The sequence below is a fragment of the Cibotium barometz genome, chromosome 37, assembly GCF_041138505.1.
Source record: "Cibotium barometz isolate CiBa-2024 chromosome 37, ASM4113850v1, whole genome shotgun sequence".
Classification (NCBI taxonomy): domain Eukaryota; kingdom Viridiplantae; phylum Streptophyta; class Polypodiopsida; order Cyatheales; family Cibotiaceae; genus Cibotium; species Cibotium barometz.
The window spans coordinates 10,055,672-10,195,136 of record NC_141082.1 but is presented as its reverse complement, the minus strand read 5'-3'; the positions used below and the strand labels follow the sequence as shown (position 1 = coordinate 10,195,136).

The 139,465-nt window shown below is 42.1% G+C and overlaps 1 protein-coding gene across 1 annotated transcript; it reads right to left on the bottom strand.

Annotated features, from left to right (window-relative positions):
- Positions 1–44,115: 44,115 nt before the first annotated feature.
- LOC147616926 (uncharacterized) lies at positions 44,116–125,015 on the bottom strand. The gene is made up of 4 exons (XM_086776568.1): positions 124,415–125,015; positions 109,156–109,240; positions 108,291–108,424; positions 44,116–44,843 (listed from the first exon to the last, which is right to left on the bottom strand). Exons 1-4 carry the CDS (start codon positions 124,619–124,621, stop codon positions 44,616–44,618), a joined length of 654 nt encoding a protein of 217 aa, XP_086632694.1. The 5' UTR covers positions 124,622–125,015; the 3' UTR covers positions 44,116–44,615.
- Positions 125,016–139,465: the final 14,450 nt, after the last annotated feature.

The window sequence follows — 139,465 nt, the reverse complement described above, 5'->3', positions numbered from 1 at the left end:
GATTATCAGAATAGACTTCACAAACTTTAAACCATACAAAATCTTCTCTTTTATAACATCAACTGGCTAAACCAAACACACTGCTAATTCCAACTGACTCTGTCAAACCATGCTAACTCAAAATTAGAGCTTTCTAACTAAGAACTGATTCAGCAAACTTTAGGTATTCTCTTAACAATCTCAAACCAAATAATATATATCATTGCATAAACAACTCATTAATCAAAACCATAGAAAGCCCTTTTCATATAGATGATAATTTAGCCAGTCTCTCAACAACCCTGAGACATGGGGTTCAGACAAGATGATATGAAAGCACCAATAAAACAGAGGGATTCTCCTCAAGTATGTCCCAGCAAGGCTCTTCAATCTTTTCTTCAATTCTTCAAGAACCATTATCAATGAACACTACAGCCACACCCTGCAGGTCTTCACCTTCAAACACAGCAGAAAACTATTGAGCAAATCCTTATGCTTGTCTAAGTTCTTATAGAACTGCAACTCCTAGAGGTCCTAGGGCACCACAACCTCTTACAATACCCTCTATCTCCTTTGCACTCTTTGCTATGAACAAACCCAAGCTTCCTCACACCAATTTCTCGCTTCTTCACAAGACAATCATTGTCGTCACAATGACCTTCAATCCAAATAGACCAAATAGCAGAAAGAACCCTCCAATAAGCTTCTACAGAGCTTCCCCGAATCTTGACTCTCCTCTTTTATCCTAGATTTTTCATATTCTCTCTTCTCTTCTCTTCTTAATATGCCTCTCCTTGTCGACTACTCTCCATTCCCTACACATGCAGAAGTTCCTCCTTCACTTAATGGTACTGACCCACCATTAGTTATTTTTAGAAGGTGGCCATGCAAAGACCACTTATTTCCTAAGGTTCTACTCATACTCGGCAGGCTTATTCTCGTTTTTGGGTTTTTGCAAGGACGTATCTTAGGAATTCAAGTCTGGACACAAAAAAACCTATCATAGTTTACCCAATCCCCCTTGGTTAGAGCATTTATAGTTTATGCTCAACCACATGCTGCTAGCTCACTAGAATAGTTCTCAAAGAAAAGTAGATCCAAGTCCCAAGAAGAATCTTTAGCATCAGTTGGAACATCTGCATCAGTAAAAGCAGATTGGTATCCATCCTTTTAAATCCTTCTAAATAGTCATGATTCTGCACTAGTATAGCTTGAGCTTATAGCCATTTACCCTCTTGGAATGCAATTGGTCATCCAAGTCACCTATCTGATATGTACCATTCTCATATACATGAACCACCTTGAAGGGATCCTTCCATTTGATCTGAAATTTGGTTTGGAAGGTATTATCCAGTATGTTGTTGTACTTGAGAACCAGTTTTCACTCTTTATAGCACCTTTATCTTTAACAATCTGATTGAAATGCTCAGCCCTCTGATTTCTTAGCTGAATGTAGTGGTCCAAGGCATCCTCTCTAGACAACTACAACTCTTGAAGATCCAACAGCCTCTCTTCATACTCATCTAGGCCACTTTCTTGATGTTTCAGAAGGAGCTGCAAAGTAGGAATCTCCACCTCAATAGGCATCATGGCCTCTTTACCAAATACAAGATAATAAGGTGAAAACTAGTAGAGTTGTTAAGAATAACATGCTACCTTGCACACAAGAGAGAAAGAAGAGAAGCGATAATCTTGAGGAGTTTGGAATGGAGTAGATGCAAGAAACAACATCACCATAAGAAGGAAGTTTGGGAAGAAGAGATTAAGGCAAACTTGAAAATTAGATCTCAAGGTCACAAGGGAGGGGGGATCGTAGGGCTTAGTAGGTGATCATAGGGGTTCTCCTTTGACTCCTTTGTGTGGCTGTCAACTCTTGTGTCAGCATAGCTAGAGATTTATATGCCTTCTTCCCATGCTTTTCCTTCTTCTTGGGTTCTACTTCCTCTTTTTTGCACTCTCACTCATGTCTTGACTAGGGTCTTTCTTCTCTTGATTCTTAGTAGGCTCTTCTTGTTTCTCATTAGGCTCCTTTTGATTCTCATTAGGCTATTCTTGATTATGTGCTTGTGAGCTTGTTAGCACAAAGCACTCTTGCCTTGGTTTTGCCACGTTTTTCACACCTCGCACATGAGTATATTAAGTGGTGTGGTGAAGAAGGCCCTAGCACACAACTTGGTGATGGTTGTGGAGTAGTGCCTGCATTGGATGGGATAGTTAGGATAGAGATGGCTCACTCTACAACTCTACATTGGTTTCACATTGTCGGACATTATCATTATCTATGCTTATCCACCTCCAGCATAACCTATCCTCACACCCTAGGCTGGAAGATTAATCCTAGACATGCGTAGGATATAATTGAAAATAGGGAGGTGCTAGCCACAAAAAATCGTACCGGCTCTGCAGTACCAAGACAAGGTGAAACCCTTCCAACACTAAGACAATGTCAAGCCCTTCCAGCACCAAAATTGTATCAGCTTTGCAACACCAAGGCAAAGCTAAACCCTTCCAGCACCAAAATTGTATCGGCTTTGTAGCACCAAGACAAGGCTAAACCCTTCAAGCACCACAGATTACTAAGATTATGTCTAGATTTAATGAGACAATTGATGCAATAGTTTATTTAGGGATGTTTGACCAAATATGTGACAATTACAGTCTCCCACAGATGACCAAGTGAAGGTGGGAGCCTTTGGCCTCACCATGGAAGGAAAAGCCAAGTAGTGGTTTTGATCACTAAATCCTTAAGGACAAGGCACATTTTAGCTTGCTAAAGATAACCTTCACAATACTATTAGGGTATTCCTAACAAGGAACCCTAATAGTGTTGCATGAGTACAAGGATACATTCTTTGATAAGATTTTGATAGGGATATTTTTGGAAGGACTCCGAGACTTAAGATTGCACAATATGCCTTGTACTCAAAGAAACACATGTCCTTCAAGCCATGCAACTTTGATGATAACTTCATGGGAGGGATTGCATCATCACAGAGGCATCTTTTGGGCATAATATCCTTGAAGGCAAAGGTAAGTATAAGGGAAAAAGATCCAATAATTGCTCCACTGGTATAGAAAACTAAGCTTACCCTAACACTTATGCAACATATAAATCAACAATGGAGAGTTGGGTTAGGAAGAGATAACACAAGATAAAAACATCTTTACCCGCCGAGATGCAACTTGGTCTGGTGTTCAATTTGTCATGCTAATCACACCAGCATCATAGAATGCCCACATTTGAGACCAAAACAAGAAGGGTTATGGTGTGTAAATTATAATAGAGCCAAAAATCATGCACTCAATGCCACATTTAAGACCAAAACAAGATGGGTTCTAGTGTACACATTGTAACAAAGTCAGAAATCTAGCACTCAACATCCACATTTAAGATAAAAAAAAATATTTCTAGTGTGCACATTGTAATAGAGTTAAAAACCCTGACACAACACATTGTTTATAAGAATCAACCTATGAGGTAGCCTTACCTACTCTCAGGTAGGACATCTCTTAGTTTTGCCAACCCCATGCTAGCTAGCAGCTAATGCTCCTCACTAAGACAAACATGTGTCCCAAAGAGGAATCTTGAGAGTTCCAGAGATACCCATACCTCTGTCGGGGTTACCAACACAATCACCTATCTTTAGGATCACCCCCATGAACCAACTCACACTGCTAAGGTTCCAAAAGAGGACAAGGAGGGATAAGAATAGGAGAGCTTGTACATTGAAATGTTAGAGACCCAAAGCCTACCATGACGAATCTTAAGCCACTATGTCACAGGTGGTGATAATGTATACTGTGTTTACCAATAAACCATAGTGCATACATCAACAAGGGGGAGGGATATGGCAAGAACTCCCCCATGGTGTCCTATCAACAAGAATTCCATGATGGCAGTGTCCTAAGCCTAACCACCTTTGACACACCCTTTGCACACAGGGTGTGGGATCAACCATATGTACATGGATTGTCCTTTAAGAGTATCCTCGTCAAACAAAACCCAAGAACCTAAACTATAAGTAATAACTTGCTAAGTGTGAGAGACAAGTTCATCCATATGGTTCTCCTCAATACAATCACATGAATGCAAAGTCAGAGAAGATCAATGATTCATGTAGCAAGAGAGGCCTCTATAGATGAACTAATCAAGAATTCCATGATGGCATCACCCCAAGCGTAACCACCTTTGACACCTTTTTTGCACATAGGGTGTGGGATTGACCATATGTACATGGATTTTCCTTTAAGAGCATCCTTGTAGATCCCAACCCAAGACCCTAAACCATTGGCAAGTCTTAACTTGCTAAGTGTGAGAGATGGGTTCATCCATATCGTCCTCCTCAATATAGTCACATGAATGCAAAGCCAAAGAAGATCAATGACTCATGAATTAGGCATGAATGCAAAGCCGGAGAAGATCAATGACTCATGTAGTAGGAGAGGCCTCTATAGATGAACTAATTAAACCTTCTCTAATCCACATAAAAACTAATGATAAGATGCTAATCAGGGCTACATACAAGCTTAATGTCCAAACATGAGAGGCATTAAGAAATTCTTAACAAGATAACAAGATGCTAACGCTAAGATCACACAAGAGAAAGAATGAAAAAATAAGTAAATGAGATAAAACCATGTGTTCATAAGTGGTATTTGTATAAAAAAGGTAGGGCTAGGATTTTCTTGCTCAACCCTAACCACCATGAGGCCACTTTTGTTTGCCCAAAATGATACCAAAAGAAACAAAAAACCTACCTAAATGAGACTCATTTAACCCTAACCCTAACCACCATGAGGCCACATTTATTTGCCCAAAATGATACCAAAAGAAACCCAAACACTACCTAAATGAGACCCATTTCTTGCCCTAACCCTAACCACCATGAGGCCACATTTGTCCGCACAAAATGATACCAAAAGAAACCCAAACACTACCTAAATGAGACTCATTTAAGCCATCTATAGGCACTCTAGGGCTTAAACATTTCACCATCCTTAGTGAAAGCTAAAAAAGACAATTGGTTGAACAAGCCTCAACCATGGCAAGCTTACTCCTAGAAATATATGCCAAGTGTCCCACATGCAACCGCCATGCTAATCCACAAACTCCATCCCATGATAGTTGCTTACATCAAAACCATATCCTCTAAGCCATAGAAGTGATGCTAAGACTCTCCAAGGGACGTCTAACCCTCAAGCCATCTACAGGCATGTTTCATCATCCTTGGTGAGTGTTGCGTAACGAGCTTATTTAGGGCTCTTGTAAAGAGTTCCAAGTCGTAGATGAGTGTGGGAGTGGGCTTAAGAATAATCCCACATGGGAAGTTCTGGGAGTTTTAGAGTTTTTGTATAAAAAGTGGCTCATTTGAGAGCTTATGGACACATTGGGCTAAAACTCATGTTTGAGCTCTCTTGAGACTAGCTCTCCCTCTTTTTTCATAGAGGTGCAAGCTCTTCTCTCTCCCCATCTACATTATTGTATGAGCAATGTTATTTTTTTTTCAATGCAATGAGATGATGTTTGTCTCTCTTCTCATGTCTATTCTCTAGTGTGCATGTTTCTTTGTTGTTGATAGCTTCAAGGTTTGTGTGCATGCTAGGAAGTAAGTGCTTGAGAATGAAGTATGCTTTGAGCTTGTGTATGCATTAGCTTAGCTTTCTTCTTGTATTGGATGCATGAATGAGTGGGATGATGAGTGAATGAGTTATGGCAAGATTGAGCTTGTGTGTGTGTTAAGTATATGTCAAGGTAGTGGTGTTCTTAGCATTCTCTCCATTTGTGGATAAGCTTTTGTGCACCGGTATGGGTTGAATCCCTAGCTCCGAAAGGGATGCAAATCCCATTGGATTGAGCTACACGTGGATCATGCTACTCTTGCTACAAGTGAGAGAGTTTTCCGTCTCTCCATTGGCGCCGCTGCTGCCGGGGAGAAGACTCAAAACCGGTTGAGAAGCTTGCATTACTACCACTATTTCTTTTTGTTTTTAGGTTTAGGGTTAGCATGAGTGTGGAATCTCGGAGCTAGTGATTAGAAGAGAAAAAAATAGATTAGTACTTGCTTGTGCGGTTGAGATCTACTCCCGCGCTAATGTTTTCTCATTCATGTATATGCTTTCCATGGTTGTTTTCATTGTTGTGTTCATTTTTTGTTCATAGATTAGAAACGAAAATCTGAATAATACATTAAGCTCAATGCATTATGTGTGAGCTTATGTATTATGCATTAAACTTGTGCTTAATGTATTAATGCATTAAACTTGTGCTTAATGTATTAATGCGTTATGGCTTAAGCTTATTGCATTATGCAATAATGCAATAGATTAATGCTTAATGCAATATTAGCCTGCTGCATCTAAGGCCGTGTGGGCGGCTGGCTGTAGCAAGAGGGAAGCGGATGCTGGCGGTGAAGGATTGACGAAGGCCGGCAACAAGAAACTGACCGCGGCCGCGTGGAAAGAGTGTAGGCGAAGGTTGAAGAAGCGCAAGGTGGCTGCATATCTGACGTGGCCGGCGAGTTGACTGGCCGGCGTGAAGGTGATTGGCCGACTGCAGGGCAGCCGCGTGGAAAGAGCGCAGGCCGGCAAGAAGGCAGTGGTGGCCGGGCGCCTCAGCTTAAAGCAAAGGACGGTTGACTGTGGAAGGTGGCGACGAAGCAAGAGAAGGTGCTGAGGCGCTGCAACTGTGAGGCGGCGAAGAGAAAGAAGAAGCGCAAGGCGGCTGCAGCTGAGTAGCTGCTGGCGTAGAAGCGGTGGTGGCCGACTAAGCAGAGGTGAAGGCGGCATCTGAAGCAGCTGGTGAAGGAGTAGCTGCAGCGCAGAGGAGATGGCGAAGCATTGAAGGCGACGGGTTGCAGCAGAGTGGAGGCATGTGAAGGGGCCGGCGAATCCGTAGAGAAAGAGGCAGAAAGATAAGGTTAGTATCTTTTTATTTTTTTATTTTTTATTTTTTTTAATTTCTTTGTTCTGTGCATTTTTTTGAAAAAAAGAATAAAAAAATGAAAAAAAGGAAAATAATAAAATAATAATAAAAATAATAAAAATATTTTTTTAAAAAAATAAAAAAAGAAAAATTCTGTAAATTATGCGTTTTTTTAGGAGTCCATATTCTTTGCATATTCTGTAATTTTTTATTTTTTTAAAATTTCTATAATTTTTTTTGCATAATTAGTGTAACTTGCATTTTTTTAAATTTTTGTAATTTTGTGCATAATTAGTATTTTTGTGTAATTAGGAAAAAAGTAAAAAAATAAAATAAATAAAATAAAAAAAATAAAAAAAAAGCAATAAAAAAAAAGATAGTTACACACATATTCATGTTAGTTGCATTTAGTGGTTAGGTAGGGTTTAAATATAAATATATATATATATATATATATATATATACATAAATATATATATATATACATAAATATATATATATATATATATATATAAACAAACCTTAAAATTTGACCTTATGCACTTGCGGTCGGGACGTCATATAGACACTGCCATAGGGCCTAGGGCACCTTCTAGAGTACCTACGCAGGAAAGTGGGACCCAATCGGTAGGAAATTTGGCAGATATTGCTGAAACCTTTTTCGAATCCCAATCTGATACCCTTTCCAGAACAACTACCTCATTGTCCATGGACAATCTAGGGCCGTCAAATAGTCATCCCTTAGCCCCAAATAGGACACCCACAAGATCTTTTAATCCATTTGAAGCCGACACCATGGGGTTACCACTCAATGTGAGACTTCAATATGTCTACACGAATGCTCAAGGAGCTGAGATCTTTAGGGATCCACAACAACGGTATCTTGTTAAGATCGCAGACTTTTTTTCAGAACTGTGGGCAGATACAACTAGCGGGTCCTAATGTGGACCTATTTGGCGACCATTCAAGTTAATCTCAGGGAGATTATATCGTCAGGGTAATGATGGAGTGTTGCGGCTTATACCTAACCCTGACCAATATGAGGAGATCTTGGAATGGGCACATGCGGGTATCGGTGGAATCCATGCATCAGCTACTACTTGTGTGCGACGTATATCTCAGGATGGGCAATGGATGGGCAATGGTGGCCTACCATGCATGCGGATGCTGAAAAATTTGTTCGTAACTGTGCTTCATGTCAAATTCAACAGCCAATTCATAATGTCACATTATTCCAAATTTCAACTACACCAAGTTGGAGTAAGTATATTGTGGACTATCTTCAGCATGGTCATACTGATCAAAAAATTCCTAAACATCGAAAGCGTGCTATTGAAGTTGAAGCGGCAAACTATATGCTGATAGAGGGCCAACTCTACAAGAGGGGCAAGGATGGCAACTTACGCATGTGTGTAAATGAAGCTGACTACTTGAAAATCTTGACTCATGCACATGCAGGTGTTGGGGGTGGACACTTTTCGGGCAATACCACAGCTAAGTTGATTAGGTGGTCTGGGCTTTCGTGGCCAACCTTACAAATGGATGCCGAAGAATATGTAAAACGTTGTGACGATTGTCAAAGGACCGAACCTCCCTTCACAAAGGATAATATGCCATTGTGGCCTATGTTAAGCACACGTGCTTTTGCAAAATGGGGTATTGATTTTGTCGGTCCCATTAAACCTCCAGCTCGTCACACGCATGCCGAATATATTATAGTCGCAATTGACTATTTGATCAAATGGGTAGAAGCAAAGGCTACAGTTAAAAATGATGCCAGAACCACAACCAAGTTCTTGTATGAGTACATGTTTACACGCTATGGCTTACCAATTGAAATCGTTAGTGATCAAGGTGTGCACTTTGTGAATGAGGTCATAGAGTTTTTGCTTCAAGAATTTATGGTAATTCACAAGCGTTCTGCACCCTATCATCCCTAGACCAATGGACAAGCTGAGAGTACTAACAAGATTCTCTGCACAGCACTCACAAAGATTGTTGAGGGACATAGGACTGATTGGGAGCAAAAGTTGCACTCAGTTCTTTGGGCATATAGGACAGCCTATAAAACATCTGTGGGCACAACCCCATTTGAGCTTGCTTTTGGACTAGATGCAATTCTTCCCATTGAATTTCTTGTACCTACTCTACGAGTTGCTAAACGATTGGACTGGACTGGTCATGAGCTTTCACAACGCATTGATGAACTGGAAAAGGGTGATGAGACCCGCTTATTGGCGGTAATGGAGATGTATGCCGAGAAGAGGAGACAAAAGCAATGGTATGATAGGAATGTAACAACTGGCCGATTCAAAAAAGGGGACCTTGTGCTCTTGTACACACTTAAGAAGCATAAGAGAAAGCTCAAGAACCGTGGCCTAGGACCGTTTGTGATTAATGAGCTTACTCCAAGTGGTGCAGTGTGTTTAGAGACACTAGAAGGTGAGCAAATGCCTAACTTCATTAATGGAAGTCGTCTCAAAAAATACAATGAACCATTAACTGAAGCCATGCTTCAACAAATGCATGCTGCACACACACGGAAAGAAGCACATGACCTACTTAAACGTCAGGCTCAAGAAGAGGCTAAAGCTAGAGTTGCAAAAGCCAAGGAGCATCGCAAGGCTTCTATGTTGGCCTTACAGTTGGCTACTGATGAACAATATGTCGATCCTTTCAATATTCAAGTGTGTCTTCATCTTCATGAGACTACCTAATTTGTCTCTGCCTTAATTGACTTTGGTGCAGATTATAATGTTCTCTCGTTTGACACATGGATAGCCTTGGGACAACCAACACTTGTGCACATTCCTATTGACTTACGAAGCTTCTCAGGTGAAGATAACCCTATAGAGGAAAAATGTGTCATTATGATGTCCATTCAGGATCACCAGATGTCAGTTCCCTTTTATGTGGCAAGTAAGTCCAAGGCAGTGGTACAGGAGGCAGTGGTACAGGCTGTTCTTGGTCGATCATGGTTAAGTGCTACCAATTGTTCATTAGACTGGAAGAATAGACAATACAAATTGTAAATTGATTCTGATTGCATCTTGGGATCTGCTACTCCACGAGCTTTATCATGTCAAAAGGGTGGTGTTTCTACCTTACACAACCCACTTTCAAAATCTGCTCTTGAAGCTCCAACACAAATGATGTGGATAATCGATGAGTCCTCAAGTGAGGGCCATGGCTGGCATGTTCCAACTACTTTAGTCACTGCTCAAAGAAGGCCAGGCAAGAAGGAATTATCAATTTGGCTACCCACAGATGCATACAAACTTGTACCATCTAGCCTAGTTGCTAAGCCTCCTAAAAAGCACATCTTTTTCAAGCCTAAACCTCACATTGTTACTCATTGGGTCCCAAAGCATGTTCTTAAAGCACAAGGCTATTATGAGGGTGCAATAGCAATTTGGCTTCCCAAATGCCATGGTTTGCTAGGGGTAAAAGAGGGTATCAATAAGATTCCAAAAGCCACCCTTGGTTTTCCATATCAGTGGGTGCAAAGGAAATCAACACAACCTCTTCAAGATAAGACAGGTGGTTGTAATAGCACCTACAAATCTACTTGTGTTGACCTTCCCAAAACATGTATTGAATCACCAGTTGTCCCAATTTCTCCTTGTTACACAATTCCACCATCAACTTGTGTACCTAAGACAAATCCAACTTTACATGAGTCTCCATTGAGCATAGATTCTAGCACTTCAATGCCTAAATCATCTTATCTTGCTCAAATTCCTCGACAATTGCTAACCTTCCCACCTCTTAAGAAGGACATACCCAAAACCAAAGGTAAGGCATTAACACTACAATTGAAGCTCTTTGGTAGATCAGTGTTTGAATAGTCTCACATTTACTAATGTGGTTCCTTATGCCTTTACAGGATTGTGTTCTTTTTGAGATGATCTTATCTACAATATTTTTGATTGGGATTGTAATGATGTATACGAGTGTATAAAGTTTGAAGTGTCTAAATTTCATTGTTCTACGACCAGATACCTCCTGATGGATACTTGGTGAGATACATGTCCACCATGCATTGACCCTGACAGTACTCAACCTGAACATCGCGGGGGTTATAGTGCTCCCCCTTTTCAAACTCATTCTAGGTACTTTTATGCTCCCTTAGGTGAAAATTGCTGTGGGTATCACTTTGTCACTTTATTCTATCAACAACATCACCCTTTTCCACATTGTCAAGAGTGTGCACGACTCGTATTAGGAGAAGCTTCACACATTTGTTGGCTATGCCGCTCTTACTTTCGACGATATGGCACGGGCTTAATGAAACAAATTATGGGAATTACACCCCAACGCCATAACCTTCTTAATGTGAGAGTACCAGAGAGAGGACCAAATCAACGTAGATTACCTGAGGAGGTTCAAGCACAACAATGGAGGGATACATGCATAAATGACTTGCAACCACCTATCTTGCAAGCCCTCCTTCCCCAAGCCTCAACATGTCAATTTTGGATCAATACTATGAGTACCTATATTGAGCAGTTCCAAAATCGAGATTGTCTGCTTAACCTTCCCATAGAACTAATGCCATATTTTAGCGAGGAAGCACTCCTTCCTCTACCACCTTCTCTAGAGGCCGGTTTTTGTACAGGGTTGTCCTTGCATCCTGAAGTGATTGATACCATCTTTCCAACAGAAGTGGACACGGATCCACCACCAGTACAAGGGTAAGCTTATCAACTCCACAATAAGATCAACAAGCCAGGGCACTTTTCTCCCACTGGGTTTTTCCCCTCGGCTATATTCGATGATTGGCACCAATAACAAATTTTATTCCTTTCTTTTCTTTTCTTGTTTGTTAATAAATATTTTGCAGAGATCTCAGCTAAACATGAGCATACAAACACGCCCCAATAGTCCACCTACCGTGCACACAAATTAGGAAGGGGGGAGACATGCAATGCCTACAAAGAGCAAAGAGAAGCAATCCGCACAACGAGCACTACAACAGGTGTATTCAAATCATAATCTTTTGTTCTTTTATGTGCTTTTAACTTTTGGATATATTGTTTGCATGTTCACATACAGTTGGCTGGTTTAAGTTTTAAATTAGTTGTTAAAATGTGGTGAGTGATTTCTAGATTCTTAGAGGACTTAGTAGAAGGTATTTCTATTTGAAGACGGTGTAGGATATATACCAACGGAGTATGCCAAGTTCTTATGCTCTCGAAGTATATTAGTTATCCCTAGTGGTAGCTACCTCTTAGGTATGGACTAGGTGCTAGGATTAATAAAAAATTTACGAAAATCATGTCCTAAAAAATATATACAAGTGAATCGAGACATGATGTGTCTACAGCCATGTGGAATGCTTGGTAGGACCTGGGGTTGTCTTAGCACCTTGGGGCCGATGCCTTGGTTTCCATGGGGTGAACACTGACGTCTAAAAGATTCAGAAAAAGACCTTCAAGGACTCTATCACCTTGATAGATACTGGTAGGACTCTGGGGTACATTATGGGACCTCGAGACCGATGCCCTCATCTTTATGGGGTACTCCTTATGTCAAAAAGAAAGAAAAGGGTCTGTCGCCCTTGAGATACTTAGCGGCCTTTAGATTCTCTTGGCGGAGGTCGCCATTGCTTGGGTCTCATTGGGATGGAACCTCACACACCAAAAAAAAAAAAAGAGAGAAAAGAAGAAGAGGTCCAATCACCATTGCTCATATTTAGAGTAGGTTTGCCACTTAGGAATAACTTAAATACTTGTAGGACATTGAGACTGCGGTCATAACCTGTGGTGTGCAAGCACACTTGCCTTTGCATAGCACTATCCACTTAGTCTCACTTTGACTAGTCTTTACTCACCTCTTTTAGCACTCTTTAAAATTCTAATCAGCCTTTCACTTGTATGCTCACGTGTGAGATTGTCATTGCTGTTTTTTTTTTCAATAAAAGGCTTTACTGGTATCCATTGTTTTTTGCAGATTTTGCTTCTACCGTGCTCGAGGATGTGCGCAAAATAGGAAGCGGGGAGTGTTGCGTAACGAGCTTATTTAGGGCTCTTGTAAAGAGTTCCAAGTTGTAGATGAGTGTGGGAGTGGGCTTAAGAATAATCCCACATGGGAAGTTCTGGGAGTTTTAGAGTTTTTGTATAAAAAGTGGCTCATTTGAGAGCTTATGGACACATTGGGCTAAACTCATGTTTGCAAGCTCTCCATTGAAGCTTGAGTGTGGTGAATGTATGAGGCAAATGGTTGCAAATCTGACAAAGAATTATGTATCTAGAAAATGGGAATGTATTGGCAACTCATGTGCAAGACCTACATTGAATTTGGAGCAAAGTTGATGCATTTAAGTAAGTGGAAATTCATTGTTTTGAAGCCCTCACAAAAACAGAGAAGAGATGTTCATTGTGGATGAAATTGGAGCTGGTTTTTTTACAAAAATCACTACATTGATGGATTGGGTACATACCTAGGAGTGTTGGGGACTCACATCTACCTTCAATTACCACAACAAACCACCCAATTCTCCTTAGGAGCAGGCGGTGCAGACTGTAGGGAAGAAATAGTGCAGAATTTTCAATACTATGCTAGGTGGAGGACAAATTCAAGTCTTGTGATTGATTAATCCCAAAATCTCCTTAGAAATTTTGTGGTACACACACTTGAGAAGGTTTCTATGTGGTTGGTTGGAACAATTATGCATTATGGAGCTGATTATGAGCTGATTAAACAGGCTGTCTATAGTGATTAGTGAAACAAAGGGTCATTAATTGACTAATTACTCTCTCAACTTAAACAATTGGTCTAATTATTTTTACATGGAGTTAGTATACATCATTGCTAAGCTAATGAATTCCTGGTCTCTCAATTTGGACAAGAATCAAAGGAATTAGAGCACTTTTACTCTACTGGTTTTTACTGGTTTTGCTGGTTTTTCTCAAAACAGAGAAGGGGATTTGATATTTTCGGTATGTACGCACCTTGGTTGGTGTTGGTATGCAACATTGAGCTTGTTTAGGTGTCAATGCAAGTTATTCACACTTGATTGAACAACTACATTGCAATTTGAAGCCTTGGAAAGTGCGCCAAAACAGGGTACTTTGGATTGCATATGCCAGTTCAATTTGAATGCAATCAGGTTGATTTTCTACCTCAACAGTGAAGTTCGTTGAGTACTTTGGAGTATTTGGAACACTTATTAGAGTGTGGTTGAGCTAAGGAAGGCTCGTTTATAGGATTGGACGTGTGCAGAAGGTGCATTTGCATTGAGCAAATATGTCAGACAACCTAGTACAGATTGTGGGTGAGAAGTTGGATAGAAAGAACTTCCAGGCATGGAAGTACATGATTAAAAGCTTTCTGAAGGGAAAAGGATTTTGGAACCTTGTTATAGGTGCGGAGCCAGAGCTGGAACTACCCCGACAACCTACACAACAACAGGTTGTAGCTCATAAGCAATGGTCAGAGAGAGCATACAAAGTTTTGCATTACTTGTCTATATGTATCTCGGATGCTATACTCATACATATACATGATGCTGAGAATCCCAAGGATGCATGGGATACATTGGTAAAGCTGTTTGATATAGAAGTCTCAGTTTTGAGACAACAGATTCATAATGTGAAGTAGAAAGGAAGGAGTATTCATGATTATGTACAAGAGATAAAGAAGTATGCAGATGCATTGGCAACTATCAATGACCCCATGCCTGATGATGATCTGGTAGACATTGCCTTGCGTGGTCTTGGCAGGAGTACAAGTCTTTTGATACATCTATTTCTATTCGGAGTACAGGTTTACTAGATTTTGATGAGTTGGGCTTGTTGAGGAAATCAAACTCAGTGACTCTTTTCATGATGCATCTACTAGCCATGATGATAATGGCAGAAATCAGGCTTTCTATTCACAAAGGGGATTTAGAGATAGGGGGAGATTTGCATCATGAGGTCGTGGTAATGGTCATGGATGGCAAGATAGGTCACCGCAACAGAATTTTCAGCCTACATATGGTGCCAGAGGTGGTCATGGATATACACCTCAGAGAGGCAGAGGCAATCCTCGTGTGGAGAAGAGGATATTGGCAAGGCCAACAAGCATCTATGCAAAATGTGGAATGCCATTACTGTGGGAAGTTTGGTCATATGGCACGTGATTGTTACCGCAAACAAAATGATTTGAGAGGGGGTAGAGCACAACATGGTGGACATTATGCACAACATGGTGAAAATTATGCAAATGGTGGAAATTTTACATCAAGCAGTAATGATGGCAGCGCAAATCACTTGTTTGCCATGAAACATGTCGTGGGATCTATGATGACAAATGGTGACACTAATGACACTTGGTATATGGACTCTGGAGCATCAAACCATATGACTTGTCATGGCGAATGGTTTGAACATATGAAGCCTATGGATATGAAAGGCTATGTGGAGACAGGTGATGATTCCCAACATGCTATCACTCATGTTGGAAGTGTACCATTGGTGATGCACAATGGTGAAACAAAGTCTATGGCAGATGTCTTGTATGTGCCTTCTATTACAAAAAGTCTACATTGAGATCAAAGCTCTTCATCAAATCTGCAGGTGACTGGTAAAACAGAGATTAAGCTTTCATTATTTGGTCAAATCTTGTGTTTCTTGGCTTAATCCTCTACTAGACTCATTGCTATTAATGCCTTTGAAAGCATTTGAGCTCATTTGAAGTGGAAGGCACCAGATCTGGGCTCCCCGCATACTCTGTTTTCTGCACACAAACTAGAGCATTAATTTGCTAATCAGTGATTAATCAGTGCTAATCACTGTACTTTGGTGCAATTGAGGGTTCAAATTAACCATTAGGTATCTGATACAGATCCCTATATCTTCAGGTTTCAAATCGGAGTTGGTTTGATACTCCAACCATCCCGTACAAATTGGTTACCCTTGATTTAATGTAATTTCTGGGAAAATTGTGCTGATAAAATTGTGAAAATCATCATTTTGCATTTAACCTTTGGTTAATGCCTGTAAATCTCACTCAAATTCAAGATTATTCACAGCCAGAATTGCATTTGGAATGTGCATGAGAATGAATGCTATACGCATTATGTATTGGGCACATTGCATCAGTGTAAAAATGGGAACAGACACTGCCCTTGTCCAGAATAAGGCAAGTGGTAAGACCTCCCGCATAAATTTGGGTTTGCATTGCATAATGATACAAAATAAACATAAAAAGCCCACAGGAACTGTCAGCAAAACACTGAAACATGTTGCTCACATGGAGCAAAATGACCTGACGGACGAGCTCATGGCCCCAGCCATGGAAGAAGAAGAATATCTCTTCCCAAGAAGAGGATCCACACCAAGAAGATCTGAAGGAAGACATGGACACGAGAAGAGAAGCTACCCCAAGAAGACTGAAAGAAGAGACGGACGCGTGGAGAGAAGCTGCCACGACAAGAAGACTGAAGAAAAGAGAAGATGTGAGGCTCCAAAGAGTGAGGAGCCATGTGAAAATCTCTGAGAGAGAGAGAGAGAGAGAGAGAGAGAGAGAGAGAGAGAGAGAGAGAGAGAGAGACCCCACAACCCAATGTAACCTGCCCCAATAAAGTAAAACCACCTCTGAGCCACCGATGATGTAGGCCACGTGGTAGAGAGATGTATGTGTGAGCACTTTAGTCAAGGTCGCAGGCAACTATAGTAAGCCTTGGACACATAGAGAGAGAGAGTGTCAAGGACTATGGGTTTAGGGATCTGAGGCACTGGTCGCAGGCTGTCAAGTAAGAGAGAAACTTGATATAGGGTCCAGGTGTGCTGAGATAACTTGAGGGGAGGAGTAGACACTGGTCGCGGACTACCAAGTAAGGGGAGGCAAACTTGGTATAGGGTCTAGGTGTACTAGGAGTATTCACTTGAGGGGAGGTGTTGAAATATACAAGTGAATAGGGTGTGTGTGGGAACAAGCTCTTGGAGGCTGTAAAAGAGGAGATGTAATTGTGAAAGAACCTGTGAAAAGGTGAGAAGAATCTACTGGGAGAGAATAATGGGTAGCATGAGGGAATTTAGGAGTGTGGAGTTATTCTCTGGGAGATATTCAGGGAAAAGAGAAGAGGTGGAGAGAATCAGGCAAAAGGTGGAGATATTCTGGGAGTGAATCATGGAGAAATCAATCAAAGGTGAGAAGAATCTACTGGGAGAGAATAATGGGTAGCATGAGGGAATTTAGGAGTGTGGAGTTATTCTCTGGGAGATATTCAGGGAAAAGAGAAGAGGTGGAGAGAATCAGGCAAAAGGTGGAGATATTCTGGGAGTGAATCATGGAGAAATCAATGGGATTTGATGCTTGATGTAAACTCTATAAATTGAGGCATAGCCCTAATGAGAATTTGCTGGTTTTTGAGTATCCATGCCTACATTAATCTATTTGCTAATTATTCACTAATTACATCTTAATCATTTCTTAATCACTTTGTTAATTATGTTGATTCTAGTGTTTGATCCACCATAGCTCATCATTTTGCTCAAATTTCAACAGGGTCTTCCTTCACTTTTGAATCTCCCAACATCTTGATTCTGATTGGGGCCTTGCTGCCTCTTTGGGGGTGGAAAGTTTGAAGCACTTCCCAGGGTTTAGAACCTTTTAAAGTTTGAGGGTGCAGGCTTTGGACCTTAACAACAAATGCTTTGGCAAAGTCCTTTGCCATTCTGACAGCTTCTGCATTGAGACTGGTTTGGCATTTTTCACTAAAGTATCCAATGGCTCATTCATCCCTCGAATGAATCTGGCCCATCAGTATCTCTTCATCTAAAAGTGGAGAATATTTGAGGAGAAGGGCAAATGCCTCATGGTATTCTTCAATTGTCCGGCTATCCTGCTTCAATTCCAAGAACTCATTCATTTTAGTTTCTAGGAAGCCCATAGGACAGAACCTCTTCCTGAGGTAAGCTTTAAGATCTGACCAGGTCTGGGTATTTTGGTCAAGACGGTTTGTCTCGCAATGGTTCCTCCATGCGACCCTGGCTGTTTCCACAATTTTCAATTTGGCGAGAGCCATCTTGCTCCTCTCATTATAACCGATTAAAATACTCTTCCATTGCCTCGATCCATTTTTCCACTGTTTCTCCTAATTGCTCCCCTTCACCCTTGAAGGGACCAGGTTGGGATCGGTGCAAGGACGAACGTCCGGATCTAACTCTTTATCATCCGTAAGAGGATCCAGCTGCCTACCACGGCCCACGCGCCTCATGATTATGACAGAACGAGATTTTTGTCAACTTAACTTTATCATCAAATTTATGACTATTTAATTTTTGAGATTTATTTCTTAAATAAATAAATATTCCATCATAATTCTTAAAAACAAGATTCACTCTGATAATTTTATTAACCAATATTCACAACCACGAAATCAATTTGGAATCTTTTGCAAAACGTCATTTATTATCAAAAGTTTTTGATATATACATAGAGCATCTCGGCTCCAAAAGTCACTGCCTCAATCGTGTACGCATAAAAAGGCGATACTGCGATGGAGACATGCTATGATATACACGATTCATCACTGATAATGGTGCTGTAGTTCTTCTCCTAAGAATAAAGCGGCTAAGAAGTCTAAAAATTCGGTAAGAAATTCTAAAATTTCGGGGTGAATGATTATAGAGTTGGACATAATGAATAACTCGTAGCCTTATCAAGATCATGGCTAGCGAGATATTCTGTCTGAGTCTCTGATGTTGATTAGTATTAACGTTAATACTTCGCCCTCCAAAGAACCACATATGCTGATGTTGCTCTACTGGATCAGGAAAGTATAGATCCTCAAAGTGACGAGCGAGCCTCACTCTGCTTTCTCGGGTTGTAGTGGAGTTGATGAGATTTTCGAAGGCAAAGGCGATCATATCCTGACTCTGGGAGAGTCCAGGAATGCTAAACAGATTTGGGGTATCCATCTAAAAATCTAGTTCAATTTATGAATTCATTTCAAACATAATCTTAGCAAGTGAAAACATTATTTCCCAGATTTACTTTAAAATTTTAGGCAATTTTAGCTCCTGTTTCATAAGTTTACAACATTCGTGGGCGAGGCCCCGAGTGGAAAACCCTGCCCCGCACAAGAGAACTGAACTATCCTTCACCTGATTAAACCAGATAGAAGGAAAACTATTACAGATTTAACTTGAAGAAATCAACGCTTTTTTCCTAACCGAAATCAAGCACAGCCGTTGATCTAATCATTTGAGAAAGTCTTCATGTTTTTATTTAACTACTCAAATTCTTAGCGTATTCCTATTATTTCAATTTAATTATTAATACTCCACTGATTCTAGGCTATCCGGCCCATGGGTTAGCCACCACCCAACCACTAGAATCGGTAGAACCAGACAATTACTCACCCACCCATAATTGAATGCCTTTCTTAACTTTTGCTTTCGAATACAGATACGCACACACTCCTCTTTAAAACTTTAACTTATAAAACAATTCATTGACAAACAGTTATTGGTTACAGATGTCATAACTCAAAATTTTCATCCAGTCCCTTGTTTCTTAAAAAAAAACAGTATCACTCTAGACTCTCCGTTGAGACCAGCTGGTCAGCAAATGAGATCCAGTTAACAGATTGCAATAATCATTTCATCCATCATACATATCTTCCACGACATACACATGGGTGTCATAAGCACCACGAGCCCATGCATCGCCTGGTCAGAACCCTCAAGGATCCTCCTTAGGTGTCCTGGCACTTCACTCAGGGACCGCTTCGTCGGCCCTCGTCCATCGTACCCGAAGTGCACCATTTTAACCGTATCGAGGTTGGTCAAGACCTAGGCAGGCTTTGCCACGTGAGTTGTCCTTTAAACACTCCCCGCCAGCTGTTGCAACCGAACTTCCCTTAAAAAAACATATACCAAATACTCCCCCCACCAACATTCTGGCGTAAGACAGTCCTTTAAGAAAACAGGGTTTCTATGCAAGTTTTCAGTTTGATTTTCTTTTGAATACAATGAGTATATCTTGAATCAGTATCCCCAAAACTTCTTGAACGGAATTCTGAATTTCGTACCAGAATTCCTCGAGTTCTGTAACCTTGATCCACAGATCAATTTGAAGGGTCTCAAACTTAGTTTCAAATTTGGCGAGAGTTTTGAGGGTATTTTTCTAAACTGGTCACATCTTCTTTCCTCAAAACTGACTAAAGAGTTTGGTCTTGGTCATAGTCTGATTCAAGGTTCGAGTCTGATAAAATTTTTCCTGAACTATCTTTCTCGAAAAGGTTTGATAATTCAGTTACTATTTTTCTGAATTTCTTTCTTTGAATATTCACTTAACTGATTTCTAAATTAGTTATGAATTCCAATGAGGAATAAATTAATCATTTATCTGAATATTTCGATCTCGATAGATTTTTTGAATTTTCTTTTTACAATCCGTGTGAGTATAAAACGATAGAAATTTCTCTCTTGGAGTATTTAATTATTCATTTATTAATTTCTCATAGAATTTAGACATAGAATTTAAGAGAATTCTAATTTTGATATAAAAATTCTTTATGTATCTATTTATGCATAAAAATCAACTTCAATGGGAATAACAGTTTTAAAAATCCTTTTATGCATCTATTTATGCATAAAATTAATTTTAATAGGAATAACACTTTTAAAATAAAAAGAATTTCTTTATGCATCTATTTATGCATAAAAATCAATTTTTACAAGAATAATGCTTTTATAATAAAAACTTCCTTTATGCATCTTTCTATGCATAAAAATCAATTTTAATGAGAATAACACTTTTATAATAATAATAAAAATTTCATTATGCATCTTTCTAAGAATAGAAATTAAATTTAATGAGAATAAAACTTTTATAATTAAAAAAATTTCCATTATGTATCTTTCTATGCATAGAAAATAAATTTAATGAGAATAACACTTTTATAATAAAAAAATTTCCATTATGCATAGAAAATAAATTTAATGAAAATAACACTTTTATAATAAAAATTTTCCATTATGCATCTTTCTATGCATAGAAATTAAATTATGTGGATAAAACTTATACCAAGGCTGAGGTAGATGCAATGTTAAGAACACCTTAGTTCTAGGAATACATGAGAGGCTTGTTGTTGCTACAAGGAGGGAACCTGGGAGGGACAGTCTTGGATGACGGAGTAAATAGAAACATGGAAACTATCCCAATACTACATGACCCAAGGGTACATATGAATTGACATGCAGACAGGATGGTATATGAGGCCCCACCAAGGGAGCCAATCCTATTGGGAGTCGCAACACTTGCAGATCTATTAAGAATGGCCAAAGAAATAGGAAGGGGGGTCGCTAGGGAGTTAGTACTGCACTGGCAGCACAAAGAGCAACACCAGTCAAGCCTAAGCATGTGGTGAGATTAATGTCAAAATTTTCAGGTGACGGCGGCGATGCCATACAACACTTGGAGATATTTGAGTCACTGTGCATGTCTTGTGGACCGATATTAGTGACCACATGAAAATATCTGTATTTTTCCTTACACTAGAAGGGAAAACACATCAATGGTATCAATCGCTTAAGCCAGAAGATAGGATTACTTACGCATGACTTAAGAGTGTGTTTGTGACCAATTTTGTACACGAAGCTGAGACAAGTGGAGCCTTGTGCCTAATTGTATAACATCAAGTAAGAGGAGCATGATTTAATGAAAGATTACATCTCTCATTTGAAGAATCTAAACTTAAGGTGTAAACCTAGAGTGAGGTCGATAGATGAGTAATTGCTACCATGCTTTCGTAGAGGGGAGTAACGGATACTAAGATGCATGCCTACTTGATAAACCAACATCTCTTGATAATTTTTGCAAGCTAGCCATCGACTTTGAGGATAACATGCTTGAGTCACCACAACCTAGTGATACTAAATCTATTACTATGGTAGCTCTATTACATGCGTTGGTGGGCTGAATAAGCACGACAACCTCAGAGAAACATATAAAGGATATGACTCTAGATGAGCTAAGCACTGCACTCCTCCTAGATAAGATAAATGTGAGATCCATGTTCCCACCGAGCAACAGATTCAGGGTACTAGCAGCGGAAGTAGCACTTCTCGCGCGGGACAGGGGTCCCACATTCGGGGCCTCGTCCATGGATATCCGGACAAGAGACTAATCCGTCGATTTTTCCAAAAACCGGACTCGGAAAAACTTCTCTTACCCGGAAAGCACGGGCGATTCCACCAGGATAGCTTTTTTCTCTAACATAGTCAAGACCATTACTGATCAAGCTGATCCGATTGTACCTATAAAGATACTCGGTTAGATCAAGGAAGAAACTTGCACTTGGATCATTGGGATCAACGCTTTTTTCCCCATCAAAGAGGCACAGCCGTTGATTCCTATCCATAGAACAATTACTATCCGGATTTACTTTATCTATCGTAATAACAGAAATTGAGTCTCGATTTACGGATCCATCAATCCAGCCTAACCCCATCCAATCCCATGGGTTAGCCAACCGCCCAACCACTGTAGTGATGGGATCCAATTAGGAATTTGGTTAGGTTTTGTCTCGGGTACCAAGGAAAAGAGTTCCCAGACCCCCTAGTCGGATATTCATGCAAAATAAAACTAGTCACACCACTTACACACCCAATATGAAATTGCCTTTTTCACAGATTCAATCAGTTTTAAAACAATCCTTTAATGAAACCATAGTATCACTGATCACAATCTTCCAAATTATCCGGTTGATTCTTAATTTCCCATCATTCCTTCATCAGAGTATCTATGGCATCATTGGCAACTAGAATGCTCACCACCTGTCCACTCAGGGGCCTTTTCAATAGTTCCTAGCCCATAATACTCGGCAATATAATCACTTATAAAAATCCAGATGGACTCTCGTTGAAGATCAGCAAGATCAACCAACAGATCCATATAAAGAGCCATGGACTCATCCATTGAAGACCAGCAAGGTCAATCAACCAGATCCATGCCTGGTTTCACAAAACAACTCTTACTCCTTGTTCCAATATCTTTCTCGACGCATGCGTGGGTATCCTAGGCGACCCAGAGCCCGAGCACTATATGGTCAGCACCCTCTAGGATCCTTCGCAGGTGACCTAGCGCTTCACTCATAGGCCGCTTCCTTGGTCCCTCATCCACCGTATCGGAAGCTCACCATTTTAATCGAACCGAGGCTAGTCAAGACCTCGGCCGACTTTGCTACGCGAGACGTCCTCCATTGACTCTCCGTCTCAGCAGTTGCAACAAGATGGTCAAAATGCTTCCCCAGCATTCTTGACATAAAACAGCCATTTATAAACAGCATTTACAAACAGTTTACAAATACAGTTTCTATATTAACTCTCATTTTTCCACATTATCCCTCATCAATCCACATTACTTATTCCACATTCCATTTATATGAGTACTCATCAATCCACATTACTTATTCCACATTCCATTTATATGAGTACTCATCCCATCACATCATTTTCCATCTCATCACTTCAGATTCCTTCACATCACATATCATATATTCACATCCATACATATATCCACATCCACATCCACATTCACATCCATACATCCACATCTATATCCATGCATCTATTTTCACATCCACATCTACATGCACATTCATGCATCCTCATCCATACATCCACATCTACATGCACATTCACATCCATACATCCACATCTATATGCGTACATTCCCATCTACATGCATACATCCACATTCATACATCTACATCTACATACATACATCCACATCTCCATGCATACATCCACATCCACATTCACATTCACATCCATACATCTACATCTACATGCATACATCCACCTCCACATTCACATCCATATCTATACATCTACATCTACATGTATACATCCACATCTCCATCCATGCATCTACATCCACATCCTCATTTACATCCATACATCCACATTCACATTCACATCTACATGCATACATCCATACATACACATCCACCTTTACATCCATATTCTCACCCTATCACAACCCATATACATCTTATCCCATCACATACACTTCTTACCTCATCCCATACACATCCTATCACTTCTTAACTCATCTTATCACATCTTAACTCATCTCATATGCATCTTATCACATCTTATCACTTCCCATATCTTTTATGCATACCTCTATGCATGACATTCAATCATGCTAAAAGTAACACTTTTATAAAATAATCATCTCTTATGCATACCTCTATGCATGAAATTCAATTATGCTAAAAGTAACACTTTTATAATAAAATATTCATCTCTTATGCATACCTCTATACATGAAATTCAATCATGCCAAAAGTAACTCTTTTATAATAAAATATTCATCTCTTATGCATACCTCTATGCATGAAATTCAATCATGCTAAAAGTAACTCTTTTATAATAAAATATTCATCTCTTATGCATACCTCTATGCATGAAATTCAATCATGCTAAAAGTAACTCTTTTATAATAAAATATTCATCTCTTATGCATACCTCTATGCATGAAATTCAATTATGCTAAAAGTAACTCTTTTATAATAAAATAATCATCTTCTATGCATACCTCTATGCATGAAATTCAATTATGCTAAAAGTAACACTTTTATAATAAAATATTCATCTCTTATGCATACCTCTATGCATGAATTTCAATTATGCTAAAAGTAACTCTTTTATAATAAAATATTCATCTCTTATGCATACCTCTATGCATGAAATTCAATTATGCTAAAAGTAACTCTTTTATAATAAAATAATCATCTTCTATGCATACCTCTATGCATGAAATTCAATTATGCTAAAAGTAACACTTTTATAATAAAATATTCATCTCTTATGCATACCTCTATGCATGAATTTCAATTATGCTAAAAGTAACTCTTTTATAATAAAATATTCATCTCTTATACATACCTCTATGCATGAAATTCAATTATGCTAAAAGTAACTCTTTTATGATGAAATTCAATTATGCTAAAAGTAACTCTTTTATGATAAAATAATCATCTTCTATGCATACCTCTATGCATGAAATTCAATTATGCTAAAAGTAACACTTTTATAATAAAATATTCATCTCTTATGCATACCTCTATGCATGAATTTCAATTATGCTAAAAGTAACTCTTTTATAATAAAATATTCATCTCTTATGCATACCTCTATGCATGAAATTCAATTATGCTAAAAGTAACTCTTTTATAATAAAATATTCATCTCTTATGCATACCTCTATGCATGAAATTCAATTATGCTAAAAGTAACTCTTTTATAATAAAATATTCATCTCTTATGCATACCTCTATGCATGAAATTCAATTATGATAAAAGTACTACTTTTATATTAAAATAATAATCTTTTATGCATACCTCTATGCATGAAAATCAATTATGCATAATATAAAAATCAATTTCTCTAGGATTACAATGAATATCTTTCAATTAATCTAGGATGATAATTCCTAGAATATGGTAGGAAGTCCTCTTTTTATGCTTTGAATGAAATTATTTTATGCGTAATTTTTATAAAAATTTTGCCATAGCTCCGCTGCTATGACTGATAAATCTCAATTTTTCTAAGGGATAAAGCTTATCATTAAGAAAATAATTAGAATGATCCCTAATTGGATCATTAATCCATAATGGATTGAATCATCAATATACATAAACTAAAAGCATAGAAAAAAGCTATTAATTTGACCTCAAGCATAGATTAATCTTGGATTAAGGAAAAGCTTTATGAAAAGCTTCATTTGGATTGAGAATGGGTCATGAGTATGACCATTTCTTGAGTGAGAGAGAGAATTTACATAAAAACCATTTGAATTAAGCATAAATGGAAATTTATGTAATTCTTAACTATCATTAATCAATTAACTTCAATAGCATTCATCTAATTATGTAACTCTTCACTACCATTCATCAATTAACTTCAATAGCATTCAAAAACCATTCCAATTAAGCTTCTCAAGCTTGAGAGGGATTGAGAAGAGAGAAGCATTGAGAAATTATAGAAAAGATCAAAATTCACCATTTACCTTACAATTTGCTTGACTCTTTGTTCACGGTAGAGGCCCCCAACCAATCAATTGGTTAAGTATATTGATGGTGCCACCAATGGGGATTGAAGAAAGAGGGAAGCTCCAATTTCTTCAATTTGAGAATTTTAGAGAATAGTAGAAATTAGCATTATTTTAGCATAACTCTAGTATAGTAAAATTCTTCTATATCTTTTTTTTAAAGGACTCATGTTCTATTTATAGGAGAGGGAAGCTCTAACCAAAGCTAACTGAATTCTAGAATTTTTCAATTTCAGTTTGGTTGAATTTGGACTAGATTTGGACCTAGTTTGGTTCCTTTTTTATTCGGTTTGGTTCCCTTTTGATTTGGTTTGGTTCAAGAGAGAGGAGAGATAAAAATATCACATTATTTTTGAGTTTAAAACTCATTCAAGTATGTGAAATATGCACCTCCTTTAATGGACTTCCCTTCCTTACATATGTGTCAAAATGGAATGATTATACCCAAAATATCTCATTTTTTTGATATTACTCATAGTTTTTTACTAATAAACCTTGTACATATTCAACTCTTCATCTTATGTGAGCATTTACTCATTTTTGGATACTCAATTTATCTCATTTTTTTGATATTACTCATAGTTTTTTACTAATAAACCTTGTACATATTCAACTCTTCATCTTATGTGAGCATTTACTCATTTTTGGGTATCTTCTTTTACAAATAGGATTTATCTCCTCCCTACACATGGATTGATGCTATTGGCCCATAGGAACCTTAATTGGACCATAATCCAAAAATTTCTAAAAATCTGGACCCTTAGGCTAAGGTCCTTTATATCCCTTTTCAATTAATTCTAATTGCACATTGGAAAGTTCTTTTTGAATTTCTGTTTCAGGGAAACTTATTTTAATAAGATGAGTTATTTTTCTATCCAAAAATATTCATAATCTGAATATTCTCTCTCTAGAATATTTTCTCTCTCTATGCCAGGCAAAGACAAGATCTCTTATATTTCAGAAAAGGGAATTGATTACAGGGGAATATGCTGGACATTTTGAGAGGCTGGGGAGGAATCTTACAATAAAGCTAAGAGAGGTGAAGGATACACCCATGAACCAACATTTATACCCTCAATGAGAGTTTGTGTGGGTGCTCAATATGCCAAAAAAATCACATGAGCATTGAGTATCCTCAGTTGAGGCCTCGCCCATGAACTGTGTATGCGACTTGACAACCATGATACAAGTATGTGTAGGTACCCACGTCTGATGCAATAGATATAAGTACCTCAAGTGACTCAATTTCCTTCTACACAACAATAGCTAGTTTTACCTGTACCACCTATAGGTAAGGGCTTGCACTAGGGGAAAATCTGTCAAACATGCAAAACCAAGCGAGGTGAATGTATGGAGGAGTACCCGAAGTACCTATGTCATCGCCTGTTTTACCACCACATCCACCAGCACCTCGCATAATGCCAGTTAATCAAATGATCATTAAGGAGGTACCAGAGGAAGGAGAATATACATGGGAGCCTTGACCAACTATGGAAGAGATAGATGATAATTTGGAGGTAACCCCGGAGTATTTTATAATGCAAGAGAATACACTAGTACCAATATTCCAAGCTATAGTGCAATGGAAGGGATGAGATATTAATACCACAGCAAGGAGAGTCTCACTGCAATGCTACCAGTATCAAGGACCTCATTGAGTGGTTGAATGTCCTCATAAGATCAATGCGACAAACCCACAAACTACTCAAGTCAACACACACCCTAGGTTAAGTTGTATAAAATGCAAAATTGACCATCTGATCAAGGATTGTCCTTACAAGGGCACAAGAGAGTCTTCAACAACCATCAACCCAATCATGGGACTTCGAACGATTGGGGTGCGATCTAGGATGGTGACAATTCTACTCAATGTCATAACTCATGCATATGCATTAAAGATCCTAGAAATCAAGGGAGAACCGTCTGCTAAGTCTTCTACATGAACACCATGGAGAAGACGAGAAAAGAAGGTGGGCAAGGAGACTCTATAGTAGTAACTTAGGATGGTTCTAATGAGGGAATGATTGGAAAAACATCCATTGAGTCTAGCCAAGAGAAGGTGTTGAGACAAGAAAAGGTGAGGCTAGATGTTGGACAAGCCTTAGTCTAGGAAAGTTAGAATGTGATTGATGAATAGCTACAAGCTAGTCGGGATGTTAGAACAGTCTATTCTAGGTAAAATGTCATGAGGGAAGCCAAATGGTTAAATGTGCCATACTATTTCAGAACATAGTGAAGGTGAAATTAACTTGGCAAAAGAAGGAAGAAACGACCTATTCTCATGAATGTTTGACAAAGAAGGGGAATATCCTCTTTTTGACTCAGTAAATCCCATTTTAGACTCATACAACAATGAGGTTGGAAGAAATCAATCACCCAAGGATGTCCTAGGCTATTTGCATTTCTCTCTATAGAAATTAGGAGGATGCTAATTGGAACTTGTTGGCTAGGAGGAAATCCCAGACTGTAGATTGATCTAAAATACTGGATGGAAGGCTGAATGCAGGCCAAACCCTACACCTAAAGAAGGAATACCTTTGCCTCTCGAAAGAGATGTAGATATGGAGGAAGGGAGAGATAACCTATCCAAACTGGTCTAGATCCCAGTTAACCAAATGGGAAAGTATTAAAGAGTGATGACACAAGTGTAACACTTCCAATGGTGCATAAGGGTTATCAAGCTCTTGCAATCCTAGATGGGGGAGCCGGAGTGAGTATCGTCACAAAACAATGTTGGGAAAAAAGGGAGAAGCCAATCTTAGAGGGATGAACCTCATCGTAAAGATGGATGTGACGGTACCATGTCATGACCTATGGGAGTTCTATAGAATTTGAAGATGAAAGTCTTATCTTTTTGCTATTGCCATACGTTTGCAGTGATGAATTTTATTGGACATATAGATTTGTACGATGCGATTCTCAAAAGACCTTTTATGAGAAGCGCCAAATTGGTACAGGATTGGGCCACAAATCACATTTATCTATGGAAGGATTTAGAAATCCTCAAATTGAATGTGCAAACTTGGAAGACACATCCCATGGATGGGTTGTTTGGGAATGTCTTGAAAACTACATAAAGAATCACCTTGTTGCAACTATGTGCAACCCATGAAGCTCTTGAACCATCATGTGCAAGAAGTTAATATCTTGTATGCTTATCTTCTGAATGATGATTTTTGTGAGAATTAAATGCATATATCAGTCACAATAGATGTTATGGGAAAAATTGGGGTAAAGTTTGTGGAACTTGATGAGAAAGAGAAGGTGCTAGCAGTCACCACAATATGGATGTTGGGACCCTTTTGTGAGGTGAACTAGTTTGAGGAAAGCTCTTTGGAAGAGCAAGAATTTGAGTCTGATGAAGAGAAAGAAGCCTCCATTTCAGCTTGAAATTTTGGAAATGGCTGAAGAAGAAATGTTATCGAGCAAACTGCAGTGAGATTCTTAGAAGAGGATTCATGGATGCACAATGGCTGAGATACGTCAAAGCCACTAAAATTCATGAGGAATTTTTGAAGAATTGGGGGGATGAGTTAATCTATAATGATATGGCATTGTTATGCTACAAAGAAAATACATAGATGCATTGTTGAAGAGGTTCAATCTTGAAGATTGTAAACCTATGGATACACATGGAGCTGGGTTTATAACTAAGTCTTGAAGATGCAGGTGTTTCTTTTGATGTTGGCTTGTATCAAAAAGTTGTTCGATGCCGTATTTTTTTGCATAACACCTTGACATTCAGTATATGGTCTCAATATTGAGCAGATTTATGCATAGCCCAGGCACAGAGCATTGGCAGTCTGTCAAGCGGGTGTTCCATTACCTAAAGGGAACCAAGAACTTTGGGTTATTTATCTCAAGGGGGCTAAATCACAACTGCATGCATTTACAGACTTAGAATGGGCTAGATGTTAGGACACACGTGTCCACCACGAGTGGTTTTTTGTTTTGCCTTGGTGATTCATGTATATCATAGCTCATCAAGAAGCAACCCATTGTGGCTACTTCTGGCAACATTTATAACTATAGTTGAGTGTGTTTAGATTAGGTGCCTAATTGTTGATTTGGGTATTGGTGGCGAGTCCTTAGCCACTACCATCTTTATTGACAGTCAAAACATTATGCTAGTTACGAGAAATCTAATTTTCATGCTCATAAAAAGAACATTGAGGTGCACTATCATTATGTCAAGGAGAGATGCTCTGCAGGGAAAATCAGCTTGGCTTATGTGTAAACACATGAAAATTTGGTGGATTTGTTCACAAAGGCTCTACCACGAGAGAAGTTTAAAGCTTTTCACAAAGCTTTAAAATTACTTTCCTTTGGGGACTAGTCTGGGCTCCCTATACAGTCCAAAGAGCCTAGCACATCTTTGTACTTCTAGTGCCAGCTCACCCCTTGTTCACATCTTCACCCTAGGGGGGATTTATGTCCATATTTGGTAATAATGTGTGTGAACACACTAGGACTAGCCGGGGCACTTTTCCCTCTTTGGAAGGTTTTTTTCCCGTGCTACTATACACCCATCTTGGGGTATATTTATCATTTTTGTACAACACACATTCATTATCTATCTATCATCTCATTTTGTGCTCCCTTTAGCTTCTCCACTGTGTATATGTGTGTGCGCATTCCGCCACTGTGTATGTGTGTGTGCACATTCCTACAACCCTATTTCCAATTCGCACCTAAATCTGATTGCGTTATTTCCCCAACCTTTCAACCATGCAATTCAAACTTGGAGTTCCTTCCCTCCTAGTATAACTAATTCACTCAGAGTAAATCTTTTCCCTCAACAAGAAGCCACCCATTAAAACCACTTGAGAAAACCCAAAAAAAAAAAAGAAGAGAATAGTGGTACCACCAATCCATGCTTTCACCCTATTGTGGTAATGCAAGAACTCCTATCATTCTCGCCATCCATTGTGCATGGTAGCAATCAAACAATTCATGATTTCTATATCTTCTATAGTACTTGCACCACTAGTTCCATCATGCTCTCGAGACTGGGAACTCATGCACTATGTGGTTGCTTTTGCAAACTATGACCAAGTTATCTTCTATCTTGGAGCTAATAAGTGTAGATGACCTACGCCACTAGTTCCCTCTACTCTTAAGACTAGACACTCATCCAATGTGTGGTTACTACAACCAAGTCATTTTTCATCTTGGATCTAAATGCGGATGGCTTGTCTTCCTAGGAGAGGCTTTCCACACTTCTTCTAGGCCATTGATCACTACCTTAGCAATGTCTTATGCACTCTTGGGCTCTTCTACTTTCCTAGTGTTGTCTTGACTTTTGACAATGGGTTCCATTTTGACTAAAGAATCTAGTCTTCTACTTTTCGTGGAGGGATGCCCATAAAGTTATCATCAAAATCTATTACATCTATGCAACACTCCACTAGTGTTCTGTGTCTTCGAGTATACAATGCATCATGCAATTATTTTCTCCTCAATCCCTCTAAGAATAACAAGACCAACCTAGTTTGGCTCAATTTTCCTTCAGCAAATAAGACATCTGCTATTTTAGTTCTTGAGTCAATTAGTACAGTCTCAAGCTCAAGCTGCTTGAATTGATATAATTATATCACTAAGATATGGTCGACACTAGTCTTTAAGAAGCCCATGGTAAATTCTATCTCAAGATCCTCCATGTTCCCTTTTTGGGAGTCTTCTGGAATTTGAAACCACAATAATGCATAACCTTCTAAGGTCAATCTGAAGGCATATATCTTATTTCTAGGATCAATTACCCTCTCAGCCATATATTTGTCTAAATATGGCAAGGTGGCTATACCTTCAAAATTACACACTAGCTTAGATATGTGTGAGGATCTAATCCTTGGATGGCCATGGTCATATTTATCTCTCGTTCCACTTGGCGATTTGGCCACTAATGGCATCTAGCAAGGATTCTCGCTTACTGTTCTTGCTTCATCAAGAATACGAGCTCGTGCTCTAAGTTATATAGACCAATTAACTATTGATTATGGAGAAATTAAGGCTATGTATCTAGGTTCGTGTCTCTGGGAGATACATGTGCATAGGATAATCTCGTGTACCCATAGGTGCACACTCATAGGCTAATACTCCAACTAATGATCCTGGTAATGGTTCTAGAAATATGTTTGTTGTCGTATATGCATCATTGGGTATCCCCCTACTGGTATCCCATTAACTAAAGGTATCCCCCTCTCTGATTGTGTAGTCTCTCAGTTTCCTATGCATCATTAGGTGTCCCACTACCAGTATTCCATTAACTACAAGTAGGCTCATAGCTCTCCATTCCTAAGCTCCAAACGCCGGTACTGTAGTTTCTAATGGAATGGTTACCCTTGTTCTTTTAAGAGATTCTTCCTCTCTTTAGATGGCACTAGTTTCTATGGGAGTGGTTACCCTTTTTCTTTCGAGAGGTTCTTCCTCTCTTCGGATACACTATTTTCCCTTGTCCTTCCTTCTTTGACTGGGTCTAGGGAGGAAGGAATCTGAAAGTTGGCATCCCATTCATGGCTATAGAATGAGAATTCTTGCTCTTCCACTAGATTGCCTCTTCTTGAAGTGGTTTCCTTGTGAGAGTTTCCTTCCTCCTTCTATCCTTTCACTTTGGTAGACTAAGGGTGGTGTAACTCCCCCTTGCCTAGATCTTTTTGTATTTCGTGGGAGGTCCTCTATTCCCTTCCTCTTGCTATCTTTTATTTTCGGTAGGCTAAGGGTGGTGTGATTCCCCCCTACCTAGATCTTTTTGTATTTCTTGCCTCCTCAGAAAGCCTTGGGGTATAGATGTTACCTTCCTCATCAACATACGTCGTTTGATCAATGACTTGCCTGCTATAGTAACACTAGGGTGCATCATCCCCTACAAGTGCCTAGGAATATCAATGATTGTGTAGAGGTTGCATGAGACATCCTCATACAACACCATTCCTTTATTGTTAACTCTAAGCCTCCTTAAGAAGAATTTATCAATGACATTAGGGGTTGGTTAGATCGACTGTGATCATGTTCCACTCCCTAGAATTGGCATGTACGATAATGTTTTGTGTTCAAAAACTAGGTTTAAGTATGAAGTCGCATGACTCGAACATAAATGCATATGCACTTGGTCCAATGCCAAAATCACTTGTTGGTAAGATTCTCTTTATGATTTTCTTATTTTTCTAATTTTTTCGGTTTTCTATGCTTTTTCTATTTTCTTTTGGTTTTTTCCTTGATTTTTTTAATGTTTTTGTATTTTGAGAAAGTTTTATACTTAAATATTTTTTATGGTTTTTCTCCACGGTTTAGTAGGTGTGGTGGTCAATACACTGGCTGTTATTTTAATGTTTCTAAAATTTAGTCTCACTAGGATCTACTTGGGCGCTCCACCTCTAACGATCCTTCTTGAAAAAGATTCATGTTGGAAATGATTCTAGATGAAATGATTCCAGAAAATGACTCTACTAAATGATTCAAAAACTTGGATAATCCTACTTTTGGGTCAGTACAATTTGACCTTGGAAGATTCAACTCTTGGATCGTAGTAGAGATCCTAGTCGACTCACGATCCAAGACTTGGATCAATAACAACTCTAGGATCGTCACAATCTAACTGTCTGTCAATTATCAATGTTAAGACAATAACAACTCAATTTTATAGCGTAATTACTGCACTATCAATAATTATTCCCTATAGATTTGGTAGGTACATTGGCATTGACTCTCATGCTCACAATTGTTATGGCCAGTTAATCTCTCATCATTAATATGCATATAAGACTTGAATCAAGAACAACTCTAGGATCGCCACAATCAAGACAACAACACCTCGATTTTACAAATATTCCCTGGCATTGACTCTCATGTTCACGATCGTTTTGGCCAATTAATTGCTCACCATTAATATGCATATAGATGTCACATCATACTAGCCTGGTTAAATCGATCCAACTCTTGGACTTGGATCGGACGATTCTACCCCAAACAAGCCTACTAATAGGTCAAAATGATCTGACTATCTGACTAGGAAATGATCCCACTTTATAGCGAGTTCTTTCATTGCATTTTCCTAGTTTTTTGCATGATACCTAACCTAGCAACAATTCCAAGATGGTTATTCTAGTATACAAACATCAATATGAATGCTTCTTGTGAATCAATTAAAAGAATGGGCCAATTTTTTCCCTTTGAACATAATGGGAAATTTTTAGTTTAGCCTATTAGTATACGTGTGTATGTGTGTGTGTTTGTGTGTATGTATATACATATATATACAATGGATGTGTGTGTGTGTGTGTGTGTGTGTGTGTGTGTGTGTGTGTGTACATTATATATGAACTTGGGGTTGTCTCCTCCAAGAGTCAAATATGAATTTCAAAATAACTTCTCTATAGGATAAGATTCTATAATGAGATGGATTATGAGGATAAACCTCCTATACGGCATGCAATATTCAATGACTTGTGAAAATGTATCGGAGCCTAAAGTTACTTCATAAGAAAATGAAATAGTAGATAGAAAAAAAGAGCTTTAAGCTTTGTGGGATGAGCACCAAGTTTCCATTGGGTTACAAGATAAGATGCTTTCTACATTACTTGGAGATATGAGGGGTGCAGGGGTGGGTGTTGAACATTAAAAAAAAGGAGCCTTAGTGAGCTATTAGTCCAATTGCTACCAACTTGGTATGGTACCTTGATGGAATTAGAGTTTCTACATGTTGGGAGGTACAAGGGTGGGTTTTCTTTTAAAAGGAGCCTTAGTAAGCTTTTAGTCCAATTGTTGCCAACATGGTATGGTGACCTTGATGAAATTAGAGTTTCTACATGTTGGGAGGTACAAAGGTGGGTTTTGGACAGTTTTTTTTTTAAGGAGCCTTAGTAAGCTATTAGTCCAATTTCCGCCAACATGGTATGGTGAGCTCGATGGGATTAGAGTTTCTACATGGTGGGATATTATGAATTCTATGTTTAAGGGCCTCGGAATGGATGATGCATATCAACCTAAGCTACTTTATCCTAGTGAGGAAAATTATAATGGAGACATGCCAAGTTCTCATTGTGAAAAAGGCTTATAAGAAGAAACTTAATTGTGATCTTCAACTTGTGAGAAGTTCAAGGTATGTGGTACTACAAGAAAATACATGCTAGCCTTCGATTATATTCCCATAGGCCAACAACTAAACCACCTTGCAAAGAGTATCAGACTTTTTCATTGATGAGCTCTTAAGCAAATGATGCAACAAAAAAAAAGTGTATGAGTAGAAGAGATTTTTTTTGTTCATTCTTAAGACCATTAGTCGATGAATTAGAGACTTTATTTATTGGTCGAGAAGAGGCTATATATAACAATCCTATTTAATATATTTTCGCACATCAATTTGAAGACTCAAGAAGATTCAAAATTTAAGCTATGATAATGATGGCTACAGGTGATCATTTAGCACATGCAAAATATGGCTTTCAAAAATTGGGGGTCAATCAATCATTTTGTCAAAGAGACAAAGCTCAAGAAACTTTAATCAAAGACAATCCAAGGTTTAAGGGGCGTTATTTATGGGAATCACTTTTAGACTAGATATATGCCACAAAAGGACAATTGAAGAAATGGTTGAAGCATTATTAGTAGAAGATCTGAGAGATGTTGTACACATAAAATGAAATAGATGAAATATGTTGGGCTTTTACATGAGTCTATACTTTGGAGATTGTATGATCTCTATGGATTCAACTTGTCACACTTGATCTAGTGTATGATGTAATGCAATACCATATTTGAATATATTCAAAAAGTATATTTCTTCTCTTTTTCAAAGATGTTCTACTTCCATGAAAAAAGGAAATAGATATAGTAGTGAATTTATTCACAAAAGCAATGCCTACTTCGATCCGCCATGGTTTTTTGCCAAACTCTCCAACAAGCAATGCCTACTTCGATCTGCCATGGTTGTTGGCCAAACCCTTTGAGCAAATATTATGAGAGCTTTAAGGCTGAAGGGAACCAAAATTTTATACAATGGTGTTTCCCTATATCTTACGAGTTGTAAAAAAATTTCCAAAGACATTGGAAGGCTTTAAGGTTGAAGAGAACCAAATTTTTATACAATGGTGTTTTCCCTATATCTTATGGGTTGTAAAAAAGTTTTCAAAAAGGCTTGGGCCCTTAATTGATTAATGTGGCACATAGCTTTTATAACTTTAGCCAGCAAGATCATGGTGCATGGTGTGAAGAAAGCATCAAAGTTGTCATAACTCTATTGAAATTTTGAAGAGTGAGAAAGGAGGAATTATTAGGGATAAATTCATCGCCCTTAGAACACATTATAGGTGACCTTGGATGAAATGAGCTTTATGTTTAAAAAGTGACATATATAGATATATTGCACGGATCACATGATCACTATTGGTGCTATATGTTTGAGTGTAAAGTTTCATTCCACATTAATATCAAGATAAATAACCTAAATAATGAGGTTTTATATGTGATTATTTTTTTAGATGCTTTTACCTATGCATTTCATGTCATTCAAGAAGATAAGGATGCTCTTCTACCTCTCACGAAAGATTGCTAAGGAAGTTGTATTTGTTTCTTATTCTTCCTCATGAAAGATCACCATTGTTGTTGATAACACTTCTTATGTTTGTCCTTCTTGGGATGACAATGGGTTTTATGTTTTGATATCAATTGTGAAGGCTACATTCTTGTGGAGTGACTTTTAAAGCATGGTCAATGTGCACCATGTGTCAACCTCTTGTTTCAAAAAGGGATTAAAATATCTAAAAAGAGAAACACATATAGGAACCAATTGTGGAAAAAGTTACATATATGGAAAATAATTTTGGCACTTACATGTGATGAGAGCTTTGAGAAGTACCCTAAGTCACAATCTATAACAAGGCTATCTTCTACAAAGGAGAAATATTCAACATTGGAAACAATGTGGTTGTGAAGATAGATAACATTGACGCACCCATTGAAAGTGTTGATTACTGGAAGGCTCACGTCACTTCCATTTTCTTCATGCTATATAAAATGGAAATTCCATGCTCTTTTTTGGTGTAGAATATTACAAGCAATGTGTTGTAGTAGGTAATGAAGTTCATCAACAATTATGCATAGATTCTCTTATAGGAATGAGTGTTTTAGAAAAGGTTCATCTAATATATAATTGGGATTATAGCATACCAATTTCCTCTTTTTCTACATAAGTTTATTCCTTTATCTTTACTAAGATGTGAAAATCTATTGCATATGAAGTGAAGGATCTAAAGCAAAGAGATAGATTACTCAATGAAGGATGGTTTGATAATGTGTCTTTATGGTTAGAATGCAAAGATGTATAGCTAGACTACTCATCAATGATGACGACAATCTCCATTATGAAAATGCCGTTGTGAAGGAGGTATACTATGATATCAAAGATATGAGGTTGGTACTTTTAAAAAGCGGATCCAAGTCCTCAAACTCAAAGATTCTTTGGAGAAATTGAGATTGTTGTGTTTCACTTCTCAAAGATTGGACAATGAGATGAAATGAAAAAATATCACACATAATGGTCAAGTCAATCAGATTCCTTTATTGTGGCAATCTTGTTAACCATCTCTTACTATTGTTTGTAGCTTTTTTCTTAAGATATGTAAAAAAGTACTTTATTATGTTTTCAATGCTTTATTCATTAATTGTGACATTATTTTTCTCTAAAGGTTTTTTAATCTATAAGTTTAATTTGTAGCTAAGGCTTTGCATATTTTGTAATTGAAAGTATTTACCTTACAATGGTTATAGATATATCCTTTTTTTAACAGGTTGACAATGGATTTTCCTCAAAAAAATTATGCAACAAATATTTTCATAGCCTTGACAAGAGGATCTTAAATTCTTGATGCATTGAGGGCTTCCCATGGGGCTTCAACAAGCCCTGTGAAGGAAGATGAAAATTTGAGCAAGGGAGTAACTACTCTTAATTGTAATGATGTTCCCGAAATGTTCTCATGGTAGATCCCCTATTATGGTTACTTCTTCACTAAATACATCCACCTATGATAAAATATTTGAGCCTCAATGACCACTTATGTATCATGGAAAACACAAGCTCTATGAAAAGAGTACTTAAGATAGTACTTAAAGAAGTAGTATCTTAAGTAAAGTAGATTCTTATAATCCAACTATCAACATGTTCCTAGTTGGTTTGAAGATGTGGAAGCATTAGGAGATCTAAGGAACAACAAAGATGGAAAAAGGTGTGATAAAGAAAGTCATAGAAGAACATATGCATGAGATTAAGCCTTTATATATTCATGGTGCTTCTTACTTATGGAAGAAAGATGACATCTATACTTGATGAATAAAATATCTACAATAAAAAACGAAGTGGAATAAGAATAAGAGTGCATAATCAACATCGGCCTTGGGAATGAGTGTGGTAAGCTTCTAAAATTAATTATAAGGTGGAGTGTGGTAAATAAGAATGGTTTTATATCAATAAAAATGATGCTTCTTTATTGAGTATTCTTCTAGTATGGTAGAGCTTCAAAGGAGGAAAAAAATGGAATCAATACATCAAATATTGAAATGATAAAGACATTATATTCTGAAGGAGACAACACACAATGGATGTAAGTAAATTGTTTAATTCTGTTATTGTGTTCCTTCCTTTGGATGACAAGCAGACCACTATACAAGAACAAAATGATGTGAGTACATTAAGAGTTCACAAAAATGATGTGAGTACTCACAAAATGATGTGACTACATTAAGAGTTCACAAAATGAGCTACTTCTAATGCTTAACTTTTGATGAACGTATAATCTTCTTGGTGGGTATATTTAATATATTTTTAGGTGAAAAGATTTTCAATTTAATTTGTTTACTTTTGGGAGAATAATGCAAGTGCATTTGTATTGGAAGCACCACATGTGGAGTCAACCCACTTATATGAGGTTTGTGATGTGTTCTACATGTAAACACTATGTAGAGAGTATATTGATTTAGAAGATTTGTTAGATACATTAAATACATTTTCAACTTATAGTGTCTTTGTATTTTTTTATATTCTTACTTTATAGCCATATTTTTTCAAAGAACTTAATTTTGCATGTCCAAAATGCTGATGTGTACATCGAGAAACGTCACACATTGGGTCTAATCAATTATATGAGGGTTGTGTGATTTAAAATTTCTACACTATGTAAATGATTTTCTAATTAAAAAAATTTAGGATAATAATGATATTACAAACTAACAAACCATATATGGAGGTAATGGACGAGAAGAGAGCACCTATATCCACTCATGCTCTACAAAGTTCAACATATCAAGAGGAGGTATGTTTTTCAAAATGTGTTTTTGAGTATTAATAAATTTATCATTTTTTAGTTTCATTTTACTATGGTAACTAATGTGATCATTATACTTCTAGAATAAAAATAATGTGGTTATTAATGATTTTATCTTTTAATTTTAAATTATCAAGGTTATTAATATTTTCATTATAATCGTGGGATATCTTTGTCTTCAAAGTGCATTCATTCAAGAAAGAATTTACAAAAGAGAAAGGTTTGTACAATTTCTCAATTTGTCATGAAAATCAAAGTGCATCAATTTAAGAAAGGTTGTTAGTTGTGAATTTACTATGTCATAAGAAGAGTACCTTTAAATCTTTTTTTGATTTTATAGATGAGTTTCAAAATATAATAATTTATGAAGAAAAAATGAAGCTTTGGATGGAGTTTTAAAAAAATTAAATGATAAAGGTAAGCTCTACTTTTCTTACACAAAGTTACTTTTTTCTTTTTAAAGTACAAATGTTAAAATAATTAAACTTCACCTCATTCAAATCAAATTAAATTAGAGTTTTAATTTAAATATCTTATATCTTATATCTAATATTTTGATATTAGATATTTTATTCAAATTAAATTAAATTAGAGTTTTAATTTAAATCTATAAATATATAATTAAGATCAAACTAAATTAGAGTTTTGATTTAGATCTCTAAATATCTAATATTTTGATTTCACGATCATTCTTATATGGCATAAGAATCCTAGTTTTTCAAACCAAGGTAACATAGAAAAAAAATGTAAACTCTTTGAAACAATTATAAATTTTGTTAGTATTTTATTAATTGTCATATTCATCATACTTTAAGAATATTTGTTATAATTTCTTTATTTTACTTTGAATGTTTGTTTAGGTGAAAGATTTTGGTCATGAGGATAAAGAAACAATATTGATGAAGTTTCTAGGAGATAAAAATATAGATGAGATATATGTTTAGGTTAAGGTTACTTATAATGCCATGCAAAAAGAACACACCTTCCATGTTATGAAGAATGACGAGCTTACTTCAAAAATAATGCTAGATGATTTGATAGCATGGCTTCTTAAAAAAGGTAAAATTTTTGTTACTCCAACTATAGGTGTTCCTTTATCTGTGACTTAGTTGTTGAGTAACAAAAACATCAGTTATTGAGTAAAGCCAAAAGCATTACAATGTATGTTTTTCAAATTGTTCATGGATGCTCATTTAATGTTCAAGTTGTTTCTATTGATGTATTTTTATATTTTGAAGTGGAAGTTTTCTCTATTACTCTTAGCGTAGTCATATCACAATTTGATGTCATTTTTATATTTTAAATATTTAACATTTGAGATGTTACTTTTATTGAGAGCACTTTATATGTATGAGACCTTACGTATAATGTAAGTTAATAATGTACCAATTTCTCTCTTTCAAAATATTTAAGTAGCAAATAATTTACTAATAGATGAATTAACAACATAGTAAATGATCTCTCACAAATAGTCTATATATATATATATATATAAAACTATATAGTGAATTAGGTCTATATAGCTGATTTTTCATATTGTTAATTAGGTCTAATTTTTTACCTAGTAAACTATGTCTGTATAGCAATTAATTTCTATGTAGTGAAGTGGGTATATATATCAAATAAAATCTTTATATAGGAAATAATTTCCTATATAGTAAATTTAGTTTTCACACTTATGCACAATTTCCTATATAGTAAATTTAGGGCTTCGTACATCATAGTAAGCTTAATCAAATTTATGCACAATAGTCAAAGTTCTCTAATACATTGATTTTTTTATGTAGTCATTTCGGTCTTCTTATTCATATATGTATCCCCTTCTTCAAGCACTTACATCACATTTTGAATGAAGCTTATGACAACACTCATGACGAGTTCAATGTCAGAAACTTCATTAACAATTGTGTCCATACTACCAAGCAAGTTCAATGCTTCATCTTATGCAACTCTATACTCTCTCCAATTTCAACATAAGATGAAACATTTGTTCATGAAGTTTTTGACATTGAACTCGTATTTCAACACTGAAAGTGTTCTCTCTAAATGGATGAAAAGGGCATGCTTCCCTATGCTTATAAATTTTGGAGAGAATTGTGCCACCTTTTCACTACACCTTGTGTATGGTCTTTTTCTTTTATTCTCTCTCTCACATATATGTATATGCACTGAAAAAGCATTTAACTTAATCAAAGACTAATGTTGGTTAATTATATTTTATGTAAGGATTGTGTGAGAGGCGTCTTCTATATTCCACGATTAGAGCATTTGCCTTGTCCTTGATTATTACACTTCTAATGTCATTCTTGTTCCTGTGTTGACGAGTGTCTTCCATTGTACCATAAAGTAATCTTCCATTGGAACAAATCTTCCATTGTACAATAAAGTTGTCTTATTTCTACATTGTAACACTTAAAATGATTCATCAACATGTTAGTGTGCCCAGTGAATAAAGATCAATCAATAGACGTGATTTTTCAACATAATACATACGACTTCATTGACTAGTCATTTCGTAATAATCACCCTAACATGATTTCAAATTTGTGCATCTCCTTAATAATCACACTAAGTCATTGCTTAGTAATCACACTACGTCATTGCTTAATAATCACACTAACATGATTTCAAATTTGTACATCTTAGTATTGTCACATTTTAAATGTACAAAGAGTTCACGGGCATAGTTGCCCCAGCATTCTATACTATTGCATTCTTAATTCTACTCATCTTTCTTCATTGTGACAAAAACAGATTGTGCATTATGGTTCAATATAAAGGAAAGCAGCATGGTAATCGCCAACTTGGATGGTGGCTCTCTATGCTTGGATCCAAAGCTCTTTTAGGTGCTCTATGTTGGTATTCATGAACCTTTGTATCTAAACAAAAAAAATTGCAATTGAGGCTTTTTGGAGTCACAAGTGAGTATGAGAGTGAGAGTGAGAGTGAGTGTGAGTGAGATTTCATGATCAACGGAGTCACAATTGAGGTCTCTTTGGAGATACAACTCTACATCATAAAATCAATGATGGTTTAGGGAAAAAATGTGAACCCTCCACTTCTACGGATGGCCTCGATTAATGTGGGGAGATCAAACGTATTATCTAACATAATACATGTTGACACAAAAGGTGGAATGCTTCATAATTTACATAAAGCTAACCAGGTGTTGTTTCAACAGTTGTAATGGTGGGATGTCTGGTTTGTGGAAGTTTCGACTAGGTGACACTAGTAGTTTGTATCATGCATAGTTGGGGCTGGTTGTAAATGTCTCTTTCGTTCTCTACTCTCTCATAAAGCTAGAAGGCAATACATGAGTGTTTCCGATGCATATTGTTATTCACATTGCTTCCATCACTAATGCACCTTCAATTCCAAGTGTGCAAGTACTCTCCCTGTACTTGTCCTAAAGCAAGAAATACAATGTTGGCATCAAGCTTGATGTTTGACAAATAGATAATGCCCTTGTCAGTATGCCCCCCACCCCCCCCCCCCCAAACCAAATATATATATATATATATATATATATATATATATATATATATATATATATATATATATATATATATATATATATATATATATATATATATATATATATATATATATATATATATATATATGGATACCTAGGATATAAACCGTTTTACTAAGTTCCATGCAAGTACCCAAAAAAAAGGGGAATGCCCAAATGAGTTTTAATGTGGTGTGAAATAATGACAATGATATTTAGCATTTCTAAGGTTTAGTGTGACTATTTAGTTTTTGCCTTATGTATGAAATGTTCATTTGTGGAATTGGTAAGAGGTTCATTTGGGGGGTTAATGAGAGGCTGCAAATGAAAATTCTCTCAAGCATTGCTACTCATCTGCACCACCCGCAAGAAGTGGACAAGCACTGGTGCACTTTACTCCAAATCAGTTCCCATAACGTCGAAGAAAAAAGCACTAATGGCACTCTTTTATTGGATAATACAAGATTAGCTGAATAAATACTCTTCACAAACAGAATTTTTGTGTCTCTTGCTCTTTCCATGTTGGATCCATGGTCCTTTGAGCATGTTTGCCATCATCATGAAAACATCTCTAGACCTTTGCAATGACCCCTCCCTTGTGGAAGGATATATTTGAAACCTGCATTATAGAACATCATGGACCAGAGTTTCTTGAGCAGCTCTTGCATTGTCCCTTTCATTGGACAACCAATGGTGGCGTTGGATGCACCCAATGGCACATCACATTGTATCCAGTTCATAAAGCAATGCCAAAAGGTTTCTTAGAAATAGGCTTTCATGTAGTATCTTGCCTTAGCCACCTAGCTCGTGCTCTTGTAGAGATTTGTCCCAAAAGGTTCTCCTCCTCTTGGTGAACTCACAACAATTACTTCTTTATGCTTGTTCAAAACTGTAAATCTTATTTACCATGAACAAGTGCACCTTTTGCAAGCTTCACATAAATGCAGCAAACAGATCATCGAGCATGAGAGCAGGAATGCTAGTGGGAAAAAAAATATAACACCATAATTTAGGAAGACAAAATACCTCTGCACCACCATTACATTTCATTGAAAAATCATGACAGAAAGGACTTTGACACACATTTTAAGACCCGCGAGGAACAGCCCATAAAACACCTGGTGGGGTCCATCATAAGGGCTGGCAAAAACTTCTACAGAAAAACCACTCACCAAAGAGTCCTCAAGGTCTTAACCATCTGCTAATCCTAGCGTTTGAGTAGTACAAACATCTTTGTTACCTAATTCTATCATCCTATGCTTCAAGAAGCAAAGAATCTATTGTACACAGATCGTCTTGGATGCCTTACTCCAACAATGTAGCAAGACAATAAGTCTTAATCCAACAACGTAGCAACAAAAACAAACAACAGAAGGGAATGTGAAGTCAAGACTAAATCGTGGGCAAGGCAACCACCACATGCGTGCATCCCCCCTTCCTTCTCATGGCTAGGATGTAGACACAAGGTGTGCATGCCTGTGCGCCAATGGTAAAATAATTTGAGATTATTTTGAGTGATATGGTTTAGTCAACTGAAAACTTTAAGTTTCTGTTACCAAAGCGCTGTACTGCATTCTTACCAGCATAAATCAATGTACAGTAATTGAGAGACCTGATACTCTCTTACCTCTACAGTAAGAATCAATAGATAAGCGAGCATTGCAACGCAATTATCTGACACGATCTGCCCCAAGATGTCAGAGCATTCAAGAAGAATCCAACCACTGACACACTGAAATCGAACATGTACCCCAGTATATATAAGCGATAGTTGGTTCTAGAAAACAGATATCTGAGACTTTTTGCACATACAGCATATTTGCAAGAAGACTATCTGCTGCTACTAGACAGGTAAATGCGGTGGATGTTGCTGTTTGTCAGTTTCCTGCGACAGCTTGGACACTTCTTCTGCGTTTTAATAGCTCCAAGTATGCAAGACCTGCAGAAGATATGGCCACATACTGTCGAGGTTTCCTCTTTCATTGCATCCATACAAATGGCACAAGTCAACTGGATATCCTTGGACGGTTCTGGGGGCAGCTGTACAGCCTTCCGTTTCTGTCATAAGGAGAGAAGAAGGCCATCCATCTTCAGAAATAAGTAAAGCAGTGGCATAAGCAATAAAAAGACACTGTTAAAAACTTGAATGCCATAACTTGACATCTGAAACAAATTTCATTCCTATGCCTATATTTAAGTACACACACAACTGGTACCAAATACCCACTTCTGTTATGCCATCTTAAGCCTGCAATACAATTGGGACCAAGATCAACGCTGCTTCACAATGAAGATGGCAAACCCCATGCAAGAACACAGAAAAGAAAGTACATTATACTTGGCAGAGTCGCACCAAATTTGGTCATAACAAACAAAATTTCATTTCTATAATGGCCTCAAAACTCAGCCACCTCATTCAAAGCCAATGTTGCATCTAACATCGCTGTGACAAGCAATACTCTACACTAGGAATAAATACACCAATACCTTATTAAATGTGACTCCAGTGGGTGTAGACTGTAAAAGGACTTAGCAATACCTTGCACTTCTCGACGCAAGGTCAGTACCCGCGACTTCCTCAACTCACCTTCACGAGAAGGTGAACTTCAGTAAGTAAAACAGTAAACATAATCCCACAGCTCTTCATTCTTGGATTCATCAGTTTGAAGCCTACTTTGCTGTTGGTAGGGAGTAAGTCATAGAGAAGGTGGTGTTAGCTAGTTGTTACATTGAAGGGGAAGCCATCTCATGGGGGACTCACTGGGCCCAAGTCAATTCCAACTATGGAGTTGCTGACTACAAGTGGGACCAGTTTGTCATTGACCTCAAGAAGCGATTTCTACCGCCTCATTATCTTGAGCAAGTCGAAGACGAGTTTCAGGTTTTGCGCCAAAACGTGCTACCTGTCCTTCAATTTGTAAACAAAGTAACTCACCTGGCTTTACAATTGCAGAAGTCAGACACACACAAAAGAGGATAATTCCTCTACCGTTTGGACACACAAATCCAATCGGATGTGCGCATGTTCGAACCAGAAACTTTTGATCGGGGACTTCCACTTGCGCTAAGTGCCGAGATGAAGTAAAACAACGGCAAACCGAAGACCTCCCAACCCAGAGTAGCCAAGGCAGCCATCACTGCCTCTAGCAAGGGCCAAAACTAGACCCAATCAAGGTCTACCTCGGGATCCTCTGGCACCAAGAACTCGAACAATGGACCTCGCTTACTCCAGACCAAAAGACTCTAGCCGGCAAGACGAGTGGTGAGATTAGTCCTAAAGAGCAGGAACAATACGAGGAGGAGGAGCAATGTTTCTTTTGTCATACAAAAGGACGCACTTCTAGGGCTTGCCCTGAGAGGGCCCCTATTCAGACCACCACCCCTATTGGTGTTGGACTCACACACTCACACACAGAAACCTGCACATTAGGGTTAGGTACAGGAAGAAGAAGCTCACACAGAAATGAGAGAGAGAGAGAGAGAGAGAGAGAGAGCCAAAAGTGTGGTAGCCACAAAATGCAAGTCAACCCTTGCATGCCTATCACATCCATATAATATAGAAGTACAAAATATTATATGTAGAGTGTCCTTTCACACTTGATATCCAAGGGGAAAAACCACATGGAAAAAAGTGCCTTTGGTTAAGCCCTGTTCACACAGCACTACCATAAGTGAGCATATGCCTACAAATCCCCCCTGTAGTGAAAGTGTGAACATGTACAAGGTATCAGATCACTCCCTCTATGAGAGTAAGCCCAAAGCTTTGCGAAAAGCTTCAAACTTTTCTCGAGGTAAAGCCTTTGTGAATAGATCTGCAACATTATCTTGTGTAGGACAGTAAGATAAACTGATCTCCCCTCTATGTAACCTCTCTCTGACATAGTGATAATGAATCTCAATGTACTTGGTACATGCATGAAATACGGGATTTCGTGCCATGGCCATAACACTCTGGCTATCAGTGAGAACGGTGGTGGGTGTCTTCTAACACTTACGAAGATCAGCCAATAATCTCCTCAACCATACACAATCTACTGTAGCTGTGAAGACTTCCCTGTACTCAGCCTCACAAGTAGATGTCGCAACAGTGGGTTGCTTTTTGCTCAACCAAGATATGCATGAACTGCCAAGAAAAAAACAATTCCCACTGGTGGATTGCCTAGTATCATAATCACCAGTCCAATCTGAATCACTGTATGCATAAAGCTGCAAGCTGCCTCCCCCGGGATAGAACAAACCAAGATCCAGGGTATCCTGAAGACAACGAAAAATGTGTTTGACTGCTTGCCAATGCTTTGTGCCTGGGCTGTGCATGAATTTGCTCAACAAAGACACCCCAAAGGATATGTTTGGCCTCGTGTTACACAAGTAAAAGAGGCATCCCACTGCTTGGCTATAAATGCCGGCCTCAAAAGGCTCTCCAATATCATGCATAGTAAGCCGTACACCTAGTTCTACTGGAGTAGAAATTCGCTTACATTCATCCCTGTGAAACCTTTTTAGCAAACTTTTTATGTACTTAGTTTGCTGCATAACAATGCCATCATCTGTATGCATAAACTGTATGCCAAGATAGTAGTGTAAAGGCCCCAAATCTGATATATCAAATTCAGCTTTCAAATCAGCTTTGAAATCTGAAATTTGTGCTTTGCTAGTACCTGTAATGAGCATGTCATCTACATACAAGATGACTATGAGAATATCGGCACCGGTTTTCTTCACATACAATGTGCTTTCAGCTGGACTATTCAAATACCCTTGGCTGGTTAGATGAGCATGTATTATATAATACCAAGCTCTTGGAGCTTGCTTTAACCCATACAATGCTTTGTGTAACCTGCATACTTTATGTTCCTCACCAGGAACTACAAAACCAATGGGCTGAGCTGCAAACTGCCTCCCTTGGGATAGAACAAACCAAGATCCAGGGTACCCTGAAGACAACGAAAAATGCGTTTGACTGCTTGCCAATGCTTTGTGCCTGGGCTGTGCATGAATTTGCTCAACAGACACCCCAAAAGTCATGTCTAGCCGCGTATTACACAAGTGAGGCATCCCACTGCCTGGCTGTAAATGCCGGCCTCAAATGACTCTCCAATATCATGTATAGTAAGCCGTACACTTGGTTCTACTGAAGTAGAAATTCGCTTACATTCATCCATGTAAAACCTTTTTAGTAAACTTTTTATGTACTTAGTTTGCTACATAATAATGCCATCATCTGTATGCATAAACTGTATGCCGAGATACTAGTGTAAAGGCCCCAAATCTGACATATAAAATTCAGCTTTCAAATCAGCTTTGAAATCTGAAATTTGTGCTTTGCTAGTACCTATAATGAGCATGTCATCTACATACAAGATGACTATGAGAATATCGGCACCGGTTTTCCTTTGTGCTTTCAGTTGGACTATTCACATACCCTTGGCTGGTTAGATGAGCATGTATTTTATCATACCAAGCTCTTGGAGCTTGCTTTAACCCATACAATGCTTTGTGTAACCTACATACTTTATGTTCCTCACTAGGAACTACAAAACCAATGGGCTGATTTACATATTCTTCCTCTTGTAAATCCCCATTTAACAATGCAGTTTTGATGTCCAATTGATGCACTTTCCATCCTTTATGTGCAGCCAATGCAATCACTGATCTTATTGTAGTCAATCTCAAAGTAGGAGCAAAAGTCTCCTCATAATCTATTCCCTTTTTCTAGGAGTAGCCTTTAGCCACAAGTCTTGCTTTGTACTTGTCAATAGTACCATCAGACTTCCTTTTGACTTTGTACACCCACTTTGTTTCAATGACATGCTTGTCTTTCGGCAATTCCACAAGATCCCAAGTATTGTTCTTCATGATAGAAGAGATGTCATCTTGCATAGCTTGCACCCAATGCTCATTCTTATGTGCTTCTTCATAAGAAGAAGGCTCTTCTAAATCAAAGAGACCACCCATGGCTAACGCACACTCCTCATGATGCATATTCAATGCATGGCTGGAACTAGCCCTTGTTCTACCTGTGAGTGGAGCTGCAAGTTTGCTTGCTTGCAAAGTTTTCAACAACCATCTTGGCACCGACTTGGCTGTCTATGGCTGTTTGCTCCTCCCTTACAAGATCTTCCACTTCTTCCATAGAAGGGGGCTGCATGGCTTGTTGTTCCACATGTGGATTTTCTTGTGTAGGGGCTGGCTTATCTGAATCCCCCCTAATTGCAATGGGTAATAGTCCATCAAACATGTCATGTATGCCTGTATCATTACTTTTATACAAGCTGTACTGAATTTTCAGCAAATACCACATCTCTACTAACAAAAATCCTACGTGTTGTTGGATTATAAAGACGATATCCTTTGCTCTCATTGCTGTAGCCCACAAAAATGCATTTCATTGCTTTGTCATCTAGCTTTGTTCGGAGTTGTTGTGGCACATGTGCATATGCCAAACACCCACATGTACGCATATAATCCACTGTTGGCTTTCGGCTATACCAAGCCTCAAATGGTGTTATGGTTTTCAAAGCTTTTGTTGGACACCTGTTTAACACATGAGTTGCACACATTATAGCTTCCATCCAAAAATTGTGAGGCAGCTTTTGTGCTTTCACCATGCATCTTGCCATCTCCATGAGAGATCTATTTTTCCTCTCAGCTACACCATTATGTTGCGATGTATAAGACGCAGTACATTGGTGTTTGATGCCCTTTTGAAGCATATAATCCTTGAATGCATTTGACATGTATTCTCCACCTCTATCCGAGTGGAGTTTACATCCACACATATTTTCAGCCACACATCCATGTAAACACCTTTGCTTTCGCTTTCAAGGGGTAAACCCAAGCAAACCTGGAGTAGTCATCAATGAATGTGACGAAGTAAAGATGCCCCCCTACGGATGGTGTCCACATTGCACCACATACATCACTATGTATGAGCTGTAATTTACTTTCAGCTCTAACAGCTCCATCTTTGGGGAATGGTTTTCATTGCATCTTTCCCAAAATACACCCCTCACATACATGTCTTGTTGGAGACTCAAGAGGCGGCATATTATCAACCATATGATGCTTCTGCAAAAGCATCAAACTCTGAAAATTTAAATGCCCAAAACGAGCATGCCATAACTCTACATCATGCATAGCAGGAGTGTGGGCAGCCACTGTATTTGCATCATAAGTACGCTTGTCATAGCTGTCGAGCTGATACAAGCCTTTGTATGGTGTTCCAGAAGTGACTATTTCATAACACTTTGATAGGTCTTTTACCAAACACTTCCCATCTTTAAATTCAACCTTTAAACCTTGGTCATTTATGGCTGAGACGCAGAGCAGATTTTTCTTTATCCCTGGAACATACAATACATTTTTCATACATATATTGGCACCATTGGCTGCAATGAGTATGACATTGCCAATTTCCTTTATTGGATATGTGGTATGATCTGCACATGATACAGTGCGGCCATTTGAAGCATAAACCAAGTGCTGAAATACATCTTGGCATGAAGTGATCTGGCTCGAAGCACCACTATCAAAATACCATGATACATCCTGTCTGTCAGATGCAATGCAAGACATATCATTGTCTCAAGCACTTGGTGTGTCACTAGTGCATGTGATCAAAAAAGTGTACTCTTCCTAAATTACATTAGCTAATTGCTATGCTTTGTCATCAGAAGAGTCTGCTACTGCATTGCCTGCTTCTTTCCTTTTCTCTTTTGCAATCCGCTTTCTACATTCACTGATGTAGTGTCCAGGCTTATGGTAGTAGTGATATTTGCCCTTCTTTTTGGGCTTGTTTGCATCCCCTTTGTCAGACTTTTCACCACCTGAAGAGGGCTTTCCATGACCAGCCTTGCTAGACTGTTGTCCCCCATGCTTAAAGCTCTTTGCTTTACCCTTATCCTTGGCTGTAAATGCCTTGTCTCCACCATGGTTGCTAGACAAGTTTGCTCTTGTTTGCTCTTCCTACAAGAGTACACCCACCAGCTCTTCAAAAGTGACGGGATCACCACCTCCTCTCATAGAGAGGTTGAGAGAGGTGTGAAAGCCCAAGTAGGAAGGTGGTAAAGAATGAAGAGTGTTGGTGACCAGCTGTCTGTCTGGGATAACCTCATCAATGTTGAGCAATTGTTCCTGCAAATCTTTCACTTTGGTGAGATGATCTGCCATGCAGTCACCCTTATCCATAGAAAGAAGATCCAATTGCCTCTTCAAGTAGGCAACTCTAGCCTCGTTGTGTACCTGATACATTGATTCCAATGTATCCCATGCAAGCTTTGATGTCTTGCAAGAACAAGGTGCGGAATAATAGTCCTTTTCACTGAAAGGGCTATCAATGACATGGCATGTGCATCCCTAGAGTCTCATCTCTTCTACTCTTGTGTGGGAGCAAGTTCTACCTCAAGAGCTCTTTGAGGCGTTGCTAGTTGTATGGTAAGTGGGCGTGTGTCATCACCACACACGATGCCCCAAAGTCCTTTGGCTACCAGCAAATTACGGATCATGAAACTCCAGAGGGAGTAGTTAGATCCATCTAACTTGTCCTCCTGGGTGAGCACACCAAATACATCTGTAGCATTTTGAGCCATGTCAACAAAATATACTTGCAAGCAAACCAAGCACCAATGTGCACTGCCAGGCAACCGAATGTCCTGTGTAAATTTTTGCCTGCAAACTGAAGCAAGTGTAAACCTGCACCAAATTGTCCAATTACACACAATGTGTATACATATGCAACAAACCACAGCTGTAATGCCCAATCACATGCTCCAATCTGAAAAGCCCCAATTTTTATGCACTGCAATTGCTTCAATGTGTAGTTAATTGCCTAATTTTGACAGAAGCCCCAAATTTCTGCAACTGAAAGAGACTCAATTTGCTAATTTTGACCTCAATTTCGAAAACCCCCAAATTCCAACCCAAACAGCATGTATGGCACCACCTACAATTTTCATGGAAAAGGAGAATTTTGGCAAACCCCTAAAAATTGTTGAACTTGCCTTGCCCTGAAATGGCTGCAAATTTATTTTTATTTTTTTATTTATGGATTCAACACATAATAATAAAATTCTGAAGCAAACCTGCAGGCGGGGGGCAGCACGTATGGTACAGGTACGAAGACCTTATCCGTATGAGGTACGGTACGTATGGAGTGGTACGGAAAGTACTGAAGATACTCATCGGATGAGTACGGGTACGAAATGCAACTAAGCACTAGAGTGTGTTGAGAGAGAATGCAAGAGAGAGAAATACAAGAGAATTTTGGCAAACCCGACCTGGAAAATTATTTGATAAATTTGGAACTAAGTTTAACTTTTCCGGTGCATTCTACCTATCACAAAACTCCTTATAGCTTCTATTTTTCTACTGTTCATGTGTGGCATGTGGAGCCTGACATGACAGTATGGCTGGTGTAGCCTGCCATGGTGTGTCTGTGTGGCATATGGAGCCTAACATGACAGTACATGTATGGCTGGTGTAGCCTAACATGATAGTACATGTGTGGCTTGTGGAGCCTGACATGGTGTACATGTATGGCCCATGGAGCCTGACATGATGAAATTCTCTGGGACTAGCTATCTTGGAGATCTTTTGTATTTATGTTCTGGGAAGGTTCCGGAAGAATCATGAGCCCTAGACATTTTATCAGATACAACTGAGCAGATGGGTGTTTCTTGCAATATAAATGCACTCATGTGTGTGCATGACTTTGATTTTATCTTTGGATGACTTGTCTTGTTTGCTTGGACAATGCCTCAGATTTCTGCCTATGTTGTCCATGGAGCCGGGGATGCCTCGGCACCCTGTGGACATGTATGTGCACACGTGTTTGGGACTGACAAGTGGTCTACATGTGTTTTGTAAGTAGTAAGTATTCCCAAAAACTCAATTTATAGCTTTATGAGTTCACATGCTAATAATTATTGGTGCAGGTTCAAACTCACTTATAAGTGACCAGACAACTTATAAGTGAGTACACATTGAGCAGGACTTATTTCATACACGTGGTGGCCAAAAGTTGGGCACTGGACATTATTTGGGCCTCCTTCAAGTAGGCGCCCCCTTCTCGACCTAAAAAGCACACGTGGGAGCTACAATTGGCAAAGGAGCTCTAATCTTGAGTAAGACTCCAGTTTTATGTGAGGCGCCTGCTTTTCTTGGTGCATGGGAGCTGGTCGACTGCTTCTCCAGGCTGTTTACAGCCTTCTATCACAACAAAAACCTAACAAGTGCATGGGAGGTGCTGGCCGACCCCTTCTACATGTTCTCCACTGCTGGCCGGCTGATTTACAACTTGAACAGAGGCTGGACAGACCATAAAAACAGCGAAATAGGGCTGGTCGAGGGCATCTGGACAGTTTTCCTTCTGAGCGGGGACTTGCAGGCTTGTGTACAGCTGCTGGTCAATTTCTTTTGAGGCTACAGAGGGCTGGTTGACTACTGAAAACAGCCTTTGAGGGCTCGTCGACTTGCTCTATGAGCCAAACAGGAAAAAGACGATGATGTTGAGTTGTCCCGGGCGAATGTGGGAGTGCTATGGGCTGTCCATAGTTGTCCTGCATGTGCTTGATGCCAGGAACGCTCACTTGTGCTAAGAATTGTCAGCAAATTCAGTTTATGTTATGTTTTCTTGTTTTCATATTGTATTGGAAGAAACAGGTGCAGCCAGTGGTGAACCCTGGGCACCCGCAAAGTTGTATTGGAAGTAGACTCCTTTTTGGTAATCTAACCATAAAAGCCGCCGCGGGGGGGGGGGGGGTGGGGGGGGGTCAGCCCATCTTATGGCCCCTAGTGTGGTGTACTGTGCAAATTTGTCATCTCTTTTTGTCTGGCATGCTCGTATGTATTTTCAGTTTTCATGATTGATAAGATTTTCCGTGTATAGTTGCCCTTCTGTTTACATTGGTATCAAAGCTTGGCTTTCTAGGCAGTTGTGCCTAATATGATGTTGGATATGGCTGTAAGGAGTCATTATCCGTGAGAGAAGGTTCGGATTCTTAGATAGCCCTCGTCTTATTGTCGCGCCTCGAAAGAGGTTACCTTTGGTTTAACCGGCAGTGAGCATGTGGAAAGACTTCGTGGCCCTCCTGTCTGTGTAGGGACACTGTTGCACCCTCACAGTCTATTCGGTATCATACTTGGGAAACTGGTAGAGAGCGATTCCGGGGCACGGAAAATTCTTTTCTTTCTGAAAAGCTGGAAGATACATTATGGCCAGCGAGTCTGATCATTCTGTAGAAGACTCTTATCACCCGTACTCGCTGCATTCGGGATGAAGACAGAGACAAGGATCATGTTGGGGCTTTAGCTGATAACGATCCACAGTTGTCTGCCAAGGCTGAGGATCAACAGGATATTGATGCCTTGATGAATGAGCTTGAAGAGCTCCGTGCTTTGCAAAGAGATCCTAATGTACAGAGGGTCATAGAATCAAAGCCTCATGTCAAGGCTGATGTGGTCACTTTTGATGCAATTGCCCAATAGATGGAAATCAACAAACCTCGAGAGTTGGTTGTTGCTTATTTAAAAAGTCACGGCAATGTTGTTTCCGATGATGAGGGCAAGTGGATCTTCACACGGCAGCTTCGCAGGCTATTCTATGAAGGGAACTCCGATGATGTTGTGAAAGGGCATGCAGCCCGCACCAGTGATGTGAGAGGGCATGCAGCCCGAGCAACTGATGTAAGTGGGCATGCAGCCCGAGCAGGTGTTTTGAGGGGGCTTGCAGCCCATGCAACAGATATGAGGGGGCATGCAGCCCGAGGAGATGATGTACATCGACATGCAGCTCGTGGGGATGATGAGGGGTTTTCAGCCCATTTGAGAGATGCAAAAGATCTTCATGCATTGTCGGTGGTGTCTCCACCTTCTAGGTATGTACCTGCTCCTAAAGTTTCATCCAGAGTGGAAGGTGTTACACGGGAAATCAGCCCTAGACCTGGGCATCGTCGCCATCGTAGGCATGACAAGGAGGATGATGTATTAGAGCATGGATGCTCGTCACAGCAAAAAGGCCAAAGAGTTCAAGTCAGGAGACAAGGACATCAAATTCGAGAGCTATAATGGAAAGTTGGATACTACAAAGGCACTTGCTTTCATAAGGCAATTTGAAATAGCCTTTTGCACCGAGGAATTTACCGAGAAATCTATGCTCAGGCATGTGGGTATGCATCTTAAAGAAACTGCAAGTGATTGGTGGATGGCAAAGCTTTTGGATAGGACAGTTGTCCGTACATGGAGTGCTTTCAAAGAGCAATTTTATGATCAGTTCCTCCCTCCTCACTTTGAGGAGGAATGGGATTGGCTAACACAGGATGAAGGCGAATCCGTTTCCTCTTATGTTTCAAAGTTTTGGCGGATTCTTCTCAAAGTCACACCTTTCATGACGATCAGTGAGGACGAGAAGAAAAGAAAGTTTGAGTCAGGGCTGCAACGAATCATTCAAAAGAGCCTTGCAGTGTACCCCCACAACACCTTACAGGAGCTCATATACTCAACAACTATTTCTGAGGAGTTGCATGGTAATGGAACGTCAAAAAGACAAGAATTCAGCTCATACAAGGAATAAAATTTAGAGCTAGAAATAAGCAGAAAAAGGGTGGACAGCCACCTAAGTTTATGCCTCACGAGTCCAAGGATGCAAAAGGGAGCTCAAAAAAAAAGCCGAGGGGTAAAAAGGATGATCCTAAGCTATCCAGACAACATATCTTTGATTGCATAAGAGGGGAAAAGTGCTTCACATGTGGGAGCAAAGATCACATGAAAGCTCAATGCCCCCAGAATCTCAAAAAGAATCATGCGCAGGATACCAAACCGAGTGTGAATGTTATACCCGATGTTTAGGGTAACACTGCACATGAACCAAAGAGCAAAATATCATGCAAAGCTTGGGGCAAGTTAAAGGACCAAACAGCTTTATTCCTTTTTGATAATGCCTCAACAAATAAATTCATATCCATACAGATGGCTGCTGCTCTTGGGTTAAAGCCCAAGGAATTGAACATGGACTTTCATGCAGATGCTACCTTCGAGGACAAGGATCATGAAGACTTCCTCGTGGCACCACTTACAGGATGTGATGTGATACTTGGGATGCCTTGGCGTTATCGTTTGGATCCCAAGATTTTGCACAAACAAAAGAAAATTATGTTTACTCATAGGGGTAGGAAAGTTTGTATTGATGCGGGTACTACTGGGAGTACCACACCCGTTGTAAGCCATATATCTATTTCAAAGGCAATAAAGAAATCAGCTTTTTCTTACTTGGTCTTTGTACGTGATAATGTTGAGCATGATGCTGTAACTCCCGTAGATCAAGATAAGATTGATTTCTTAAGTGAATATGCTGATTGTTTTGTTGATTCACTACCAGGACAGTTACCCCTAGAGAGGCCAGAGAATCATTGTATTGACATAATCCCTGGGAGCTCTCCTCCTAACCGACCTCCTTATAGGGTGAGTGCTGCCCAACAGGCGGAAATCATGACTCAAGTAAATGATTTACTTGAGAAGGGGTTGATAAGGCCAAGTTCTTCGCCTTATTGTTCTCCAGTTTTACTTGTGCAGAAAAAGGATGGGACATACAAAATGTGTGTTGATTATAGGACCCTTAACAAGATTACTATCAAGAATAGGCTTCCGATTCCTCGAATTGATAATATTCTTGATAAACTTGAGGGAGTTGCTTGTTTTAGTCGCATTGATCTTAAGAGTGGCTACCATCACATTCGAGTGGTACCTCAAGACGTGCACAAAACGGCTTTTCGAACATCATTTGGATTATATGAGTATTCGGTTGTCATTTAGACTTACGAATGCTCCTGCCACTTCAATAGAATGATGGATAGAATTTTTAGACCTCATCCCAAGTTCACAGGAACTTTCTTTGATGATATTATTATTTTTTCAAAGAGTGAGGCTGAACATAAGGAACATCTTGCCATTGCTTTCGAAGAGCTAAGGAAACATAAGCTTTTCATCAATGGGAAGAAGATTGACTTCTTCTTGTCACAAATTCACATATTGTTTCAAAGGATGGAATACGCATGGATCCCGCAAAGATTCAAGCAATCAAGGATTGGCCAGAACTGCAAAATGTGTATCAAGTTAGGAGCCTTATTGGTTTATGCTCTTATTATCGTCGATTTATTCGACACTGTGCTTTCTTAGGTTCACCATTACATGATCTAACGAAGAAGAAAGTAGCATTCCGTTGGTCAGAACCCAAAAAGACAGCTTTTCAGAAGTTGAAGGATGCAATCATATCAAGGCCAGTTCTTATTATTCCAGATTTGCATAGACCTTCTGTGGTCAAGTGTGATGCATGTGGAGATTGTTTGGGGACTGTTTTGAACCAAGAGGGACATGCAGTGGCTTTTGAAAGCCGCCACCTGCAACATGCAAAATTGTATTTGCAGGTTTATGAGAAAGAGTTGTTGACCATTATTCATGCCCTTCAAACATGGAAGCATTATCTTTTGGGGGCTGAATTTATGGTAAAACAAATCACCAAAGTTTGCAGCACTTTCTTACACAACCTAAAATCTCGGAAAAGCATCTAAGGTGGGCAACCTTCTTGTCCATGTTCCATTTTCAGATTTTGCATACCCCAGGCAAGAAGAATTTGGTGGTGGATGCTTTATCACGCAAGCCACAAGTACATGCCGTAACTACCGCCTACCATCAGGACTTATCAGGGACGCGAGATATGTATGCTTTGGACACAAATTTTTAGCTTACTTGGGTTGATTTGAATCATGGTACTGTTGTCCCATCTTATTCGATTAGAGATGGGTTTCTGATGATGCAGAATCGTATTTGTGTAGTGCGTGAATTACGCCAAAAGGTTATGGAAGAGTGTCATGCTCCACCATATGCTGGTCATCCTGGTATTCTGGCTACTACACAAGCTTTGGAAAGATATTTCTTTTGGCCAGCTCTACGCAGGGATATTGAAGCTTATGTGCGAGAGTGCATAGTGTGTCAAAAAGCCAAGTTTGACAGACACGACACCTAGTTTGCTTCAGCCCTTGCCCATTCCACAGGAACCATAGGAAAGCATTGCTATGGATTTCATTATGGATCTGCCAAAATCGGCACATGGAAATGATGCCATATGGACTATTATAGATCATTTTAGCAAACAGGCACACTTTATTCCTGTGAGGAAAACAATCAAGCCAGAGCACATGGCAAAGTTGTTCTTAGCTCAGATTTTCAAACATCATGGCATACCCAAGTCTTTTGCAGGGGATAGAGATCCTCGGACTACCGGTTTATTTTGGCGGGCATTGTTTGATAATATGGGTACAAAGTTGAGTTTTTCATCAGCCTATCATCCTCAAACGAATGGTCAAAGTGAAATTGCAAATTCAGCTGTGCTTGACGTGCTCAAGTGTTATGTATCTGAGCAGAAGTCAGATTGGGAAAAGTATTTGCCATTGGTTGAGTTTGCATACAATAACACAGTGCATTCTTCAACTAATAAGGCTCCATTTGAGATGGTCTATGGCAAGGTGGTGCTTCCACCTATCTTACGAACAAAAGATGAAATCTTTGCAACAGATAAGTATGTCCGTGATTTGGATACTACGTTTGCACAGGTTCGGACAGCCATAGAAAGATCTCAAGCTAAACAGAAAAAGGCAGCTGACAAACACACGCAAGGGGTGGTTTTTAAGGAAGGTGATTAGGTATTACTTAAGTTTGAGAAAGTACGTCTTTGAAAGCGACCAGGTAAGGAAGGCCGGTTACCTAAGCTTTCAAACAGGTATTACGGGCCACTCCAAATTTTGCAGAAAATAAATGAAGTGGCATATAGATTGGTATTGCTCGATCACTGGAAAATACACAATGCCTTTCATGTCAGTTTGCTGAGGCCTTATGTGGGACCACCTCCTATGAAACCAATTTTGGAAGATCCACCAGAAGTGGATGAACTTAAGGAGGTACTGCAACCTAAGCAAATAGTTTTTCATAAAGAGTGCAAGCATGCAGGTGGCAAGCTAGTGCGCAGGTATCTTGTGAAGTTTAAAAACTATTCGGCTATGGATGCAAAATGGATGGACGAGGATTATTTTGCAGATTATCCGGAACTTCTAAAGGCCTACTTGGAAGCTTTTCAGTTGTGGTCAACTGCTTAGAAGCCGGGGGAATGTCACAAAATTCCTATAACTGTACTCGTGTGTGCATGACCTTGATTTTATCTTTGGATGACTTGTCTTGTTTGCCTGGACAATGCTTGAGATTTCTGCCTATGTTGTCCATGGGGCCAGGGACACCTCGGCACCCTGTGGATGTGTATGTGCACACCTATTTGGGACTGACATGTGGTCTACATGTGTTTTGCAGGTGGTAAGTATTCCCAAAAACTCAATTTACAGCTTTATGAGTTCACATGCTAATAATTATTGGTGCAGGTTCACACTCACTTATAAGTGACCAGACAAGTATACATTGAGCAAGACTTATTTAATACACGTGGCAGCCAAAAGCTGGGCACTGGACATTATTTGGGCCTCCTTCAAGTAGGCGCCCCCTTCTGGACCTAAAAAGCACACGTGGGAGCTAAAACTGGCGGAGGAGCTCTAATCTTGAGTAAGACTCCAGTTTTATGTGAGGCACCTGCTTTTCCTGGTGCATGGGAGCTGGTCGACTGCTTCTATTGGCTGTTTACAGTCTTCTATCGCGACAAAAACCTACCAGGTGCATGGGAGGTGCTGACCCGACCCCTTCTACATGTTCTCCACTGCCGACCCCTTCTACATGTTCTCCACTGCTGGCCGGCTGATTTATAGCTTGAACAGAGGCTGGACAGACCATAAAAACAGAGAGAAATGGCTGGTCAAGGACATCTAGACAGTTTTCCTTCTGAGTGGGGGCTTGTAGGCTTGTGTACAACTGCTGGTCAATTTCTTCTGGGGCTACGGAAGGCTGGTTGACTGCTGAAAACAACCTTTGAGGGCTCGTCGACTTGCTCTATGAGCCAGACAGGAAGAAGACGATGATGTTGAGTTGTCCCGGGCTGATGTGGGAGTGCTATGGGCTGTCCATAGTTGTCCTCCATGTGCTTGATGCCGGGAATGCTCACTTGTGCTAGCAAATTCACTTTATGTTATGTTTTCTTGTTTTCATATTGGAAGAAACAGGTGCAGCCAGTGGTGAGCCTTGGGCACCCACAAAGTTGTATTGGAAGCAAACTCCTTTTTGGTAATCTAACCATAGGGGGGGGGGGTTCCGCCCATCTTCTGGCCCCTAGTGTGGTGTACTGTGCAAATTTGTCATCTCTTTTTGTCTGGCATGCTCATGTGTATTTTCAGTTTTCATGATTGATAAGATTTTCCGTGTATAGTTGCCCTTCCGTTTACACTACCCACTAACGGACGGCCAAACGGAGATTTACAATCAATTGGCCTTCAATGTGCTCGAGTGTTATGTTCACGACCATCAAGGTAAGTGAAAAAAGTATTTGCCTTTAGTTCAAGCTGTTTTGAATAACTCTTTTTCTTCAGCCTAGTGGAAGGACTCCATACAAGACAGCATTAGGAAGACCGTTCCACTCTTTGTTGACCAAGATGTCATCCTCCGTGCCTGAAGCGAACAAATTGATGGAGTCTTACCAAGAGATCTTGGAGTCTGTGAAAGACAGATTGGCTAAAGCGCAAGAGGCCAACACTCAACAAGCCAACAAGGACAGAAGAGATGTGATCTTTTCGGAAGGAGATTGGATTTATCTCAAGATAATGAAGCAAAGATTTTGAAACAAGTGGGCAAGCGATGCCCAAAGCTATCGTTTTGGAGCTTCAAACCCTTTCCCATTTTGAAGAATATCAATGAGGTTTCCATGAAGCTGAAGCTACCACCCAATTGGACCATGCATGATATGTTCCATGTTAGTTGGTTGAAGCCTTATATTGGACCTCATCTCTCGGAACTAGACATAATGGACGAAGCTGAAGTTATGGTTCCTGAACAGATCCTTCTACATCAGTTCAAGCACGGCTCCAACCAAAAGGAAAGACAATCCCTCGCAAAGTTTCAAGACCAAGGGACACACAAAGCGGTGTGGCCTAACAAGACCTCCTTCAAATATTTTCCAACATTATTGACGAACTATTTGGAGGCTTTATAGCTTCCCTCGAGTTAAGCAGAAGGGGACGTCACGTGCATCTTGTACTTGGATGCCACGTTGACATATCTATACACGCAGGTGTAGGATCTAGAGTGGAATGAAACCAATCCCGTCAAGTGGGAATAGACTCCGTTGGACACCCACACGCGTAATAGCACAACTTAATATCCCAATTTGAAATGGACAACTTAATAACAACTGAAGTTTGAAATGAAATGAAATGAAATAGTAGGACACCAGCACTGGGGCCGAAATGGGCCGACCCTCCCCCTCTCAATATATAATATATTATTGGGAGTATTTAACAAATACACCAGATGATGTCCATGTACAAATGAATACAGTACCAAAAAAAAGGCTCGAAGTTGACGTTCGAAGAAGAGCGACCACTTGAGTGGTCCAGTCTCTACGGTCCTGTGCTTTCACTGGACTCCGCAGAGAGCGCCCCACTGGTGTTCCAGGACCACGCACAAACAGGTGCTCCCGTACTAAGGCCTGGCTCTCTCGATCTCGGCACCTTCGGACCGCGGTTCTCCAAAAGCTTGGACTACCCGGCACCGAACGGGTGTTAACCGTAGAGAGAATCCCTTATCAGATTTACCACAAAGTTCTTTACTTAAATCTGAAATTCACTTACTTGTAGATTACAGATGGGAGACCAATACCCATGGTGTCTATGTGCAGTTACTTGAGAGGGACACCAAGGTGCAGCAGCACGCCGAGGAGAAGGATGAAGAGCTGCCTGGGGAGCAGCGCCTGTTGGAGATATAACACCTGGCTGCAAACTCCACGGCCGCCTGCTGTGTAGTGGGCAGCCCACTGGATAACCAGCGCACCCACCAGCAGAGGGTACAGCCGCCAGCAGAGGGTGTAGCTGCCTGATGATAGGAGAGTACACTAGCGCCTGTAGGAGGCAGCGCACAGCCTGCTAGTGATGGCACACGCCGCCTCTGGAGATAGCGCAGCCTGCTGTGGTAGGCAGCGCAGCCTGTTTGGCTGCCTGTCTGGAGGCACACACACAGCCGCCTGCTGTGGTAGGCAGCGCAGCCTGTTTGGCTGCCTGTCTGGAGGCGCACACACAGCCGCCTTTTAGGTCGCCTGGCGAAGAGAAGGCAGCCTGCTGGAGGCGCACACACAGCCGCCTTTTAGGTCGCCTGGCGAAGAGAAGGCAGCCCGCTGGAGATTCAACGCAGCCTGCTGGACAGAGGGAGTTGCCGACTGTTGAGGTGGTGTTACGCAGCCTGAATCGAAGGAGATGATCGCCGGGCTGCTTACGATAGAGGTGGTGGCTCCCTTTTGTAAAGGTTGGAGTGTTAAACACTTACAGTTGGCTGGCTCCCCACGTTTGCATGTGGGCGGCCAGCTTCATGGTGGTGTGGGTAGGTGACCATGCACCCACCCCCACACACACGAGAGTTAAGTGTGGCTCCCCACCTTGGCCCCAAAGTGGGTGCCCAAAGGGGGTGCCCACTTTTAAGTGAATGTGAACATACAAGCTTATAAAATGAAAGGTTAGAAAATAAACTATTAAACCAACATGTGCAATACACTTACCACCTGTTCACACGCAACAAAACTCGTCAGAAGACAGAGCAAACTTTACGACTCACTATGGCAGGCGTCCCCGCTCAGTAAGTGACACGTCAAGCAGGCAAACACAAAAATACAAGTCATGCGAAAACAGTTTCAAGCATGCAAAACATGAGTGCATGTGCAAATAGTATCATGGACATATCTCCCGTTCATGGAACAAGTACAAAATATCTGTCGACATAAAAATGGCACGACATAAAATATAAATCTTGGTCTTCCTATGGAGTGACAGTCCCATAAGTAAAACACAGTTCCAGGCACGAGCCTCCCTATGGAGTGACAGTCCCATAGGCAAGACACGGCACGAATACTGGCTCTTCCATGGCGTGACAATCCCATGGATAGAACACAGTCCAGGTCATACACGGGTGGCACCAGTCTGGCTCCCGTCCATGTCAAGCAAAAATACTGGCCTCTTCACATGAGACACCGGCCTGGCCTCAAGTGAACGAGACACAAAAACTGGAGATGGACCAAATGGTCGGCCAATTGGTGACATCCCCCCGGGCTTCTAAAGAGTTGTCCTCAACTGAAAAGCCTCAAGATATGCCTGCAACAACTGTGGGTAGTCAACAAAATAATCCTCATTTACCCACTTTGCATCAATAGGCAAATAATTTTTAAACTTCACAAGGTATCTCCTCGAAAGCTTTCCGACAGGTAGCTTTCTCTCCTTGTGAAAAACAATCTGTTCTGGCTGGAGGATCTCCTCAAGGTCATCAATCTCTGGCGGATCTTCTGTGACAGGCTCGTCAGGATCTGGCCCCACATATTTCCGAAATAGACTCACATGAAATGCATTGTGAATCTTCCAATGACTAGGTAAAGCAAGCCTGTATGACACTTCATTGATCTTTTGAATCACCTTGAAAGGTCCATAATAGCGAGGAGAAAGCTTAGGATATGATCCTTCTCGTCCTGGCCTCTTCAGAAGCCTGGCCTTCTCAAATTTCAGCAAAACCCAATCACCTTCTTTGACTTGCATGTCCCTTCTATGCTTGTCAACAGCCATTTTATGCTTATCTTGTGACTTTGCAATGGCTGTCCGCACTTGAGCAAAGGCTACATCCAAGTCACGAACATATTCATCAGCTGCAAAAATCTCATCCTTTGTACGAAGGATGGGTGGCAATACCACTCTGCCATAAATGGTCTCAAACGGAGCCTTTCCCGTGGAGGCATGGATTGAGGCAAACTTAACAAGTGGAAGATACTTCTCCCATGCAGTCTTTTGATCTGCCACATAACACTTCAACAAATCCAACACAGCTGAATTTGCAGCTTCACTTTGGCCATCCGTTTGGGGATGATAAGCTGATGAAAACTCAAGTTTAGTACCCAAGTTATCAAATAAAGCTCTCCAAAAGAGGCTTGTAGTCCTGGGATCTCTATCCCCAACAATGGATTTAGGCATACCATGATGCTTGAAAATATTAGCAAGAAAAAGCTTTACCATATGATCAACTTTAATGGTTTCCTTGACGGGCAAGAAATAAGCTTGCTTGCTAAACCTGTCCACAATGGTCCAAATAGCATCATTCCCATGCTAGGATCTAGGCAAATCCATAATAAAATCCATAGTAATACTTTCCCAAGGTTGTGAGGGAATAGGCAATGGCTGAAGCAAACCTGGAGGTTTTTGCCTGTCAAATTTCACCTTTTGGCAAGTAATACATGCACGCACATAAGCCTCAATGTCTTTACGCAAGCTTGGCCAAAAGAAATATCTCTCAATCATGCGTGTAGTAGGCATGATACCTCTATGACCAGCATAAGGTGGAGCGTGACATTCCTCCATAACATTTGGACGCAAATCCTTCACCACACATAGGCAATTATCCTTCATAAGATAACCCTCGTTGATAATATAAGAGGCATGTGAATGACCAGCCATCAAATCAGTCCATATATGGAAAAAATCAGCATCCAAATGATACAATTCTCGCATAGCAAATAAGTCCCCATGAGAGGCCACTGAGACTGCAGCTACATAAGGCCTCCTGGATAATGCATCTGCCACCACATTTTTCTTTCCCGGAGATGCACAATTTGAAAATGAAACATCGAAAGAAAATTTGCCATTCTCATCTGCTTCTCTGAAAGCTTTGTTTGAGATAGAAAGTATCTCAAGCTTTGATGATCTGTCTTGACTACAAATTCAGTCCCAAGAAGATAATGTTTCCAAATTTTTAAGGCATGAATTACAGCCAAGAGCTCTTTCTCATAGATATCCATATGAAGCTCAGCATCATGCAAACGACGGCTCTCGTATGCAACTCCATGCCCTTCTTGATTTAGGACAGCTCCTATACAATCACCACAAGCATCACATTCAACTACGCGGTCCTGTGCCTTCACTGGACTCCGCGGAGAGCGCCCCACTGGTGTTCCAGGACCACGCACAAACAGGCGCTCCCGTACTAACGCCTGGCTCTCCTGATCTCGGCACCTTCGGACCGCGGTTCTCCAAAAGCTTGGACTACCCGGCACCGAACGGGTGTTAACCGTAGAGAGAATCCCTTATCAGATTTACCACAAAGTTCTTTACTTAAATCTGAAATTCACTTACTTGTAGATTGCAGATGGAAGACCAATACCCATGGTGTCTATGTGCAGTTACTTGAGAGGGACACCAAGGTGCAGCAACACGCCAAGGAGGAGGAGGAAGAGCTACCTGGGGGAAGGTATAACCACCTGAAGAAGGGAGAAGAAGCAGCCTGCAGAAGGAGATGGAGGCGCACAGTGGCCTGCAGCCTGTTGGACAGAAGGAGCAGCGCCTGTTGGAGATATAACACCTGGCTGCAAACTGCGCAGCCGCGTGCTGTGTAGTGGGCAGCCCACTCGACAACCAGCACAGCCACCAGCAGAGGGTACAGTCGCCAGCAAAGGGTACAGTCGCCAGCAAAGGGTACAGTCGTCAGCCTGTGGTGTAGCCGCCTGATGATAGGAGAGTACACTGGCGCCTGCAAGAGGCAGCGCACAGCCTGCTAGTGATGGCACACGCCGCCTCTGGAGATAGCGCACAGCCGCCTGCTGTGGTAGGCAGCGCAGCCTGTTTGGCTGCCTATCTGGAGGCGCACACACAGCCGCCTTTTAGGTCGCCTGGCGAAGAGAAGGTAGCCTGTTGGAGATTCAACGCAGCCTGCTGGAGAGAGGGAGTTGCCGACTGCTGAGGTGGTGAAACGCAACCTGAATCGGAGGAGATGATCACCGGGCTGCTTACGATAGAGGTGGTGGCTCCCTTTTGTAAAGGTTGGAGTGTTAAACACTTACAGTTGGCTGGCTCCCCACGTTTGCATGTGGGCGGCCAGCTTCATGGTGGTGTGGGTAGGTGACCATGCACCCACCCCCACACACACAAGAGTTAAGTGTGGCTCCCCACCTTGGCCCCAAAGTGGGTGCCCAAAGGGGGTGCCCACTTTTAAGTGAATGTGAACATACAAGCTTATAAAATGAAAGGTTAGAAAATAAACTATTAAACCAACATGTGCAATACACTTACCACCTGTTCACACGCAACAAAACTCGTCAGAAGATAGAGCAAACTTTACGACTCACTGGCAGGCGTCCCTGCTCAGTAAGTGACACGTCAAGCAAGCAAACACAAAAATACAAGTCATGCGAAAACAGTTCCAAACATGCAAAAAAGCTTGACACGGAGCATATGACTGAGGCTGATTCTATGGATGTATTCCTCACTCGTGTTAACGATTTGCGAGAGCAATTAACCAATATTGATAAGGTGATATGAAACTTGGTTAAACACAATGCTAATCCATACACTTAAATACACTAAGATTTGATGGACACTTGCTCAAATACAAGAAGTAAATTGCTGAATTGACAAGAGACACCTTAGCAAGCTTGGAAATGGAGTTGGGAAGGAGAAAGTGCAGAAAATGCAGCCCAATAGCCCTCATGAAGGAGGTGCCAAACTCTAGAGAGCGGAGGAGGAGTAAGATGGTGAGTTGTCCAGTGTAGGTGGCAGGCAAGTGCTTTGTGGAGCAAGCTAGAGTGGACACATGGCTGGTTACTCCCTTTGTACAAAGGGGATAAGGTCTGGGCAGTGGACATTGGGTTATGTCCACTCGGGACATCAGTGTGTGTGAACACCGGGCTGGTCATAATTTATAAGTGAGTTTTGGTTGCCCAAAACTTAATGAAGTGTGTACACACTCACTTAAAAATTAGTGCTAACTCCTAAGGCTAGGTTTATGACCAATACTTACCACCTATCATGTCCACAAACAGTTTCACACGCACAGTTCGTGGGCGGGCGTCCCCTTACCCAGAACTACACATTGGTCAAGCAAGCATGAAAACAGCATGCAATTTCAATTGCAAGCAAGCACATAAAGATGCTATGCAATGCAGCATTAGTATGGACAATCCCCGTTCATGAGACTATACCAAAATAGACGTGCTCCAGGCAAGTACACATGGTACCAGACCCAATGGAACACCAATCCACCAAGCATTTCCGGGCATGTACACGGAGGCACAAGTCCCAACGGAAAGCCAAGTCCACAGTATCACATGAGTGGCATCAATCCCCGGCATATACAACTGCCATGGACACCAGTCCAATGTACATACATGATAAGAAAGCACGGGTGGACCAATTGGGTAGCCTAATGGTGACATGATACCTGACAATTAATATGTTTCTATTGTTCTCAATGGTTTGCCTAAATCCTATCAAGGATTCGCTACCACTATTCGGCTCTTGACGAAGAGAAATTCAAATTTGTACACATTTGATGATTTGGTAGCTCTCTTGTTACAAGAAGAGTAATCCCGATCAAACTGGAAAAGCATGATTGCTGCAAATCAAGCATTTGCTGCCTCTTTTCGTGGCAAAGGGAAATCTGGGACAGCTTCTAGTGCTAAGCCTAGAGGCAAAGCACCTGTAACTTGCCCGAGAAGCGCGGGAGTGGACGTGCATCACTTGACCATGAGCATAACTAAACATTTCGGCATTTAATCACAGCCATTAAACAATCCACAAAGCTGAAAATAGAAGTTGCACATATAACACCGCATACAGCCTGAATGTCACATAAAACCAGAAATTTCAGCAAGCTTTGGGACTGTTTTGTTGAAAAACAACTATCCGGGGTGTGCAAGATGGTGTAGAGTAGTGAAATCATCTTCCTATGGCTATGGTAAGCTTAGAAATGAAGAGAAATGGTGAAAAAATCAGAGTTTTCAACCTCCAAAAACCTGCTTGAAGCTCAAACTCGCCCAAGAGATAACTCTCTCATGTTCAAATAAGTAAGAAAACGCTACAATGCCATGTGTAGAGCTGAATTGACTACTGTGAGGACACTTGTCTCACTTTTATCCTCTTATCTGCCACATGTCCCAAATCCAACGACCGAAAATTCCACAATCTTAAGCTCTAGAAATATCCCAAATGACAGCTAATTTCACATTGGCGCTTTGGAAATACTCGATCTATGTCAAATTCCAGAGGTAATGACGGGAACGGAAATTCCGATCTAGAAATATCCCAAATGATAGCTAATTTCACATTGGCGCTTCGGCAATACTCGATCTGTGTCAAATTCCGGAGGTAATGACGGGAACGGAAATTCCATCGGAGATTGCCAAATATAGCAACTTTCTACCACATGAGAAATACATATAAGCACCCACATAGAAACCTGTTTCATTGCTCGATCTCCCCCAAATCCTCAAGAGTTCACCATACATACTTTCCACTTGACACTTACCCATTTTTGTGTCCAAGAAATCGTCTGGAGTGCCTGGACCATGCTACGAACACTTGGTCCCCTGTACTGGATAATCCCCCATTCCCAAGGCTTGTACATTCTTGATCTTTTGGGCATCCAAAGCCCTTCCACACACATGAATTCTGGATATGCCCAAAATAGTGACAACACCTATCCGTTAAGATCCTCCTGCATCAAAAGAGGGTGGGGACAAGAAGAAACGGTGTAACTATTACACAGAAAACCTAGACATTCATTGAAGAATGCAAAAAGCGTATTGCGAGTGAGCAAAAGAAAAAGCAGCAAGGTTTGGCTGCTACCACAGATGACACTAAGGAAGAGGCCAACTTGACCCATGATAGCTATGCATTGATTGTCACATGTAGTACTCCGTCTATGCCTTCTTCTTGTATGTCAGTTTCTGATGCTAATTGGTACTTTGACAACGGTGCTACGAAGCACATCACTTCATGTAAGATGTTTTTTGCCACTTTACAAGATGCACCTAAAGGTGGTACAATGATGTGTGCTAATAATGCATCGTATGCCATTAAGGGCATGTAGATTTGACAGCATGCAATGGTGACATTTTCACTTTACATGACACATTGTATGTATCTATAATTCATAAAAATCTCATCTTTGTATTGCTCTTGCATGTATGTGAGGGTTGTTTACTTGGGAAGATGCATCGACATTCTTTTCGCGAACTACTCAATCATTGCAACTTGTACATAGTCATGTTTGTGGCCCGATAAAGGCTCCATCTCTTGGGGGGACATCTATATTTTATCACTTTCATTGATGACTACACTCGGTTCACTTGGGTGTATGGCTTGAAAGCCAAATCAGATGCGTTTGCATCCTTCCGTGCATTTTTACCCTTGCCTGAAAATGCTTGTGGCCATAAGCTTGTTGCTTTGCGTACACATTTTAAGGGGGGGGGATGATATTTATCAAATGAGTTCACAACTTTTATGCAATCTCGTGGCACATCTCATCAATGTATTATACCTTATACTGCTCAGCAAAACGGTGTTGCTGAGAGACGTAATCGTACTCTTATGGAGATGGCCAAATGTATGTCTAAGTAACTTTTGGCTTGAGGCAGTCATGTGTACCAACTATGTGCTGAACCGCTATCACATTAAAGCCTTGAAATCTATGACAGCTTATGACGCTTGGAATGACAGAATCCCAGTGATTACTCGTATGCAAGTCTTTGGTTGTCTGGTTTATGTGCATGTACCAACACAACAAAGACATAAACTTGATGCAAAGGCCATTAAATGTATCTTTCCAAGCTACAACAATGAAAGCAAAGGGTATCGACTTATGTGCCTGCTATACAGGTAAAATCATTGTGTGTCGCAATGTTATCTTTGATGAATTTGCATCTCAGCCATTGCTTTTATGTCAAAAACAGCCATCAACTAGACCAAAAGATGTCTTTGTTACATTGCTGCCTTTGTTTGGGTCACATGCTGATGATGTAGAGCCCGCGGCTCGTTTACAGCAATCACATAATGCTGAAATTCCTGAAATTCAGCCACCTAACACTACTCAAATGGGTCTTGATGTGCTACACGTTGATCACGAGACCATGGGTGATGCATTGGACAATGAAAATGTAGATACTCGTGAGACCAGGAATGTACCTCATTGGCTGATTTGACACTTTGCATGATAGCAAGCAGCCTACTTTGATGCCTGGTCGTACTCATGTTGCATCTCGTCATGCATCTTCACATTTTGTTGACACTGCTCTCGTTGCTACCACATGTAATGAAGAACATATTTCTCATGTTGATGCTTTGGAGGATAGCTTATACACCCACCTAGTGCCAATAGCTTGCCAGCAGGCAAGTCACATAACTCCCAAGTACTATTCTTTTCAATGGAGTCCAACTTTGAGCGCACGGCTGCAACCCAATGCTCTAAACGTAAGCCTAATGGTTCTATTGATCGTCATAAGGCTCGTTTGGTCGCCAAAGATTATGCTTAGCATGAGGGCATTTGACTATGAGGAGAGTTTTGCTCCTACTTCACATATGACTACCATTCATACTGTTGTTGTTACACAAGGGTTGGCATGTGCATCACTTGGATGTTAAGACTCCTTTTACTAATGGCAATTTGCAAGAGGAAGTGTATGTATCTCAGCCTCCTGGCCTTGTTCAAAAAGGGGCGGAAAAGAAAGTACGCAAGTTACATATAGCACTTTATGGCCCTAAACAGGCTCCCCGTGCTTGGACCTTGGTATCAGATAATTCATGCGTACTTTACTTAAGGGGTTCCGAAATAGTCCAACAGAGAGTACTCTCTACGTTCGCAGAGATGGGGATGATTTGTTGATCCTTATTCTTTATGTAAATAACATGCTAATTATTGGTCCTAATGAGGACAAACTTTCAGCTTTCAAAGCTGAATTACAGGTGCTTTTGATGTCACAGACATGAGACATTTACATTACTATTTGGGCATTCAGTTTATATCTATCACGGGGGTATCCTGCTATCTCAACAGAGATACATTGGGCAGCTCCTTGAGCGTTTCCAAATGATACATTGTAAACTTGTTCCTACTCCTATGGAACCAAGTTTAAAATTTTCACTTGAGGATGCTAGTCAGCCATTTGATGCTGCCACTTATCAGCAGGTTGTGGGATGCCTTATTTATCTATGCACTACCCGTCTGGAGTCTGGACGTTCAGTTTGTTGCTTCACAATTGAACAGATTCATGCATAGCCTTGGCACTCAGCATCGGCAAGCATGTAAGTGTGTCTTTCGGTACCTGAAAGGCACCATTGCCTTTGCGTTGTTTTATGGCAGCTCGTCTACATTGTGCTTGATTGCTTTTACAAAGAGTGACTCAGTAGGATGCTATGACACGCGAGTGTCTACCAATGGAAACTGCTTCCTTCTTAGTGGTTCGTGCATTTAATGGCTCAGCAAGAAGCAACCTACAATGGCCACTTCTAGTTGTGAAGCTAAATACATGAGTCTTTACAACTACGACATCTATTAGCCGACCTTGGTATTAGACAGTCATCTTCTACCACCATCTACACTGACGATTAGAGTGCTTTGGCCGCTGCTCGGAATCCCATATTTCATGCTCACACAGCATATCGAGGTCATAGTAACAAGGGACGGAGGGGATGGAGGGCCGAGACGCGGAAACGCCGTCCCGAATCGCCGAATCGTTCCGGGACGGGCTGGGGACGGAGGGGACGCCTCAGGCAGATGCATCACAAGGGGACGTCATCCCGGGAACGGCGGAACGGGCTGCGCAAGTCGGGGATGGGACTGGAACAGGACGGCCACGCGCACCCCTTTTTTCGCTGTTTTTTTGCGTCGTTTTTTTCGCTTTTTTTTCCTGCCATTTTTCGCTTTTTTCGCTTCTGCTCGTTGCTTATGCCTGTTGCAACTGCCCGTTGCTTTCCTCCCGTTGGTGGCTGGCAGCTGCCCGATGCTTTCCTCACGCTGGCCTGGCTGCCATCATCCGTGACCTGCAGGCTATAAGGCTGCACCGCCATGAGCCTATAAGGCTTGTGCTCTCCTCTCTCTCTCTCTCCCACTCTCTCACTCTTGGCCAGCCACCCCACTCTAGAGCTTAAGGCTTAAGCGACAAGCGCTCTAGCCTCTCTCTCTCTCTCTCTCTCTCTCTCTCTCTCTCTCTGCCCTTCGCCCCCTTCGCTCTCTCTCCCGCTGCCTGCCCTTCGCCCCTTTAGCCCCTTTCGCTGCCTGCCTGCGCCCCCCCCTTTGCTGCCTGCCTGCGCCCCCCCCTTCGCTCTCTCTCCCGCTGCCTACCTCTGCCCCCTATCTACCTGCGCCCCCCCTTCGCTACCTGCCTCCGCCTCCCTCTTCCCACCTGCCCTTCGCCCCTTTCGCTGCCTGCCTGCACCCCCCCCCCCTTCGCTCTCTCTCCCGCTGCCTGCCTCCGCCCCCTGTCTACCTCTTCCCACCTGCCCTTCGCCCCTTTCGCTGCCTGCTTCTTCCCACCCACCCTTCCTCAGGCCCCCAAGGCAGCAACATAACTCTCTCTCTCTCTGCTGAATCTCCTCTCTTTCCCTTTCCCCTACATGACTTGAACCCCCCCCCCTCCCTGTTTGTGCTGTTTCGCGCTAGTGTCATGGATTAATTTTCAGTCCATTGGCTGTGGGAAGTTCTGCAAAAAGTCATGGCCAAGACCGGGTTTAAAGAGGAGCTCGTGAAGGTGGAGGACAAGCTCGGCACAATTATCAAAGAAAACAAGAAGATGGTCAACTCTTCTGTTACCGCCGCAATCATAAACCGCCTCTCGAAACTCGAGAAGGGATTTGACAAAATCCAAGAGCTCAAAGAGAGATCTTCCAAGCAAGAGGCTGAGATTTCAGCCTTAAAGGAGGAACTAGTGGAGGCCAAATTGCATGCTAAAAGTCAAGCGGCTGAAATCTCAGCCCTTAAAAAGGAGTTGGAAGCCACTTCAAAAAGCAAGCTTGAGGATAGAAAATTTCAGCCTTCCTTTATTGAAGAGCTGAATACCATCAAGGAACAAATGAGGATCATTCGAGAGGAGGAGGAGCAACATAAAGAGAAGAGATCTTCATGGGTGGAGGTGATCACAAAGACACAAAAGAAGATGGATGAGGCGGAGAAATGGATCAAGGTCGCCAAGAAAGGGAAAGGTAAAGAATCGCCACCCATCCCCACCCCAACAATAATAAAAATGACCCTTGAAGAGGAGCAAAGGAGGAAGACCCGGGCCTTACATGTACGAGTGTCCGGTCTGAAAGACCGTGATGATGCGAAAGGGGAAACCAAGGAGCTCTTCTCTATGATGGGCATTGAAGCCACGCACACAAAGGCATGGAGAGTGGGAAAGAAGAGAGAAGGTAGTGGCGAATCTTCTAAGGAGAGAGCACTTATCATTCGTTTCCCCTCCATGGAAGCGAAGAAGGACTTCTTGAAGAGATGTCCTACACTCAAGAAGACGGGAATATTTCTTGGAGATGACCTCACACTCTCGCAACTTGCCCACATGAAAGAAGTTATGCCCGAGATAAGGGCAGCCCAAGAGAAAGGGAAAGTGGCCTTCTATAGAGATGGTAGAGTGGTGATTGTGGAGAGGCGCTCTTCATGACGGCGCGAGACCTATGGGACTACACTCAAAGTTGCTACTTGGAATTGTAATGGATCTCTACGCCTTGATGTAGGGGCTTTTGAGGATAGTTTCACTGGGAGGGACATCATCTTCTACTGTGAGACGCATCAGGCTCCTGGACAGTCCATGCCACATGTTAGTGGATACCGATGGGAGACAGCTTGTAGACAGGAGACTCGTTCAGAGCATAGAGGACGGGGCTCAGGAGGAGTGGCAGTATTGTTTAGAGAGGAGCTACAGCCACTGATGCATATAGTCCGCAGAGATGAGCAGGCTAGGTACATGTGGGTTAGACTGATGGCAGAGACGGGCAGATATCTCTACATTGCTATATGCTATTTTGCTCCTAGTACATCAGTGTATGCATCACCTAGCGGGCAGTCTCCCTTTTCTATTTTGGATGATGACATTTGGGAGTTCTCCAGGGATGGTGACATCATTCTTCTGGGGGACTTCAATGCCAAGACCGCCCATAACCAGACAGTATTTTATGATACCTCAAAGGAGATGTTGAGGGAGCTTGATGTCAGGGATATGGGCCTATCTAGACTCTCACAGGATGAGGAACATACAGTGTATGGGCGGTATTTAATAAACATGGGGACTGCACATGGATTGGCCATCCTGAATGGCCTACAGAGATTCCCGACATCGGGCGGTTTCACTAGCTTTCCACATCGGCATGGTGCTAGTACAGTGGACTATGTTATGGCTCAGCCCAGTCTCATTCCCTCTTTTCAGGATTTTAAGGTAGGCACTATGCCGGTTGGAATAGCAGTGGATCATGCTATCTTGTCCTTCACTCTCACATTTCAGTTCAGCACTGCTCCATTGGGATAGGTCTCCACACACACTCGTTATACCTTTACGAGGGAGACTGACACCGTGTACACGGATGAGATATACAGACGCTTATGTGCCGAGGAGCCGGGACAGCCATTAGATGAGCTCACTCAGATATTGATAGAGACGCTTCATGCTGCAGCATCAGAGGCATATCCCCATAGTCAGCCTACACGGAGACGATCTGGGAACATGCCCCAGAACAGTTGGTATGATGAGGAGTGTAGAGAGATGAGGATCAGATTACAGAGAGAGGTGCTCATGGGTGTTACCACTCACAGACAGTCACGGATTACCTTCCGGCACCTAGTGCGACGGAAGAAGAGGACTTATCTTGCTCAGTTAGAGAGGGATTTTTATTAGTTATTTATGAGTCAGGACTCAGGCGAGGCATGGAGACTATTCCATGAGCATTCACCATCACCAGCCATTACCTCCACAGAGATTTGGGGTGAGTATGCAGCATCCCTGTACACAGCACCAGGACAGCCGCCCCTGCCAGACCCATCGGAGCCATGCCCAGAGATATGTACTTTCTTTACTCCTGAGATGGTAAGGAAAGCTATTGACAGGATGAGGACTGGGAGAGCATATGATCATGATGGTTTGGTAGCAGAGCACTTTATTCATGCCAGAGATATGCTTGCAGAGCTTATTGCTATGTGTTTAACCGAGCCATGTGTGAGGGTTTTCCAGAGACTTGGAATATGTCCACGATTGTGCCTATCTTCAAGTCAGGGGATCCCATGCTTCCTGGGAATTATCGTACCATCATGATTGGTCACACATTGGCTAGATTATATGCATCTATTCTTGAGCAGGAGTTGAGTAGATGGGCACAGAGAGAGGGCATACGTGCATCAGGGCAGGCAGGGTTCAGGAGAGGTTTCTCCACTCTTGATCATATCTTGCCACTCAAAGCTATTATTGAGGAGGGCAGATTATATGGCAGGAGGATTTATTGTTGCTTTTGGATGCATTGCACACGTTTGCACAGGACAGTGGATTGTCTGTTAACCTTGGTAAAACGAAGGTGATGGTGTTTAACACCACAGCACAGTGGGTTAGGAGGTCAGTACCCACCTTTACATATGGTCAGGAGACAATGGAGTATACAGATGCATATACTTACCTTGGTGTGGTTTTTAGTGGCCCACTATTTTCCTTGAGGAGAGCAGCGAAGACCAGATTGACTAGAGCTTATGCAGCATTGGGGAGACTAGAGAGGATGTGTTCGCAGGTTTAGTTTCAGGAACCTCGAACAAAGCTCTGGCTCTTTGACACTTTGGTCACTTCAGCCATGCTGTATGGAGTGGAGATATGGGGACCCTCAGTGAATCACCACAGCCGAGTTGGTAGCACTGATGGATGGAGACGTATGGAGAGGCCCTTGGTTTCTATGATTTCCCGGATGATTAGGGCCAAGGCCTCCGTACGACATGATATTATCCGTGCAGAGATGGCTGCCCCCCATTGGTAGTAGAGGCACTCACTCAATCAGTCTCCTTTATACATAGCACTTGGGCTCTCCCTAGAGACAGATATGCTCGCTTAGCCCTGGAGTCTTCACGACAGTTGGCATCACAGGGAGACGGATCATGTTGGTATGCACAGATGACAGCTTGGTTCCAGCTGCATGGCTTTAGTATGGACAGGCTACCTCCATTTCAGTACTCCCTGGATGCACCGTCCCTCTCTCTCACACGGGCAGAGATTACCAGACTTATCGGGCAGGACTTGATTCAGCTGGACACTAGGAGGACATGGATATAGCCGACACACGAGCTTGGTACGAAGATGGCTTTCTATAGAGATCATCTTCTCCAGCTCACGGAGGATGGGTTTGTGATTAGACCCAGCTACATGGATACTCATCTTTCTCATGGGGTACGGTGTGCTATTGGTCAGATAAGCACATCCTCACACCAGCTAGAGATTGAGACTGGCAGATTCAGAGGAGTACCAGCTGAGGCCAGGATTTGTCAGCTATGCCAGATGGAGCCAGAGACAGAGTTACATTACATATGTCACTGTCCAGTATATTATGAGATACGAGGCCGTTTTCACTGCCTGTTTAGAGAGGGTTTCGGACCACTTTCTAGAGTCATGAGATACCAAGATCAGAGATGCCTCGGATTATACTTGCTGGAGCTTCGTAGACATAGAGAGGGTCTCTTGAGAGGGAGGGGATCAGAGAGGGAGAGACACCTACAGAGGCAGATTATAGACTTCTTTCGACCAGAGATTGAGCAGTCAGGCCAGCAAGCATTGGAGATAGCCCCAGAGTATAGCCGCACCAAAGGTACACTGATTGATCGGACTATAGAGCTGGGGCGGTCCAGGCGCCCCAAGATGAGAGGCCCATCTCGACATCGGCGGAGACTACAACAGAGGATCAAGACCATACTAGCACGGCATGGAAGACGTCCAATCAGAGTACTCACCATGGAGGACATTGAGGATATCCGCCATCGACCGATGAGAGACATCTTTGGATAGTGATGTGTATGATGCTTACCTTTGTTGCTGGAGTTTTCCTCCCAGATGTTATCCATTAGGAGCTCCTAGTACCGTACTTTTCCTCATAGTTGTTTCAGTTTCAATTAGTTGTTTAGTTGTTTTTAGCTTTTCTTACACAGACATTGTATCAGATCCACCAATTGTTGTAACCTTTTTGGTCTCATAGGTCATTTTGGCCTTCTGAAGACGTTAATATATCATTTCATTTCATTTCATTGCTCTCTCCCAATGCCCAGGGCCCACTCCCTCTCTCTCTCTCTCTCTCTCTCTCTCTCTCTCTCTCTCTCTCTCTCTCTCCCCACAGGCCACTCTCTCTCTCTCTCTCCCATGGCAGAGACCCATGCTAGAGCTCCTAGGATGATTACGACTCCAGCCATATACTGTTGTACTCACTGTCACTTTTGTACTCCCCCATATTCATGTATTCATGTATCCATGTACTCATGTACTCATGTACCCCATTTTGACTAGTAGCATTAGCTTCCCACTCTCCCTAGTTGCTACTTCCGGATGCCCCCTACTGATGTATTGTGGGGCTAGATACTTACCTTCAGTTCTTTCTTTTCTTTTCCAAACAGTGTTTCAGATGTCACATGGTTGTAACTTTGGTCTCATAGGTCACTTTGGCCTTTTGAAGACGTTAATATAACATTTCATTTCATTTCATTTCTCTCTCTCTGTCTCTCTCGAGTCTCAACCCGCAAGCTTTCTCTACGCTTTAGCCTCTCTCTCTCTCTCTCTCTCTCTCTCTCACCCTCTCTCATGGCATCTTCTTCACAAGCAACCTTCGGCTCCGCACATCGTGGTGGTGCTAGAAGAACCGATGGTTGGTTATGGTGGGAATAGGTTAATGCCAACCGCCCTAGAAGTGGAGGAGGTTCACGCCCGTGGTCTTACAAGCTTTGCCCCTATAGGCGGACGAGTGGGTCAGACAAAGTGAGAGCCCACCTTATGCATGAGTCCGGGCACGAGGTTCGATTTTGCACAAGAATCACATCGGAGAAGAGAAGGGAGCTTCTTGAGCGCATTGCGGGGCATGAGGCTTTGAGGACTGCAAGGCCGGCACGTGTGGTTGTGGATCCTGCAGCATTTGTGACACCACTTGAGGGGTCTGTTTCAGGGTCAAGGGGTGCATCTACCACATCTACACCACGGCCACATGGTGTACGTTCCTTTGTGATGCCCACACCCGCGCGGCGACAGAGTACACTTCAGGGAAGTTGGAATCCTAAGAAGACGGAAGAGGTTGATACACCTGTGGCTTGTTTCTTCTTCCATGACCATATTGCTTTCCATATTGCTAGGTAAGCCTGAAGGAGCTCTGAAGAGCTCAGCTGTAGAATTAGGGTTTCATGTGGGAGACACACACAGAGAAGAAGGGGGAGAGAGAGAGAGAGAGAGAGACATATGTGGGGATAAGTCAACTCATCAAGTGTGTGAGTGTGTGACTCCCCTATCACACATGTATATTTGCTCAAGTACACATAGTGCACTTAGTACATTAAAAGTACTAAGTGTACTATGTACTATAACTTATGGGCTTGTACACACTACAAGGGTGGGCATAACGCCTTTACCCCAACAACCTCCCACTTAAAGGCAAAGTGCCCTTAAATGAAGGAAAAGAAAAATCAGCATGTACATGATAATATACAAGGCCATATCAAGGCTGAAACTGGCCTCATCCAATACCCATCAAGTGTCTGCAATGAGCAAATCTCTCTGGAGGCAAACTCTTTGTCAACAGATCAGCCGGGTTGTCATCCGTTTGAATCTTAACAAGCTGAATTTGCTTGTTCTCTATCACCTCTCTGATGAAGTGATACTTCACATCCACATGCTTCGTCTTTGCATGAAAGACAGGGTTCTTTGCCAACTGGATGGCACTCTGACTGTCACAATGCAACAATGGAATATCCCCTGTATAACCCAAATCAACCACTAACCGAGATAGCCATAATGCCTCCTTGCAAGCCTCTGTGGCTACAATATCCATATTGAACCTCTGCAAAACTTTGCCAATGTATTCCTTCTGAGACAAATACAACACATGCTGATTTCTGTCCCGAAGTATCCGCATACCCAAAATGTGATTTGCATCACCCAAATCCTTCATATCAAAGGTTTGATGCAGCCTCTTCTTCAAGGCATCCATCTCTTTACGAGATTTCCCGGCAATCAACATATCATCAACATACAAGATGAGGATCAATAGACTGCCATCCAAAGCTTTCTTGGTGTATAAGCAGTGATCTATGTCACTTCTCCTGAAATTCTAGGATTTCATGAATGTATCAAATTTATGATACCATTCCCTTGGTGCCTGTTTGAGCCCATAAAGACTCTTTTTCAGCTTGCATACAAGCTTCTCCTTTCCATTCACTGCATAACCCTCTGGCTGTTGCATATATATCTCCTCATGGAGATCACCGTTAAGAAAAGCAGTCTTCACATCCATCTGAATCAAATCCAGATCATCATGAGCAACCAAAGCTAATACAGCTCTAAGTGTGGTCATTTTGACCACTGGAGAGAAGATCTCATCAAAGTCCACACCATATTCCTGCTTGAAGCCCTTAGCCACTAACCTGGCTTTGTATCTTGCCTTTGCATCAGGTGCAACTTTGAGCCTGTAAACCAACTTGCATGGCAAAACCTTCTTGCCTGTAGGCAAATGCACCAACTTCCATGTTCCATTTTTGTGCAGAGAATCCATCTCTGACTTCATGGCACGCTCCCAAAGAGCCTTGTCTGCCCTGTAAAGCCTCCTTATAACATGAGGGCTCCCCACAGTCAGTGAGCATCAAGTAGTCAACCCCTGGAACAAACCTGTCAGGGGCTCTGGAGGGTCTTGTGGACCTCCGTACCCAATGACCATCATTTGCAGGTTGCTGTCCAGCCTGCATATCACCTATTGGTGGCTCCTGTTCCATGCCGTAAGGCTGAAATATCATGCCCGGTATCTCCTCTAACTGTGGGATATCCATAGGGATATCTTCTGCCATCTCTGGCTGTCCATTTGGACCATTTTCAGCACCATTTAAGGGCTGGTTTTGTTGCTGTAATGGCTGATTTACAGCCCTTGGTTGTTGTCCATGATGTCCATCATCATCAAAGATGACTCTGCCAGGCTCCTATTGCCTTGCAGGCTCCTTATACATGCATGTTTCATCAAAAATGACATCATTGCTGCGTATAATCTTTCTATTCACTGGATCCCAAAGTCTATACCCCATTTCACATCTCTATCACCATATCCTAGGAATATGCATTTGTGAGACTTAGGATCAAGTTTGGTGCGCATTTCTCTGCGTATGTGCACGTACGCAATGCAACCAAACACTCTCGAGTGCTTGTAGGACGGAGGCTTCCCTGTCCATACTTCCTCTGGCACTTTTCCACCAAGCCTCGTGTTAGGTGACCTGTTTATAAGATGAACGGCTGTCATAACAGCTTCAGCCCAAAAACCATGAGGTAATGCAGCATGTGACAACATAGAACGGACCTTCTCGTGAATGGTCCTGTTCATCCTCTCTGCTGTCCCGTTTTGTGGAGGATCATAAGGAGTAGAGAGCTCCCTCTTGATGCCTTTAGCATCACAAAAGTCCTGAAACTATTTGGAAATATACTCTCCACCATTGTCGGAACGCAAAGCCTTCAATGTTTTGCCAGTTTCATTCTCAACAAGAGCAACAAACTTCTCAAACACAGAGAATGTATCACTCTTCAAACGAAGAGGATAAACCCACACCTTGCGTGTGGCATCATCAATAAAAGACACAAAATATTTTGCCCCTCCCAAAGAAAGCTGAGGCATCTCACATACATCTGTATGCACAAGCTCTAACTGAGCATCTTTCTATCCAAGAGCTTTCTTGTGGGGGCACTGGAGTTGCCTGCCATATATACAATGCTCACAAAACTGAAAACTTCAGAACTTTAGAGAAGGCAAGTAACCAAAACGAGACAATTGCTCCATTCCTTTGACACTCATGTGTCCCAACCGGCTATGCCACATAGAGATTTCCGGCAGCTCGGTTGCATTTACATTAGCATGGTGACAAACACCAGCATGCATGAAGTAAAGAGTGTCCACCTTAGAGCCTCTGGCAACAACCAGTGAGCCCTTACTAATCTTCCACTTTCCACTACCAAATGTGGTAACATAACCAGCATCATCAAGCTGTCCAGTAGAAAGCAGGTTCTTCTTGATCTCAGGCACATGCCTGACATCATGGAGCATAAGCTGTGAGCCATCTGAAAACACAAGCCTCACATCACCTCTGCCAATAATCTTGCATGCATGGTTGTCACCCAAATAAACTACTCCTTCATTGCCAGCAGTATACCTGACAAACAAGTCTCTGCAACCTGTGACATGAAAGGAGGCACCTGAATCAATGATCCATGAGTGCATACCATGACCATCTCCTGCAAGAAGTGAATGGGCATCAAGTGAAGACGTGAATAGGACTTCACCCTCACTGTCACCTGCATGTGACACATTGACTTCTTCAATCTTGACTCCACTTTTGCTCTTTGGCTTTGCATCTTTGGCTTCATCTTTGTCTTTGTCTTTGCGTTTGCCCTTTTCCTTTTAATCATTCTTCCATTTGTAGCATTGCTTTTTGATATGTCCCTTCTTGCCACAATAATGGCATTCCAAGTCCTTTTTGGAGCGGGACTTGCTCCTTCCCCGTTCTTGGCTTTGACCCCTTTGCTGGGATCTCCCACGTGCATTCATGGCATTGGACTTTCCAACAGAGTTGTTCTTCCTGTTCATCTCCTCTTGAAGGAGAGCACCCTCTACATCTGCATATGATAGCATAGCATTTGAATTGCTAGTGGCTGTCCTGAATGTGTCCCAACTCTCTGGCAAAGTGCATAAGAGAAAAGTGGCTTTGAACTCATCGTCCATTGCCAACTTTTGATTGATTACCTGGCTGACAACACCATTAAACTCATTTAGATGGGCTGTCATAGACGCCCCTTCCTTCATTTGAAGACCTATGAGTTTCTTCAACCAATACACTTTGCTTGAGGCACTTTGCTGGGCATACAAGTCCTGCAATCTTTGCCACATTCCCCAAGCTGTCTTCTCGTCACGTATGCTGAAAAGTAAAGTGTCTGACACAGACAACATGATAGTGGATCTTGCTAGCTCATCCATATCTTCCCATTCTTCAGCAGTAAGAAAAGCGGGAATTACACCCCTTTCTTTGATGGGCTTGTGCTGCTTCTTCTGGAGCAACACATTATAGCACTGGGTTTGCCAAATGTCATAATTATGTGAGTTTCAAGCTTTTTGATGTGAAGCAATGAAGAGCTCTCACCTGTGGTTGCCATAGCAATATGCAACCTTTGTCAATGCTTGCCTGACTCCCTGCAAGATGTGCAAACACTGCACCAAAAGCACACAAAATGCTCACAGTTGTTCTCCCAAAGTTTATCTCCCACTACGGAAGCACGAATGCAACTCTAACAGTACTTTGTGCTCACCAATGATGTACCAAACCTGTACCGGCAAGTACAGCAGCTGAAAATGAGCTTTTTCCTCACTCAAATCAATGTACAGCCATGCCAAAACTTGTACAAAGTTGTACCAAATCTGTACCAGCAAGTACAACAGCAATAAATGCTCTCATGGCTGTCCAAATGAGTGAAAATCAGACTTTTACAGTCCCCACCACTGCATACAACAGTCCCGGACAGAAATTGAGCAAAAGCCCCTTGACTGCAAGTGGATTTCTGAGGGTTCAAGGCATAAAAGTCTTCGCTGCTGCTTTGCCAAGCTCAACAAGCATAAAATCTTGAAAAGCCCCTTGATTCAAGATCAATTTCTGATCATACATGGTACATTAACGTACATGAAGGCATCCAGAGTCTTCACAATGCTTCCCCCTGGCCACATATACATCCAATACATAAAAGCCCCTTGATTTACAGGCACATTGAGTGCTTGACAGGATCAACACATTGCCCAAAGCATCAAATGCCAGTGCTTGCATGCAAATCAACCCAATCGGCATAAAAGCCCTTTGATTTGCACTCCAATTTCCTGCAATTTTGGCCCAAATGTGAGATTGCTCACATCATACAGCATGTATGAATGCCCAATGGCACAATTACATCAAAAGCCCCAAATTTTGACATCCAAGTTCCTGCAAATTGACCCGGAATGTGACCAATGTCACCCAATTTTGCCAATTTTGCTCAAAATTTGAGCAATTTGGCACCTGTACCTGCTCAATTGCAAATCCCAAAAAAAATTGAAGCAAATACCTCTGAAATTTCTGAAATCAGCTGATTTCTGTTGCAGAAAAAGGGGGGGGGGGGGGGGGCGTCAAATTTGCTGCTTCGTGCTGATGATGCTGCTGCTGTATTAGTGCAGAAGACGTCGGGTTATGGGCTCTGAAAAAAAAATGCTGTGAGATTGCAGGCCTCCTCTACGCCCAGCCTCCTCGGCTGCATCCAGTATTGCATGGCAGCGTGTAGGCGGCCAGGTAAAGCTGCCTCAGCAGGCAGCGATGGCCGATAAACAGTGGATTGAATTAAAGTAAGAGTTGATTCGGTGCGACTGATCTCTGTATCGCCTCTTCTTCTCGTCTCACCAAGACCGTGGAAACGGAGGAGGCGCCCGTGGGCTTCACGTCACCGCAGCTTAAGCCAGACACTCCGTCACCAATCTTCGGTGGCAGTACAGGCAGGCTTCTGCGCGATTGCAAGGGTCGACGGTAGGGAGCTACCGATTGGACCGGAACCTCTCCCACACGGCGCCCGACTCCTCCAGCTGCGCGCGCTGGTGAAGCGCCGCTGCCCTTCCTCCTCGCTCGCCTACCTCCCCTTCGCGCTACGGGTGTTTTCTCTACGGGTGTTCTCCACGTTCACCGCACCGTCTTTGCCAGCTCGTGTGACAATCTGCAAGTCGTAAAAGCCTTCGCTTCACCCACAGCTGTACGACAGCAAGTTCTCCTTCTCACTGTCTTGCAGCGCACGTGCTCCTTGCTGAGCACCAGAAAGCTCCAAGCAATCTCCTCTGCTCGTGCCAAGCTCAAGGCTCCATAGCCGAGCTTCTTCTTCGCGATGAAGACGACTCCGCACACCCGCACACACACGGACACAACCGTGGCTCTGATACCAGTTGAAGGAGCTCTGAAGAGCTCAACTGTAGAATTAGGGTTTCATGTGGGAGACACACACAAAGAAGAAGGGAGAGAGAGAGAGAGAGAGAGAGAGACATATGTGGGGATAAGTCAACTCATCAAGTGTGTGAGTGTGTGACTCCCCTATCACACATGTATATTTGCTCAAGTACACATAGTGCACTTAGTACATTAAAAGTACTAAGTGTACTATGTACTATAACTTATGGGCTTGTACACACTACAAGGGTGGGCATAACGCCTTTACCCCAACAAAGCCTTGACTCTTCCCTCTTGACATAATTTTTCTAAGTTTCATTCTTGAAAGTTCACTTGTTTCTTTTTGTAATCAGATCCGAGTACTTCAAGGCTATGGTGAAGAGGATTGGGGAGTATGGTCCAAACTACACCCCCCCATCATCGGAGTCTCTGCGCACCACATTGCTCGACAAGGAGAAGCGCCTTGTCGAGCAAGCTGCATAGAACACAAAGCGGCTATGGGCAAAGAATGGAGTGTCACTCATTGCAGATGAAGGGAGTGACACACGAAAGCGGTCCATCCATAGTCTCGTTGCATATTACCGTGGCGAGATGTACTTTATTGCTTCACATGATGCCTCAGGGGGACAGGGAAGAGTGCAAACGTGCTTGCAGCAGAGTGGGCAAGTGGCATTGAGCTCATGGGCCCGGAATGTGTGGTGGGTTTTGTTGCATATGGCGAGGCTGCAAATAGGGCAACTGGAGCTCTTATTGAGGGCATGTATCCACACATGACTGTCATATTGTATGGCACATTGTTTGAACAATCTTTTAAAGGATATTGGAAAGAAGTCATGGATTGAGCCAATCATTCAGGAGGCCAATCAAATGGTCACATTTGTCTTGAACCACCAGTTCCTCCGCCACGAGTTCTCCAAGAAATCAAGGCTCTCACTTCTCAAATACTCAGACACCCGATTTGCCTTCAACTTCTTGATGCTGGCCCGCTTGAGGGAGTGCAGTGGTGCATTGAGGCAGCTCTTCATCAGCGACGAGTTCACCACTTCTGCATTGGCTTCAACAACCATAGGCATATTATGCAAGGAGCATGCAGAGAGCACTTCCTTTTGGGAGGATGTGAAACGCAGTGATGCTATGGTGAGGCCTATTGTCCACTTGTTGAGGCTTGTAGATGCTATGCAGCCATGCATCGGGAACGTGTATGAGGCAATGGATAGAATGATAGAGAAGTTGCAAGAGTTAGAGCCCGATGAGGACAGATACAAGGAGATTCGTTCCTTATGTGTGACGAGGTGGAACTCCTATGCCTCTCCTATGCATGCGACTGCATAGATGGTGGATCCTGAGTTTAAGGGTAATGGACACGAGAGTGACAGAGAGGTCACTGATGGTTGGAGGCGTATCTTGGATCGTCTAGTGCCAGATGCAAAATCAGAGACCAGCTTGCTGCATACAGGTCCTTTCGTGGTGCTTTTAGTTGTGCGGATGCACAGAAGGATAGGTTGAAGGTTGGGGCTACTTTGTGGTGGGAAGACTATGGTTCAGATGGGCCTTAGCTGCAACACTTGGCTATCCGCATTCTCAGCCAAGCTGTAAGCTCCTCTTGTTTGGAGTAGCTTTGGAGTTCTTACAGTCATATTGCATCAAAGAAGAGGAACCGCCTTGGTGTAGAAAAGGCCAATGATCTTGTCTTTGTAAGCGCAAACTTGCGAATGCTTTGCAAGGGTGCGACTGCAAAGGCAGATCCCTTTACTCAGTGGGAGATGGAGTAGGAGGAGGGAAATAAGTAGGTGGAGACACAACAGAGCCCAGAGGATGATGCCACTACCTTTCAGACTGGTCAAGTAGGCAGCCATGATCATGACGCCAGTACTTCTCACGCTCCAGCCTCCGATTGAGCATTGCAGGCTCTATGATTTATCATTTAGCTATGTTTCATTGTTTTTACTTTTGAGTCTTGACTCAGCACTTTATGTGCATTGTAGACACTAGTCTTTTGTTATTTGATAGTGATCATCATTCCATGCTTTTATATATTGGTTTGAACTTTGTCGGTGTACTTAAGTCTTATTAGCGCCTGTTCGGTGTTTGCGCCACGTATTGCACATTTAAAGTGATGCCTTGAAGGTTCAAAGTGTAAAAACATAAATGTTATTTTATTCAGTGTGCTTTGTAGTCAATAAATTGCATATTCCATATGCCGTCCCCGTCCCCGTTCCCTGCCTTTTGCCGTTCCCCGTCCCCGTCCCATGTTACTATGATCGAGGTGTATTACCATCATGTCAAGAAGAGGCTCCATGCTGGAGAGATTGACTTGACTTATGTGCCTACACAAGCCAATGTGGCCGATGGATTTACAAAGCCTCTTTCCAAGGAGAAGTTTGAAGCTTTCGCAAAGCTTTAAACCTACAGCCTCTACCAAGGTAGTCTGCTGCTACACCCTATTTACATTCACATCGTTCACTTCAAGGGGGTTTGTTAGCCATTTCTCCTCATGGAAGTTCAGGTGTGAACTAGTCTACTCACAGGCAAAGATTATGCACCCATTCCTGACTGGAGGTAGGACAATTTCACAATATTCGATGGTGTTCAAGAATCTTGATTCGCGCAAGGATAAGAGCATTCCTAGCATTCCACTCATCTCACATATCCAGGCCCAAAGTGTAAACCGGCCTCGGTCTTCGGACGAAACCAAAGGGCGGTGCAAAAACAAACTTGCACACAAAACACTTCAACATCATCGAGGACCTAGAAAAGGAAAACAAACAGGGGGAGCTAGAGTGCTCCTGCAAACAGTACACGGACACCGATTGGCCCCAAATCGCAGTGGCGTCCCTTGCGGTATTTCTTTAATTGAATATAAGAGCTTTGAATATAAGAGCTTTGATTACAATAAGGCTAGAAACTCCACCGTCACAGTAGAACTCCTGAAGCTTGCAAAGACCCTGCATCATGGCTTCATATCCACTCGGCATTCACAAACAAATCCAGCCATTGTTCACATCAAAAGACTCTCACACATGAGTCTTGCATACAGAAGCTTTCTCCCAAGATCAGGGCTGCCACAACCATCCATAGCCTCTCACCCTATGAACAACATCACACCCTGACACATCCAGTGCTTCTGCATCACAACAAAGACTGCCAAACTGCCTCCCAAAAGGGAACTCGCATCACAGCACAGCATACCATACAGTCGACACACCTGTACCAACCCTCTCTACCTTCCAAGGGTACTATCCATCTCTACCATGGATTCCATGTCCCTTGTCCGATCAGTAGCAAGGCTGTACCAAACATGTGTCCATTCCTGTACCTTCTAACTGCATGTGACTTATCTCCTAGAGAACCATAAACATGTTTCCTCGAGAAACCTACGACCTGTTACCACGTGAAACCCTTAGGCATGTTTCCCTTTGAAACCTTTGTCCTGTTTCCATACAGAACCATTCACAGCACCATTCAACAACAGTGCCAACAACGGCATACATCTAGTTACCTGTTCCCTCATGAAACATATGGAAACATAGAGATGCCCATAACTGTAGGTCCCTCTGTTCCTTTCTAGCAGGAAGAAAACAATCTGCTCCATGAGCATGCAGCCATGCGAGCTTGCATCACTCCCATGCCAAGGAACACATTCAAGTGACCTGTACTTGCAGCCGGAAACCCAAGCACATAGCTGAATTTGCAGCCAACCAAAAATAGCCCATAAACAGTCCTCGATCTAATCTCAAAACAGTCCCGGAATTGCTCATGTTCATAGCCACATGCACTGCCACAAAACAATCCATAAGCCCTTTCCAAAACAGTCCCGAACCAAAGCAAAAAGAAGCTGAAAGTTCCATCAATTGAACGCCATCAACATGATGTCTGTGTTCATGTGTTCGGAACCACCAAACACCAAGCTGATGCCCCACGAGTATGTAGGGGAGAGAGAGAAACCCACACGGCTGTACACTTCTTGCAACCGCCTACAGCCCTGTGCCTCCTTCCAAGAGAGAGAGAGAGAGAGAGAGAGAGAGAGAGAGAGAGAGCAGTCCAGCCCCTCCAAAAGCATGTGAGCCCCTCCAGCACGCAGCCCAACTTGTAGCAAGTAAGGGAGAGCCCCCACGTGCAGTTCAGCTTCTATGTGCCACCTGTGAACAGCCCGACAGCCTGCTGTTCAACCCTCTGTTCAGCCCACGTGCAGTCCAGCCACGTATGTACTGCAGCGCAGCCTCTGTCCAGAGAGAGAAAGCGCACACCCTCCTCTGCTGCAGCCCTCCGCGTGCCAAGTGAAAAAGGGAGAGACAGAACATGTGCCGCAGCTTCAGTCCATCAGCCCCTCCAAGAGAAAAAAAAACGCGCACATCCACAGTTCCAGCAGGCGCCTCCCAAAAAGCATGAGATAGAAAGAGGCATGTCTCCCAAATTAGCTTTTGGCCCTTGGGCCACCCTCCCACCCAGTCGCCCTAAGGATCATCACATTGAGTTAATCCCCAAGATAGAACCGCCCAATAAGTTTCCCCATCGCCTTTCTAAGGCATTGGAGAGCAAACAGGAGCAATAGCTCTCCCAGTTACTCCGAGCTAGATTTATCTAGCCCTTATCCTCACCCTTTGCTGCACCTATCTTGTTTGTGCAAAAGAAAGACAAGTCCGCACGATTATGTGTGAACTACATGGCACTTAATAAGCCACAATCAAAAACAAGTTCTCAATGCCTAGGATTGAGTTTATTCTTGAGCGACTCAATGGTGCAAAGTTCTTTTCAAAGATAGATCTCAAGAGTGGCTATCATCACGTTCGCACCTTTACGGTTGATATTCCAAAATCAGCCTTTAGGATTGAACGTGGCCACTACGAGTTCGTGGTGATGCCATTCAGCCTCATCAATGCACCGGCAACATTTAACAAGATAATGTCTCAAGTTTTTATGGAGCTCATAGGAAAGTGTGTGTTCATCTTTTTAGATAGCATACTCATCGTTCCTACTAGAGCAGAGTAGCATGAGAAGGATGTTGAAAAGGTCTTGCAATTATTTTGCAAGACAAGGCCAGCAATTTAGCCATAGGAGTTTTCCTCCAGCAAGAAGGGCACCCAATGGCTTATTTATCCAGAAATTAAATGATGCAGAAAAGAATTATTATGTGTATGACAAAGTTATTGGGAGTGATGACACCTCTTAAACATTGGAAACCTTTCCTTTACAGGAGAAAGTTCACAATTAAGACAGATCATCAAGCACTATGGTTGCAAACCGTGCCTAGTGCCCAATGGAGTGGTAGACAAGCCAGATGGAGTTACAGTTTGGAGGTATGATTAAATACCAACCTGGCAAGAATAACCCCGTTGCCGATGCTAAGTTGTAAAGGTATCATCCAAAATTGGCAAGAGTCCACTATGTTGGAAATACATGGAAAAGATTTCGACAATATGAAGCCACAGTATGACGATTCTTTGCAAGTCGGGATTTAGTATAGATTGGTCCTTCATTCAGAACCAGGTCACGATACCATCCAAGATGGCTGGTTATTCTACAAGAACCGATTGTGCATACTAAGGGAAGAGCAACAGGCACTTCTTCACGATGCCCATGACTCTCTTGTCAGAGGTCATCAAGGTATCAACAGTACATTGGAGAAGTTAGAATTGGCCTAAGATGAGAAGGGATGTCTATCAACATGTCCAAGCATGCCAGATATGCCAAAAGATGAAGGTTCCTCATACGAAACAGACAGGGTTGCTTCAACCTTTGTGAAATCCCTTTCCAAGACATCAAGATGGACTTTGTTGGACCTCTTCCCGTTGCATTTGAATCTCAGAACACACAATGCATGACCATCATAGTTGTCAGGTATGAAACAAAGGTACGAAAAAACAGTACCGATATGGGACTTTTAAATTTTGAAAAATAAGTTCGGTTGAGGTCCGGTTCACTTTAAAAACACTTGAAAAATAGATATTTGTACACTTTTGGCCATACTTTCAGACTTGGCACCATACCCTGAGCCCTCCTTTACTTTTTCAGTACCTGAAACAAATCATGGCACCATACTCTTCTTTACTTTTCATACTTTCAGACTTGACACCATACCCTCCTTACCTTTTTAGTACCTGAAACAAATCATGGCACCATACCCTCCTTTAATTTTCATACTTTCAGGCTAGGGACCTCATGCTTTTCCTTTCCTGTGAAGTCCAAACCTCACTGCCAAACAAAGAGAGGGAGGGAGAACCTCGGTAGTAGAGACTCAGAGAGCGAGAGAGAGAGAGAGAGAGAGAGAGAGAGAGAGATTTTATTAACGTCTTTCAAAAGACCGAACTCGGCCTATGAGACAAATCAGTGTACCTGTGTGGGGTATCCTCTGTCATCCCAACAAAATGAAAAAGTACTGAACTAAAAAAAAGCTGAATCTGGGTGTGCAATAAGTACAATGAGTGGGGGAGGTGATGGAGCTCTACTACTAGGAGAATGCAAAGCTATATGCATGGAGTATACAATCATGATATGCAACCTAGCTAGCTCCATCCTGTACCATACTGGGGGTATAGAATGGTATACATCAATGAAGGGGGTGTCCACAGCTCCTTGAAGAACATGCCTGGGCCTACTCTGAAGCGAGCCAGTCGCTCCGCACCCTCTCTGTGAAACTGAGCTCTGATCTCTGTCATCTCTCTCTGGTAGAGAGAGCCTAGGTAGTAGATATAGAGAGCTTGAGAGAGGGGGGGAGAGCCTAGGTAGTAGGCCCTAGAGAGCTTGAGAGAGAGAGAGAGAGAGAGAGAGAGAGAGAGAGAGAGAGGAAAGAGAGAGATGGGGTCCAAGCGAGCTGCCTTGTTGCTTTGTGGGCCTGAGCAAAGGGCGGGTGGGTACAGGGCAGCCAGGGTACAACAACCAAGAGACAACGAAAAAACGTCAACAGTGGGTGAATGCCAAAAAAAAACGAAAAAAAAAACGGCAAAAAACCCGTCTTTTCTAATCAGACCGTACCGATCAGGTACGAAACAGTACGAACCGGTACGAAACGCTGCAACGAAACTATTGTGGAAAAAAAAATATCCCGGACCTCGTATCGTACCTCCGTTTCATTTCATACCAATCTTTACATGTGCGGTGCGCGTCCTGCAAACAACTATGATGACCATTGTGGACCGATTCAGTAAGTTTTGCATGTTGATCCCATGCAAGAAAATGGCCACAACCGAAGACATCGTGCTCGCCTGTTTATTCGCCATTGGTACTCCATAGCTGGATTACCAAGAACGATTACATCAGACAAGGATCCCAAGTTTACGTCAAGTTTTTGGAGAGCATTATTCGATAACTTTCTGGCCAAGTTACATCCATCCACTGCTTTCCATCCACACATAGACGGCCTGACACAAATCTGTAATCAACTGGCATTTGATATTCTCAAATCATATTGCCATGATAGGCAGTCAAAGTGGGAGCATTATCGTCCTTTGGTTCAGGCCATCCTAAACGACACTCATTCATCTAGCATTGGTCGGACTCCGTATGAGGTAGCATTTGGCCATCGTTTCTCGTCACTTCTTATAAGAATGGTGTCACCTTCCTTGGAGGCCAACAAGACCACCGAAAATTTTTTAGAGATCATTGAATCCGTCAAGGAGCGCCTTGCCAAAGCACAAGAAGCATACACCAAGCCAACAAGTCCAGACGAGATGTCAACTATAAAGAAGGGGATTGGATATATCTCCGGATAATGAAGCAGAGAATGAAGCAAGTGGGCAAACATTGTCCCAAACTCTCCTTTCATAACTTCGGACCCTTTCCTATCATTAAAAAGATCAGTGATGTCTCCATGAACCTTAAGCTTCCAGATAGTTGGACTATGCACAATGTTTTCCATGTTTCTTGGTTGAAGCCCTATGTTTGTCTAGTTTTGCAAGATATTCCAGATAGTTGGACTATGCACAATGTTTTCCATGTTTCTTGGTTGAAGCCCTATGTTTGTCTAGCTTTGCAAGATATTGCAGATCAGCAACAACCGGACGTGGTAGACAAAGCCAAAGTTATTGAGTCTAAGCACATTCTCCTCCACATGGAAGCGTGGATTTGATCGAAGACAGACAGTTCTACACGAAGTTCAAGGACCACAGTATCCATGAAGCCGTATGGCTCGACGAAGAGTTCTTTCCAAAGTACCCGCAACTCCTAGCGGACTACTTGGAAGCCATGAACCTGCCGCCAAGCTAAGCAGGAGGGAATGTCACATGCACCCTACACTAGAGTGCTATGTGACATGCTGGCTCCACATCAATACAACATTTCTACACTAGGATTATCTTTTGTCGTATGCCGTGGCCCCATTATGAGCCCCAATCCGGGACATGCCAAGCATGAGCTACGTAGTTCAATCTCCAAAGCCAGAGAGCATCTGCATGTGTCAATCCTCTTATCCACTTGGTAAATTCATCAGATAGGTACATGTAGAGGTCAACGCTAGCATTAGGTACTGCATTAGCAAGCATCATAAGGGGCATATGCACATGGGCCAGCCCATCAAGCACGCCATCATGGGAGTTGCCTTGCAGATGGATCTATACACCCTATGCCAACTCACATGAGCAGGTCAGCCAGCATAACTGTCCTATCCAGCATGTCGACCATCATAAAAAAACCATGGATGGCCTGGGAGCCAGTCAACAGCCTACAGAAGCCTCCATACAGTAGTCGGCCAGCATAAAAGGCTTACAAGCAATAGTCGACCAGCATAAAAGGCTTACAAGTAGTACTCGGCCAGCACTAAGGGACAGCATTGGAAACATGTGCAGTCTTTAATGCTATTAAAATAGCAATTTCCTTGTCCAATAAACAAGCCGACAGCATCAGTAGTAGCAAACCAACCACCCGCAGTAAAAATCATATATAAGCATGCACCTAGTTCCCAGCATAAATCATTCTACACAAATCAGTCTACAAGCATTCCAAGAAAAGAAGTGTGTGCCTAGAGCCTCTAGCCTCTTGTGCATACATTCAGCATTCAGCACTTTACTGTGCTACAGTCCCAAGGCCTTGCGAAGATCCTCTTCAGCATTCAACCAGCATATGTGCATCCCTCGCTTATGGGTTTGCATAGTGGTCATCGAAGAGTTATTCAAGGTAGCTTGGACAACATATGGTTCAGCCTGCGTTCGGTCTCCTTCGTCCTTGCCTTGGGCAGTCCTCACGCATCATTCATACTCGTTGTACAAAGTTCTCCAAAAAAATACAAGCAAATACTCCTACTTGCAGGGGGAGGCTCTTCAGTGGGGACCAAATCTGGTGTCAACTCTCTATGTTCTTTCTCTCTTCTCTTCTCTCTCAAAGTAAATTGGATTGGATAAACTCATAGGTTTAAAGAAGGCTTTATTGCGCATTATGAGAATCAACCTATTGCATGCTACAATATGCTCAGCTTTGATGGTCTTCTTGACCGGCAAGAAGTGAACTTGCTTGCTACACCTGTCCACAATTGTCCAAATAGCATCATTACCTTGTTGGGCCATGGTAAGTCCATAATGAAATCCATTGTAATACTTTTCCATGGCTGCGTGGGAATTAGCAATGGCTGAAGCAACCATGGTGCCTTTTGCCTATCAAATTTCACCCTTTGACAGATGATACATGCACGTACATGTGTCTCTATGTCCTTCCGCATACCTAGCCAAAGGAAATGCAGCTGAAATATTGCTCAATCATGTGTAAAGTAGGTATTATGCCTCCATGACCAACATATGGAGGAGCATGGCACTCATCCAAAACCCTTTGTCTCTTGTTAGGCACCACACATAGGCAATTATCTTTCATAAGATAACCCTCTTTGATCACAAAGAAGGCATGTGTATGACCAATCATCAAATCAACCCAAATAGTGGCAAAATCAACATCCATATGGTACAAATCACGCATGGCAAACAAATCCCCATGATAGGCAACCGAGATAGCTGCTATATACGGCTTTCGTGACAATGCATCTACCACTACATTCTTCTTTCTTGGGGTGTGCAAGATTTGAAAATAAAACATGGAGAGGAAGCTAGCCATCCTCATATGGTTCTCTCACAATTTAGTTTGAGTAAGAAAATACCTCAAACTCTATGATCTGTCTTCAAGTGAAATCAGCTCCAAGAAGGTAATGTTTCCCTATGGTTAGTACATGAATTACAGCTAGGAGCTTTTTCTCATAAATGCCAAAAGTGAGAGCATGCATCATGCAATCTACAAAACTCATAAGCCACAATATGTCTCTCTTGATTTAGGACAGCTTCTATGCAATTTCCAGATGCATAACATTCTACACTGAATGGCTTTTGCAAATGCGAAATGATCAACACTCAACCATGTGTAGTTGCATCTTCACCTCTCTCAACATCAGTCCATTCCAATATAGCCTTCAAAGACGAAGCAATCCATGCAAAGTGCCCAAGAAAACTACGAATCTCTGCACTGATCTCAATTTAGGCCAATTCCGAATTGTGCTAATCTTTGCAGGATCCATCCGCACTCCGTCTTTGGACACAATATGCCCAAGATAGTGTATCTCTGACAAGAAGAACTCATTCTTCTTTGCATTTATGAAGAGTTTATGCTTATAGAGTTCTTCAAAAACAATACTCAAATGAGCTCTATGCTCTTCTTCAGTCTTCGAGAAAAGGATGTCATCAACGAAGACGCCTATAAATTTCTTGTACCCACGGAACATGCGATCCATCATTCTATTGAATGTAGCCAAGGCATTCGTTAGACCAAAAGGCATAATGGTGAGCCCACTTGACACTACACACCACCTATGTGGTTATTCCCTCCCCCTCCCCCTCCCCCTGTATGAGATAGCCTTCTCCTTATAGAGCGGCCAGCCAGAGGAAAAGTGCATCTTTCTCCACCCCTTGATTCTTTGACCCTCGCCCGTACATGGAGGCGAGTTTGTATCTAGACCTTTGTGGTTGTACTTAGCCTGTAGTGGCTGTTTTTTTTTGTCAACTAATAGATGGATCTTTTTCTCATAAAAGAAAGGACCAAAAAGTATAATAAGATACTCATAAAGCCCAAATGTTGTCCTAAAAGCGGGTTTATGTACATCTTCAGGCACCACATACACTAGATGATACCCCTCTTGAAATCAATTCGGCTAAACCATGTCGATCTATCCAACTTGTCAAGAATGTCGTCTATGCGTGGGATTGAAAACCGATTCTTGATGGTGAGCTTATTCAAAGCTCTATAATCCATACAGATACAAAAAGATCCATCCTTCTTTTGAACCAAGAGGACGGGTGAACAATATGGCGAAGAGCTTGGTTGAACCAAATCCTTCTCAAGAAATTCATTTACCGACTTCATGATCTCCTCTCTTTGGAATGCACCTCACGATAGGTTAGCCTATTAGGTGGCTACCTGGCACAAGATCAATCCGATGATGTTCCGATCGTATGTGTAACTTGGTTAAACACAACGCTAATCAATACACTTAAATACACTAAGATTTGAAGGACACTTGCTCACATACAAGAAGTAAATTGCTGAATTGACAAGAGACACACAATGAGCCGGAACGGCCGACCCCTCCCTTGAGTAATTTGTATTACTATTGGAGAAATTCAATACATAGCTTCACGGGCATTCATTGCCAAATCCTCCATGCCAATGCATATGAAATTCAGCATTTAGAAAACAATGGTATGTCGATGTAGATCACCAAGGAGCTGCCTTGATGCCCGGCCCGACTTCAGTGCCCATATTCTCTACCATTGGCTCTATGTTCTACCAAGCAAGGTAGCAACATCTTCAAGAGCACATAGGACAAGAGTAATACTACACAGGGCGGCTAAACAAGGAGTCATGCCCTTCTACTGAATAAGTAATGACAACACATTGTCCAATTAGCTTACCAGTCTTCATAGAAGTTGTTGCAAGCGGAAGCCTTCGCGTTGGAAGCTTTAGAAGTGTTGATATCTTCGATTTGCCGCAATCCTTCGCGACAAACGTCTTCAAGAGGATGAAGGGAACCCTGGGAAAGCTTCCCCTATGGTTCAATTTGAGAAAGGAAGGCTGAAATTAGGGTTTTCAGCAAAAAGACCAGAAATTACAACAAAAATGAGAGCTGTTTTGCTGAATTTCAGTCATTGGGAGTGAGTAGGAGAGTGATTAGCACTTGCAAACACTCTTGGAAGCTTGGAAAACACCCTAGCAAGTTGGGTATGGCTATGGAGAGCTTGGAAATGGAGAGAAATGGTGGAAAAACAGAGTTTTCAGCCTCAAAAAATCCTCATGAAGAGAGAACACGAATTTTCTCTTAATAAGTAAGTGAATTGGGGTCCAATCAGGTGAGGGGACATGGGGAGATGCCCATTTATGAGTAAAAAGGGAGGATCAGGTCCTAGACATTGAGTCTTGTCCGCCTCGGGACTTCAGTGAGTGTGAACTTGCAAGCGGTCATAATTTATAAGTGACTTTTGGGCGCCCAAACGGAACGCACTCACTTATAAATATTGGCCAAGTCCTAAGGGCTATTTGAGCCTAGATTGGGTAATACTTACCACCTGTTCACATGCCACACAACCATGTCAGCAGACAGTTTCACACGCACGGTTCACGGGCGCACGTCCCCTAGCCCGGAACTACACATAGGTCATGCAGGCATGAAAACAGCATGCAATTTCATTTGCAGGCAAGCACATAAAGATGCTATGCAATGCAGCATTGGCATGAGCAATTTCCGTTCATGAAACCATATAAGACCAGGCGTTTCCAGGCAAGTATATGCGATACCAGACCCAGTGGAAAGTCAATCCTCCAAGCGTTTCCGGGCATGTACACACATCCGAGCTAGGAGCTAGAGATGGGTGAGTACGTCGGTGATGCGCAGATCATGAAGATGGTCACTCATACGATCGGAACATCATCGCATTGATCGTGTGCCAGGTAGCTCACCACCTAATAGGCTAGGTAGCTCACTCATACTGTCACCATTTGGTCACCCGAATGGTTCACTCTTGCTTTCACACTATATACATATTGGATTGGTGTCCATGTCCATGGCTTATGGAATGTGCCTATGCATGTGATTGACACGTGAGTGGCATGTGATGGTGGAGAAAGAGTCTAGCTTGCAGATAAAGACTCTTAGGACTGACAAGGGAGGAGAGTTTTCTTCCAATGCATTTGTGCGGTTTTGTGCGGAACGTGGCATCAAGCGGGAGCTGGCCAATACAGGTTCGCCTTCAGAGAATGTAGTTGAGCGTAAGAACAGGACTGTAGTGAAGATGGCGAGGACAATGTTGGAACATCGTGATCTTCCTCGTCCACTTTGGGGAGAGACTGTGGCTACGGCTATCCATATCCTCAACCACTCCGACGACTTCAGTACCGAACATGACTCCCTTTGAGGCGTATTTTGGCAGGAAACCAGATGTCTCCCATTTCTGTGTGTTTGGAAGTGATACATATGTTCACATTCCAAAGAAGCAAAGAGGGAAGCTTGACTCAAAGTCCCAAAAGCTTGTTTTTGTGGGATATAACTCTCTTTCCAAGGAATACAGGTTGTATGATCCGGAGAGGAACGAGGTCGTTTTCAACAAAGATGTGGTTTTTGATGAGCATGTTCCAGCTTCCACTGTTGATGAGCCACCACTTCTTGGAGACCCAGACGAGTCTGATGATGATTCCCAGTCGATAGTTGCAATTGGACAGGCTCAGTCAGTTGAGGAGGTTGAGCCCACGGCTGGAGATGAGCCCCCGCAGGAGCAGGAGGCTCCGCGTTCTGTTCGAGTACCCAAGTGGTTGTTAGACACCCTTCGGGAGTCGGGTCTTACAGAGCTTCCCTACGAATGAACCACAAAGGATGGACCTCAAAGATCGCATAGAGTTCGTGAAAAAAGTCATTCAGCGGAGCTCTTACAGGTAAACTATGCTTTGATGTCTCGTATCATGTGGGACAAAGAGCCCACCATAGTTGCAATGAAACGCGTTTCATTCAGTTTGAATGTAACGAAACGTTGCGTAAACGTGTCATACGAATGAAACGCGTTTCATTCATGTCCACTTGGGAACTTGGGAACTGTACGATTTAGGCGTTTTTTACCCAGATTCTTTAGTTTTTACTTGAAAACATGTTTTAATGTGTAAATGATGCATGTTTAATATTGTTTTGGAGAGAAGGCAACATATTTTTTACACATTATAAACTTATATATAAATTTTGGCCTGTAACCCCCCGTTTTGTATGAAACGTTTTTGAAACTTCTGGGATTTGAAAGAAACCTTTATGAAACGTTTTTGAAACGCGTTTCATGAAACGCCTGGCAACTATGGAGCCCACTTCCGTCAAGGAAGCCCTTGCACAGGATACTTGGAGGAAAGCCATGCAAGTAGAATTGGATGCCATAGAGAAGAATAAAACTTGGGAGTTGGTTCCGAGGCCGTCAAAACGGTTTGTCATTGGTGTCAAGTGGGTCTATAAGACCAAGTATACGTCGGATGGGTCGGTGGACAAACACAAAGCCAGACTTGTGGCTAAGGGTTATGCTCAGCGGCCTGGCATCGACTATGAGGATACCTTTGCACCGACAGCAAAAGGATGCCCACGATTCGGACTGTTCTTGCCCTTGCTTCTTCTCAGCGGACGCCCGTATATCAGATGGATGTGAAATCTCTGTTCCTTAATGGTGACCTGCAGGAGGTGTATGTTGAACAGCCTCCAAGCTTTGAGGTTCCAGGATCAAAGGGAACGGTTTATAGGCGGAAGGCCTTGTATGGTCTTACGCAGGGCTTGGAATCAAAAGATTGATTCCTTCTTTCTACGCACTGGATTTTAGAGATCAGTTGCAGATCCTAACTTGTATCTCTTTCGAGAACACGGTATGGTCACGTTGATCATCCTGTATGTGAATGACCTCATTCTCACTGGCGATCATGTGGAGCACATACTTGTGACGAAGGCTGCCTTCAGAGGAGTTTGAGATGACCGATTCAGGCTTACTCCACTTCTTCTTGGAATTGGAGATCTTGCAGACCCAGAGGGGATTCTTTGTCTCTCAGCAGCATTATGTCCATGAGTTGCTTGAGGCCTTTGGGATGGAGAACTGCAAGCCTATCACGTCACCGATGGACCCGAACACGAAGCTTACAGTAAATGATCCTTGTGAGCCAGTTGATGCCTCTCTGTACCAAAAGCTAGTTGGTTCATTGATCTGGTTGCTGAACACCAGATTGGACTTGAGCTTTCCTATGGGGCTGTTGAGCTCGTTTATGCAAACGCCGTTGAAGTCTCATTGGGACGCACGATTGCGGATCTTGCGGTATCTACAGGGTACGAAGAATCTTGGACTCTTCTACAACACTGGAGGTGAAACGAAGGACCGAGTTCGGCTCCAAGGTTGGAGTGACTCAGATTGGCGAGGAGATCCACACATGAGAAGATCTACATTAGGCTACAATTTACCATCGGCTCAGGAGCTGTTTCATGGAGCAGCAAGAGACAGCCAACTATTGCCTTGTCGTCTACAGAGGCAGAGTACCGAGCTGCTTGTGGTGCTGCTTGCGAGGTTGTGTGGTTGCGGAGGTTGCTTGGCGAGATTGGGTTTCCACAAAAGGAGCCCACGGTCATCCAGTGCGATAACCAAAGCTGTATCGCTATTGCTCGGAACGCGGTCTTCCATGCCCAAACCAAGCATATAGAGATACAATATCATTTTGTTCGTGAGAAGATCTTGGCTGGTGACATCTTGCTTCTTTATTGTTCGACGGAGGACAATGCGACGGACCTGTTCACAAGGTCTCTACCTCAGGCTATGCTCAGGCAGCACTCCAGCTCACTGCGGTTGGTTCCACATCCAGGAGCTAAGAGGGGGTGTTAGCAATCATCTCCTGTCTGTACACTATACCAGGGCCTCTGTTGTGGGTGTGCCTGCCCGTTTTGGTGTTTTTCCATTTTTCCTCACTCTCGATGTATTTTCCCATTTTTTCCCGAGGACTGGAGGACTGTCAACTGTCCTCAGAAGCTAGCCGACTGCATGCTCTGGTTCCCGACCTGTCCAAGTGTCCTGGCCGACTTCAGGCACCTGGCCAACTTGCTTGTTTGTTGATCGGGGACTGCCCTTTGGCTGGTCGTGAGCATGGACTGCTATCGACCTGTTTTAGCTAGCCGACCAGTAGCCTGGGGTCATATAAAATGGCCCCTTGCCCCCACATTTCCCATTGTATATTTCTGAGATTTTCTCTAGTGTATATAGCAGAGTTACACAGCTTCTCTCTCTTTCTTTCATCTGCGTTTTACTCTCTACAGCAGTTGTACATGAGATACAAAAAGTGATTTTTGTACAAGATCAAGTTTCTTCAACATAATCCTGAACAAAAATCAAGTACACAGAAACACCCTTTCTCATTTACTTTCTTAATATCATCCTCTTCATCAACATCAATCACATGCTCTCGGCCCTTATGCATCAAGGTGATCTTGTTGGTATTGTGAGCCTTGCCTGGATCAATGCGCGTGTGCCAAGGCTTTTGAAGAAATACATCACAGCCATTCAAAGACGCTACAAGAAAGTTTTCATGATCCAAATAGCCTTGAATGTATATATGCAACTTGCCAATGATTGGTATAACTTGCACTTCTTTACCAACAAAGGCAATCCCTGCTTCAATTTGAGGACCCATGTTCCCTACTTCAATACCCAAAGCAGCTACCATTTGTGTAGATATAAAGTTCTCAATTGCATAATTGTCAAACTTAAACAAAGCAAGCTGTTCATAAGCTTTACATACAACCTTGTCTTTACTATCATGTAAAGTATTCCCTTGCACATTGGGAACCATGTGCACATTGTCAGAATACGCAGCGGAGATACTGACCAGATCTGGAAACACGAGCAAAACGCATGCAGAAAAAATACAGCACTAGAGAGAGAAAGAAAGAAAGAAAGAAAGATTTTATTAACGTCTTCCAAAAGACCGAACTCGGCCTATGAGACAAATCGGAGTACCTGTATATGGGGTATCCTCTGTCATCCCAACAAAATGAAAAAGTACTGAACAAAAAAAGCTGAATCTGGGTGTGCAGGGGATGGAGCTCTACTACTAGGAGAATGCAAAGCTATATGCATGGAGTATACAATCATGATATGCAACCTAGCTAGCTCCATCCTGTACCATACTGGGGGTATAAAATGGTATACATCAGTGAAGGGGGTGTCCATAGCTCCCTGAAGAACATGCCTGGGTGTGCTCTGAAGCGAGCCAGTCGCTCCGCACCCTCTCTGTGAAACTGAGCTCTGATCTCTATCATCTCTCTCTGGTATAGGCGTGGTGTCCGAAAGCCAGGTGTCCTCTGTCTCCTGCGGGCTCTAAGTGTCTCTGCTCTCTGGAGAGTAATTCCCTACCGTGTAGGGGCTGGGAGGGGGATGGATCTCTGAAAAAATGTAACTCTGCTCTATATACACAAGAAGATCCCGGAGTATGATACAAAACTGGATGGGGGACTGGAGGCCTATTTATATGGCCCCATATACCAGTCGGCCTGTGCTACAGGCAGCTGACTGGTCTTGAATCTCCACGACAGCATATGCAGCCAGTCGGCCAGTTGTGAGGCAGCCGACTGGACATCCACGACCTGCAACAACAGTCGGCCAGCTCCAGAATGGAAACACACACATGCTGATGCAACTGGATCCTCCTGCCAACTCAGGGCTGCCTCCCAAGCCACAGAAAAATGGGAAAAAATAGGGGAAAAATACGGAGAGTGGGGAAAAATGAGAAAACACCTCATAAGGGCGGGCACACCCACAACAAAGGCCCTGGTGTATAAAAATAGACAGGAGATGACTTCTAACACCCCCTCTCAGCTCCTGGCTATGAAACCAACCACAGGGAGCTGGGATGCCGCCTGAGCAAATCCTGAGATAGCGACTTCGTGAAGAGGTCCACTGTACTGTCCTCCGTCGAACAGAACTCTAGCAAGATGTCATCAGCAACAATCTGTTCACGAACAAAGTGCCTCTGGATGACCATGGGTTCCTCCAGTGGAAGCCCATACCTGCAATGCAACCTCTGCATCCTCACCACCTCCCAAGCAGCATCACAAGCAGCCCGGTACTCTGCCTCTGTCCGCGACAAGGCAAAAGATGACTGCCTCTTACTGCTCCGTAAAACTGCTCCTGGGCTTGAAGTAGATCTCCTTGTGTCCGGATCTCCTCCCCAAACTGAATCACTCCAACCGTGGAGTCGGACTCCATCCAACAATCCCCCTCCTGTGTACAAGAGTCCATGATCCTTCGCATGCCGCAGAAACCACAGAAAACGCGATCCTGCCTCCCAAAGAGTCATCCGCAACCATGAGCTCAACTACCTCATCAGGAAGCTCCCGTCCAATCTGGTATGTCACCATTTGGCCACCCGAATGGTTCACTCTTGCTTTCACACTATGTACATATTGGATTGGTGTCCATGGCTTATGGAATGTGCCTATGCATGTGATTGACACATGTCATGCTGTATAGTTGGATATGATATTCCGCTGGGACTTGATGTTATCATGCCCGGAATATCTGGAGGACTTGGCTTTCCGATGGGACTTGTGCCTTTGTGTACATGCCCGGAAACGCCTGGAGGATTGGCTTTCCACTAGGTCTGGTATTGCATATACTTGCCTGGACGCGCCTGGTCTTATATGGTTTCATGAAAGGAAATTGCTCATGCCAATGCTGCATTGCATAGCATCTTTATGTGCTTGCCTGCAAATGAAATTGCATGCTGTTTTCATGCCTGCATGACCTATGTGTAGTTCCGGGCTAGGGAACGCCCGCCCGTGAACCTTGCGTGTCAAACTGTCTGCTGACATGGTTGTGTGGCATGTGAACAGGTGGTAAGTAGTACCCAATCTAGGCTCAAATAGCCCTTAAGACTTAGCCAATATTTATAAGTGAGTGCGTTCCCACTTCATTAAAGTTTGGGCGCCCAAAAGTCACTTATAAATTATGACCGCTTCCAAGTTCACACTCACTAAAGTCCCGAGGCAGACAAGACTCAATGTCCAAGACCTGATCCTCCCTTCTTACTCATAAATGGGCATCTCCCCATGTCCCCTCACCTGATTGGACCCCAATTCACTTACTTATTAAGAGAAAATTTGTGTTTTCTCTTCATGAGGATTTTTGGAGGCTGAAAACTTTGTTTTTCCACCATTTCTCTCCATTTCCACTTATGTTACCTGTTCGGTTTCCTCTGACTGACGAACACAAGAACTACCAACATCAATACTGGAAAGTTCCTGCCAACTGCTGCCATCTACTGGCAAGCTATCCACCATCTGGTCCCGAAAAGCCTACACCTGCAACGTATCCACACACAAGTGGCCATTACCAGACTACCACTCATCACAAACCTGAGGACCTGGGAGAGAGAGTGCTGAAAGCTTGTAAACTCCATTCTCCACTCCGCTTCCCAAACCACCTAGCCTGTTGCTTTGTCCCGGAGAGCAACAAAAAGCTCATCAAACTCCACCCGTACGCTAGTCTTGCAAACTTGATGCACTAACAACAGATAAAAACCAAGTGCCGGAACATACAATACCTGGGAGGAATGCTTCCCCCCTCTGCCATCGGGAACTATCTCCATCCTGCCCTCACTGTGAACTGGGACAGTGGATGTATCCCCAGTAAGAATGTGACCAGAAAGCCTGCAGAGATCCTGTAAACCGGAACGGGAAGGAGTCGTGTGCCTGGAAGCACCACTATCTAGAATCCACTCTCGAGTATCCGTTGCGGAGAGTCCTCCAATCTCCTCCCTGCCTGAAGAAAATGAAACATCAGTGTCCACCACCTCCAGGTGCACAAAAGCCGGAGTCTTCATGATTGCTGCTGAGGAATCTTCACCCTTCTCTGTCTTCCGCTTGGGACACTGCCTCCAATAGTGGCCTTTCTCGCCACAATCATTACAGGTTCTCTCTGCCTTTAGTTTCTCGCAGTCAGTAACGGACTTCTTCTCAGAAGACTTCTCCGACGAAGCCTTCCCTTTGCCCGTGTTACGGCCTTTCGACCGTTGGTCAATTAAGGCCTCCGATCCTCCACCCTAAGGAGGGTTCGTGAATCGTTCCTCTTGGTCCAGGACCATGGGCACAAGCTCCTCCCACGTGATGGTGCTGAGCCTGCCACTGGTAATCAAAGACGAGTAAAATGCTGAGTACAGAGAGGGCAAGTGCGACAGCAACGTTATGGCCATGTCCTCTGACGATATCTCCTTCCCAGCCTAAAGAACTTCGTACTGAAGAGCCTGCAGCTTGTTAATATGCTCCCGCATCGTCGACGACTTTGCAGGGTTCATAACCCGCATCTGTACTTCCAAGAAAATCCTCTTCATAGGCGATACCCTGTTGTAAAGAGAGGCCAAATGCTGCCATATACCTCTGGCCAGCGTCATATGCTTTACATGATTGATTACCTGTGGTGTGCAGTTGAGAAAGATAAATGAACGGACCCTGGCGTTGACACGATTCCACATCTGTGTTTGAGCCTCCCGGTCCTTTTGGATCGACGGTAACTCCCCTTCCTCTACTTCCGGCCGTGGAACCCCAACAACGACAAAATCGGCGAGGTCGTAAGACTCCAGAACAGATTCCATCATAACCTTCCATATGCCGTAGTTGTTCCCGTTCAACTGACAGTCCACCGGGAACGTGGGGAGTGTCGGGATCTTCGCATGCCTCTCGGCCATCTCAAACAGATCTGCCATTGCAGGGATGTACTCTGAAAAGGGTGGGTGGGTGGGAACAAAGAAGAACTAATACCTGCAAGTGGCTGTCCAGCAAATCAGCCCGCCGTCCTCTTGCTTCTCCTCTTCCCGAACAGTCCCAAACAGTCCACCAATCAACAACACAACAGTCCCCCTCTTGCTCACACAAATCCCAAGAACTATCTAGAGCCTAGGCTCTGATACCATGTCAGAATACGCAACAGAGATGATGACCAGATCTGGGAACACAAGAGCAAAACACATGGAGAAAAAATACAGCACAAGAGAGAGAGAGATATAGGCGTGTAACTCTGCTCTATATACACAAGAAGATCCCGGAGTATGATACAAAACTGGATGGGGGACTGGGGGCCTATTTATATGGCCCCATATACCAATCGGCCTGTGCTACAGGCAGCTGACTGGTCCTGAATCTCCATGACCAGCATATGCAGCCAGTCGGCCAGTTGTGAGGCAGCCGACTGGGCATCCACGACCTGCAACAGCAGTCGGCCAGCTCCAGAATGGAAACACACACATGCTGATACAGTCGGCCAGCAACTGGATCCTCCTGCCAACTCAGGGATGCCTCCCAAGCCACAGAAAAATGGAAAAAAATAGGGGAAAAATACAGAGAGTGAGGAAAAATGAGAAAACACCTCATAAGGGCGGGCACACCCACAACAAAGGCCCTGGTGTATAAAAATAGACGAGAGATGACTTCTAACACACATTGGGCTTCGGTGCATCCACATTATCACGCTTCTTCTTGTTTGGGCATGCTTTTGCTATATGCTCAGTTCTTCCACAAGTAAAGCATTTGCCCTCGCACATATACTGCTCTTTCTGCTCAACAATGAGGCCATAGTTTGCCACTTTGAAGAGACGCTTCTTAGGAAACTTATTCCTTTGGACCATTTTTGACTTGGTTTTGGTCCTTTTTCGGTGGCTGTCCACGAATTTCAAGGTTTGGGACAGCCGTCTCTTTGCCTTGAAATGAGGGTTTAGCCTTGTTGGATCAACTCAACTTGAGTTCCAATTGCTCGGTGGTAGTGGCGGTTGTGATTAGTAGCTGTTGTAAGATGTAACTAGGATAAATTTGTAGTCCCGCTTTGTACACGGGTTGTAATCCCAATTGAAACCTTCTCTTTCTTTCTACCTCTGGAACATGCATAAATGGAGACACCGCCAAAAGCACTTTCCAAAACTTATGCACATACGCATTCACCATTCACCAAATCCCACTTCATTGTTATCTCATTTAATACATTGGGAGGTGAGAACTAGGTATAAAACCTTTGTATAAACTCTTCCCATGTTCTAACAAGATATGGGGAGAGCTTCTCGATAAGCCACCAATGAGCAGCAATCCCTTTCATAAACATGCTTGCATGCAGGATCATGGATTTCTAAGCGAAATCATCATCACTGAAGGCAATATTAAACTCGGCCATAAAAGCAAGTGCCTTTGATGCATCATATTTCCCAAGATATGTATCAAACTTAACAGATTTGTCTCCGGCTTTGAAGTCACAAGACTTTGATGCATTCGCCTGCATCTCAACATGTTTCCTCTGTGCATGTCCATTTGGACAGCCCTTGTAATCGGCACATTTTGGGAACAAAAGGTAATGCACTCCGTAAAGAAACATGTGCCCTGTAAGCATAAGGCATGGCTGGCCCCTCAACATGCATTGGTGCATTCTCACCCATAACTTCTCCCTCACGAGCATACTCGAGGACATGAGCAACATGAGAGATAGGCAGAATACCTGGGTCCTGCACCAACAGAAAATTGCAACCCATGTTGCATGTGTTGTGCATGCACATTTTCAGCCGGCAATGGCATTTGACATACATTTTGACCACTGCCATAAACATTGTGCTCTTGTTGAACCACCTGTGGGGATACCAAGATATGTGGGATAGCTGCATTTTCTCTATAGTCATCCTCACTACGCGCCAAGTATGCACGTGCTGCATTCCTCGTTTTAGTAGCTTCTTTTGTGAGTACTTGCAACACACAGTAAGTCTATAGTGATGATTGGTGATGAATGACTGCAATACCCAAAGATCTTGATTTTTATGTGGTCAAGCACACGATGGCAAATAGGATGCCAAATCTTCACGGGATGGTTCTCAAAAAGAACCAGGACAACAAGGAACTGATTTTTGGAATTGTTCAAGCAATAGATTTCTTTGCAAGCAAGAAGAGATGCTTCAAATGTGACTATATATACAAAGTGCCAAGAAATTCTCGAAGACAAAGAAGATCATTTCCGTGCTTGAGAAAAGACATCATTTAATTGATGTTGGCTTTCCAAGTGATATAACTCTTGTTAGTCATAATTAGGTTTTTGTTTATTTCCTTATATTTGGTGTCTAGCGACGATCAACAGAAAGTGGGATATCGAACTACTGTATTATGAAACAATACAGCTTCTTTTATGAAGTATTTGGCATTCTCGTATTATATTTGAAAGTTGTTCAATTCCAGTCAATTGATTAAAGGCAAGAGGGATTTCACGAGGCAATGACATGGCTCCTAGAAAACGTCACGACAAACATGATTGCTTGAAAATATCACAACGTCGCGATATGGTGTTTGGTGGATATAACAAGGCAATGATATAACTCCCAAGGGATGTCACAAGGCAACAATAGTCACAAACTAGTGATAGTGGCCCTCGTATTTTAGTTGCAAGGCAATGACCAAGACTTGTGCTCGAATTGGTATAGGAAAGCTTTCTCCCCCCTTGAGTACATCCACCTGTAGTCGCGATATTGGATACCCATACCCACCCACGCCTAGAGGTAGTTTTTACATGCCCACCCGTAGGTAGAAAGAGCTTGCAACTATGGCCACAATACCGACAGGTATGGCCACAATACAGACAGGTGGCCACTAGGGATTGAACTCAGGACCTCCCCCGTTCGAGTTTTAAAACCACATCACTCAGCTACATGCCTGTTCACGCTCATATAAGAAAGCTTGTGCCCGTCTTGGTACAAGAGAAACCTCTTCCCATAATGGTATAGTGAAAGCACATTCATGTTTTGGAACAAGAAAGGCATGTACCTACCAACTTCAAAGGTGTACGAAGGTTCTTGGGAAGTGTCGGGGACAATCATAGGTTCATTGTCTTCTATGCAGAGATCGCAAGGCCATTGTATAGACTATTAGTAATCTTTGAATGGATTGAAGAATGTCGGCAGGCATACGATGAACTAAGAGGGCCTTGGCAACCACCTTGAGACCCCCAAACTAGGACAATCTTTCATGAGAATATTGATCTTCAAATTTTACCATTGGTTGTGTGCTAGCACAACCAGGGGAACACAAATTGGACTACCCTCTTTGTTTTGCTAGTAGGCAACTCAATGAAGCGGAGATGAATTACACGATCACAGAAAGTGAAGGGTTGGCCATGGTATATTTTGTGAAGAAGTATAGCCCCACATTTTCTTTATTTCCAATAGTAAAAGAATCCTGTTTTCTGCAGAAAAAAAAGGAAGTGCAAAGCAGCGGTCTTTGTTGTACACATCATTATTCTTTTGATTTTACCACCTCAATGGAATAGACTGTTCAAGAAAGAAAACAGTGTTTGAAGGAAAAATTCGCCATAGTTCACTTTCCAAGTCCAAACAAGAAACTCTACATGGAAATAATTGATTCATACTCACCCCAGCAGCAAGAGGAATCACGTCATCATCATTTCCAGAAGTTAAATCGATCGTTGTACTCCTAGAAACTCTAGTAGAGTGTGCCCCTCCTGCAGCTCTTTGGGAAGAAGCAGCCACGTTGGTTCCTTGCAACACTGAGAAAGAGCCACCATGAATGGGTTAGCATAATACACAAACATTCACTTCAACAAGAGCCATCAAGCAGAAAACGACTAACTGACGACAATAGGACTCTCCACATGCATGAGAGACATAGAAAAGGCTAAAGGTATATAGAAAAGAGATTTTAGTAATGGTTAATATAATGTGCACAGATTACCTTAACAACAGCCGTCAAGCAAAAAACAAACTAACTGGTCTCAATAGGACTCTGCCCATACATGAGACATAAAAAAGGCATGTAGAGAGGAGATCTTGGTAAGGCCTCTGTGAAACAACATCAAATACAAAATTGCATCCAAAAGGTGGGATTTCCTTCGGATCTGGAAAGACTCAGAAATCATGCATGGACTCTATAGATTCCCAAGAAAAAGGCTGATGCTTGGGTTGCACCTCAGAAACGTGCCACGCTTGCATGTCACTGCTCCTTGAGTAGAGAAGCCATATGGTAGTTTTGAAACCTTCAGGAAATGTGACAGGTTAGAAGTTGTCTAGACCTGAGGCTTTTCTCTTTCTTCAACACACTACGTGACAATATCAGACCAAACCAGTGAGTGTCCATAGGAGGTGGGAAGGCACAAAAGATCCACTGCATTATATTGCAGCCACAGACAGGCACAAGACTCAATGTGCGCCTTTAGGCTGAAACGCATACACTACTTGGAATAGTTTTTGTAGATGTTTATTAGAATTATCAGAATCATACCAGAGCTACCGAGCCTAAGCTCCAAGTCTGCACGATCCAAAGTAGGGATGGCCCCTCCATGTCGATTACGTCTTGAGCTCCTTGTCTACGAACAAAACAACTAAAAACCACTCAGCATAAATCAGAGTCCTTGTCCATCAACATTATGACAAAAGCATTTAGAAGCAAGCAGCAAACCATCCTTGTCTCACCAACATGGATTAACTACTAAGGGCATCTCATAGCAAAACCTAGCTTCTTACCAAGCAATAATCAACAAAGTATGCAAGTGTTTAACACTGATTATGGCAGCCGCAGACTTAAGCACGCAACACAAGCAGTCCCAATATCCTACTAAATAATCTCTATATTAATTCTGAGACCCAAAGTAGCACCCTTAGCCCACATGTAAACCCTCCAGGTCCCCACACCCTAGCTAAGCCCTAACCCTGCCCATGACAAATCGACTCTGATGAGGCTACTGGAATCGAAGAAGAAATCCAAAGGGAAGGCCGACCGATTTCTGGCAATCTGGAGGAAGTCCAAAAGAGCAGGATGTTGCATGCCATTCCGAAGCAGTTGTCCAAAAGAGGTGGAAGAGGTGGACACAAATTTACTGAAGACAACCTATAAATAAATAACGAAGTGTACCACCAAAACCATAGAGACAAAATTATAAGTATAATAGCTCAGAAGAATGCCAAGTTATTGCTATATAAGTGACCTTGGAGGAACTTATGAGTGATTGGGGTATCCACGCGGTAGACAGGATGGCTACCATGGGCATGGAAGACCTTATGGCCATCGAGCTGCAAGGTGGGTGGTTTGGCCTAGTGGTATGGGACACTAGGTTGGGGCTATCGGGTTTTGGAGCCTCATAGTGTGTGAAATAGCCCTTAGAAGGCTTCGTGTGTTTATGTGTGTGAACAACCTCTTTTAGCCGCTTTTATGTGTGAACGTGATAAGCGGTGATGTCATAGGTCTAGCCTTGGCATTGTCCCAATTTGTGAGTTAAATAATCCATGTGTGTGTGTGTGTGTGTGAGAGAGAGAGAGAGAGAGAGAGAACAAGGCTCTTAGAGAGAGTATGCTTGCACGACTCAATAAAGCTTGATTGGATGTGTTAAAGCTTACACCAAGTACATGCTTTTATAGGATGGAAGCCTCATCTTTTGACTCAAGGGAATCACACACATACTAGACAAATGACATGTGACACTTATCTTATCCACACCTAAGGGTGGGTTCACACACACTAACACACTTAGCTCTTTTAGGGATTGTTCACACACAAACAAGTCACACAAGTGGGCACACAAACAAGGATACACGTACACCATGGGTACACACACAAAAACTCCGCAACACCCAACAACAATTTCAAGAGGTTGGATACAAACATCTGATTTCTAGTGTAAGGTCCCTCTCTCTCCTCATCGGATGACTTCAGTCATTTTTCTAACCATGCCTCTATTGTAAAAAATTGTTGAAGTTGTGAATTTTACCGTGGAAGCTAGCTATAAAAATTCTTAAGCTGGCCATTTTTTTGAGATATAAAATTACTTTCAAATTCCAAGACTCCAAGATAAATAATAATTGATATTATTTAATTTTTACAAGGCAACGATTTGGTAAATATCAGACTAAAGAATTTTTACTCGAAAAAAAGCTAGAAAATTTCTTAAGCTACTCATTATCAAGATTTATGCTGATAAATCTCGATTTCAAGCTAGGCATGGTGCATTCATAATAAATCAAAAGAAAATATCAATTATCTTAGAAAATTAGAAACAAATTATTTTTAGTTATTTTTGGAAAAGAGAAAAATTTGGTCTCTTGTAAGTGATTGTTCGGACACCTAGCAACGTCCAGATTGTAACCTTAATTAATTGGACCTTAATTATAAGGAGTTTGCTTGGGTAAGTTTCTCAAGGGCCTTGCTTGCCCACCTCCTACCATGTGTCCACCACCTTACCTCGTTCCAAAGGAGACTGGATGCTTCTCACCATAACCCTCACCATTCCCTTTCCTCGTGAGTCCACACCTGCCATACTCTTGCTAAATTTGGGCTAATTGGAGGCTTCTTTTCCCTAATCTCATGCTGAAAAATGCACCTATTTCACAGGGGTTTGGGAGTTCATTTTGTCGGAATGCACATCGGACAATGAGACAACTGCTGTGAGAAACAAAATGCAAAAGTGTAGAGAGAGAAGCTGTATAGACTCTACTATATACACGAGGATCCGATACAGAAAAGAGTGTGGGGGCAAGTACCACCCTATAGTGCTGGTCGGCCAGCCCAAAAACAGCCGACAGCACCTGAAGATGTCCACAACTGAGAAAAGAACTAGTCGGCCAGCAGAAGAGTGAGTCGGCCAGCACAGGACAACCCCCACAACCCAAAAACATGGAGAGAAAAACATGGAAAAAATGGAGAGATCTCCTGGGCCACAACAAAGGCCCTCACTAAGTACTATGGTCCAGATAGGAGATGATTGCTAACACCCCCTCTCAACTCTTGGATGTGGAACCAACCCCATCGCCTAAGGTAGAGACTTCGTGAAGAGGTCCACCGCATTGTCCTCCGTCAAACAATAAACAAGCAAGATGTCACCAGCCAAAATCTACTCACGAAAAATAGACGCACTTATAGACTCTGTTATAGACGTGCTTATAGACGCGCTCTGGAATTTTTAAAAAATTCCAGAGAGTTGCCCCACTAGAAAGCTCAAGTCCAATCTAGTGTTCAGCAACCAAATCAATGAACCAACAAGCTTCCGATACAAGGAGGTATCAACCTGCTCACAAGGATCATTAACTGTAAGGTTTGTGTTTGGGTTCATCGGTGAAGAAATATGCTTGCAATTCTCCATCCCAAAGATCTCCAGCAGCTCATGAACATACCGCTGTTGAGAAACAAAGAACCCCCTATGGGTCTGCCAAATCTCCAATCCCAAAAAGAAATGGAGTAAGTTTAAGTCGGTCCTCTCAAACTCCTTTGACAAGGCAACCTTCATCACATGTGCTCCACATGATCGCCAGCAAGAATGAGATCATCCACATAAAAGATACTCAACGTGACCATACCGTGTGCCCGAAAGAGATACAAGTTAGGATTTGCAATTGATCTCTGAAAACCTGTCCGTAGAGAAAAGAAATCAATCTTCTAATTCCAAGAACTGGGAGCCTACTTAAGACCATACAAGGCCTTCCGTAACCTGTAAACCATCCCCTTTGATCCCGGAACCTCAAAAGCCTGGAGGTTGCTCAACATACACCTCCTCCTATAAGTCACCATTAAGAAACACAGATTTTACATCGATCTGATATACGAGCCACTGCTGAGAAGAGACAAGGGCAAGAATGTAACACGCGGAAGCTCTGGGTAGTCTTCTTTCAGCCCTAAACACTCTTGGAAACCTTCTAATGCAAAAACGCACCATCTGATGCAAAAACGCAGGTAGAGAGAGAGTAGAGAGAGAGAGTGAGAAGTGCTAGAATTTCAGTATATACTACGGTACAAAAAGGTACATGTCTTTGCAGCCCTTGGCTGCCTTCTTGAAAAGGTGATAACACACCAAAACTGCCCTAGACTAGGACTCCTAATGACTCATACCCCTAGTGGGTTGAATGAATAAACCATAGAGCAAGGGGGGCTATTTATAGCCCCTTGGACTACATGGGGAACTGGCCGACTGCTGGTCGGCCAGTTCATAATTCATTAAATTCCATTTAATGCAGCCGACTGGATCTCTTCTATTTTCCTTGATGCGCCTGCTGCTGCCCACTCTGCTGACATCAGCCGACAGCTACTCTGGCAACCAGCATCCTCTTTCTTGCAGCCGACAGCCCCTCTGATCCATGCTTTGCTCCAAGTCCTGCTCCATGTCCATCTTCTACTGGTTCATGGTCTTTATCTGTTTGCCTCTTCTGGATCTAGCCCTAGAAATGTCCATGGCATCTGTGATGCACATGACAACACCTGACTCTCAAATGGTGTCTAACAACCACTTTGGTACTCGAACAAAACGCAAAGCCTCCTTCTACTACTGGGGCTCATCTCCAGCCTCTGGCTCAACCTCTACAACTGACTAAGGACGATAATGGAAGATATCTGGTTTCCTGCCAAAATAAGCCTCAAATGGAGTCATCTTTGGTACTAAAGTCGTCGGATATCGATTGAGGGTATGGACATAGTTATCAAGTACGATATCATACGGTTCGTACGATACGATACCATACGGGAAAATACGGTACGATATTAAAAAAATCTTATCGTATGATAAAATACGGTGTTTTAAAAAAATACTGATAAACTTAGGTATTTCCAAGTCCAGATATGGAGTATTTTAGAAAAAAGGGAAGCATTATAGTACATAGGTGTCATGTGCAAGCATTGCCATGAACACTCCTAGAGCTAATCCAGAAGGGGCAGCCAAGAAAAAGCTCATTAGAGCTAGGATTTGCAGCACAAGGTGCAGTTTGGTCAAGGGTGGACTTGCAGCAGGGAAGGACTTGGTTGTGCTGTCGGCTGCTTGCAAAAGTGGTCGGCTGGACCAAATCAAAGGCGGGCTAGACCAAATCAGAAACATTGTGTTTTATGGAATAAATGCCAAGATTGTTGGCCGACCAGCAGTCGGCCAGTTCTCCTTGTATCCAAAGGGGCTATAAATAGCCTATGTGCTCATTGTTAAGATCATTCACTCCCATAAGGAGTGGGTCCTTAGGGTCACTAGACTAGGACTATTTTGGTGATGTTCACCTTTTCAAGAAGGCAGCCTAAGCCTGTAGATTGTAGGTACCTTTTTGTACCATCAAAAATATACTGAATTTCCAGCATATCTCTCTCTCTACTCTCCCTTCTGTCTGCGTTTTTGCATCAGCATGTTCTAAGTGGTGTTTAGGGCTGAAAGAAGACTCCCAGAGGTTCCGCGTGTTACATTGGTATCAAAGCATCAGGCTCAGCAAAGCTAAACACTGATTCAGTCCCATATGATGGTGTACAGGTCCAAGGTACAGGAAAGTACATGAGTACGAAGCCCAAGGCAAGGAACACAGGAACGAGAAGAGCTCCCAGGAGGTTTGTTGGTGGTGTTCCACAAAGCCAGAGAGGATGGCAGTCCTGTGAGCCAGATAGGTTCTCGGGAAACGGTCCCAAGGGAGGATTATCCTCCAAGGGGTGGAGTGAGAGTTCCAGACTCATTTCTCAGGAATGAAGACCAAGACAGTGTTCAAAGTCAGGGCAGGAATGGATTGGGGACTAGATGGAACAGATACATAGATCTTATTCAGAGTCAAAGTGGTTTTGGAGACCGGGCCGGGCTTTCACAGAAAAGGGTTGCCAGAGATGGAAGAATGACAGAGGGACTTTGGAAAAAGATTGGGATGATGACAGTCATCCGAGGAACAAGTTGGAAACCCGTCATCAAGTTTAGCAGAGGGGGATGTCATGTGCAAGCATTGCCATGAACACTCCCAGAGCGAATCCAGAAGGGGCAGCCAAGAAAAAGATCATTAGAGCTAGGATTTGGGGCACAAGGTGCAATTTGGTCAAGGGTGGACTTGCAGCAGGGCATAGGAGGACTTGGTTGTGCTGTCGGTTGCTTGCAAAAGTGGTCGGCTAGACCAGATCAGCGGCAAGCTGGATCAGATCAGAAGCGCTGCGTTTTATGGAATAAATGCCAAGACTGCTGGCCAACCAGCAGTCGGCCAGTTCTCCTTGTATCCAAAGGGGCTATAAATAGCCTATGTGCTCAATGTTAAGATCATTCACTCCCATAAGGAGTAGGTCCTTAGGGTCACTAGACTAGGACTTTTTTGGTGATGTTCACCTTTTCAAGAAGGCAGCCTAAGGTTGTAGATTGTAGGTACCTTTTTGTACCATCAGAAATATACTGAATTTCCAGCATTTCTCTCTCTCTCTACTCTCCCTTCTGTCTACGTTTTTGCATCAGCATGTTCTAAGTAGTGTTTAGGGTTGAAAGAAGACTCCCAAAGCTTCCGCGTGTTACAAGAGGAAGCTCAAACAGCTACAGATGAGCAAAAAAAGGACCATTACCTACCAAAAATTTTACTTTTTTTGGAAAAAAAAAATATTTTTGAAAAAAAAAATCGAGAAAAAGATTCTTTAAAAATCCGTATGAGTACGTATGGTATCGTTCCGTACGGTATACCGTACGATAAGCTATCGTACGTCATACGGAAACAACCTTGGGTATGGACAACCATAGCCACAGCCTCTCCCCAAAGTGCACGAGGAAGATCACGATGACCACAATCTTGTTCTTACGCTCAACTACTCCATTCTCTCGAGGCAAACCTGTATTGGCCAGCTCCATTTGATGCCATGTTCCTCGCACTGTTGGTGTTGGACTCACACACTCACACACACACAAACCTGCACATTAGGGTTAAGTGCAGGATGGAGAAGCTCACACCGAAATGTGTGTGTGTGTGTGAGAGAGAGAGAGAGAGAGAGAGAGAGAGAGAGAGCCAAAAGTGTAGTAGCCACAAAATGCAAGTCAACTCTTGCATGTGTGTCACATCCATATAATATAGAAGTACAAAATATTATATGTAGAGTGTCCTTTCACACTTGATATCCAAGGGGAAAAACCACATGGGAAAAACTGCCCTTGGTTAAGCCTTGTTCACACATAGCACTACCATAAGTGAGCATATGCCTACAAATCCCCCCTGTAGTGGAAGTGTGAACTTGTACAAGGTAGCAGATCACTCCCTGTATGAGAGTAAGCCCAAAGCTTTGCGGAAAGCTTCAAACTTTTCTCGAGGTAAAGCCTTTGTGAATAGATCTGCAACATTATCCTTTGTGGGGCAGTAAGATAAACTGATCTCCCTTGCATGTAACCTCTCTCTGACATAGTGATAATGAATCTCAATGTGCTTGGTACGTGCATGAAATACTGGATTTCGTGCCACGGCCATAGCACTCTGGCTATCAGTGAGAATGGTGGTGGGTGTCTGCTGACACTCACGAAGATCAGCCAATAATCTCCTCAACCATACACAATGACTGTAGCTGTGAAGACTGCCCTGTACTCAGCCTCACAAGTAGATGCGGCAACAGTGGGTTGCTTTTTACTCAACCAAGATATGCATGAACTGCCAAGAAAAAAACAATTCCTACTGGTGGATTGCCTGGTATCATAGCCCAATCTGAATCACTGTATGCATAAAGCTGCAAACTGCCCCCCCCGGATAGAACAAACCAAGATCCAGGGTAAACTGAAGATAACGAAATATGTGTTTGACTGCTTGCCAATGATTTGTGCCTGGGCTATGCATGAATTTGCTCAACAAAGACACCCCAAAAGATATGTCTGGCCTCGTGTTACACAAGTAAATGAGACATCCCACTGCCTGGCTGCAAATGCCAACCTCAAAAGACTCTCCAATATCATGCATAGTAAGCCGTACACCTGGTTCTATTGGACTAGAAATGGGCTTACATTCATCCATGTGAAACCTTTTTAGCAAACTTTTTCTGTCTTGGCTGGTTAGATGAGCATGTATTTTCTCATACCAAGCTCTTGGAGCTTGCTTTAACCCATACAATGCTTTGTGTAACCTGCATACTTTATGTTCCTCACCAGGAACTACAAAACCAATGGGCTGATTTACATATACTTCCTCCTGTAAATCCCGATTTAAGAATGCAATTTTGATGTCCAATTGATGCACTTTCCATCCTTTATGTGCAGCCAATGCAATCACTGATCTTATTGTGGTCATTCTCGAAGTAGGAGCAAAAGTCTCCTCATAATCTATTCCCTTTTTCTGGGAATAGCCTTTAGCCACAAGTCTTGCTTTGTACCTGTCAATAGTACCATCGGACTTCCTTTTGACTTTGTACACCCACTTTGTTCCAATGACATGCTTGCCTTTAGGCAATTCCACAAGGTCCCAAGTACTGTTCTTCATGATAGAAGAGATTTCAGCTTGCATAGCTTGCACCCAATGCTCATTCTCATGTGCTTCTTCATAAGAAGAAGCCTCTTCTGAATCAAAGAGACCACCCATGGCTAATGCAGACTCCCCACGATGTATATTCAATGCATGGCTAGAAGAAACCCTTGCTCTACCTGTGAGTGGAGCTGCAAGTTTGCTTTCTTGCAAAGTTTTCAGCAACCATCTTGGCACTGACTTGGCTGTGTCTATGGCTGTTTGCTCTTCCCTGACAAGATCTTCCACTTCTTCCATAGAAGGGGGCTGAATGGCTGGCTGTTCCACATGTTCTACATGAGGATTTTCTTGTGTAGGGGCTGGCTGATCTGAATCCCCCCTAATTGCAATGGGTAATATTCCATCAAACATGTCCTGTATGCCTGTATCATTACTTTTATACAAGCTATACATGGGCTGTTCTGAATTTTCAGCAAATACCACATCTCTACTAACAAAAATCCTTCGTGTTGTTGGATTATAAAGACGGTATCCTTTGCTCTCATTGCTGTAGCCCACAAAAATGCATTTCATTGCTTTGTCATCTAGCTTTGTTCGGAGTGGTTCTGGCACATGTGCATATGCCAAACACCCAAATGTACGCATATAATCCACTATTGGCTTTCGGCTATACCAAGCCTCAAATGGTGTTATGGTGCTTTTGTTGGACCTGTTCAACACATGAGTTGCACACATTATAGCTTCCATCCAAAAATTGTGAGGCAACTTTTGTGCTTTCACCATGCATCTTGCCATCTCCATGAGAGATCTATTTTTCCTCTCAGCTACACCATTCTGCTGCGGGGTATAAGGCACAGTACATTGGTGTTTGATGCCCTTTTGAAGCATATAATCCTTGAATGCATTTGACATGTATTCTCCACCTCTACCTGCGCGGAGTGTTTGGACTTTACATCCACACATATTTTCAGCCATTGCTACAAAGTGTCGAAAGCATGCAAACACCTCTGCTTTCGCTTTCAAAGGGTAAACCCAAGCAAACCTGGAGTAGTCATCAATGAATGTGACGAAGGTCCCCCTATGGATGGTGTCCGCATTGGACCACATACATCACTATATGTGAGCTGTAATTTACTTTCAGCTCTAACAGAGCCATCTTTGGGAAATGGTTTTCGTTGCATCTTTTCCAAAATACACCCCTCACATACATGTCTTGGTGGAGACTCAAGGGCGGCATATTATCAACCATATGATGCTTCTGCAAAAGCATCAAACTCTGAAAATTTAAATGCCCAAAACGAGCATGCCATAACTCTACATCATGCATAGCAGGAGTGTGGGCAGCCACTGTATTTGCATCATAAGTACGCTTGTCATAGCTGTCCAGCTTATACAAGCCTTTGTATCGTGTTCCAGAAGTGACTATTTCATAATCCTTTGATGGGTCTTTTACCAAACACTTCCCATCTTTAAATTCAACCTTTAAACCTTGGTCGTTTATGGCTGAGACGGAGAGCAGATTTTTCTTTATGCCTGGAACATACAATACATTTTTCATACATATATTGGCACCATTGGCTGCAATAAGTATGACATTGCCAATTCCCTTAACTAGATATGTGGTATGATCTGCACATGATACAATGCGGCCATTTGAAGCAACCAAGTGCTAAAATACATCTTTGCATGAAGTGATGTGGCTTGAAGCACCACTATCAAAATACCATGATACATCGTGTCTGTCAGATACAATGCAAGACATATCATTGTCTCAAGCACTTGGTGTGTCACTAGTGCATGTGACCAAAAAAGTGTACTCTTCCTGAATTACATTAGCTGATTGCTGTGCTTTGTCATCAGAAGAGTCTGCTACTGCATTGCCTGCTTCTTTCCTTTTTCTCTTTTGCAATCCGCTTCCTACATTCACTGATGTAGTGTCCAGGCTTATGGCAGTAGTGACATTTGCCCCCTTCTTTTTGGGCTTGTTTGCATCCCCTTTGTCAGACTTTTCACCACCTGAAGAGGGCTGTCCATGACCAGCCTTGCTAGACTGTTGTCCCCCATGCTTAAAGCTCTTTGCTTTACCCTTATCCTTGGCTGTAAATGCCTTGTCTCCACCATGGTTGCTCGCTAAGTTTGCTCTTGTTTGCTCTTCCTGCAAGAGTAAACCCACCAGCTCTTCAAAAGTGACGGGATCACCACCTCCTCTCATAGAGAGGTTGAGAGAAGTGTGAAAGCCCAAGTAAAAAGGTGGTAAACAATGAAGAGTGTTGGTGACCAGCTGTCTGTCTGGGATAACCTCATCAATGTCGAGCAATTGTTCCTGCAAATCTTTCACTTTGGTGCGATGATCTGCCATGGAATCACCCTCATCCATAGAAAGAAGATCCAATTGCCTCTTCAAGTAGGCAGCTCTTGCCTCGTTGCGTACCTGATACATTGCTTCCAATGTGTCCCATGCAAGCTTCGATGTCTTGCAACAAGAACAAATGTGCGGAATAATAGTCCTTTTCACTGAAAGGGCTATCAATGACATGGCCTGTGCATCCCTAGAGTCCCATCTCTTCTGCTCTTGTGTGGGAGCAGGTTCTACTTCAGGAGCTCTTTGAGCACTTCCCCTTTGAGGCATGGCTGGCTGTATGGTAAGTGGGCGTGTGTCATCACCACACACGATGCCCCAAGCCCTTTGGCTACCAGCAAATGACGGATCATGAAACTCCGGAGGGAGTAGTTAGATCCATCCAACTTGTCCTCCTGGGTGAGCACACCAAATACATCTATAGCATTTTGAGCCATGTCAACAAAATGTACCTGCAAGCAAACCAAGCACCAATGTGCACTGCCAGGCAACCAAATGTCCTGTGCAAATGTTTGCCTGCAAATTGAAGCAAGTATAAACCTGCACCAAATTGTCCAATTACACACAATGTGTATACATATGCGACAAATCACAGCTATAATGCCCCACTACATGCTCCAATCTGAAAAAACCCTATTTTTATGCACTCCAATTGCTTCAATGTGCATTTAATTGGCCAATTTTCACAAAAGCCCCAAATTTTTGCAACTAAAAGAGGTTGAATTTGCTGATTTTGACCTCAATTTGAAAAACCCCCAAATTGCAAGCAAAGCAACATGTCCAATTTTTCAATTTGGCCTCAAATTGAGAAATCCCCCAAATTGCCTGAACCCTAGACCACTTGCAACTTAAAAATTTTCTTGGCGAGACTGTGGAGTAGAGTGCCTGCAAAGCTTTTCCCCCTTTTATTTGTTTACTTAATTTGAATATTTAAGTTTACTGGAGCACAAGTACCTGCATGTGGAGGGGCAGTACGGATGTGCAAGGCATTGGAGGCGAAAACGGGCGGGAGTCGTCTGCTATGAGCTGGGGCGGACAAAGGCTCTCGGCAGCGGAGCAGTGGTGGCCGGAATGGTACAGGGACGGACAACGGTGAATGGGAGGTGCTTCTGGGTGGCGGTGGCTCTGGCTGCAGTAGTGCTGCCAGCCGGGAGGGGCAGCGATGGTGCTGGCTGCACTAGTGCCGCCGGCCGGGAGGCGCTGAGCAACGGCGTTGGTGCTGGCTACACTAATGCCGCCGGCCAGGCTGGGCGGAAAGGTCGGACAGTTCCATCGACGGACTAGCTCCGTCGAGACAGATTTCTACAGGTGACGGACAGAATTTCGCAAGCGACGGAAATTCGCAGTTTTGGACGGCAGAATTTCAAGGATAGAACTCCACAGGCAGCTCCTAGCTCTGATACCAATTGTTGGTGTTGGACTCACACTCTCACACACACAAACCTGCACATTAGGGTTAGGTGCGGGATGGAGAAGCTCACACAGAAATGAGAGAGAGAGAGAGAGAGAGAGAGCCAAAACTGTGGTAGCCACAAAATGCAAGTCAACTCTTGCATGTGTCACATCCATATAATATATAAGTACAAAATATTATATGTAGAGTGTTCTTTCACACTTGATATCCAAGGGAAAAAACCACATGGGAAAAAGTGCCCTTGGTTAAGCCCTGTTCACACATAGCACTACCATAAGTGAGCATATGCCTACACGCAAAACCGTAGAAAAGCATTAGAAGAGAACTCTCCTCCTTTGTCAACCTGAAGAGTCTTTACTTGCAATCCAGACTCCTCCTCCACCATAACATGCCACTCCTTGAACCGAGCAAATACTTGGTCCGTCTGGGAAAGGAAATAAACCCATGTAAATCTGCTACAATCATCCACAAGCAGCATAAAGTACAAAGAACCTCCCAAGGATGGGGTCTGCATAGGTCCACACAAGTCAGTGTGTACCAACTCCAAAGAATTCGAAGCCCGCCTAGTAGCCTGCTTCGAAAAAGATTCCATGTGCTGCTTACTACGAATGCAAGAACTACAATGTCCTTGCTTACTGCCAGCATCTAGCAAGCCATCCACCATTTGGTCCCAGAAAGCCCGTCGCAGCGCATCCACATTCAAGTGGCCAAAACGGAAATGCCACAAATCACCGAGCTCAGTGCCTGTCAAAGAAGAGAGTGCTGAGAGTTTGTAGATCCCATTCTCCACTCTGCCTTCCCAAACAACCTGGCCTGTTGCTTTGTCCCGTAGAGCAATAAAATGCTCATCAAACTCCACCCGGATGCCAGCCTTGCAAACCTCATGCACTGACAAAAGATGAAAACCAAGAGCTGGGACATAAAGAACACAGGAGGAATGCTTCCCTCCCTTGCCATCGGGATAATATCCATCCTTTCCTCACTGTGAATCGGGATAGTGGAATTGTCGCCAATGAAGATGCGACTTGACTGTCGTCAAAGATCCTATAATAACTCTCGGAAAGGAGTCATGTGCCTAGAAGCACCACTATCGAGAATCCACTCCTGAGTATCCCTGACGGTGAGACCAACTGCCTCCCCACTCGAAGAAGATGAAGCATCTGTGTCCATACTCTCCAAGTGCACAAAAGCTGGAGTCTTTGCAGCTGCAGCTGAAGAATCGTTCTTCTCAGTACTCCGCTGAGGACACTTCCTCCAATAGTGACCCTTCTGGCCACAATGGTTACAAGTCCACTCCGCCTTCAAAGCATCGCGCTCTAAGTGGAGCTTCTTCTCAGAAGACTTCTCCGATGAAGACCCGATGAAGACTTCCCTTTGCCCTTATCGTTGTTGTTGTTGCGTCCTTTTGACCGCTGGCCAGTCAAGGCCTTAGAACCTCTGTCCTATGGAGGGTTCGTAAAACGCTCTTCTTGGTCCAAGACCATAGACACAAGCTCCTCCCATGTGATGGTGCTAAGCCTCCCACTGGTGATCAAAGAGGAGTAGAAAGCTAAACACTGAGAGGTCAGATGAGACAGCAAAGTGATGGCCATGTCCTCTAAAGATATCTCCTTCCCAGCCGGAAGAACTTCCTCCTGAAGAGTCTGGAGTTTGTTGATACGCTCCTGCATCGTCGAAGACTTTGCAGGATTCATCACTCACATCTACACTTGCAAGGAAATCCGCTTCATGGGTGATACCATGTTATACAGAGAAGCCAAGTGCTGCCAAATACCTCTGGCCAGCGTCATGTGTTTGATATGATTAATCACCTGGGTTGTGCAATTAAGGAAGATGAAAGAACCCACACATGCATTGACAAGATCCCACAACTGTGCCTGAGTCTCCCGTTCTTTCCGAGTAGAGGATAAAAGCTCCCCGTCCTCCAACGCTAGCCATGGAACACCAACCACAATGAAATCGGCTAAGTCATAAGACTTCAAGACAGACTCCATCATTACCTTCCAGATGCCATAGTTGGTCCCGTCCAACTGTCGATCCACCGGGAATGTAGGGAGAGTGGGGATCTTCACGTGCTTCTCAGCCATCTCAAGCAAATCTGCCATCTCAGGGGTTCACAAGGTCTTGTGAAGGGAGAGTGGGTGGAAAAAAAATGAAGAAGAGCCTGCAAACACTATGCAAGGTGGCTGTCCAACGGTGATGGCCGCCTTCTACCCGATCTCCAAGTCCCGAATAGCCCAAGAATTCCCCAATCAGCACAAAAAATCAGCAAACCCTCAAGCTCCCACTGTCTCTAAGCTTCAAGCCACCTGGGGCTCTCATACATGTCGAAATGCACAACGAAAAATGAGACAACTGCAATGAGAAACAAAACACAAAAGTGTAGCGAGAGAGAGAAGTTGTATAAACTCTGCTATATACACAAGGATCTGATACAAAAAAGAGTGTGGGAGCAAGGGTGGTATTTATACCACCCTAGAGTGCTGGTCGGCCAGCCCAAAAACAACCGACTGCACCTGAAGATGTCCCTTTTGGGGTGCCCAACCATTAATTAATTGCAACACAAAAACTCAAAATTCAGCGAAGGCATGTGAGTTTTGCACTTTTTGAACATTTTCTCCTCACTTTTGAAATTTGCACGCTATCACAAACATGCTAATTTTAGCAAGCAATGGGTGGACAGTGTGAAATGTGTAAGGATAGTATGTGTGATGGGTATAGAGTACATTCACATAGACATACTATGATGTATCAATGCATATGCATATGTTATGGGTAGAGATTACATGAAAAGCTTCTTTAATTAAAAACATGCATTTCATACCATGCATATTCAAAGGTTTCCTGTTCTTTATATATGAGTAGAGATTACATGGAAAGCTTCTTTAATTAAAAACATACATTTCATACCATCTTTATGTCGCAGTCTCAAAACTTTCATCCATCGTACATGTTGTAACTTGTATGATTATTGAAGTACAAACATAATGCTAATCTCAACGTTTTATCAGTCATACACACCATTTGCTGTGCTTTTTTGTTTACTGACTGGCGGAAGCAGCACAAAGGCAACTATAATGTCACAACAATCAAAGACAAATTCCCAGCACTCAACGTGTGGAACCAAGATGCAAGACAAGAAGTCATTTTGACTTGGCATGTCAATCTCCAATAGAAAACAATGGGCACACTAGAGAATGCCCAAAACTGTGTCTACGCCATGCTATGCATAGATACGTAAATGCATGCTTTTAAGGCATAGTGTGTCAAGCTCCCATATATATTGAATTCTGACATGAATTTCCTTCTGGACAAAAGGGCATCTAGGTTAACAAGGCAAATGGCAAACTTGACTCATCACACATATATAGATGCGCACTTTTATGGGCCATAGCCAAATTTTTATGTACTCCCTACCCCATCACACGTACATACATAAATTTATTATGCATACACGACATACACATACACATGCTTCTAAGGCAAAGGCTGTAAGGCCTGAAGAAACCCTCTGTTGACAGCATTTTGAAAGAAAACATGCAGAGCGATAGAACCCCTAAAAATAGACTGAAGAAACAGTGTCACCTGAGCCACAGATCGCGGGGAGAGTACTTGGACTTCGTCGTCGTCATCTTTCACATCGATGGTGATCCTCTGATTGCTGCTTCCCGCTTCGTGTAACCCAGCGCTTTTGATATTCTCGTGGTGATGATGATGGCGATGATCAGAACCCTGCGCTCTCATTCTAGCCCTAGGGTTTGATAAGGAACCTCCCGTCTCAAGAAGGCTCATGGCTATGGCTATGGCTATGGTTATGGCTATGTACGGCTGAAATGCAAACACTGTAAAAGACCTTGTGAAACTGGAAACCCTGACGTGCCACAGAAAAACCTAATTGATGATCATGGCTACGGCGAGGGTTTTTTAGTACACATAGCTTTCTGAAAAAGCTTATCTGCACTCTCGGTTCAAGAAAATGTCGTCCGCTTTGAAAATCGCCTCATCATCAGCGATTCCGCCATCACCAATCTCTGCGAGGACAAGAAAAGATCATGCCTCGGCGACAAATGCGGGCGCGAGAGCAGCCATTAAAGCTTGCAGATTAGGGCGAGTGCCCTCACAGTCAGAGCGCGGACTTTCAGCACAGGGACCGTAATGACGGCAATGTCGGATTCGAACCACGTTCTTGTGTGTAGGGCTTCTAAGTTATTGTGTAAGGGTAAAACTCTAAAGTTTTAAAATGCAAATACTTCTCTTCTTCTTTTTTTGATCTTGGCTTGAAAGTAGAACGTAAAACTCTAAAGTTTTAAAATGAAATGTCAATCCATACCCAAATACTTCTCTTCTTCTTTTTCTCATCACACATCTCATGTTGACGCAAGTCATGCTCTTATTGTTGGTTTATGTAATGAAGAGGAACATGTCCCCTTTGATGAAGCAAAGAAGTTTGAAAATTGGATGAGTGCTATGCAATCTGAGTATGATTCGATACTAAAAAATGATGCATGGGATTTGGTAGACTTGTCTCTGGGTAAGAAGGCCATTGGTACGAAATGGGTGTACAAGCTCAACGTAGAGCGGATGGTAGTATTGAGAGTGATACAAACAAAGCTAGGCTTGTTGTAAAGGGTTATGCGCAAGAGAAAGGCATTGACTATGGTTAAACCTTTGCACCCACATGTTGTATACCTACCATGCGGAGTATCATTGCATTAGCAGCACACAAAGGTTGGAATGTATGTCAGTTGGATATCAAAACTACTTTCTTTAATGGAGATTTGTAGGAGGAGATCTATGTATCTCAACCTCGTGGTTTTGTTCAGAAAGATCAGGAATCAAAAGTACATAGATTGAATAAAGCTTTACATGGTCTTTAGCAGGCTCCTAGAGCATGGTACGAAAAGATACATGCATACTTGGTTGCATAGGGTTTTTGCAACAACCCAACTGACATTACTCTCTGTATTAAGAGGACTAAGGATATTTTATTGGTCATCGTATTATACGTTGATGGTATGCTGCTCACAAGTCCTCATGATGATATATTTCAGCTTTTATAGCTGATTTAGAGAAGTCTTTTGAGATGTCAGATCTTGGACCATTGCACTATTATTTGGGCATTGAGTTCTAGTAGTGTAACAATAGCATTATTATGCTACAGAGGAAATACATAGATGCATTGTTGAAGAGGTTCAATATTGAAGACTATAAACCTGTGGTGGTGGCTACACCTATGGAGCTGGGTTTACGACTAAGTCTTGCAGATGCATTGTTGACGAGGTTCAATATTGAAGACTATAAACCTGTGGTGGTGGCTACACCTATGGAGCTAGGTTTACGACTAAGTCTTGCAGATGTAGGTGACCCTTTTGATGTTGGCTTGTATCAAGAAGCTATTGGATGCCTTATCTTTTTGTGTAACACTAGGCATGACATTTAGTGTGTGGTCTCAATATTGAGCAAATTTATGCATAGCCCAGGCACAAAGCATTAGCAGGCTGTTAAACAAGTGTTTCGTTACCTTAAGGGCACCAAGCACTTTGGGTTGTTTAATCCCAAGGGGGTTGTTCATAGTTGCATGCATTTATAGACTCAGACTAGGTTTGAATGTTAAAACACACGTGTGTCCATTAATGATTTATACTTTCGCCTTGGTAATTCATGTATATCATGGCTCAGAAAGAAGCAACCCACTATGGCCACTTCTAGTTGTGAAGCTGAATACATGGTAGCGTTTACAGCTACAGTTAGGTGCGTTTGGCTCAAGCGCCTTATTTTGCTGATTTGGGCATTGGCGAGTCCTTTACCATCTTTACACAGACAGTTAGAGCGCTATGACATGCTCGCACAAAGCACATTGAGGTGCACTATCATTATGTTAGGGAGAGATGCTCTGTAGGGGAAGCTTGACTTATGTGTCAACACAAGACAACGTGGCATATTTGTTCATGAAGGCTCTCCAAAGAGAGAAGTTTGAAGCTTTTCGCAAAGCTTTAAACTTACTTCCCTTTGAGGACTAGTTTGGGCTTCCTATCACAGTCCAAAGAGCCTAGCACATCTTTGTAGTTCCTAGCTTACCCCTTGTTCACATCATCGCTCTAGGGGGGATTTGTAGCCATGTTTGGTAGTGATGTGTGTGAACACACTACGACTAGCCAGGGCACTTTTTCCCTCTTTAGGAGGTTTTTTTCCCCATGCTAGTATACATCCATCTGGGGTATACTTATCATTATGTATCTTTTATCTCATTATGTGCTCCCTTGAGCTTCTCCACTGTGTGTATTCTTGCAACCCTATTTCCAACGAAAATCACAATCACCAAGCCACCAATTTGTAGCCCTTGGACAATTTGAGAGAATAAAGATGATCCCTTGTCGTGATTCTCGTTTTTAACCACCAAGCTTGATTTTTCACAGGCAAGGCAAAAAATGAGTTTTTTATTTTCCAAAAATGCATACGAAATATCATTTAGTGTATTTTTTGATGTGTAATTGAAAAATTTGCATGTAATAAAGGTTCCAAAAATGCCCCTACAAAATCAAGCATGGTTACCACTAGGCCTTAGGCGTGGGCTTCATTTTGAAACTTTATTGTTTCACACTTAGCCCTACACACAAGAACTCTTAGGCTTGGGCTTCATTTTGTAACTTTACTATTTCACCCTTAGCCCTACACACAAGAGCTTAGAAGCCCTACACACAAGAACTTAGAAGTATTTGGGTTTAGTTGATCGCGTGTTAGTGCAGCGGTTAGAATAGAGTTCGAGAGTCCCAAGGTTGTGGGTTCGAATCTCCCCTGTGTGAGCAATGACACTCTGTGTACGTGACCAAAGCGTGCATGCCATAGCTTAGCATCACCCATTGCCTTTGTGGCAGAGACCGTACATACAACATGTTTTTTTTTTTTATATGCATCTAGCTTGTAAAGGCCATAAGACAAAGTACCAGAAGCAACGATTATATTGTTATTACTCTGCGATCATGACAATATGTCTATCATCCACCACAAACTATACCACTAAGCCAGCCTTACTAATGGCACAGACAGATAACAAGTTCTTCTTAATCTTTGGTACATATAATACATGTGAGAGCATGATTGTTTCACCATTTACTATAGCGATACTAATTTTACCAACTCCTTTTACGTGATATAAGGAGTTGTTTACACATTTTGCATGTAGCAATGTTTCCCTGTGGAGTAGATTCAAGTGATGAGTACAAACTGTGATGAGAAGTAATGTGCTTACTAACACCATTGTCAAAATACCAAACATGTACATCTGTAGTAATAGCCATGTATACATCCATGTTCGAAGGGTTAAAACTCCATTGCGCAATGAAAGCCCAATCATCATGTGCATAGTTTATAGATTCTTTGTTTTCTACATTAGATGCTAACGCATCAGCTACTACGACCATACCTAGGTTTTTCTTTTTCTCCTTCTCCAGACGCCATGCACTCATTAATGTAGTGACCAAGTATCCTCAATAGTTGCATTTTTCCTTTTTCTTTGGCTTGTCACCTTCCTTGTCTGTAGGCTTACCTGGTGGCTCTAATTTTGACTTGTAACTACCCTAAGGAAAGGATTCACCTTTACCTTTGTGTTGAGACATTGGCACAAGAAAAGCCTAATCTCCTATACGCATAACAGATATGTTTTTCATGGATTGCTTTACAGGAGCACAGAGACCAACTCCTCAAACTTTAAGGCATTTGGATTGCCTTTCATCGCTCATGAGTCTGATGGGTAGAAGCAAAACTTTGACACGAGTCTGGCAATGCATTCAAGATAGTAGGCACAATGAACTGTTAGGATGATATACTTTATCAACACTTGCCAACTGCTCCTTAAAATCCTTGATTTTTGTAAGGAAATTGTCCATGGAGTATCCCTCATTCATATGCTCTAACTCTAATTGCTTGGTAGATAAGCAACATGTGCTTCATTACATACCTAGTACAATGATGCAAGTCCATCCCAAGCATGTTTAGTAGTCCTGCGCATGACCCAACCTAAGGAATGATATTCCTCTTGACTGACAAAGTAAGCAATGCATGTGCCTACACATTTCTTCCATCCCACTTTGTTTGTTCTTGTGTAGGAGATATGAGATCATGTGGGTAATGCACCATGTGAAACTAAGCGCGTGTCTATAGATGTGCCTTCTACATCATGTTTATCGGAGGAACCAGGACGTTTCTCAGTGCCAACCACCATAGCATTTCATAGACCTTTGGCTACCAATACATGTTGCATCATATAGAACCATAATGGGTACTTGGTCCCATCGAGCTTATCCTCAATGTGTAACAACATCTGAAATACATCATTGTCTCTCATTTCGGATAATACCCAAGCAAGTAATCATGCAACCTGCGAAATAAGTGCTAAGTGCTCCTATGATACAACCAAGGTGGCTGCTAATAAGGCCACTGACAATGGAGACCTGCAAGGTGTATGAAAGAAATGCAAAGTAAAGTGAGTAGAAATTTTACTCGTAAGATGTAGAGATCGATGTCATTGAAGTGTAGCTCGTAGGACAAGATCCAATGTGGTGAGTGTATATTGATGCTTTCTCGTGTATCTACATACTCGTATAGTAGATGCTTTCTCGTGTATCTACATACTCGTATAGTAGATTTGACAATACTACTCTAGAATCTGATGAAGAAAAGTGTAAATCTGGTCCCCAAAGATGCCTGTAGAAAATTAAAAAACCACACGAACGATCCCCAAAACGCGCCTAAAACAAAAATATATCAGTGATTTATGCAGAGAGGTCTGAAATTCGTTCTTTATTTCACATTCCTATTCCCTTTAGTCTACATATCATTTTCGCTTTTGAGTACTTCTTCGTATTTTCTACATATCATTCATGTAGAGAGCTCTTAAATTCATTGTTTATTTCACATTCCTACTCCCTTTGGTCTACATATCATTTATGCTTTTGATTACTTCCTTCGTATTTTCTACATGCTTTTGGTTTCAGGTGCATATACCTCACCTACTATAGAGATCACGGGTACATTAAATTTAGCGTCTTTTTTTTGTAGTCTTTCAACTTGGAAGGCATGCTTTTGGTACCACCTATGGCGCTCAAGGGAGTCATAACTAATGTTGAATCATAAGATACATTTGATAGGTGGGTGTAATGACCAAGCTACATCTAATAGGTGGGTGTAATGGCCAAGCTACATTTGATAGCATGGGTGTAATAGCCAAGCAAGAAGATGGAGTCCATTTGCTTAGAACAAATGAACCATAAACAAGATGGTGGATTCCATTTGCTTAAATGGTGTAATGTGTGTGTGTGTGTGTGTGTGTGAGAGAGAGAGAGAGAGAGAGAGAGAGAGCTAGCTAAAAAGGCAAGGGAAGGGGGCAAATGGGTTTGGATGCTTACATAAGTAAAAGAGGGAGAGGAGGTCAAGGAAAGAGTAGCTTGATAATACCCACAATCAACTTTAGGTAGTGCACTAACTAATGTGTGAATTTAAGTGTATTGAAAACTATCTAATGCTGCTAAAAAACTAATGTGTGAAGCCTTCACATATTGAAATCTACAAAATACTACTTACATAGCCACGTGACATTGTGTAGTCTCTCTTTGCCTCCATGATGAGTTGTAGAGGGTGTCATTTGGAAGGCATATAATGGATGTTAAAGCATATTCATTTAGGTGATATGTGATGTAAGTTGGCAAAAAACATGACATAAGTTAGCAAGAATCTAACTATTCTATAAAGAGTGAAGAAGTTACCTGAAGTTACAATGATGGTGAGTAATTTATAAGAAGTTACCTTAGGTTACAGTGATAGTAAGCTATAAGAAATTGAGTAGTGCATAGTAGCTATACATAACGAGTTTTGTTTCCTCTCGGGTTTACAAATAGGTTGCATGGAGACCCTGAAAGTCTCGGGTTTATTGGGTAAACAATCACTCAGCCTACTTTATACCTCGGTTTTCAGTGTGTTGATCAGGTTCGCTATTGTACCACTTATGTGATTGCCTATCACTTGTGATTTGCATAAGGTGATGGCCCGGCTTGAGGTATCGATCCTAATCAAGGTAGATGAATTCTGACTTTCTTTGATGGCGAAATAGACCAACAAATCTTTGTGTATAAGAATCCAAGTAGCACATAAAATTCAGTCGAACTTATGAATTTTAGACTTTATTGTGGACGTCCTAGCAGCTTGATGAAATTTGTGAATAGGCCAAAAACATCAAAATTTGAGGATGTTTAAGTGTATTTGCCTAGAGCTCTACATAAGAATCTCCTCTTGGATATGTCCAAAGTTGAGTGTGAAGGGCCAAAGTGGAAAGTCCACCTTTTTAAGCCTTTTATTAGTAATAAGCTTAAGCTTGTTTAGATTTTAGCTCAAAGTGATTAATTTTTTTCATAAACTCTCTGTAAAGAAAGCGTGCAGCACCATTGCGATGCTAGGAGATGAGATTGAAGCTTTGCACATAGCCACATGATATCTTTGCATTTTTGAGACCTACTTGGTAAGCCTAACCATACATATGCTCCTTTCCTGCTCACTTGATCTCTGGCCTTTTTCGTTATGAAGAATTGTTTGTGCCATTTTCATGGAGTTCTTCTCCCTTTTTTTCCCCCCTGTTTCGTTGAAGATAACCACCACTTGAGAGATACCTTGGAGTTACTATATATGTATGCTTTAATAGAGGCTCTCCCTATTACATATGCTCCTTTAATAGCTACTTTGCCTAACCATATATATGCTCCTTTCCTGGTCACTTTATCTCTAGTGTTTTCTGATATGATGAATTGTTGCGCCATTTTCGTGGAGTTCTTCTCTCTTTTTTGGGGGGTTTCGTTGAAGATAACCACCACTTGAGAGATACCTTAGAGTTACTATATGACTACTATTTTAAAAGCAATGAAATGAATGTCGTGTTGCATGTTGTTTATAAAGGAATGATGATCTATGTAATCTTAGATGATGTTGCTAATGTCAGTATAATCGCCAAGGATTGTTGTTTTTGTCAGCATAATCACCAAGGATTGTTGTTTTTGTCAGCATAATCACCAAGGATTGCTATAGGAGGCCTAGGGAAGCCTACTACTCATAGGCACAAGCACCTTTGGACATCCTTTAAGATGAAAATGTTAAGGCCTTTGGGCTAAGCTTTCACCACACATTCGTGGGGTGATGGATTTTCAAAGAAGAGGGTCATACACCATGATCCTCAAAAGGCCTTACATGAGAGATGCAAGGCTGGTTTATAATTGGGAAACCAGCATACGCCAAGGGAACCAGTCCTTAAAAAAAGGAAGACTCTTCCCATGGGTCAATGCATCCTTGCCAACAAGAAACCAATCATAATTACATATCCAAAGGTAAACCAAACCTCGAAAATAAACTTGAAAACAAGGAAGACTCATCCCATGGGTCAAGGCATTCTTGCTAATGAGTCTGACACAACCACTCACACCACATCAATTGATATCTACAAAGCCTATAAAGAAGATGTTGGATGGTGAAGATGAGAACTAAGAATATGAGCCCCTCTGGGAGCCCTACCAACTCCAAGGATTGGATTCATGTTATGCAATGGACACTTTTGCAATAGCTTATGATAAGGTTTGAATGGTGCCAAAATCATTTCCTTGTTCATGTTCTACTCATTTAAAATAGAACCAATTGTGGAAACCCGCTTGACTTGAGCTCAAGTCCCCTAGAAAGACCACCTAGCTACATGGCCCCTCAAAAGTCCACCTAGTTACATGGCTCGCATTAGTTGACACCAAGGCTAGCCACAACGTGCTATCTTGGGAGATGTGGACCTCATTAGGTACCCCTTGCACTATCTAACAACCATTACCGCGTAATAATTTCCAATCTATGATCCTTGAAGCTAAATTTTATATTGTAACTAACTTGTATCTTGCATTTTTTATGTGATCCCCATAGAGGTACAATTAAAGATAGCATCATCCTTGGGAGGGGATGGATTGCGGCCACTGATTGTGTATGAAGTTGGGAGAAAAGAACCGTAACACTTGAGCTCCCCCATGTATACAAGGATGTTATCACTATTAGAAATGGGGTATGTTAACCACCACTCTATAGGTTAATATGGTTTTATTTGCCCAACCCCTCTGTAAGGAGATTTGCCATCTTACCCACTCAAATGGGCACTTGATGGTGTTGGAATATAAAGTGGACCTACCTTATGCTTAATGTCAAATAGGGAAAGTGAAAGGACTTCATGTATATACTTGCTTAAGACTAGTAATAGAGGTCGAACCATTTTTAAGTTTCACCAACCAAGTGTGAAAACTAATCAGTTATACATAAGTCAATTTTTTGACAATAAGCAATACACAGTAAGCAATACACAATCATTCCCTTATAATAGAATAGCTTGAGCTCTCATTTTCCCTTTTTTGAAAATAAGCAATACACAATCATTCCCTTATAATAGAATAGCTTGAGCTCTCATTTTCCCTCTTCTTGCTTGAATGTATGCTATCGAATCTTTGATACTTTCTAGATAGAATTGGTTGTAGTTTTTTGATACTTTCTAGATAGAATTGGTTGTAGTTTTTTGCTTGCATTAGCTTCCTCTTCACCCCCCACCTTTTGTGAGAGAGAACCATCCTTCTAGGAATAGAGAGCTCTACCTTTACCCCTTTGGCAAAGGAGAATTCCAGTGTGACAAATCAGTGAGGATGCAAATGGATGAGCCCATATAAGGAAGTTACAAATTGGGGCTCTAAGCAAGATCTGATGATACATGCTTCAATAAGGCTAAGGTAAGTTGTTAACTTAAATAGTATATGTGTGATAGCAATTGATCATCACTCATTCTCTCCCATTCTTTACATCTTTGATTCAGACGATGTTTCGTCTGATCTATGAACTCATGCATGCTTTTGTTCTCATTTCGAGTAATGGTGCACTAATGCTATATATGCATAGCTCTACATCAAGCAAATCCAACCATAAAAGCCGCTATTAGAATTTTAAAGGTAAGTTCTCCTCACCTTCTTTCTTTTTGAGATCTATAACACTCAATTGCTCCTTCATCATGCAATGTGAGACTAAATGCTTTAACCTTGGTTAAATCATCCACTTCATTCGTATCACAATTTTGAGTAAAGATTTATATATGTTGCCTAAGATATGTATCACCTTCAAACTTGTGCATCATTTTGGCCACTTAAGTTGGCTTGATTTAATTAACTCTCATACCTTGTCCAACTTCTCGTACTGCCACCCCCTTCCTATTTCTTGGACTAATCTCAACATATACTATGATAGAAGCTAATCTTTGCAAAATTGCTCATATCTATCTACCTCTTAGCATTCCATAGAATGATGGTGCTCTAGGAATAAAGGGTGGTATCAGAGAAGCATCTCTAGCTCCAAGGCAATTGGTTGTTCCTCTCGATGACAATTGTGCCAAAGATGTTACTCCCTACCTCGGCCTAAGCTAGACTGGTGAAGCTATGAAATCAATCAATTCTTGAGACATGGATCCCTAATGGATGAATTAATGTCCTTAAAAAGAAAAAGATAACTTGTGAAGGTAGGAGCCCCATACACGCTTATTTTGGGGCAGCTTTGCTATCTTAAGAATTTGTGTATGTAAAGATGAGTATGTTGATCTTCTTGAACAAGCAGGTGCATGAGTCGCTCGGGAATATTTGGGGGAAAAATCACTACCCAAAACTTCCTCTATGTCGAGCTACAATGGTTGTTTGACACTCTTTCGAAATGCCATGGAATATGTCAAAAGATGCGATGGATGCCAATGCTTCCATAATAAAAAGATAGAATGCCTTTATAACCGATAATGTCAATTATAAAGGCATTATCATGGCTATGAATTATGTGACCGAATGGGCCAAGGATAACGCCAACATTAAGGTTCGGATTACTACCAAGTTTCTCTATGAGAATGTTATCATAAGGTCTAGATGTCTCCTAGAACTTCTTAGTGATTGAGGGACTCATTTCTTAAATGAGGTGGTGGAGTTTCTCTTAGAGGGATTTATGGTTATCCACCGTATGTCTTCCCCTTACTATCCGTAAGACGAATGGACAAGTAGAGAGCACAAATAAAGCTTTATGCAAGGTGCTCTAAAAAAATTTTGATGCTTCGAGAGCCGATTGGGAACTTAAAGTTGCATCAGTGTTGTGGGCATATAGACCTACTTACAAAACTTCAATAAGGACCACACCTTATAGCTTGGTCTTTATACTAGATGCTATTATTCCTATGGAATTCATGTGGACTAGATGTTGTTATTCTTGTGGACTAGATGTTATTCCTATGGAATTCCTATTGTTATCCTGTGGACTACACCTTATAGCTTGGTCTTTGGACTAGATGATGTTATTCCTATGGAATTCCTGTTGTTATCCCTATGGAATTCATGATCCCAACTTTGAGACTAGCCAAGAAAATGGAATGGACTAGCCATGAGTTATCTTTGAATGACTCATTGAGCTTGAGAAGGTAGAAGAGGTTAGGTTACACTCTTTGGTGGGCATGCATAAAAGAAAAGGAGAAAAATTTGTTTTGATTTGAACATCAAAACCGAGAGGTTTAGGAAGAAGACCTAGTCCTACTCTATAACCTCAATAAAAACAAAAGAAACTCAAGCTTATAAACATTGGATGGAGTCCAAATGAAAGGATTTCGCAATGGGTAAAAGTTCTATAAACAACGAGCACAACAATCAAGTTTGAGCAATGAACCATGAATGTTCTTATAGAAGGAGAACTAGAATAAATCTCCTTCAGAGATTTAGAAATTATGATTACAACATCGACTAGGTAAGGACCATAACCATCAAATTTGAGGCAACTAGTCATGAGTGTTCTTCTCATAGAAGGAGAATTAGGACAAATATCTCCTAAGAGATCTAGAAATTACTCACATTATTACAAGAAGCATGTTATATTGAGTCGGTAAGTTCAATCATCTATAAGCTCCAAACCTCATCGAACCAACCCTTCCTAAGCCCATTGATAGCTAAGGCTGACAAGCCAAATGGCACACCACACAAGGAGATGCCCAAGCCGAAACCAAGGAGGAACCGTAGGAGAAACAAGAGAACTACCAAACACACCCTAGTCCCTGTTATCTCCACTTCACAAAATATCCCCAAGAGTAAAGTATGAAAAGTGTGGGTGTACTAAAAGCCTCAGCCAACAAATGTTCCCTCTCCACTTCTCCAAAAACCAAGGCCTTGCCAAAGTAGTTACGGATCCCAAAATTCAATATTCTAAGTGTGAAAATGGATGAAAAATGACGAGTAAATAACAAGCTGGTCTAGATCCCAAAGATGTCATTAAATAATACCTTGGATTTTCTTCAGAATCATCATTTTCTTCATATCTTTTTGAATCATGGTTAATCACATCTGGTTCTTTTTAGGTTATTCTTCTAAAATTTGTTTAGTTATTTTCTCTCTTTCTTCTTAAATTTGTTTAGTTATTTCCTCTCTTTCTTTTTAGTTATGTCCCCCCTAGCCCTATGGTATGCATTTTCTCTTGGAAGTGGTGAGAAGGTAAGTCCCCGATCGTGACACATTTGTTTTCTCTCGCTAGGTTGGATGGCCTAGATCTAGCCATGGGAGGGTAGGTGGACACTTATCGCTCCTAACTTCCGCCTCCCTTCCAAAACCCTCTCGACCAAAAATGAACTTCTTGTAGACCCCCAATCTTATAGCTGGTAACCTCGCTTCTCTCCCAACCCCCTAGGCCAATGACAAGACCATGGTCCCCCTCCCTATGAGGGATAAGCTACAAATTGAAGAATAATCTAGCCTCACAAGGATGGGTAACCATATAAATGCTCCTAAAATCCCAAGGCTACTACCAAGGACACAAGCAAATTAGGGTACCAAAGAGAAAAAGAGCCAACTGACAAGAAAACCTCAGCAACTACTACTAACACAAGAAGGAGGCAGCCACACAAAGAGAGAAATGTAAAGGGACACCATAAAATTGCCTTTAGTGCCACATTTGGTGGGACCACTATCCCTAAATGCTAAGCAAATAGCCAAATAGATAGTTAGATATGTATGTGTTAGCAAGGCTACCTTTGATAGACAATGTTTAATTGCCTAAGGACAAACAAACATCCAAGTTGGATGTATCGAGTTGATCCAATACTATGCTATCCACAACTCTTACAAATGTATGTGATATAATCTTAGAAGGTTGCAAAGAATGCCCAACAAGTGCCCATTTTACAAGAACATACCAGGCAGTTAGAGGATAAAAATATGAGGTCATGGGATTTGAGATGCCTTGTTCACCATAATCAAGACATGGAAAGGGCCCATCCAAAAGTGCTTAATTGAAGAGGATAGATTTTCCTCCTAGCTTCTTACAAATCAGTCCCTCCTCACCAAAAAATTCAAGGCCATAGGGACCTTACAGAAAGAACGGGAGTCAGTCCTCAATGTAGGCGGAATAAGAAACTGAGGTGAACCGACTTGCAGTAGTGGGCTAGGACACCAATGCTTTGCAAGAAGTGGAACTCAAAAAGAAAAATGCCATAATCAAAGAGTTGCATAGCAAGAACTTAAGTAAGAGAGAGCTCAAGTCACTAAGAACTTGGGTAAGAGATAGCTCAAGAGGTAGCAACCTTGGACTACTCTCTACAGAGGTGACATGAGCTCAAGAGGTAGCAACCTTGGACTACTCTCTACAGAGGTGACATGAGCTAATGCAAAAAAAGGGATGTGGTTGTCAACAGTTTGCCCACCTTAGTGATGTAGCACCATAATCTAGCCTACTACATTCATCTTAGTGACATGGTTGTCAATTTGCCCACCTTAGTGATGTGGCTTTCAATTTACCCACCTTAGTGATGTAGCACCACAATCTATCCTAGTACATCCATCTAGCTCTTTGCATAGTATCTCTTATGTTTATCTATCAAGGATATACCTTGGACTATCCTCTCACCCTCTACTTGTTTATAGAGCTATGCCGTAAATGTTGAGATATCAACACGAGCTGACACTCATGGTGTGCCTGGGTGATTGTTTTACATTTACACCACTGGCATGTTTGATAGATGACATGATGGATCTTCACTAGTGATTCTATAGCTGGACTACACCCATCTAGTCCAATTGAGTTATAGACGACAAATCTTTGCCAGTGATTCTACAGCTGGACTACACTTACCTAGTCCAATCAAATTATAGCATACTTATCTTGCTAGCTCACCTATTTAGCATGTTCAAATTATGGATCACTTGTACATAGTAATCTAGTACTTATGTTAGGTTTTAAATTATTTTGGTTGCCTTCTTTTGAGAGTAAGAAGAAAATGAAGATTTTAGCCTTCCATCCTTATGTGTGTATTATACATTGTTGTGTGAGTCTATGTGTGCCTACAAGAGCTCAAGTTGTCTCTCTTCCCCATCTTTTCATGGTATCAAAGCTTGGTTCAAGCTACGGAGCTGAGCGGTAAGCAAAGGAAGCTATGAAGGTAAAGGAAGCGGTAAACAGGTAAGAATATCATCACCTCTTCCCCTTCTTGTTTAGGCACAACACCCCTTGGGTAGCTCTAAAAGCTACACATATCCGATTGAGGAGCTATCTCTCTGCAGGTGCCTATAAGGTGCAGAGTACTTTGGACATAAAGTTTTGCAGCCAAAATCGCACTTTCAGCATGTTTCAGTCTCCGGTGTTTTTTGCAATTTCGAGAAGTTCTAGTTGAGAACTGTCTCTGCTCAAAACCTGGTTACTGTAGTGCAATAGCGCATTAGGGAGTGCAGCACATATATTGCTGATCTTGGGTGTATGCACATGTACTCTGGTCACATCTGGTGATATATAGGTTTACACATGTATTACTGATCTTGGGTGTATGTACATGTACTCTGGTCACATCTGGTGATATATAGGTTTACACATGTATTACTGATCTTGGGTGTATGTACATGTACTCTGGTCACATCTGGTGACATATAGGTTGTGCATTTTGGGAGTGCAGGCAGTGTTTACACATGTATTGCTGATCTTGGGTGTATGTACATATACTCTAGTTACATTTGGTGACATATAGGTTATGTAGAAGATACTACTATGTTACAAGTTACATACAAATATTGTATGTTTGTAGGTTTCTGGTTGCTGTAGGCAAAGTCTTACAGACTCAATCACCCCGTACATCTGAGTGCACCACATCAAGTGCCCTCTTGCTTCCATTTCTATCATATTACATTCTTTGTTTATTGACATGCTTCACAAACCTTATGCATTCCAACCACCTTAAACTTTGGCAAGCCTGTAACAATTTCAGAATTCTACATGGACTTTAGTCCGCTGGCTAATTTACATGACCAATTCATTTGTACCAAATATCTATATCAGCCACAACACCTGTACCTTGTGCAAACATAGCAACTTTGACCTCGGGCATGCTTATATCCAAAGTAAACATTCTACCCACTCTCTTGCCCTTTACAACCAAACGACATTTATTCTTCAAATCCTCTTCATAGTAGCCATTAGGGTTGAAGCATACCTGCAAATCCTGCTCAATCATCTACCCAATAGAAACTAGGTTCTTTATGATGGTGCAGACAAGTACTTCATCTTGCCATCTTGCATAGCCAATGGCCCATTCCC

Coding starts and splice junctions, on each gene's coding strand:
- LOC147616926 (XM_086776568.1), bottom strand. CDS start 124,621: ATGAGCCTTCTTGAGACGGGAGGTTCCTTATCAAACCCTAGGGCTAGA. Junction 109,241..124,414: donor CCCCGCGATCTGTGGCTCAG/GTGACACTGTTT, acceptor TTTTGTTCGTAG/ACAAGGAGCTCAAGACGTAA. Junction 108,425..109,155: donor GCTTAGGCTCGGTAGCTCTG/GTATGATTCTGA, acceptor GCTCTTTCTCAG/TGTTGCAAGGAACCAACGTG.